Below are 144,179 nucleotides of genomic sequence, written 5' to 3' on the forward strand. Positions count from 1 at the left end.
TGAAGAGGACTTATTCTTAATGACTGACTAAAGTGACAAGTTATTTTAAATGTTATATCATTTAGCTTTATGATAAAACTTTAAACAATGGAGTGGGGTGTAGAGGCTTCACAGAGCAAGCCTCAGATTCAGCGTTTGCATTTACCTGCCAAGTTCCAAGGCAAAATGTCGCTATGGGGTTTAGGAGGAGGCCCCACCTGAGCACAGCATCCTCTCCAGATTTGGCAGAATCCTGGACAAGGCAGGCCTCTGGGAAATCTGAGGAAAATGACGGGGGGGGGGGTTGTGTCATCCATGGAAGATTCTGCAGAAGCTCTGTGCAGTACCTGGCTCATCACTACAATCAGATTCATTAACATCCAGCAATATATTTGTATGTATTAGTATCCAGCTCAGTACTGTCTACCCTGGCAGGCCGCAGCTCACCTGGGTTTCAGCCCTACCTGGAAATGCTGGAGCTTTTAGCATGCAAGGCAGATGCTATGCCGCTGATCCACAGAACTTGCTATGGTTCTGACATAACAAACATGAAGAAAGTGCAGTTATGCCCTCACTGCCTCCTTTTAGTAATCAGCTGGATATTTTCCTCTTATCGCCTGGAGCCTGAGATGGCCCTGGAATATTGTAGCATCTCAGTATATTTATGATGAAAAATCATGAACTAATTTGGTCATATAATAGTTGAGTCGGATACTCCTGGATGGATATTCAGTCGAGTAGGTGACTCCTAGCTAAGGGCCACCTTATGAATATGATTTCTGATATGGATTATTCCCATTACAAATAGCTGATAGCTCAGGTACGCAATCCTGTCAGTTAATTGCAAGCAGGCACAGAAGACCACCTGCTCTCTCTGAACCAGGCTTCCTGTAACCATAAAAGATTAAGGAGGCCTTTGTTGTAAAATCTCCTGCTACAGGGAAGTAGTAAAACCTTTTTTCTTCCAGTAGAGTTTGACCTACCGGTACATGCCGCCGCTCTAAGGCCAGGGACTCCCATTTTTTGCCCTTTAACGGGCCCTGCAAACACCGCCGCATGGGAAGGGAGCATGAACACTCCCCCAACCTGATGATAGACTAAAGCAGGCATCCCCAAACTTCAGCCCTCCAGATGTTTTGGACTACAATTCCCGTCTTCCCCGGCCACTGGTCCTGTTAGCTAGGGATCATGGGAGTTGTAGGCCAAAACATCTGGAGGGCCGCAGTTTGGGGATGCCTGGACTAAAGGATACCTTGCCAAGGCCTAAAACCGCTACTCAAGGCCCCAAGGCCATTGTTGGGTAGAAGGCATGCAAGCTTTCTATATCCGCCCTTGCAGCAAGGGTCAGTGCAATGCCTTTTTGTTCAACTCTAGATCATTCCCCCCCCCAGATGTACAATCAAAACTCTCGGGGGGTCATGCGCCATTGCGGCCTTGCTGAGCATGGCCATCAAGCCTGGCCAATGCATGCACCGGTGGCCCGTCCAATAAATGCGTACCTTGGGGTGAATGTTAAGGTTAGGACCCCTATTGTGCGACCAGGCATGCTCCGCCGCAGGGGCCTCCTTTTCTGTTGGAGCAAGTGCCAGCATGACACCTTTTTGCAATTGATCTGTTTTTGATGACCGAATTTGGACATTCACAGTATCCCCAGAGAACTCCTTAGCTGAGCTTCCCTTGCCGATACAATGCCTTTGCAGATATATTGCTGTTATTTTCTCTTGACACTAGAGGATTTGGTTTGACAGGTGAAAGGCTGGGAAATGTGTGTGAGTGAATAGTTTGGTAATGTGCAGGGGATTCTCTTCTCATGGTGTGTGTGTGTGTGTGTGGGTGGGTGGGTGGTCTTTCAGCCCCCTTCCAATTTCCTGGTTATGCCATCTCAAAGGAACGGCTGTTGTTGTTGTTGTTTAGTCGTTTAGTCGTGTCCGACTCTTCGTGACCCCATGGACCATAGCACGCCAGGCACTCCTGTCTTGCACTGCCTCCCACAGTTTGGTCAAACTCATGTTCGTAGCTTCGAGAACACTGTCCAACCATCTTGTCCTCTGTCGTCCCCTTCTCCTTGTGCCCTCCATCTTTCCCAGCATCAAGGTCTTTTCCAAGGATTCTTCTCTTCTCATGAGGTGGCCAAAGTATTGGAGCCTCAGCTTCACGATCTGTCCTTCCAGGGAGCACTCAGGGCTGATTTCCTTAAGAATGGATAGGTTTGATCTTCTTGCAGTCCATGGGACTCTCAAGAGTCTCCTCCAGCACCACAATTCAAAAGCATCAATTCTTCGGCGATCAGCCTTCTTTATGGTCCAGCTCTCACTTCCATACATCACTACTGGGAAAACCATAGCTTTAACTATACGGACCTTTGTCGGCAAGGTGATGTCTCTGCTTTTTAAGATGCTGTCTAGGTTTGTCATTGCTTTTCTCCCAAGAAGCAGACGTCTTTTAATTTCGTGACTGCTGTCACCATCTGCAGTGATCAAGGAGCCCAAGAAAGTAAAATCTCTCACTGCCTCCATTTCTTCCCCTTCTATTTGCCAGGAGGTGATGGGACCAGTGGCCATGATCTTGGTTTTTTTGATGTTGAGCTTCAGACCATATTTTGCGCTCTCCTCTTTCACCCTCATTAAAAGGTTCTTTAATTCCTCCTCGCTTTCTGCCATCAAGGTTGTGTCATCTGCATATCTGAGGTTGTTGATATTTCTTCCGGCAATCTTAATTCCGGCTTGGGATTCATCTAGTCCAGCCTTTCGCATGATGAATTCTGCATATAAGTTAAATAAGCAGGGAGACAATATACAACCTTGTCGTACTCCTTTCCCAATTTTGAACCACTCAGTTGTTCCATATCCAGTTCTAACTGTAGCTTCTTGTCCCACATAGAGATTTCTCAGGAGACAGATGAGGTGATCAGGCACTCCCATTTCTTTAAGAACTTGCCATAGTTTGCTGTGGTCGACACAGTCAAAGGCTTTTGCATAGTCAATGAAGCAGAAGTAGACGTTTTTCTGGAACTCTCTAGCTTTCTCCATAATCCAGCGCATGTTTGCTATTTGGTCTCTGGTTCCTCTGCCCTTTCGAAATCCAGCTTGCACTTCTGGGAGTTCTCGATCCACATACTGCCTAAGCCTGCCTTGTAGAATTTTAAGCATAACCTTGCTAGCGTGTGAAATGAGCGCAATTGTGCGGTAGTTGGAGCATTCTTTGGCACTGCCCTTCTTTGGAATTGGGATGTAGACTGATCTTCTCCAATCCTCTGGCCATTGCTGAGTTTTCCAAACTTGCTGGCATATTGGGTGTAGCACCTTAACAGCATCATCTTTTAAAATTTTAAATAGTTCAGCTGGAATATCATCACTTCCACTGGCCTTGTTATTAGCAGTGCTTTCTAAGGCCCATTTGACTTCACTCTCCAAGATGTCTGGCTCAAGGTCAGCAACCACACTACCTGGGGTGTACGAGACCTCCATATCTTTCTGGTATAATTCCTCTGTGTATTCTTGCCACCTCTTCTTGATGTCTTCTGCTTCTGTTAGGTCCTTACCACTTTTGTCCTTGATTATGGTAATCTTTGTACGAAATGTTCCTTTCATATCTCCAATTTTCTTGAACAGATCTCTGGTTTTCCCCATTCTATTGTTTTCCTCTATTTCTTTGCATTGCTCATTTAAGAAGACCCTCTTGTCTCTCCTTGCTGTTTTTTGGAAATCTGCATTCAGTTTCCTGTATCTTTCCCTATCTCCCTTGCATTTTGCTTGCCTCCTCTCCTCCGCTATTTGTAAGGCCTCGTTGGATAGCCATTTTGCTTTCTTGCATTTCCTTTTCCTTGGGATGGTTTTCGTTGCTGCCTCCTGTATAATGTTACGAGCCTCCATCCATAGTTCTTCAGGCACTCTGTCCACCAAATCTAAATCCTTAAACCTGTTCCTCACTTCCACTGTGTATTCATAAGGGATTTGATCCAGATTGTATCTTACTGGCCCAGTGGTTTTTCCTACTTTCTTCAGTTTAAGCTGGAATTTTGCTATAAGAAGCTGATGATCTGAGTTACAGTCAGCTCCAGGTCTTGTTTTTGCTGACTGTATAGAGCTTCTCCATCTTTGGCTGCAGAGAATATAATCAATCTGATTTCGATGCTGCCCATTTGGTGATATCCATGTGTAGAGTCGTCTCTTGTGTTGTTGGAAGAGAGTGTTTGTGATGACCAGCTTGTTCTCTTGACAGAACTCTATTAGCCTTTGCCCTGCTTCATTTTGAACTCCAAGGCCAAACTTGCCAGTTGTTCCTTTTATCTCTTGATTCCCTACTTTAGCATTCCAATCCCCTGTAATGAGAAGAACATCCTTCTTTGGTGTCATTTCTAGAAGTTGTTGTAGGTCTTCATAGAATTGGTCAATTTCACTTTCTTCAGCACCGGTAGTTGGTGCATAAACTTGGATTACTGTGATGTTAAAAGGCCTGCCTTGGATTCGTATCGAGATCATTCTGTCATTTTTGAGATTGCATCCCATTACAGCTTTTGCCACTCTTTTGTTGACTATGAGGGCCACTCCATTTCTACTACGGGATTCTTGCCCACAGTAGTAGATATGATAGTCACCCGAACTGAATTCGCCCATTCCCTTCCATTTTAGTTCACTGATGCCCAGGATGTCGATATTTATTCTTGTCATCTCATTTTTGACCACATCCAGCTTACCTCCACTCATGGTTCTTACATTCCAGGTTCCTATGCAATATTTTTCTTTACAGCATCGGACTTTCCTTTCGCTTCCAGGCATATCCGCGACTGAGCGTCCTTTCGGCTTTGGCCCAGCCACTTCATCAGCTCTGAATCTACTTGTACTTGTCCTCCGCTCTTCCTCAGTAGCATGTTGGACGCCTTCCGACCTGAGGGGCTCATCTTCCAGCGTCATAACTTTTATATGCCTGTTGTCTTTGTCCATGGAGTTTTCTTGGCAGGGATACTGGAGTGGCTTGCCAGTTCCTTCTCCAGGTGGATCACGTTTAGTCAAAACTCTCCACTATGACCTGTCCATCTTGGGTGGCCCTGCATGGCATAGCTCATAGCTTCTCTGAGTTATTCAAGCCCCTTCGCCACGACAAGGCATTGATCCATGAAGGGGAACGGCTAGGAACGGCTAGGCTACCCAAAAAGATGCAATCAGTAAGGCATTATCAGGTATCGTGGCAGACAGGAGAGAAGCAACACACTCAAATTTCTGCTGGAGATTGCCTCCTCCTGTGATGTATGTATGATGTTTTGGGGGGTGGTTGTGGACTACAGGGTGGGCAATTTTCAAAGTCTTTATAGGGGCTTGCACACCTTTGTTGTAGGTCTCTCTTGCCTCCTTGCAAGGAGAGGGAACTCTGCTGCAACAGAAAAATAAAGATCTGCCTGGCTTTCACTGAATCCTGTCTCCATCCACTCATCTCTGACCAATCATGGACCTTGGGGAGTTGGGCAGCAAAAGCCAACCCACCTATTTTTCTATAACAACAGACATGTAATGAATCATATAATCAGTTGGGAGAGACCCTAAGGGTCATGTAGCCCAGCCCCCTGCAATACAAGAATCTCAACTAATAATAATAATAATAATAATAATAATAATAATAATAATAATTTATTATTTGTACCCTGCCCATCCAGCTGGGTTTCCCCAGCCACTCTGGGTGGCTTCCAACAAAGATTAAAATGCATTAAAATGTCACACATTAAAAACTTCCCTAAACAGGGCTGCCTTCAGATGTTTTCTAAATGTCAGGTAGTTGTTTATCTCTTTGACATCTGATGGGAGGGCATTCCACAAGGCGGGCGCCACTACCGAGAAGGCCCTCTGCCTGGTTCCCTGTAACTTGGCTTCTCACAGTGAGGGAACCGCCAGCAGACCCTCGGCGCTGGACCTCAGTGTCTGGGTAGAACAATGGGGGTGGCGACACTCCTTCAGGTCTACTGGACCGAGGCCGTTTAGGGCTTTAAAGGTCAGCCCCAACACTTTGAATTGTGCTCAGAAACGAGTACTGGGAGCCAATGTAGGTCTTTCAGGACCGGTGTTATGTGGTCTCGGCGGCCATAAAGCATCCATGACAGATGACCACCCAACCTCTGCTTTAAAAACTTCCAATGAAGGAGAGTCCACCACCTCCTGAGACCCTTCCGCTGCCAAACAGCTCTAACTGTCCGTTTTCTTGATAAAAAAAGAAAAAGCGACCAATTAATAAATGAAGCAAACGAATTATGAAGTAGACCCCTTCTGAGTTTGGTGGTAAATATATTGCAAGAGGCGTGTGGGGGGGGGAGACCCATTGGTTCTTCAGATGCTGATGAACTACAACTCCCATGATCACCTGGCCCGGCTTGCTGGGCGCTGTAGTCCAATCAGCTGCCGGAAGGCTGAAGATTCCCCCGTCCCTTCCTCGATTACAGCCTCTGTTTACCATTACCCAAGCATCCCGCATTAACATCCCGCCACACAAGCTTGGCAACCCCTGTTATTCCATGTCGCCCCCACTAGAGGGTGCTGTCCTTTCGTTTCTGTTCCGTCCCTTTCCGCAGGAACCAGCTCGACAGAGCTTGCGTTTCCCACCGGCGCTTTCCTGGGAGAGGACTCACTTCCGGTTGGCGTCAGGCTGGGAGCTCGTTGCTTCTTGGGCAGGAGGCGCGTTGCAGGAGCCGGACAGCATCGTTGCCACGTGCTGAGCCCCGCGAGCTTCAGAGCCGGAGCCCGAGCGCTGGGTAAGTGGAGGGTCGAAGCACCGTGGAGTTAAGTGATCTTTGTGCAACGCTGCCTTACCTGAAAGATTATCATCATCATTATCATTATTATGAGTCATCTGGGAGAACTGAAGTTGTAAGAGGCAGGACGATTTGGACAGGCAGGGGCTATTGCTTTAAAAACTACAGGTGAAACTAGGAAAATTAGAATATCGTCGAAAAGTGCATTTATTTCAGTAATGCAACTTATTGTTTTTTATTTTAATTTTAATTTTTACAAATGCTTTCTTTTGGAAATTCCACAGTAATAAAGCAAATAGTTACAATAATACAAAAATAAACATCGCTATTACATTTCATTAATTACAATCCATTTATAATTGACCCGCCTAACGACAAATAAGTACAATGACAACAAATAAAGGCTTGACATATATTGCTTTGCATGTCATGCATCTATCTCATATATTGGTTTCACATTTTACATTGCATTACTGAAATAAGTGCACTTTTCGATTATATATACAGTTTCAGCTGTATATATACCTATTAGGACACTCCCTAAGTGATGCTAGTTGCCTACCAATATCCTAATGCTCTGGTCTTCAGCTGTTGGGTCAGCACCCACAAGGTGGCTTTCTTATAATGCATGCATTTCATGTGCAAAAGCAGCTCCCATGTGCAATCTTTTCAGTGCTGTGCCACAGAATCTATTATTAATTGAATTCATTAGTCACTTTATCTAGCCCAGGGCAGCCAAAAGAAACTTACAGCCAACCAGGATCTAGCAGAGCTATTGAGAAATGCTCTCTCCCCCACCCCCTGCGCCCCCAAGTGAACTCGATGTACAGTTTTGCAGATTACAGGGAGTACAGCTTGGAGGCAGTAACACTTCTGAATAACAATTGCTGGAACCCCGCAGGAGGAGAGGGTGCTCCTGCCCGTGGGCTTTCCATTAGGGCGTATGGTTGGTCACTGTGAGACTAGATCCCCTCCGCTATGTTTTTAGTGGTTCATGTTTTTATCTGTAAGCCACCTTGAGTCCCATCAGAGAAAAGGACAGGGTATAAATAAATAATATAGGGGGGCATTCAGCTTGATCTAGCAGGACTCTTATGTTCATATTCAAGATGCCAAGTTTCATATACAGTAGAACCTCAGTTCCAGAACACCTCTGCTGTTCTGAAATGCCCAAAACCTGGAATTAAATGCTTCCATTTTCGAATGTTTTTCAGAACCCGAACGTGCGACATGGCTTCCACTGAGTGCAAGAAGCTCTTGTAACCAATGGGAGGCCATGCCTCGGTTTTTGAACGTTTCGGAAGCCGAAACTATGGGGTTGTGGCACTCATCTTGCTTTCAGGCCTAGGGAGCCAGCATTTGTCCACAAATAGCTTTCTGGGTTATGTGGCCAGCATCTCTAAACCACTTCTGGCGCAACGGGACACCATGACAGAAGCCAGAGCACATGGAAACACCATTTACCTTCCCGCCACAGCAGTACCTATTTATCTACTTGCACTTTGACGTGCTTTCGAACTGTTAGGTTGGCAGGAGCTGGGACAGGGCAACAGGAACTCACCCCATTACGGGGATTCGAACTACCAACCTTCTGATTGGAAAGCTCAAGAGGCTCAGTGGTTTAGACCACAGCACCACCTTCTGTTTCATATATACAGCTACCTGGGCCTTTCCTCAGTGAATTCCTTGCCATATGAGCATATCATTTGACATTTGTAGAGGGTTGGGTCTGCTTTGTCTCCTTTTGCTTCCAAAAATTGGTTTGAGGGAATCCAAGCAGGACTGTTAGGGTTATGGCTTTAGCGTTCTGGAATTTGTAGCCTATGAAGACACATCTTAGCCTTTGCCCAAAGGCTTTTCAGAGAAAAATGTACGGTAATTTAAAGATCCTTTTAAAAATCCTTAGACTTCTTAGGTATAGCCTAAGAAACATTTTAGCAATGTTTCACTCCCAGTCGACGTACAGTGGTACCTCGGGTTACGGAAGTAATCCGTTTTGGGGGTCCATTCTCAACCCGAAATTAAGCAACTAGAGGCACCGCTTCTGTGCATGTGTGCACGGCGGTAGACTGCTTCTGTGCATGCGCGTGCCGTGGAGACGTTCCGGTACTTCCGGGTTTGCCGTGGCTGTAAACCAAAGATTCCATAACATGGAGGCTACGCAACACAAGGTACCACTGTACATCACTATCTTATTGCTCTGGCAGTCCTTTTTAAAGACAGATCTTACGTTGTTTTGAAATGTGTAATTGATGAGCAAAGGGGTATCAGGTTTTTGATTTTTTGTGATTATATGACCATGTAGAGTGCCTTTTGGACCATGGGGGGGGGAGGAATTAATTAAATACATAAGTGCCAAAATTTGTACTACATGGGTTATAAAGTTTGACTTTTTGTTTCAGAAATGGTTTTGGTGAGAGGTCAGTGACTGTCATGTCAGGATGGCAAAAATTAGAACCAAAGAATCAAAAGCCCTAGCAGGCAACTCCACAAGTATATCAGAAAATTTAAAAAAACAACACAGGAAGGAGAAGAAGAAAACATTGTTTTGGAAAAAGAAAATCAAAGGGGCAAGGAAGAAAGCACAAAAGGATTCCAAAGCCATGGCAGATATGCCTCCGAAAAATCCCCAGGAAGTTTCGTGCAACTGGAAGGCCTTGCAGGAGGTATGACTGGACAATGGTTCTCTGTTTTCTTTCTGTGAGCCTTTATCTTCTAGAGCAGGATGGTCCAACACGCAGCCACATGCGGCCCTAGAGGCTGTGGTCCTCCAGCTCCCCATCCTCTACCTCAGCTGGAGCAGCACAGCCAAGCTGGTGGACATGGTGGCGAATGTGTGTGCTGTTCCTCCTCCTCCGCTGCTGCTGCTGCTGCAGGAGCTCTGTGTGGTCAACCCAGGCCACCACTTGGACCTGCTTGGAGCGTGGTTGCGTCCCCAGAGAAGTGTGGGGTGGGTGGGTGTCTTTGTGTATCTTGTCTCTATATTTCAATGTGTGGACATACTTTGCTTTTTTTTTGCAATACAGAGAAGTTCGAGCTTTTGGATGCACCAGTTGGTGGGGGAGAGAAAGGAATTTTGGTGCAGAGAAGTGGGGTGTGTGTGTTTCTGTGAACAAGCGTTTTCAGACATGAACGTCAAAGTCCGAAACAACTTAGCAGACAATATGTTAAATCCGCTAATTGCATATTTAATTAAATATATTAAATAATACTGACTGTATTGCAAACACATTAATTTACATTATGGAAATTGAATTCATTGTGCAGCCCCCAGATTCTGTGTTGAAGTACGCTTGTGGCCCATTTGGTCCGAGACATTGCACCACTCTGTTCCAGAGGATATGATGAGAAGCGTGTCTTGGATGTGAAAGTCCTATGTTAAACCCTCACTTGGTCTTCTGTAGTTATTGTTATCCTCCCTGATGGAGATTACAATGTGGTTGTTGAGGTGTGAGAGTGTTTTGGGGACCAGATGGGAATCTGCATGAGCTGGAGTCTCTGGTTGCTAACACCAAATTGGAATTGCACTGATTTGCGTTTCTTGGTTTGTTTTTCAGCTTCTGAAACCAAAGGCTGCTGTTCTGGATTCCGTTCTTACTGCCCCCAGCACATATTCCAAGGGAAAAAACAAGGCCACAGAAGAAAGAGCTGCCCTCAAAATGCCAAAGGTAAATGGAAGTGAGAGGATGCTGGCATCCAAGCCTCCAGAAAAGGCCAAGAAGAATCAGGCCGAACCTTTTGCTCATCCAGTTTCTGCAAGCTCTGAAAAGCCTGTACATGGAAAGAACTCGCACCAGGCCCAGGAGGATGGAAAAGAGCCCAAGGGAGGCTATAGAAAGGACAATGTGGAGAGGATATATGGGGACATTAAACAGAAAAGAAGGAAAGCAGAAGAAGAAGTGGAACCAAAGCCAGCAGAGTAAGTCTTTTTCAGGCTTGTGTTTAATGATCTTTACAAACACACACAACTTAACTGGCTGCACATAAAGCTGCAGATGTATAGGCCCCTAGTTTCTTCATGAAGCACATACTGTATATTCCTGCGTATAAGACTACTTTTAAACCCAGGGAAATCTTCTCAAAAGTCGGGGGTCGTCTTATACACCGGGTCGTATTTCTTATACGGTGAGTATATCCCAAACTCTATATTTTAACTGGAAAAGTTGGGGGTCGTCTTATACGCCCAGTCGTCTTATACGCCGGAATATACGTAGTTAAACTGTGGAACTCCCTCCCATGGGAGGCAGTGATGGCCACCAACTTAATGACATTAAATGAGGATTAGCCTTCTCCTTCTCCATGAATTTGTCTTTCAGTGGCTGCTAGTCAGGGTGGCTATGCTCTTGTCTCCACATTTGGAGGCAGTAATGTTTCCAAATGCAAGTTGCTGGAAATCACAGAAGGGGAGAGATGCCCTTGTGCTCAGTTCCTTTTTGTAGGAGTCCCACAGGCTTCTGGTTAGCCACTGTGAGAACAGGATCCTGAGCTAGATGAGCCATTGGTCTTCTTATCTTCCTTTGTAGGAGCTTAGCAACAGGCAGAACCAAAATAATTTCACTTGTAGCCACTTGTGAAACTACCTGCTGTATATTTCAGGTTGGAGGTTGGGTGTGTGTTTAAATTTGCTGATCAGTTGGGTAGCAACTCTTTAAGACAGAGCAGTCCCACTGAGGTAAACATCTGATTTGCAGTGTTTAAAATTTTATGGGCATGTTCATCAAACATGTTTCCATAGAATCTGTGCAACACAGACTGATTCTATTACCAATGGCACTTTTTGCAGGCACTATGGGCATCCCATTCAGATATGATTCATTCCCTGCCCTTGTTTTCCATACCACAAATAATTTTATACACTTCTATCATGTTGCTTCTTACTCGCCTCATCTCTAAACTTAAAAAGCCCCAAATGTTGTAACCTACCCCTATAAGGAAGTTGCCTTATTAAATCTGAGTTACTTCAAGAAGATGCACCACATTTATAGCTTACACTTCTTCAAGGAAACTTAGGGAGGCATACAAAGTATTATGCCATCCTTATTCTCACAACAACCTTAAAAGGTGGGCAAGGCTAAGTGATAAAGAGTGGCCCAAATGAGCTCCTTGGCTACATGGAGACATGAATCATCACCCATCTCCATTTCGGCAGCCTAACTCTTTTGCCTGGTTAATACTTTGTGCATTTTTGGTCACCTATCTTTTGCTTTCCCTTCTAGTATCTGGTTTGATGATGTTGATCCTGATGATATTGAAGCAGCCTTGGGTCCAGAAGCAGCAAAAATTGCCCGAAAAAATCTGGGCATCCCAGAAGTCAGACCCCAGCAGTTAGCAGAAGAAGCACTGGTTAAAGAAAAGGCTTTTGAAGGGTAAATGTTTCTCAGTAAAGCTGATACTGGTACTTAATAGCACATGCCTTTGAACTGTTGCAGCAATATTAATTGAACATTAAACTGCCTTTGAATTGATGGATATATGAATTCATTAAATACATCTTCATTTTATTAAAAGAAAATTCAACAGAGGAGCAGTATGAGACATTAAGAGCTTATAGTTTAATGGGGAAAATTCTGATTCTCACTGTTGAAAGAAAAAAAACCAACATCTTCAATATTTTCTGCTTTGTGCATGTTAACAGTTAATATGCTGCAACTAAAATAGCCTGGGAATGAAAATGCATGCACATACAAACACCAGCATGTTCTTAACGCACAGCACCACCATTTGAAAATTTGTCCTTGTCAATTTGTTGAAGAAGCAACCTACAAATTCTTTCAGTATCTCATTGTTAAAAGCCTGGCCACAAGTAAAAGAGGACTTATTAAGAGGTTTTAACTTTAAGTTAGTATTGATTCCCATGAAAAGATTGGCAAATTAAATTAAATATGGCAAATATTTAAATTAAATATGGCAAATAACACTAGATTTCCACAAGGTTTGAAGCATAAAGACTCTTGCAACTCTCTCTTCAGCTTTATCATGCACATGGCTTAAAATGACCCCCCCCCCAAAAAAAACCCCACTATAAAACATCATTTTGGTAAAACATAAACTGTGTATTGTCTTCTATACAATGGTTGTCTGGTACAGGAATTTCCTACATTATTTGGATATTATTTTAGATGTAATGCCTTCTGTGTAGCGTGGGATATTTAATGTGTGTACGATGTTGTTATTGCAACCTTTTTTTTAAAAAAATGCACCCACTAAACTAATTGGCTCCCCCCCAATTAAAGCTTTCATTAGTCAATTTTCCAGTCAGAATGATTTAACACTGCAGCTGCTTAACTGTGCATCCTATTTTATGTAGGGAATAAGCAATCTCCAGTTAGGGCCTAGCTCTGGGCAAAGAGCTCTTTAAATCCTTTCCCCAGAAATGTTGATGTCCTACGGAGGCAGCTGGTGAGCAGCTGGTTAACATAGTAATAAGGCTCTCTCCTTTTTGGCAGCCTAACCAAAGCTGTGGCCATGGACTGTGAAATGGTGGGTGTGGGGCCCACAGGCAAAGACAGCATTGTGGCCCGTGTGTCCATTGTGAACCTCTTTGGCAAGTGTGTTTACGACAAGTATGTCAAGGCAATGGAAAAAGTGACAGACTACAGGACGGCCGTCAGTGGGATTCGCCCTGAAAACCTAAAGACAGGTTGGTGCTCTGTGGGTGTACTGATTTCATATTATGACTGTAAGGAGCTGTATTTTATTGAGTCAGGCCATATCTCTACTATACATTTAAAGCACCATTCTACGACTTTGAACAGTCATGGCTCCCCTGGGAAGAGGGATTGTTTAAACCACTTTGGGAATTGTAGTTCTGCAAGGGAATCAGAATAATAGAATTGTAGAATTGGTAAAGGTAAAGGGACACCTGAACCGTTAGGTCCATTCGTGACCGACTCTGGGGTTGCGGCGCTCATCTCGCATTATTGGCCGAAGGAGCTGGCGTACAGCTTCCAGGTCATGTGGCCAGCATGACAAAGCCGCTTCTGGTGAATCAGAAGTACCTTCCTGCTGTAGTGGTACCTATTTATCTATTTGCGCTTTGACGTGCTTTCAAACTGCTAGGTTGGCAGGAGCTGGGCCTGAGCAACAGGAGCTCACCCCATCGCAGGGATTTGAACCGCCGACCTTCTGATCAGCAAACTCTAGGCTCTGTGCGCCCCTTGTAGAGTTGGAAGGGACAACAAAATGCCTGTTATTTTTAAAAAGGCCCATATTGTCCCCCTCCCTAGCAATTGTTGCTGTTGATGATGGGTTCTGATCAGATTTCATTCTGGTGTAAACTCTGACCCATTGCTCCATATTTATTAATATTGAAGAAGATGGTGATGTAAACAATCTTCATACTGAACTCAGTCACAGTTATGGTTAGTTATGGGTTTTTCTTCTGATTGATGTGTACATCGTGCTGACTTTTTACAGCTATGTTCTCAAAAACCAATACACATATGTTAAAGGAATGAAAGGCCCTTGTGTGGTGTGTTTCTGTGGACTCCTGTTGTGCTTTTGCTGAGAACATTTTTCTCTGTGTTTCTTTGGTTGTCCAGGTGAGGATTTTAAAATCGTTCAGGAGGAAGTGGCCAGCATCCTAAAAGGAAGAGTCCTTGTTGGTCATGCTCTCCACAATGACTTAAAGGTACAGAGCCCTTAACTTTGTTTATTTTTTTTGTATTGAATTTTTTATATATCTATTTCTACGCTGCCCTTCATCAGAAGGTCACAGGGCAGTCTACAATTAAAAAATACAAAAAATATATAGCATAGTAAAAAAACAATAATAATAATCCCTCCTCCACAATATTTTATATCCCACCCTTTTCTCCAAAAAGCTCAAGGTGGTGTACATGGTTCTCCTCATTTACTCCCTGCAATAGGCACCCCCAAACTGCGGCCCTCCAGATGTTTTGGCCTACAACTCCCATGATCCCTAGCTAACAGGACCAGTGGTCGGGGATGATGGGAATTGTAGTCCAAAACATCTGGAGGGCCGAAGTTTGGGGGTGCCTGCCCTACAACAACCCTGTGAAGTAGGTTAGGCTGAGAGGGGCAGCGACTAGCCCAAGATCACAGCCATAAGCTTCTTGGCCAGATGTGGATTTGATCCCTGGTATCCCAGATCATAGTCTGACATGCTACTCACTGCACCACACTGGCTCATTGTCTTTCAACCCTTGCCTTTCATTGTTGGTATTCAGAGACTTGCAACCAGTCTGGTTTTTCATCTGCTTCTCCCACCCCAAACTCAACCAGAAAGGCCATACTTCCTCTCCTCTTGAGGTCTCCCACTCTGAGATGTCCTATGCTGGGCTGAGACTGTTCTCTTGTCAGCTGAAGTTTGAACTGCAATTTGCAAGCCCAGTTGCTTCTCACTCAGGTTACCTGTTCACGTTACAACTGTGGATGCTACTCCAATGTCTCGATTAATCAATTGCTACATGATTTTCAGCACCATGAGCAATGTTCACAGTGGAAACCTTTTGACCGTTTTCAGATCTTGTTCCTTGACCACCCCAAGAAGAAAATCCGGGATACACAAAGATACAAGCCTTTCAAACAAGAGGTCAAGGTAGGAACTGAGAGACATCCCCCTCCTCCATCTCAAACCAACAGAATCTACATTGGGGTTGGGAACCTCTGCCCTGTGGGCTGGTCTTGGCCCAATAGGGGGTGCCCTCAGTCTTGCTGAGTGCTGCTTCCTGTGTGCATTCCCTGCAAACATTGTGCTGGTGTGAAGCAGACTCCTCCTCTCATTACCGCAGGCCAACTTTGATAGCTGAGCATGATTGCCCACTAGGGTGATGACTTTTTAACAACCTCATTTCCCTGTATCATAATTTGATGAGCTTTCATTAAAGATTAGATAAAATCTTACTTTCAAAGAGATTTGAAAAAAAAAACCACGCACAAAATGATTTTAAATTTTTTATTTATCAGTTTTTTGACACTGTAAGAAGATATAAAAATGAACCCAAGCTTTGGAGTCACATATATACAACATTATATAGGGTCATCAAACACACAAGGAAGCTTTTTTTAGCTGCAGTAACAGTATAGACGCCGCTAGAGGACGATGTTTTGCTACCTCTGCTGTAGGTTCTTTTCCCAGCATGCCCGGCAGGGTCTCCTGGCTGAGTTTTGAGGTCCCAAAAAGGGGCTTTTACCTTGCGCAGGTGTGACATTTGTATACCCTATGTTGCTAAGAACACTCCCCATTGTGCAATGTGGTGTTGTGTCCAAATTTGATACAAAATATATATAGAATTGTTAATACAATTTTATGAAATGGTAAAACGGAATACAAAAAAAAATTAAAACGGTTTGTGCGTGACCTTTTTAAATATTTCAATGGAATATACCTCATTTTAGTCATTAATAGGCAAAAGTTCATCTATTTGTGCTACAGGAAATAATTTTTGAGGAAAAAAAATGAGAAAGTCATCACCCTATTGCCCACCTATTATTCACCTTGCAGCACATGTTTGACAGTGCATGGGCCCACCCACCTGTCAAAAGCTGGCTTTCAGTGTGGGGGTGAGATAAAGATCTGGCTCGGTGGGCCAGAAAATGTTTCCCTCTCCTTTAAATCAAAAAGTATGGAGGCTACTAGAACTTGGGGCCGTTGATCATTCCACTGCCATTTTCCTTCTGGACAAGTTAATCTTCTAGTCCAAGTGGCAGCTGTCATTTCCCTCCCAGCTTCTTGGTGAGAAAGCCCACTGCTTCATCTTCTCAATCCAGGAACACCAGGGGCTCGCACAATTTGGGGAACAAGTGTTTAATTAATCTGTATTTAAATGAGAATCAGTAATGTCTGATATTCCACTACTTTCGGACCAGACATCTGGAACATGGGGAGTCCCCTTTTGAATTTTTTTAATAATTGGAATATATTATTGTTGTAATTTGGAATTTGTCATTAATTGGAGGATTTTATTGAAAATGAATAAAAATTATTTGCAAAAAATTAAGAGAGAATCAGGACTTGGAAGATAAACCACTAATTGGATTTTTTTTAGGGGCACATTCAGGAAGGACTTGAAAGGTGCAAATTTGAATGGCATATTGGACTTATGGAAAAATTGATTTATTATCGTACTTTTTCATCTATAAGATGCCCCCATGGATAAGACACCCCCTATTTCAGGGGACTCAAATTTCAGAAGAAAGGGGAGAGATGGCTCCGCTTTTTTGTGGAGGATTGCCCAAAGTTTTACAGCTGGGTTGTTGTTGTTTTTCCAAAAATCGCTTACATGCAGCATCCATGCTGACAATCGCTGGCAGCTGACAATCACCCACTTGCCACAGCGACAGCCCTTCCCCAGCAAAAAATCTCTTACCTGAGAAAAGCTGTCCGCTGGTAATCACATGCATCCCAGAACAGCAGCTGTCAATTGCAGCAGCGACAGCCAATCCACAGCAGTGTTTGCAGCAGAAACCCATCACCAACCCAATTAGAGAAGCAGCAGCCAATCAACCGTCCACCCCATTCACTATCCATGTATAAGACGAAGCCTGTTTTTAAACATAATTTTAGAGTAAAAAAAAATTGTCTTATACATGGAAAAGTACGGTAATTGACAAGTGGACAGAATTAAGATAGGCAAGAGGAATAAAGCACAAATATACTTTGTGGGAGAAGGGTGGAGCTTTATTTCATTTACAAATTCTCCAGAAAATCAAAAACCATTTCCAAAGGTTTATATTAACTTGTGGATCATTTAATAAGTTTACAGATGTGTAAAACACGTTATAAGTAGTGGTGTATGTACAGGAATATAGGTTTTCAATGTATTTGGTAGGATCTCTGGGAAATGTAAACAAACAAATAAACAGGGAATCCCTTCCAAGTTGTAGCATGGGAGTCCCCTACCTAAGTGGATTCCTGCATTTCAGGGCAGCATGTAAAAAGGCATTGTCCAGTTGTGTGCTTTGTAGGTTTTATTTAACAGACGTAAGGGAGATTTGTGCGTCATCCATTAATGCAAATGGTGAAGACAAAGCAGATTGACTTTTGTGGTAATCTTGGATCCCTTGAGCTTTCTCAACAATTAAACCTGTCAGGATTTGTTAGTGTAGGCCAAGTTGTTGTTGGCCTCACAGCAACACAAAGAAATCAAGCACAGTTCCTCCTCTTCAAATCACGATTTCTTCTTTCATATAGAGTGGGAGGCCATCTCTGAAGCTGCTCTGCGAGAAACTGCTGAATGTGAAGGTGCAAGCTTTCGAACATAGTTCAGTAGGTATTCTTTCATTAGGTTCTGGTTGCAAGTGACGTATTAATTCCTGGCTCAGAATGGAACTAACGGGGAAATGTATTCTATTTTACTGGGGAGCTGGCTCTTGTTTAAGCCTGGGCTATCTCCTAATTGTTTATATTTTCTCTTCTAAGAAATTACAGCTTTTAATAAATTATTATTGGTACACTGGCCATCACTTCTTAACACTGCTAACTCTACCCTGCCCCCGGGCTCTATATCTAACCCACTTTACATAAGCTTTACCAAAAAGCTTATGTTTCTCCCCCCCCTTTTTTTTGCTAAAATGCAGAAAATTGATGTTACTTTTTTCTTCTTTAGTAGTGTCAAAGAGACTTTACAGTGCAGTTCCAGGCATGTATACTCAGCAGTAAACTCCCATGTCCTCTCAGATGTAAGGCTGATTGGGTTCAATATATCTTACACCCAGGAAATTGCATATAAGACTGCAGCTTAAGTGTCCCAACAGTTTTCTATGCCGTTTTCACAAATGATGTGTTTGAATCTTAAAATAAAGATGAGTTCACACATGTCCTTGTCATGTATTGACTGATAATTTGCATATGTAACACAGCCATCAAAAAACAAATGCCTCAGAGAGAGCTTTTATATGATCTCAAAGACTATGCTTTTTAATGGGGAGGACCATAGCTCAGTGGTAAAGCATCTCATTTGAATGTAGAAGGGCCCAAGTATAACCCCATGCAGGACTAAGAAAATGTTCGTTGTCTGAAACCCTGGAGAGCCACTGCCTGTTAGCAGAGACAATACTGAGCTAGATGGGCCAATGGTCTGACTCAGTATAAGGCGGCTTCTTATGTTCCTATTAAGTTTTTATATTTCTGTCCCACCTTCCTTTTTCAAATGAAAACCAAAGTCGTTAATGCAAGCCTTAAGAAATGCTTTTTGCCCTCCTCATGTGATGCGGCTGGTTGCTGGTAGAATGTGCAATGCACCAGCCTTTAAAATCAGGGGAAGGGTTATAATTTGGTCATGTAAGATGCCCATTGTTGTTGGTAGAAATGTGAGAGTAATTGGGGACCAACCAGGAGTTACACCATTCCTGCAGTCAGGTCACTTGGCAAGATTTCACCCTGTTGATTCCATCACTTGACACAAAGTCAACTAATTCAGTGTATCCTAAACTTGTTGCTTATTTCTCTCTCTCTCTCAGGTTCAGGATGCCCAAGCAGCCATGAGGCTGTACATGATGGCGAGGAAGCAGTGGGAAGCCTCGTTCAAAGAAAAATCAAAGACCAAGAAATAATAAATCTGAGTATCTCTGGATATGTCCTGCTCGCTGTACTAACCAGCACTGACTGAGTAAAAATATCAGTTGTCAAGCTGGCCTTTCCCCTTGGACGCTTTTGTTTGCCCTTGGTCAGCTACCATACAGAAATTACTCCAAGTTATTCAGTTATGAAACCCTTCTATTTGCTTCTGCAACTGACAGCTTCCTGGAGCCTCTGTCATAAGCTCGAGAAACACAATGAAACACAATGATTTCCTTACCTTACCTGGAACAGTTAACTGTGTCCTGGGTGCCTTAAAATTTGCTACTGTATTTGATATACCATTCAAGGATAGCACAAGCCCAAGAACCAAACTAGTGTGTCACCTGCCACTCTGAGGAAGTCTATGATTTCTCTCCATAAATGCTCTGAAAAGAGAGAAATAGCTGCCTCTACCCACAACCCCGCTTTTGAAGATAGTGTGCTTGTTTGCACATAGAGCTGACTGTACTATTATAATGAAAATATATGAATATTTATCCAGCTCGACATATCATTGAGCGCCTGTTGAGATAAATCAGGTTCCTGCTTTCAAACAGGCAGATGAAATTAGACAACTTGTTCCCCCCTAAAGTGAAACATGAGCCAGCCAAAATGTTAATATGGCTTATGTACCAGCAGATGGGAACCAGCAGGGCCCAGGGCATTGTTGCTGGACAATGAATGAATTGTTTGAAAGGTGAACAGCTGTAGCAAGCACACCTCAGGCATCAGTTTGGTGAACATACAAAGCTGTCAGAAGTTAAAGAGGAGCCTGGAGCCATTGGCCTGAGTGGCTGAGGAAATCTATGTAAACTTCAAAATCTATGTAAACTTGTATATGTGTAAGCTGGAAACACAATAAGCCATGAAAATAGAGGCACTTCATGTTTCTGGTGACAACTTTGCTTGTAAACACTGATAATCAGTTGGCTTACAATTCCTTTCAGGTCACCACCTGCTTTCTCTCACTAGCATCCAGAGAAATAGTTCTGCAGGCAGAAAGGGGAGCCTTAGGCATGATTTCTCGCTCTTCAAATAGCATTATCCACCGTGTATGGCAAACTGCTTTTGAAAGGGGTGGGTTTTAAGAGCAAGTAAAAATAAAAGTACTGTATATTCCTGCGTATAAGACTACTTTTTAACCCAGGAAAATCCTCTCAAAAGTCGGGGGTCATCTTATACGCCGGGTCGTATTTCTTATATGGTGAGTATATCCCAAACTCTTTATTTTAACTGGAAAAGTTGGGGGTTGTCTTATATGCCCAGTCGTCTTATACACTGGAATATACGGTATGTGGATCAGCAAAAATCCCCAAAATTAATTGGATTAGTTAAATATCTGCATCTGAAACTGAATACCTCTGCAGCAACACAGATCAAGGGACAAAGTAGATGCCTTGATTGGATTTCCTAATTTTTAAAATAGCATTGACTAACAAACTGAAGGACCACATGTTCTCATCTGGTATTCATATTTATTGACTGTTTTGTAAAACAAAAGTGTATAGAAGGTTTAAGATTTTCCTGAAATATGGCAGGTTTCTTGAATGCTGTTGCTGACTGACAAATAGTGCAAAGAAGCAATCTTCTAGAGTGAGACTTGTCTCATTTCAGGCAGGAGCCCTGCAGGTAGGGGTAAAAGATACATGCTTTAAAGAATACTTCTGAAGATTCAGAGCTTTCAAAATAAAGAGCTGAAGTTTGTGTTTTGATATCATTTACCTTTTTTGTGCAGTTTAGAGAGTGCATTTTCTGCTAGAGCAACTATTTCCTGGTTGGGGAAATAAGCAAGTGTCAGATGCCAGTTTTTGTTTTGTTTTTTAAACTTCTTTTCAGTAAGGTAGCTCCTTTTTTATGCCAATCCTCCCATGACTCTCTCAGATGCATGCTGTGTCCCTTTAAAGCTTGACAATGAAAACTAATGAATGCAAGGCAAGTACCGAGTCAAAGGCCACATTTGTACCCTGCATTTAAAGCACAACACTGCCACTTCAAATAGAGAATAAAGAATAGAAATAAAGAATCCTGGCAATGCAGTTAGTTTAAGGGTGCTGCAAGTTGTTAGGAGTCCCCTTTTCCTCTCAGAGTGGTTCAACAGTCAGTCCCTCTGAAAGGGCAATAGGAATATCCTAACAACTCCCAGCAACCTCTTGGGAGGGAATTCCAAGAATGTGTGAATCTCATGCTCCTGATGTTGATGAGACCAAGAGAAGGTGCTCACCTGAGGATCTTAGCACCTAGGCAGGTTCATAAGGGGAGTTAATATCTGCCAGGTACTGGACCAAAGCCAAAGAAGTAGACCACCTTGCTTGGAATGCAGAGGGCCCCAGGGAAAGACTCCCTGCCTGAAACCTGAAGAGCCACTGCCAAATCAGTGTGGACAATACAGAGTTTAGATGGATACCAATGGTATTAACTGTCACTTCCTGTTTCCTAAGTCCCCCCAGGGCAGTTTACAAAAACAATCAAAATACACCATTCAGTAGGCTTTACAGCTAAGACCAGGGTTGGCAACCTAAGGCCCTCCTGAAGGAATGTGAGCCTTAGCAGGTGCACAACAAGACCAAGCCCTGGAGCCAGTCCTATAAGATGCTGACTATAAACAGCTGAGGAACAGAAGGCAACAAATCCAATCTTTTCAGTTTATTATTTTTAGCCCAGTGGCTTAGTTGTAGGCCAGATGCTATTACTGTATTTGTATTATCCCTTCTAGGTAGCTATAGAAAAGACGGGGCTTTTTACTGAAGTGTCAAGGCTGTCCACTGTAATCTCTAGCATCCTTGCTTACCAGACTAGATGTAAACCGGTTCTTCATTTCAGTCAGCATCTCAGTAATGTGCTGGGAAACCATCTCCAAAACTATATCCTCTGCATTTCAAAGAAAGGGAATAATCAACCCTTGTTATGCAGTGAGCATTACTAATTAATTTCCCTGCCTGTTGTTTGATCTTCCTCAACAATGGTGGCATCCTATGATATCAGATGTGTAGTGAGTAAAGGGCCATAGCTAAGTGATAATCTGCTTTGCTTGCAGAACATCCCAAGTTCAATCCTTACTGGCATCTCCCAGTAGGGCTGGGAGAGACTGCTGTCTTCTGACATTCAGTGTGGACAATATGGAGCTATATAGACTCCAGTAGCTTGACTGGAAGCTGCAACAGTTGTGCTAGTGGAAGCTTGCTATGCAGCAAATTGTGTGAGCAGGTTGCTGTAGCCTTGTGCAATCTATTGCCTAACAATATTCCACTGGCACAAAACATTTTGCCTGTGGAACACGTATACCACTAACTGGGTTGTATCCAATGCTAGTCCTGCTCAGAGTAGGCCCATTGAAAGTAATAAACATGAATGACTTGGGTCCATCAATTTTAGAGGGTACACTTACTAAGTAAAACTTAGTTGAATACAACCCAGAGACTTTTAACTGGGTGCTACATTTGATACCACCCCTTAGTGTTTTAGACTTCTAGTGCACTCCATCCCTCAAGCCTTAGAGTAAAAATTCCTCATTGGGTTTGCTTGTGAGGGAGGTTGGTAATTCATTTACCATTTTCACTTGCTCAAGGCTACCTGACAAGTCCTTGTTTAAACATGGATTGGAACCCAAGGCCCAGAATCTTCTCCCCTCATCCCATTGGTTTGCAGAGCACACAGGCTGGGATTCCAAAGAAGACAGACTTGCCATATTTAAACATCTCGTTAATCAACATGCAAATGTTTTCCACAACTTCAGGATCCTCACGGTGGAGCTCATAGCAGTCTTTGAGCAGGACAATCCCGTTGCCCTTCTCATCAGTTACTATGAACCGGAAACCACACAACTCTGGAAAAAAGGAGACAGTTTGTTAATCAGAAGGTTCCTGGCCACCACCAGTCTTCCTCTGCAAACAATCTGTTGCCCACCTGCACTGTGGTGAAAGCTGAACCACTCTGACTTGGGAGTGCTCAGGCACAATTGCCATGCTCTGCATCTATTAGCACTGGCTTGTGTTCCTCTGGGTGCCTTAAGAAATAGTTACTGGTAGCATTTGATAGCTTGGCAATAATTGTGTGGGACCACTGATTTTCATTAATTGGTGGTTGTTTTAAAATTACACCCCACCATAGCAATAAATAAATATCTAGGTATATATTAAAAATACAGCATTAACACAGGCAGCAATCTGATGTGTAAAATATAATTTAACCTAGACCAACCCAAAAAGTTTGGATTCCAGCTGTAAACGAGCTTTTGCACCTCTATCTTTTACCTAGTTGTATGTTCTTTGTCAACATCTCAGGGCGAAATGCCAAACCTCTTTTAAGCCATTTCCAAATCTTTCCAAAACATCTACTGGCAACAACTACTAGTCTGTCAACCCTATCCACATCTCACTTGTGAAAAGTCCTGTATGGTTCAATTGCATTATTCTGAATCATTGCACTGGTGCTGCAACTTGCACAGCAGCTCGTAGGATTCCACAGTTAATGTGCCAAGTGGTGTTGGCCACAAGTGTTGCCCAACCCATTATATAGGCTATTACCAGATGTCCTCAAGAGGCTTGCCAATGCCAGACAGGCGTTTTTTGCCAGCACTGGCCTTTCAGGATGGTTCCGGAGAGCCTCCAGGATAAGCAAGGAATAGGGTTCGTAATTAACTTCATCAATACAACCTGGCAAGGAAAGGGGGGAGGAATCCGGTTAAGCAAATGCCATTTTGATGACTCCCCACCCCCAACGTTGCTCCAAAGATGGGTGAAGAACTGTTAGGGTATGTTGCTCCTGGTCTACATGAAATAATCAGAGAATGGGAATGTACAATATGGCTTTGCTCTTTAAATTTTAAAGCTTCTAGCAGCAGGAGATAATTCTTTCTCCATTGATCATCTGCTGACAAATATTCAAGCAATCATTGTGGAATTACTCCACATTGGAGACTCTTCTGGAGTGTGCTTTAGAATGCACAGCTCAGTTTTGCATGGTGTGTGTGTGTGTGTCTAGGGAGGCCTTTTTTGGATCTAGCTAATTAGCACTGCCTTGGAGATGGGCACTGGTGGGGAAGATCAATCATGCGGAGCAAGTTGCCCACCATTGCCAAATCTTGGTTGAGAAGTGTGCCTGTAAGCTGTACTTTGAAATAATACCCACCGTGCCCAGATGGGGGAAGTTAAGCTCCTCTGTCCCACCACTATGGATGAAGCAGGTCTTGAAAGCTCACCATGGAGAGCAAGAGCCCAGAAAGCGCAGCATGCCGCCTCAGCCACTTCCACATCCTGAAGGTGCATGTGAAGGATTATAGAAACAACCTCAATAGCATACTTCAGGGGGCTTTCAGCCACGTTGGTATCTGCATCAACAAAAGAAGGCAATACCGTATGAGACAGCAGCTAGGTGACTGGCTTTTACAGCCTGCTCCTTCCCTAAAGCCCTTGGGTGGGCAATAGTAAAATGAAGCGAATAAGTAAGCTAAAGACCTGTGTGCACTAAGGAAAGGCAGACCCAAGGGAACCCAGGCCAGGCAGCACACATGCCTTCAGCTCTCAGCTGGCGTGAATGCATACCATCAGTCTTCATTATCTATAATTTTTAGTGTTTAAACTGGCCACTTGCTACTGAGCCAGGTTCAATGTTCTTGTATTAATTTACAAAGACCTGAACAAATTAGGTCTACGGTACCTCAAGGTCGCCTGAAAACTTCCATCTTAGCTTGATCACTGAGATGATCTGCAGGGGCATCAATGATTGCCAAATGAGCCTCAACAACTAGGGGGACAACAAGAAACCAAGCCTATAGTGTCATTGGGCCAATCCTATACAGTAGAATATTCTCTGACAATAGAGATTCAGCAGGCGCCTTCTGTTTCAATTTTTAAACACCTGCTAAAAATGTTTGTATTCCACCAGGCCTAGGCAGGCAATTAAGAATATATCCTTCTACAATGGTTAACTGATGTCTGTTTTTAACTTTTTATGGTTCTTATTGTATAGTTATATATTTTTATTGCAGTAATGCGCTTTGGGGTTTTTTATGAGATGGTGTTATACAAATATTTGTATAAATAATAAATATATAAACCAAATAAATAAATAATAAGCAAAATATGTTTAAACACTTGCACCCTATCTTTCCATATTGACTTGAAAACCCAATGCAATTTAGTGAATGGATTAGAATGAGCAGATGAAAAACAGAGTAGGTTTTATATATATATATAAAAGGGGGGAGCCTTGAAAATGAAAGAGTCAGGTGTAACAAAGGCCCAAGAAAAGCCCTTTAAGCAGATCTGCTCCCTTGCTTCTGCTTTTATTCAGGGCACACAAGTTATTACCACCAACATTTTCTGCCAGAGAAATCTGAGCAAGTCAACAAATTTAGGAAGCATTTTTCCCAACTGCAGAAGCCAACACGTGTTGCACATACACATACCTACCATGTACTACCAGACTCCAAATAACCCCACAGCAAGCAAGGCAGATCTCTTTGTTCTGGGCAAAGTTACCCAGAATGGTCAGGATATCTGTGAAGACACCAACTTTCCTCAGGGCCTGAGCTGCAACTTCTGAGAAGCAAAGGGGAAAGCATTTTTATTTATTAATTTTTTAAATAAACTTTATTGAAAATAATCAAAAAACATAAAAACATAAAGTTTACAAATCATAAATTTACAAACCTTTAGATAATACATAAAATTGTAAGTATTACACAACTCCATCTATTTTATCATACCACTGCATTATCCTTTGCAATCTAATCGTTTCTCGGACTTAATCAAATTAAACCATCATACAATAAATAAACATACTATACAACATATAATAAAACAAATAAAATTGTCCTCTCCTCCCATTTTAATGGACAGTGGCTGTAACTGCATGAAGGCACCTTGATAACTGCACTAGTTCTTTTTTGCACTCAGCAAATTGATGACAGCATGAAATGTGAGTGTTTAAAAACATGACTAAAGAAAGAAGTGTGCATGCACACGAAAGCTCATACCAAGATAAAAACTTAGTTGGTCTTTAAGGTGCTACTGAAGGAATTTTTATATGACTAAAGAAAGAGATCCTAATGTTATTTGACCATAACATAATGCTTTCCGCCTTTTCCTGTTCTATGTACTTCAGCAGTTCCCAAACCTTTCTTTATCCCCATAGAACACTTGAAAATTGTGCAGGGGCTTAGTGGATTACTGTACTTAATGATTTTCTGTCTATAGTGGCCACTATAATGCTGCTGTACATGCTAGATGCTGTATGGTGTTTATTACTTCCTTTAATTTATTATCTATTGCATTTAATTGTATACCATAAAATTCAAATTGCAATACAATAAAACACAGCGCTAAGAAATAAAATCAGCAATTAAAATGCAATTAAAAATCAACACAAATACTGAATGTGATGGATGTGCCCTCTTCTGCCTTCAACCACAAATACACAAGCATATGGAGGACTATCTGAATGAACAGTAGTTCATTGGCCACAGCTTGGGAGTGCCTGACCTAGTTATATTTTTTAATTGCTAACACCCAATAACTTTATACACACACCTTTTTTCTGAGACTGGACTTTGAATAGAGGAAGGTTCAAGGCCAAGTAATATCTCTATCTATTGACTCAGTTCCATGGAAGCAAAAATGCCAGTTAATTTATATTTCTTTTAATTTAAATTTCCATACCGCCATTCATCTGAGGATCATATGGAAGTTTACAATATAAAACACAAAAAATACATAATATATTAACAAACAAAACCAATACCCTCCTCTGGTTTAGATGGCCACATTTTAAAAGGACTGGAGGGGGGGGGGGGAGGAATGTTTTCACCTGGCATCTAAAGTTATATACCGAAGGCACCAGACAAGCATCCCTGTGGAGAGCATTCCACAAATGGTGAGCTATCACAAAAAAACCTGTTCTCATGTTGCCACCCTCCATACCTCTTGTAGGGGCACACAAAGGGGCACATGAAGAAGCACCATTGATGATAATCACAGGTTCTGGGCCAGTTCATATGGGGAGAGGTGGTCCTTGAGATAATTGCAATTCTAAGTCATTTGAGGCTTTATAGGTCAAGCCAATGCTTTGAATTGGATCTGGAAACTGAATAGCAGACAGTGCAGGTAGGTCAGGATTGGCTCAAACCGTCTTGTCCTGGTGAGCAAGCAGGTTGCTGAATTCTGCACCAGCTAAACTTTCTGAACTGTCTTCAGAGGCAGCCCTACATACAACACATTGCAGTAATCTAACCTAAAGGTTACCAGGCATAGGCGACAGAAGTTAAGCTATCCCTGTCTAGACAGGGCATAGCTGGGTCACCTGCCAAAGCTAATGGAAGGAATTCTGCACCATCGAGACCACCTGAGCCTCAACCAACAGATTCAGAAATACTCCCAAGCTGCGTACCGGTTCCTTCAGAGGCAATGTAACCTGACCAAGAGCAGGCAACCTCTCATCCATCTGATCTAGCAAACCACCCACTAACTCTGCCTCAGTCTTATCTGGATTGAGCTTCAGCTTGTTGGCTCTCATCCAGTCCATTACCAGTCCAAGTTAATAGTTATTTGGCTTCCTTTCCCCAGTATGAAGAGAAATGGGGGCTTTGGCAGAGTCCTCCATAGAAGCATCACAGCTACTGACTCTCATTGGTCTGTATCTTGCCTCACATAACACAGGGGTGGGGAGCCTCAGGCCTGCGGTCCAGATGCGGCCCTCCAAGCATTTCTATTTGGCCCCCGTGGTTCTCCCCAGGCCACATCCCTCACCAGCCCTGCTTTGCACCCTCCCTGAGTGTTTTTGTCTGGTTGGAATGTGCCCTTGGAACTCTGATAATGCTTCTAGCATGCTTGGATGAAAACTTGAGAAACGTGTGTGTTTGCTGCCCCTCTTCACAGCATCTACCACCAATATATGGCCCGGAAAGCAGCCCCCTCAGGCTAAAAAAAGGTTCCTCTCTGGACATATCGTGTGTGCAGTTGAGACTTCCAACTAAGGGCCTGTCCATACTTCCACTTGTCATGTGCCTAGAAAGCACAGGTCAGAGCAGTGTTCTACTTGTCCCATGCTTTGTAGGCATGGGTCCAAGTGGTTTTCCATTTGCCCCACCACTTTCACCAGGAAAACCCACTCTTTACTGCTGAATCAGAGCAAACATCAATCCACAGAAAACCCAATTGACGTTTGCTCCAATTCAGCAGTAAAGAGTGGGTTTTACCAGTAGAAAGTGGTGGGAAAAGCAGAAGCATGTGCAAGCCCTGAGCATCTGTTGCTGTTTACACAGGGGTGTGGAGTACTTTAAAATGCCCTTTGCCTCTTTCTTGGCTCAAGTGCGAGTCTGGTTAGAGAACCCTCAAGCCATTAGCTGTTCATCCCTAAAACAAAAAAAGCTGCCTTCTCACTGCTACCACCAAGGCATACTTTGAGGAAGCAGCTCTGGTCCCCTGAGCAAAAGGGTCCCCAAACATAGCAGCGCTGGCTGTGTCTACATTTTGTAATGAGTGAAATAACACATGTTGCTACCCTGGGCTTTGTCAGCAAACACTGAATACATACACAACATATATTTAAAGCACAGGACTTCCCAAAAAGGATCCTGGGAAGTATAACTCTTTACAAAATCACAGAATTGTAGAGTTGGAAGGGACCACAAGGATCATTTAGTCCAAACCCCTGCAATGCAGGAATATTTTGCCCAACATGGATGCTAGAAATTATAGCTCTGTGAGGGGCAAGCTAAAATTCCCAGGATTCCTTGGGGGGAAGCATGACTGTTATATTCCTGCAAATGTGCTTTAAATATATAGTGTGAGTGCAACCATTATTCCATTATTTACCAGGCTCCAGGACCAAGCTCACCACTGCTTTCTGGAGTAAACAGGATACCACTTTGAACTAGGGCAGTATCTGGTCTATATTGTACCTACCATTAGTCGACATCATCATGAACAATGTGCAAATCATCCAGATCAACTCTTGGTTGTTGAAATGAGTTCTCATGGAGGCTAACAGGCAATCGAGTATGTTTTCGGAGGCTAGGAATTCAACATTCAGGTTCTGCCTCATGGCTGCCAAAAGCATAACATAAAATCAAGGAGGCATCAGATACTCATTCCAACAGCTCATCACAAAGGTGCCAATAAAAAAAAATGATGGTGACTGGTGCCTATTAGGACAGGGTGTAAGGCAGGGAGGCCAACAATATGGGGAGCCAGTGCCAATGACAAGCAGAGTCAACTCATTCCATCTGCCTCCATGTTGAATTTGGTCATTTCTTATAAACCACTTAGAGGTTTTACTATAATCAAGCAGTATATATGTTTTGTTAAATAAAGAAAAGGGCAACACTCAGACTAAGAAGGAAGTTCCTGGCAGACAGGGCCACCCCCCCGGGACATATCAGAAGAAAGAGAAAAGGCAGGTGGGGGCTAGCTGAAGGCAGATTGAAGTTGGTGGTGCAGCGCTCCATTTGTCACAATGGGCCTGCCTCCACTGCAAAGAGAACATCTCTTGCTACATAGACACAAGACTGGATTCAGGAACAGTCTCTGGCCTGGTTCACACATAATACTAAACCGTAGCCAATGTTAACCATAGTGAAAGCTGAGGTGTCTGGCAGATGAGCACTTAAACTTGGTTTATTACATTGCATTGTCTGTGCCCCTCCCGCTTTTCCATTAAAGAGACACAAATCAGAAGAGCCACTTTGCAGCTTTGGGGCAAGTCAACATCTAACAGCTAAAAAAAGAGGTCAAAGAACACGGTAAGAAGTAGATTAAAGCAAGTTCAACTTAGGTGAAAGAAGATGATAAGAATAGCAAGACACTTTGCCTATAATTTGAGACCTCCAAGTATAGGGTGGTATATAAATTCAATAAATAAATAAAATAAAATAAAATAAAATTGGTATGGAACTCAATCATTGCTCATCACCCTTACCTCTGCTAGTGAGCTCAAGCAGCAAAGAATATCCAGCTAACTGTACCTCAGGAGAATCAATGTGATTCTTCATTGCAGAGATAACAAGCTCCGTTACTCCAAAGAAGACTTTTAGATTGGCTGTGGGGAAGAAACAGCAGTTGCTATTATTATTATTATTATTATTATTATTATTATTATTATTATTATACATGTTACTGCTCTTTTCTTATAGTTTAAATTTTTAAAATTTTCTTTGCATGGATGCTGGGAAATGCAGATATGTGGATGTGGGCAGAGGATGATGGTCCACAGCACTTCTTCTTTAGGGGTTGCCACTTTGCTGTATGATATCTCTGGGGTCTGGGAGCAGGCCAAGTTGACAGGCATGCAGTGACTATCAGCGTGGCTGCAGAACTTACAAGGTACCGCATAGCAGCTGCATAAGGCTGGCAAAGCTGCTTTCTGCAGGAACTGACTATACGATTGAGTTACCCCATAGGGAACATACCGTGTTTCCCCTTTTTTAATACGTAGTCAAAAAGTAAGGCATGGCAGGGTTTTTAATCGTTTGAGAAATGTAAGACATACCCCGAAAATAAGCCATACTTCCGCGACGTGCGGAGCAAGACCACTGAGCGCCCCAGCCAGCTAGCGGGACCCAGCACGGTGGCCGCAACAGGAGGAGGAAGCCTGCCGGGTTGGGTCGGTGCCCGGAAGCGGCGGCGGCTGCTGCAGCGCCGATAAAGCGTGCAGCAGTGCCGCACAGAGCACCGAGGGCACAAGCCAGCAGGACCCAGCTCCTGCAATGCCGGCCGTGGCAGGAGGAGTAAGCCAGCCAGGTCGGGTTAGCGCTCAGAAGCGGCGGTGGCTGCAGCGCTGACAAAGCGCGAAGCAGCTCCGCACTCTCTGTGTGCGTGTCCATCCCTTTCTCTGTGCACGTGCGCGTCTCTCTCTCCCTCCCCGTTCGTCTTTCTCTCTCCCCCCCTTTCTCTGTGTGTGCGCACGTCTCTCTCTCTCTCTCCCTCCCCGTGCGTCTTTCTCTCTCTCTCTCCCCTGTATGTTTGTGATCGCGTCTCTCCCCCCCCCCCCCGACAAAGAAAAGGTGCCGTGCAGGTTCCTCTTCGGCTTGTCATTCAGCTGCCCCGGCCTCCTCGCCGAGAGCTGATGCCGCTCCTCTCCCCCTCCTTCCCTTTCCCCCCTCCCTTCCCTTCTTTCCGTCGGTCTGTCAGTTGGGGTTGTGCGCGCCAGAGGCGCAGGCCCAAGCCTCGTCCCCCTCGCGCTTCCCTCACGAGCGTCTCGGAGCGGGACGGGTCCCGGCCTCCCTCCTCATTCCCCGGCCAGCATGAGAGAGCCTGGGGAGCAGCCTCTATACCTCCGCACGCACACACACCCGGCCGCCGCCGCCTTCGAAGCCATGGGAGATGAGCAGCCTCCCAGTGCTCCCACCCAACCGCAAGTGCTTCGACTGCGACCAGCGCAGTCCCACCTACACTGACATGACGGTGGGCAGCTTCATGTATACCTCCTGCTCCGGCATCCTATGAGGTTTAAATCCACCTCATAGAGTGAGGTGTCTGTCTCCTAGGCAGGTGGCCATCCAGCCTCTGATTAGAAGCCTCCAAGGAAGGAGAGCCCTTGATTCAGGATGGGGAGGAGGGGAAACGGAGAGAATAGAAGAGGCAGGAAATGCGCGCGGAAGAGAGCGCCAAGCGTCCTGAGCCAGTGGGACCCATTTGTACCGGCACTTTTTTTAAAAAAGACACCCCCTGAAAATAAGCCACCGTGTGTTTTTTTGAGGAAAAAAAGTTGTAAGACGGTGTCTTAAAAAAGGGGGAACACGGTAGATGCACAGCCAATCCAGCACAGCCAATCTAGCCAAGTCTAACCAGGATGGTGACTTCAAATCTGTTTTCTGCATAGATTGGCTGTACAATGAAGTTCCTGATCACACAGCCAATCCAGATGCGTCTTTTCCTGCCCCCCATGTCACATACACCTCTCATGTAGCTGATTTCAATCACTCACGGTTCTTTCCCAATCCTTGAAATGTTGCTGGAAATGCAGTAAATCCCAACCCACTGGTAGGAGCTATGGCACATGCAACTAGCACAATGCCCCACTCTTATGACCAAGATAAGCCTTTCCCATCCAGTTTGGCTCTGAACAACACTACCCTCCAAACAGAAGTAACATGCCCAGGGCTTTTTTTTTCAGCTGGAACTCACCAGAACGAGAATGAGGGGTGGTGTTCATGGTGAGTTCCAGCACCTTTTCATACAAAAATAGCACTGTTTATGCCTATATTACAAGTATAGCAGGGGCGGGCAGGAGAAACCTCCACATTTGCACTCTCTTTGGGGAGAATTCCAACACTCTGCTTTCCCACTCTGACTCATGCTCCTTATCCTCATGGAACCCTGTGCATCAATTTATATGTATCCAATGAGAGACAGCAGCACAGTCAAAGCGTACCCTTTTCTTCTTTCAAGAGGACAGTTAGACGCTCAATGCTCTTTTCTTGAGCTTCCTCTATGTCCTCGTAAGACAGCATGAATTCTGCAGGAGACAAAACAGGAGAGAGAGAGAGAGAGAGAGAGAGAGAGAGAGAGAGAGAGAGAGAGAGAGAGAGAATACACAGAATTGTATTCTGTGCTAATCCTACTCCAAGGAGAATCACTGAAATTACTGGACCTAAATTAGCTGTATGACTGGTAGCACTAGCATTGGATACAGCTCATTGTTCTTCAAATACCCTATTAAATGCCTATAAATGTGCATGGGTTAATGTTTTCTGATAATAGCAGCATATAATACCCGTGGCTTGTCCAATATTAATCCTACTCAAAGTAGATCCATTAAAATTAATGCCACAATGAATTTAGGGTTATTCATTTCATGGGTCCAACTCTGAGTAGAACGCAGTTGGATGCAACTATATGTCCACAGCCTGCCCACAAACTTTACTGGGAATACGTGCCCCCAGTTTCAGTACTGTATGTCTACTCTCTGAGTATGACTAACACTGGATACAAACCCACTGCATTTAAGGGCATGAAACATCAACTGCAAATCCCTGGATTAAGCCTTAGTTTAGCCACGCCCTTACGAGACAGTTTGTGGGTACCTCAAATGCAGAACATGTTCTCTCACTAACCCATCTGCCTAAAACAAAAGGATTATGTGGGGTTTTAATGGTTTCAGATTTTCTGCATGTTTCTGTCATTGAGTGTAAAGGGGAAGAGGTTCAAGGCAACAATAAGACAGGGACTGTGTTTGGAAGTGGGGGTGCATCTGAATCACTTTGAAAATGCAGCCCACAAACAACCCCTCATATATTACATTCTTTCATATTCCCAAGAAAGCTACAAGCCTCTGTTTCAGAGCTGCTTTTCCAGCATTACCTAGAACAGTTGGGATCCCACCGTTGAGTATTAAGTCCTGTAATCCTGGAGGCAGAGTCTTCTTCACCTTTACTAAGGGTGACCCAGCAAGAATCAGGCATTCTCTGATGAATGCATTGTCAGTTAGCTCCCTAAAGTAGCAAGAGAAGTGGAGTGGGGAATCAATTAATTTAGTTTAAAATATGTACATTATGTTGAGGGTCCAATTTGGGCTAAAAGGTAAGTTAGAAATGTAAAATAAGCAAAATAAAGGGAAGGGATTATTTAATTGTTAAAGCTGGGCATTCATTTTGAGGGATCCTAATTTCTCTTTGAGATTGGGGGCATAAACCTTTAAGTTTAGCCAACTACCCTCTCTTTCAGTGAACAACGACAGTAACTTCCATAGTTACATCCACACCACACATTTAAAGTCCATTTAAAGCCCATGGCTTTCCCAAAGAATCCTGAGAACTGTAGTTTGTTAAGAGTAAAGGGCATTGTTGTGGGAGAGGTAAACCACAATTCCATACAATTCTGAAGACGTGTGCATGCACATGAAAGCTCATACCAGTGACAAACTTAGTTGGTCTCTTAAGGTGCTACTCCTGCCAACCTAGCAGTTCGAAAGCACGTCAAAGTGCAAGCAGATAAATAGGTACCGCTCCTGTGGGGAGGTAAACGACATTTCCGTGCGCTGCTCTGGTTCGCCAGAAGCGGCTTAGTCATGCTGGCCACATGACTCGGAAGCTGTACTCTGGCTCCCTCGGCCAGTAAAGCGAGATGAGCGCCGCAACCCCAGAGTTGTCCACAACTGGACCTAACGGTCAGTGGTCCCTTTACCTTTAAGGTGCTACCGGAAGGATTTTTTAAATTTGTTTTGACTACAGCAGACCAACACGGCTACCTACCTGTAACTACAATTCCAAGGATTCTTTGGGGGAAGCTGTGACTACTACAGTGAAGTGGTATAAATGTCCTTTAAATGCATTGTGTGAGTTATTGGGTGGAGCAAGGGAGAAAACAAACCTAGGACTGACCCTGATGTGGGCCTCATTGTTGGCTCAATCTGCAGCATCATTAGCAAAAGAGAAGACAAAGGTGTATCCGTCTGCTTCATAGTTATCAGGGCTTCTTCCAGGTGACTGCTATTCTCCTTAATGTTATGCAGCAATGAAACTGGATCTTTCACCTAAAAAGAAACTCATGCAAATACACAAAAGGAGCACATAATGAAATCTGCGTATGTTTTCTCTTTACAGGCTCATTGTAGCAGAACTGCTTATAGTATAGCTCAGGGGTCCCCAGACTACGGCCCGCGAACCAGATGCGGCCCAATTGGCCTCCCAATCCGGCCCGCAACGCCCCCCCGCCCGCTGCCGCCGCCTGCTCTTGAAGCGCGCTGCGCGGCGGCGCCATTCCAGATCTGAAAAAAATCGCTGAAAATCGTTTCTGCGCATGCGTATGGGCCTCTCCCGACCCAGAAGAGGTCATTTCCGATGCACTTCCGGGTCAGGGGAGGTGCACTTCCGGGTCGGGGAGGCCCATACGCATGCGCACAAACAATTTTCGGCGATTTTTTTCGGCCTGGAAGCGCGCCACCGCGCCAATAAATGGGTGTGCACATGCACACTGGCGCGCAATCCCCCACCCTCCGGCCCACTGCGCGCGCACTCCCCTGCCCTCCGGCCAGCCGTGCGATCGGCGCGGCGGGCACCGGCCCAAAGGTGGGTAAGTCTGGGGACCCCTGGTATAGCTGCTATTCTGAGCATCTTTGGGAGGAACAGTGGGACAAAAATGTAACCAATAATAAGATAAGTGTGAGTGCTGGTTGGTGCCCGTTGGGACGGGTGGGGCAGAAGGCACTTACACCATAGCTGTCAAGTTCTCCTTTTCAAAAAAAAGGGAAATCCCCTAATGCTGAATACGCTTCCTTGCGAGAAAAGGGAAAACTTGACAGCTATGACTTACACTTATATTATTAGTGGAGCCAGAGCCAATGACACGAGTTCTAGAATAGCAGAACTGAGACTTGAGGACGCTGCTGGCAGCCAGAGTTGTCCTTTGGATTGGTTGTAAGTAGGAAGGCAGGAAGAAGGGGGTTGGCTGAAGGCAGTGAGGAGTAGTGCAGTGCTCCACTTTCCTTAATAGACTAGCCTTCATCTGCAGACCCCCTAACTCTTCATACATATCTAAAGTGAGCATGGGTTGTTCATAATTCAAATGATGGAAGTGACCTTGCCAACTGGCAAAGCCTTTGAACAATTTTATTTTCTATAGGTTCTGCTTTCTTTCACTTCTGGTTTATCACTGATATGTAGTTGGTGCTGTGGGTTAAACTACAGAGCCTAGGGCTTGTTGATCAGAAGGTCGGCGGTTCGAATCCCTGCGACGGGGTGAGTTCCTGTTGCTTGGTCCCAGCTCCTGCCAACCTAGCAGTTCGAAAGCACGACTAAGTGCAAGTAGATAAATAGGTACCACTCCTGTGGGAAGGTAAACGGCATTTCCATGTGCCGCTCTGGCTTGCCAGAAGCGGCTTAGTCATGCTGGCCACCTGACCCGGAAGCTGTACGCCGGCTCCCTCGGCCAATAACGCGAGATGAGCGCCGCAACCCCAGAGTCAGTCACGACTGGACCTAATGGTCATGGGTCCCTTTACCTTTACCTTACAGAAAGAAATGGGTCCACAGGAGGGTTACACTTCCTGTAAAGACATACCCTAAGTGGTGTCCAAACTTTTTTCAAAGATGGCCAGATTTATTGAGCTTTTACCCCAAAGTTGTTGAGCTTTTTTAAGGGTTGAATTTGTTGAGCTTTCTTTAGGATTTTACCCCAGGAAATAAACTTCCACAGGGGCCTGATTAAACTGAATGGTGGGCCAGATTAGGTCCCCAAAACGGACTTTGGACATGCCTGCCCTAACAGCATCTTCATTTGCTTGCAGGACTACAGCTGCCAGAGCTACTTAGCAAGAAGCTATGACACTGGCACCAGAAAGGCATGATCCCTGGGCCGGCTCTAGGGGTAGGCTGGGTCGGCAGGAGGGCGCTGCGCAGCCTCAGTTTCTCCCACGATAATCAAAAGTAGTTAACTTTTCAGAACTGAAGTTTGTAGTAAAATGTCCAATGGTTTCCTCTTTTCCACACCTAAGAAGAGAAACCTCAATGCTGAGGTGCGCAATTCAATGTTGTGAAGACTTGAGTGATAAGAAGAATCTGCTCTGTCAGGCTAGTGACCCATCTAGCCCAGCATCCTCTTCTCTCAGTGGCGAACCAGATGCTCCCATGGGAGGCCTACAAGCCAGACATGAGTGCCACACTCTTCCTTCCTGTGGTTTCCAGCAACTGGTATTCAGAAGCAGCGGCATACCTAGCCACTCAGGTGCCCAGGGCAGCATGCGTGCCTTGCATCCAGGGGTGAGGCGAGCCACCCATGAGGGCAAGATGAACCAGGGCAGGGCGCACTGCGTGGAGCCTTGCCAGTGCCTCCCCCTCAGCTGTAGGGTGGCAGCCTGAGGGGGAGATGGTGGGCAGATGCAAGCCCCACACTGCCGTTTCAGGCAGAGCAGAGCCTGCAGGCACCTGAGTCACTGTGTCACTCCCAGGAGAGACGTGTGGCTCGGGCGGGCTGCAGGGCCTGCAGTAAGTGCCACCCCCTTGTTCAGAAGCATACAGCCTGACAGTGGAAGTACCTCCAACCTCTATATGTACACACATACATACACACATCCAAGGATTCCAGAAACTCATCCAGTCATGTGTCTGATGGAAGTTCAGACATGGCAGAGGCAGTAGAGTTTTAAGATATATGAGTGTTTTACACATATATGTAACCTTTAGTCTTCAATGGAGGGGTGCACAGCAACAGCACCCCAAGATGCAGTGCCGGCCTATCCTCATGGCAGCATCATCAACATCTTTTTTTTGCTCTGCAGCTTATCTTGGACTCCAGGGCACATATAAGCATACTTTATTCTCTGCTTCCTGGTAAAGGTAAAGGGACCCCTGACCATTAGGTCCAGTCGTGACCGACTCTGGGGTTGCGCGCTCATCTCGCATTATTGGCCGAGGGAGCCGGCGTATAGCTTCCAGGTCATGTGGCCAGCATGACAAAGCCGCTTCTGGCAAACCAGAGCAGCACAAGGAAACGCCGTTTACCTTCCCGCTGTAGCGGTTCCTATTTATCTACTTGCATTTTGACATGCTTTCGAACTGCTAGGTTGGCAGGAGCTGGGACCAAGCAACGGGAGCTCACCCCGTCACAGGGATTCGAACCGCCGACCTTCTGATCAGCAAGCCCTAGGCTCAGTGGTTTAACCCACAGCGCCACCTGGGTCCCTCTGCTGTCAGAGGTAGCATGCCTCAATACCTGTTGCTGGGAATCGCGAGTGGGAAAGATTCAGGTTCTGCTTTCAGGCTTCCCTTAATGGGCCTCTGGTTGGCCACTGTAAGAACAACATGTTGGACTTAATGGGCTTTGACCTTATCCAGCAAAGCTTTTCCTAATGTCCTTAAGGGCACCTCCAAAGTGTTTAGCTTGGGGAATGCCTTCTCATCACTTAAATGTAAACAAACCAAATCTGTATCTTGGGTGGTAAGGTTGACCCACCAGGATACTCTAGACAGAGCAAGTTCCCTCTGAGGCAACTGCAAACTGAGTGGGATGCAGGAACCATGACCCCGTTACTTAAAGGGTAGAAATGGGGCACATGCCAAAACACATCTAGCTTGAAAATGTTCCCAATTGTGTGACTGTACAGAGACCAAAGCTAATCAAAGTTGGAGGGGAGGGGGGGACTTCCAATGAACCAGCCTTTGAAAACTTGGGTGCTCTCCAGATTTTTTGGGACTACAACTTCTATCATCCCCAACTATCAGCAATGCTGCTTGCGGCTGATGGGAGTTGTAGTCCAAAACACACACACACACACAAACCAACCAACTGGGTCCCATACTTTATTCTCTGCTTCCTGGTACTATCTCCTAATTCTGCTGTTTCCAAAAGTATCCCCCTTTATTCATTTGTATTCTAATATTCAGTTCTTTTGATGCTTTGACCTCATCAACACTTGTTGATTGACTAGGATTAAGATAAAAGGACCCCTGGACGGTTACCATAAGTTCAGTCAAAGGTGACTATGGGGTTTCAGCGCTCATCATCTCACTTTCAGGCCGAGGGAGCCGGCGTTTGTCCACAGACCGCGTTCCAGGTCATGTGGCCAACATGACTAAACCGCTTCTGGCACAACGTGACACCTTGATGTAAACCAGAGCACACAAAACTCCATTTACCTTCCCGCCACAGCAGTACCTATTTATCTACTTGCACTGGTGTGCTTTCGAACTGCTAGGTTGGCAGGAGCTGGGACAGAGCAGCAGGAGCTCACTCTGTCGCAGGGATTCAAACTGCTGACCTTCTGGATCAGCAAGCCCAAGAGGCTCAGTGATTTAGACCACAGTGCCACCTGAGTCCCTATACTAGGATTAATGGCTAGTACACACTTAGGATGCTTACCTAGGTTAATTGAATTTTCACATGCTAATTGATGATGCTCATATGTAGGTCCACACACATATTCCAATACACATGGATCTTGATTACATTCTCAAGGCCTTATATTTATATGTTTACACATAAATGCTAATTAAACTCCTCAAACCAGTTACATTAACCCCTTCTAATACACACTGAGACCGTCTTATAACATATCCCAGTTATAACATACTGTAGAAGTTATAATTAAATCCTAATATTTACAAAATCTAATCATTTAGCACAATAGATCTATTATCATATACATAACAGAGGTGGGTATATCTTTCGTAGACATCTCCAATGTTGGAGGCAGCATGCTTCTGGATACCAGTTGGAGATACCTCTTATACCTCTTATATATATACTGTTGGTAGGTTTCTGAATATCAGTCACTGAAAACCGCATTCTGCGTGTATTTAATGTAACTATCTATCTCAAGAGCCAACTCTGAACACCTTCACAGTACGGTTAAAGGGGAAATTTACTTTCACACAGGAGATCATGTCGAGAAGAATACAGCCAAGAGACCAGATGTCAGATTTGTCACTGAAAGAAAATTTGAGTGCCTCTGGAGCCATCCAGGATTTGAATGGAGGATCTGTGGGAAGAAAAGCCAAGGGGTGTGGTTTATTTGTTTATTTTTATCCCTTGTAACTTTTCCTTTGTAACCAAGAGTAACATCTCTTTGGAGGTGTAACAATATTCCATCAGAAGGCAACAACTGAATACATATTTTTTGTTTTGTAAATGTTTTCTAGCTAGATGGGGAGGGGGTAGGTCTGTGCTTTATGTGTTAATGTTAATTTTGTTCAATTTTTAAACCTATCTTCAATCGCTGCTCTGTACCATTTTTGTGATATGTTTGTAAATCACCTTGAGATGTTTATAAAAGGCAATTCATACATTTAATAAACTGAAGAGCCAGCGTGGCATGGTGGTTAGAGTGCCAGACTAGAACCTGATAGATAAATCCCCACTTGGCCATAAAGCTTCCCAGCTGACCCTGGGCCAGTCACTGCCTCTCAGCCTAATCTATTTTCCAGGGTTGTTGTGGGGATTAAAGGAGGAGGGGGAGAACCATGTTGAGTTCCTTAGACAAAAAGGTGGTCTATAAATGCAATGAAATAAATAAAGATAGTGGTTTTCAAGCTTTCCATATTCAGAGAACCATTTCTACACCTTAACTGTAAAAGAACCCGCAAAACATTCTAAGGATAAGCTACCATTCAGTTTGCATGGGGCACTGCAGAGATCTGTCAGTTTGTTTCTGGGCCTTATTTAAGGTGTCTGTGGTAGTGTTTAAAGCCCTGAATAACAGGCCCCAAATATTTGGAAGACTGCCTCCTTCCCTATAGTCCCTCCTGGGAAGTGCTCCCCCCCCTAAAAATGTTTAGGGGTACTCTCATTTTCCTACTCTTATTTAAATACTGCCCCTCAATGAGGCCAAACTTAAATTCACAAAATGTTTTGGGGTATGTGTCCTCCTGTGTCCCCCCAGAAAGAAAGCACTGCTCCTGGGTACTAAGATCAGTAAAGTGGGGCCCCTCTTGGTAGTCCTCATAAATGTGGGGTGGTGTTGGTCTAGGAGAGCAGTCTCCGTTGTGTAACTCCCTCCCCACAGAGATTTATTTGCTGTGCTCAAGCTTTCAGGAAATGGTGAACACGAGCCTCTATACACTGACCTTTTGACACCTAACATGTGTATTTTCAGGACCCACCCCATTCCTGTGACTGCAGTTTGTTCTAATGGTCTTTAATGCTGAACTTTAAATCGTTAAAACCTTGCTTGTGAAGGGACAGGTAATAATAATAATGTCACTGTAACTTAGGGTTGCCATATTTTGAAGGGCAAAAAAGGGGACACATCTGCTGACTTTTAACTATGGATACCTATGGCAACTCTCATTTTACATACCCATGATAAAGAGAACGTGTCCTGGAAAAAGAGGACATATGGCAACCCAACGTGTTGCTTCACATGAGGTGACAGAACAGCTTCAAACAGGGATAGGGAGTGTGGCCCTCTATATATGTTGTTGGAACTTCCATCAAGTCTCAGAGTAGACCCTTTTAAAGTAATAAGTAGGTAATTTCAGTTAATTTCAATAACTCTCCTCTGAGACTCACCTCCTCCTCCTCCTCAGTTTTAATCTGGATACAACCCATTGTAACGTACTGGATGTGAATATGTTCTGACAATATGAGCACATGTCTATTGCACTGAGACTCACTAACCATCCACACCATACATTTAATGTACATTTAAAGCATGTGGCTTCCCCCCATTTTTTTTGGGGGGGGGGAATTCTAATTTAGGTGCTGGGAATTGCAGCTCTGCAAACTACTATTCCAAAGGTCCATTGGGGGAAGTATTGCACTTTACATGTATGGTGTGGAACACTCCACATATATGTCAAACTACCATTACTAAATTACATACTGTATACTTTAACGTTCTTCTAGATGCCAACAATGTCATGTCATAAGGAAATATTTTCTCCTTGACCATATATTTTCAAAAACCCCACAGTCTTTCTGAAGAACAGGGCTGCTGAAAAGATAACAACACATTGCTACCTTCTTCCACCCTAATCTTCCATTTCATCTCATCATTCATTAGGGTTTCCGTGCTGAAATCACCAAGCACGAAAGATGCCTTGTCGTCTAAAAGGATGTTGGATGGTTTGAGGTTTCTGAAACACATCAGAGTTGTTTTTACAGCATGTTGAAATAGAGTTGCAGCCATGTTAAGAGTTCATTTGTTAAAAGACCTTAGGTTTTGCACTACAAACTACTGCAGATAAATAACAAAACAATATTTTGAAAAACTGACACCTCACCTGTGAAAAATGGTTTGTTTGTGGATGTAAACTAAAGCATCCACCATCTGCCCTAGAAACATTTTAATCACCTATGGAAAGAAATATATGAAATAATGAGGACATAATATACAGGAGAAAAGTTTGCTGTCATGCCATGTTAAAGTCTTCAGAAATTCTCTCCTTCCTGTTGACCCTTGACAAAGAAAGGATGGGCAATGGGAATAATGCTCTTCCTTCCGTAGCAACATTTGCCCACCTGTTTTCTGATTATGCTATCATAACATAGATTTTTGTTGTGAAACATGCCAAGAGTAGGCTGAGCCTGCGAGTGACAACACCCAGAACCAGGTCCCAGAAGTAGACATTCTCTCAACAGTTCCTGTGGTTAATGCCCACAAGGAGTTTGTGTACTTAGCTACCCAGGCAGGAATAATCAGTAGCTGTAAAAAAACTATGCAGACAAACTATATATTCAGTATAACCAGTCTTAGGCATGTGCCTGGGACTGGAGCAAACAAAGGAAATGCCTGCCCTCATGGCTGGTCCAAGGAAGAGAGATAGGAACAGATGTACTACAGTATATGCTCCTTCCTCTTCAGGAGGAGAAAATGACACCACGCAGAACCTTCTCTACCAATTGCTTTTCTATGGCCTGAGTATCTGCCTATCGGCTACAAAGCTCTGTGGACCTAGCCCCTTCTAATGCTAACCAGCAAGAATATGCACTTGTTAAGTTTGGCTGCTAACCTTCCACAATTATTACTATTTGTATTATACATATTTATTAAATAAAAACATTCTTTTCTACCTTCTTTTTAATTTTCTCAGGTTTTTGCCTCTTGGCCTTGATCAGAGATGAAAGGTCCCCTTGATCTGAATAATGCATCACCACACAAAGAAAGAGGGAGGAAATCTGCATGGAACAGGATGAAGATGAAAATCACCATGCCAATTTAGTCAAGGGGTTTCAAAGTTTGTCACAGTAAGGCTTCCTACACCAGTTCCAGCCCAGTGTGGGGAAGGGGGATGCTAATAACACTGTACAGGCTTTTCCAAGTGAAACCACCACCCAATCTTTGCATATAGGGTCAGGCAATAAATCCCAGGACTTGCAATCTGCCTAAGTGCATGTGGTCCGGCCTCTTCATATGATAATTTGGCAGAGCTTCTCCCTAACATGATACTTTTTGTAAGTACAAGTAATTTGACAAAATAAATAAATGGGGATGCATTAAAATATTTGTCTGCCCCCCATCCTACCTTCCCCAACCTAAGGTGGTACGATCCAGTTACAGGGAAATCACAGATCTAACAACTATGGGGAATATGAACATGGGTCTCCATGGTATGGATCATTGTTATTTAAAGGCATCCACTGGACTACACTGATATGGATTCAGAAGCGACACATCCCTGGATCACCAGTTTAGAGCTGCTGCAATTTACTTGGGAGCAAGTCTCATTGAATTCAGGAAACTTAATCTTTTCAGTAAGCGTACATACTGTACGATGTTTTGGCCTACAACTCCCATGATCCCTAGCTAACAGGACCAGTGGTCTGGGAAGATGGGAATTGTAGTCCAAAACATCTGGAGGGCCGAAGTTTGGGGATGCCTGGTATATACCATAGTAAGGTAAAGGTAAAGGGACCCCTGACCATTAGGTCCAGTCGTGACCGACTCTGGGGTTGCGCGCTCATCTCGCATTATTGGCCGAGGGAGCCAGTGTATAGCTTCCAGGTCATGTGGCCAGCATGACAAAGCCGCTTCTGGCAAACCAGAGCAGCACATGGAAACGCCGTTTACCTTCCCGCTGTAGCGGTTCCTATTTATCTACTTGCATTTTGACGTGCTTTCGAACTGCTAGGTTGGCAGGAGCTGGGACCAAGCAACGGGAGCTCACCCCGTCACAGGGATTCGAACCGCCGACCTTCTGATCAGCAAGCCCTAGGCTCAGTGGTTTAACCACAGCGCCACCTGGGTCCCGTATATACCATAGTAGCCTTAGGAAATTGTCACCTTGTTGTCCCAGATGATGAAAAGTTCTTTGTAGCTGCAGATGTTCTGATGATTCAGCTTCAGCAGTTCCATGGCCTTTCAGAAAAATGATGAGAAAGGTTCTATAGTAAACTAAAACAATTTAAGCTAAAGTGGTGCAGTCCCTTGTTTGCCAAATTTCTCCTCCTGATTCAGTCATGCTGCTGGATGCTATACAACTGATTTCAGCAGACCATGCTCCCATGAAACTGTGCTTAGGATCACACCTTAACTTCTTTTTTAGGGGAGGGAGGGATTGGGAGTCCAACCACCTTCCAAGCCAAGATAGATCTACGGTTTGTAACAATCCTCACCTAGGTTTAGAGAGGGATCCTAGCTTTGCAAGAGATTTCCAGTTACTCTGCCATGGGACTCCACCCTTTCCACATCTGGATAATGTAATTCTAAAATTACAGGAGAGTAACTAATCATATAGGCAGAACCGGGCAGGGAGGAAAGCACCATCTAACAAGGAACTTGCTCCCCAACTTGCCCCCCATTTCTAAACTATCGTTAACATATGCTGCAATTTTTCTTTCTTGCCAGCCTAGAAATATCCTTAGTCCCTTCTGTGCCATCCCCATAATTTTTTGTATGTGTGTCGCCATTGACTAATCGGGGATGTAATTATAAGTTTAAGCCTGCAGTTGGGGTTGGTGCAGGGGCTTGCTGTTTCTAATTTTTGTCAAGTGGTTAGATGCTTTAGGCACTTAATAATAAAAACTAATAATATCAGAGGCAGCTTTGAGAAACCTGAGTCCATGAGTAAGTTAAATAAGCCAGTTCCATAGTTCTATGGTCTGAAGTTGGCTTGTTTTAAAATCAACCCCTGTTCCTGATTCACAGGTAATAGCCCAGCTTCTTTGAAAGTAGAGGCATAAGAAGAAAAGCTGTTTCCATTCCAACCTATATTTCTCACAATCAGCACTACTTCCATTTCGCTTCCACCAAATATGACATTATTCATCACACTGTCCCCTCCTTAATGCAACTTACATTCATTTCAGTAAAATAAAAAAATTCCTTCAGCAGCACCTTAAAGACCAACTAAGTTTATATTTTGGTATGAGCTTTCGTGTGCATGCACACTTCTTCAGATACACAGATTACGTGTACTTCTTCAGATACACAGATTTTCGTGCATGCACACGAAAGCTCATACCAAAATATAAACTTAGTTGGTCTTTAAGGTGCTGCTGAAGGATTTTTTTTATTTTGCTTCGACTCAGACCAACACGGCTACCTATTCATTTCAGTGTAAAGGACATATCAGAAGAATGGTAAGACAGCATTTATTAATTGTATATTGTTAGTAAACTTTAAAAAACCCCAACAACTATGATGTGTACAAGTACCAGTCATTAATTTGCTTAACTGGTTTCCATTCTTGACCACAGACAACACACAAACTGCAGCAATTTAGTCATGTCTATCAATTTCAATGGGTCTACTCTGAGTAGGACTAACCATTGGTAAATCCCTTGTGGTTTCCTGCATGAAGTCCAGAAGGGAAGCTTAGTGTGTTGTAGTAATGTGCTGCTCTAAAGACAAATAAATGTATTGTGCCATATGCTTTCATAGTTTAGGAATGGGGCATAGATCAGTGGTAGAGCATCACCCTGGAGAATCACTGCCATTCAGCATAGACAATGCTGAGCCAGATAGTTGGTTGGTCTGATACTATACCACAAATAGGCAATATCCTACTTCCAGTGCCATAGGAAGGGGGTGCGGTGGGTGCAGGCCGCCTTGGGTGTCATCATTGAGGGGGGTGACAAAAAAGCAAAAATATGTGTTTTTTGAAAAAACAACTCCCACACCCACCGCACGCCCCTTCCTACGCCACTGCAGAAACACTCTCTCCTTGAGTTATTTCCAGAAACCAGAACCATTGCTGCCTCCAACTTTGCAGGCAGAGCACAGCCTTTATGGCTAGTAGCCTTCAACAGCCCCTCTCCTCCATGAATCTGTCTAATCCAGAGGCTAGGTAATGCAGGGGGCAGTGGGCGTCACACTGCGGGGCCTGCAGTGTGTCAGAGCCACGCATCTATCCTGAGGAGGCGGCGGTGGGTGGACATACCAGTGCCTGCAAACTCCATGTTTTTTTGAGCAGCGTGGGGCTTGTGTCTGCCTACTGCCTCAGCCACCCTACAGCTGCCTCCCCCCCCCATTGGCAGCTTGCTCCACCCCTGGTTGCAGGGTGCACGCGCCACCCCGGGCACCCAAGCGGCTAGCTACTCCTCTGCCTCCTTCACTCGATGTGTGAAATAAAAAAGAAAGATTAACAGAAAGCTACCTCTTGGAGAGCATCATTTGCTTGCTTTTCATCAATACATTCAACCTGCACAAAACAACAAACAACAAATAAGTTGGTAAAAGTAGAACAACTTATTATCCACTCCAAACACTTAAGGCACATTCAATACACTTAAACATTTAACACACATTTAAAGCACATGGCTTCCCCTAAGGAATCTTGTGGGGTGTAGTTTCACTCTCACAGAGCTGTAATACCCAGCAGTCTCAACAAACTACAATATAAAACAGTTTTCTACCTTGCATTCCTATCTCCAGACGCAGGTGGTGATGTGGTCTAAACCACTGAGCCTCATGGGCTTGCTGATTGGAAGGTTGGCAGTTCAAATCCACACAAAGGGGTGAGCTCCCGTTGCTCTGTCCCGGCTTCTGCCAACCTAGCAGTTTGAAGGCATACCAGTGCAAACAGATAAATAGGTATCACTGAGGTGGGAAGGTAAACAGTGTTTCCGAGTGCTCTGGCTTCCTTCACGGTGTTCCATTGTGCCAGAAGCGGTTTAGTCCTGCTTGTCACATGACCCGGAAAGCTGTCTGTGAACAAACACCAGTTCCCTCAGCCTGAAGTAAGATGAGCACCGTACCCCATAGTCGCCTTTGACTGAACTTAAACGTCCAGGGGTCCTTTACCTTTACCTTATTTTCAGAATTACAACTCAGAAGTCCTTCTAATTCTGAATGTCTCTAGAGAATTATTGTGGCCAATGCCGGATTCACGTACAGTATAAGCTAAACAAGCTATAGCTTAGGGCCCCACTCTCTTGGGGGCCCACCAAAAATTTAAAGGACAAAAACAACTGGATGTACATTTCAGAAGAATAGCAGCAATAAAGATGAATGTGTTACCGAATATGTTATTCTTATTTCAAACTATACCTGTAGTGAAAGGCACAAGACAATTTCAAGAATGGCAGAAGATTCTGTCAAGATTTGTCTGGCAGGGGAAAAAGCCTAGAATAAAACATAAAATTTTGATAGATCGAAAAGAAAGAGGTGGATTTTCCTTACCAGACTTGAGACTGTATTATGAAGCATCTTGTCTGTGCTGGATAAAAGAATGGATAGTTTTGAAGAATATAGACCTGCTAGACTTGGAAGGTTTTAACAACAGATTTGGATGGCATGCATATTTATGGTATGATAAAAAAAAGTCCCATCAAGGGTTTACAAACCATGTGATTAGAAGATCTCTGTACGAGGTGTGGGAAAGGAATAAAATGCTGTTAGAGACTAAGACACCATGGTGGATATCACCAGCAGAGGTACTAACAGTTAAGAAAGTAAATATGGAGGGGAGGAGGGCCACATATGAGGAAATTTTGACAAAAACTGAAAAAGGCTAGGGACTGAAACCATATGAGGAAATCAAAGAGGCCTTAACAGGATGGATACAATATCATCAAATAAATGATGTTCTTAGAGAAGATAGGAAAATAGGTTTTGAGGACAAAAGGTCCAGATTTCAAATGGAAGTGCTAGAAGGCAAAACAAAGCTTTTGTCAAAAATGTATGATTTGTTGTTAGAGTGGTACACAAAAGATGAGTTAACAAAAGAGGTGATGATTAAATGGGCAAAAGACTTTGGGCATAATATTGAATATGACGCGTGGTTGAAATTATGGAATCAAACTTTAAGATTCACAGCATGTACCGCCTTGAAGGAAAATGTATATAAGATGATGTATAGATGGTATTTAACACCAGTTAAATTAGCTAAAATGTATAGAATGAGTGAAAAAGCATGCTGGAAATGTAAAGAGAAAGATGGTGAATTTTATCATATGTGGTGGACATGCGATAAGGTAAAAAGATTTTGGGAGATGTTATATAATGAATTGAAAAAGATGTTTAAATATACTTTCCCAAAAAAACCGGAAGCATTTTTGTTGGGAATAATAGGAGAAGGGATTAGAAAAGAAGATCAAGTATTGTTTATGTATGCGACAACCGCGGCTAGGACATTGTTAGCCCAAAAATGGAAATTACAGGATGTACCTACAATTGATGAGTGGCAGATGAAAATGATGGACTATGCTGAATTAGCTAGACTGACTTGCAAGATCCGAGACCAAGGAGAGATGAAGTTTCAAAAGGACTGGAGTAAATATGTGGACTATATGGAGAAAAACTGTAGATCTTTGAAAACACTTGCAGGATTGAAATAAATCCTACGAATTGACTAAAAAAAGTTAAAAAGGAACTGCAAAAACTGGAGTTAACAAGATACCCGCATGAGGGGAGGGGGGGAAGTCACTGCTCGGCAGAGCAAGATGTAAGACGATAATATAAGATGTTTTGTAGAAAAGATTGTTTTTTTATTTTATTTTTATTTTAAATTTGTTAAATTGGAAAATTGAATAAAAATTTATTCTAAAAAAAATGGATGTACATTTCAAAAATATAAGATAAAAAACAAAAATAAAACCTACATACAGCAACAGTGTTTTGTGTTGTGTAGGCTCCTATGATTTAAGTAATGGGCCCCGCCTGCTAGCCTGCTCCCTAAACTGATTTGCGCATTTCTTTATCAATTACTTTGATAAAATACATATTTTGTTATGTGCAAATGGCTTTAGATACCTATTAGGTCCATAAACCAAGATCATGGCCACTGGTCACATCACCTCCTGGCAAATAGAAGGGGAAGAAATGGAGGCAGTGAGAGATTTTACTTTCTTGGGCTCCTTAATCACTGCAGATGGTGACAGCAGTCACGAAATTAAAAGACGCCTGCTTCTTGGGAGAAAAGCAATGACAAACCTAGACAGCATCTTAAAAAGCAGAGACATCACCTTGCCGACAAGTTAAAGTTAAACCATAGTTAAAGCTATGGTTTTCCCAGTAGTGATGTATGGAAGTGAGAGCTGGACCATAAAGAAGGCTGATCGTCGAAGAATTGATGCTTTTGAATTATGGTGCTGGAGGAGACTCTTGAGAGTCCCATGGACTGCAAGAAGATCAAACCTATCCATTCTTAAGGAAATCAGCCCTGAGTGCTCCCTGGAAGGACAGATCGTGAAGCTGAGGCTCCAATACTTTGGCCACCTCATGAGAAGAGAAGAATCCTTGGGAAAGACCCTGATGTTGGGAAAGATTGAGGGCACTAGGAGAAGGGGACGACAGAGGACAAGATGGTTGGACAGTGTTCTCGAAGCTACGAACATGAGTTTGACCAAACTGCGGGAGGCAGTGCAAGACAGGAGTGCCTGGCGTGCTATGGTCCATGGGGTCACGAAGAGTCGGACACGACTAAACGACTAAACAACAACAACAGGTCCATAAATTACCATATAGCATATATTCAACACAAAAAACAGCAACAATTTGTTGTTGACAAAGGGCAGCTGGACATGTAAGGGCTCCATTTCCTTCAGTAGCTTAGTGCCTCATTGAACCTAAATCCAGCCCTGATTGTGGCTATTCAGTGAAAAAAAGACTCTTTACATGTCCCAACAGCATTGAGCCCTGGCATTTCGTTTTGACATTATTGAGTGTTGTAAATATCTCTGTGTGGTTATATGAAGTACGGTAAAAAAAATTTTTTTTACTGCAAACCATATAGACCGAGAAGCAAACAGGTCATACATTTCTGAATAAATATCAAAAATAAATATTATATAGTACACACCCACATATAAGCAGGTTCCCAGGCTAAACCCTGTTGAATGCTTGTTTGTATTAAGTCCTGGCTATTACACAACAGATAAAATGGACTGGTGAGAATATGTAAGTCCTTTTCCTCTAGTAATGTTCTGATTGTTAATATAATAATACATTTTGTAACAGAAGCCAAAGGGCTCTTGATGAATATGTGGTTTTTCATACAGCCAATATGGTGCAATGGTTAGAGTGTCAGACTAGGACTTAGGAAACCAGAGTTCCCCCACTACCATGAAGCTCACTGGATATGACTTTGAGCCAGCCCTGCCTCTCAGCCTAACCTACCTCACAGGGTTGTTGTGTTAAATAAGGAGCAAGATAGAACCATGTATGCCACCATGAAGTCCTGGGAGAAATAGGTGGGATATAAATAATAGAATCATAGAGTTGGAAGAGACCTCTCTAAGGCTCATCTAGTCCAACCCTCTGCAATGTAGGATTCACAGCTAAAGAATCCCTGACAGATGACCATCTCTTTAAAAACCTCCAATGAAGGACAGCCCATCACCTTCTAAGGTAGTCCATTCCACTGTCAAACAGCTCTTACTGTTAGAAAATTCTTCCTAATATTTCGTCGCAATCTCCTTTCTTGTTCAGGGCCTGCTCTAGGTAGACCCCCAGTGGCGCGGTGTGCCAGGGCGCCGTGCGGCGAAGCTGCGCGGAAACCATGCTGCGCCCTGCGAGGGCAGGGGCGCCGGAGCGATCTCCGCCCCTCAGCGCCAGGGCAGCCGACCTGCTCGAGACTGCCCAGTTCTTGTCTATGAAGACAAAGGTTTGGGTTCTATCCTCCAGAGCAGCAGAAAACAAGTTTGGTCCGTCCATCCTTTAGATATTTGATGATGGCTATCTGTAAGGGGGACTCCCTACAGGGAGCCATCCCCCATCATCCTAACGTCCACCTCAAGTACAGAGAGCACCAGTGGTTCTGAAGCAGCCAGAGGGGGAGGAAGAGACTCGGAGGGGGAGAGAAATCAGAGTGAGGAACAATGGGAAAGCTCGGAGGCGGAGGGATGCAGGCAGATGTTTGGGGATACTGCAGAGCCAGGCAACTGACTGCTGAGGGAGGAAACTGAAAGGGCATAGCTCCTTCCGGCGCCAGAAATGAGGAGAGCACCGCAACACGGGTCAAGGTGGTGGCATTTTGGGGTACCCAGACTACTTTGCTGGCGTAGGAACAGATGTACGCCATTGCCGGATTCTGATTCAGGATGAGAGGTCATGTTTTAAGCTGTCTCTACACTGTAAATAGATAGCACAATAAACTTCTTTGAAGACAAACTGGACTCAGGCGGAGTTACTCTAGAGTAGCCACGACGACCCTCTGACACTATCCTTTCCACTTCCAGTCTTCTTTTATCCAGGCTAAACATGCCCAACTCTCTTCACTTTCCCCCCTAAGGCCTAGTTTCCAGACATTCAATCATCTTGGTGCCCCTTCTCTCCACACCTTCCAAGTTGTCAATATCCTCCTTAAACTGTGTTGCCCAGAACTGGCCACTGTACTCCAGGTGGGGGCTGACCAAGGAAGAATAGAGTGATGCTATAACTTCCCTTGATCTGGACACTCTACTGTACTTCAGTTGATGCAACCTAGGATTACATTAGCCATTTTTGCTGCTGCGTCACACAATTGACTCATGTTAAGCTTGTGGTCAACTAAGACCCTTAGATCCACATGTACTCCTTTCAAGCCACGTGTCCCCCATCCTTGCAATCAATCAAATCAGATATAATAAAATAAAATCACTGGAGACCCATCTTGTCCATAAAGGCCCTTGCTCCCCCCCCTTACCTTTTTCATAATATACTTCTTTCTGCTGCCATCTTTTTCTTTCTCCACTTTTGATTCCACTATTAGCATTGTCCCAAGGGCCCCATGAGGCAGCGTATTCAGAATCTGCAAGGAATAGTAGATGTACTGTATGTAAGTCAAGTGGTTTAAGGACAGTGGGAACACCTTAAAGGCACCATACTGTACTTCCTCAAGACAAGACAGATACATTTCAGCTACACACAGAATGCTTGGTACACAGATCACAATATACTGTGAAGAAATACAGTATATTGATTATTTTAATCAGATCCACACTGTAGACACAAAATGTTTTTAGCAGTTGTCACAAAGGGGACAGTAAAAGTGCCTGTCTGATGTCAATATGCACTGGCAGGGAGTTCCAAATTAATCCATCACAATATACTGGGAACAAAGAAAAGGAATTTTCAAGCAGATCCACACTGTACATCTAGAGCCCGTTCAACGCGCATTTAAAGCTGACAGTGTCCTTTGAAAAATATATGGGAACTTAGTTTAAGAACTTATAGCTCTGTGAGGAGGAAACAACAGTTCCTGGGATTCTTTGGGGGAAGTTATGAACTTCAGATGTGCATTAAATGTGCTTTTAATATATGCAGTTTACTCCTTCACAGAGCTACAATTCCCAGCACCTTTAACAAACTACAGTTCCAATTATTCTTTGGAGAACATTTAAAATTCAGAATTAAAAACAGTTGAAACATTCCCTGTTTGCAGCTCTCACTGATTCTCTTTCCTCCGGGACTCACGACCCACATGGAGGCAACACCCACACCTTTAAAACCATTCTAGTGGGAATAGTAAAATAAAAAGACAACGAATGACAACGATGATAGCAGCATAGTTCCATCTATCCCCTCCTTGAAAACCTGGCTTACCTCCAGACGCCCCTCCCTAGGTCTGATATGCCTTCTCACACAAATTGCCCATATGTTAAACTCCCCCACCCCCAATTCCTACCACTCTCCTGCAATGAAATAAATGTACATAGAGGATGGGCAGCAGCCATTTTGGGCCTCCAGATGTGATTGTACTACAACTCCCAGATGTCAGCATGGTCCAGTAGTCGGGGGATAAAGGAAATTGTAGCCTTAACAGCATGCGGAGAGGTTACAGAAATGCTCTTTTCACCCTCCAGATGTTGTTGAACCACAACTCCCAGAAAGCCCCATGAGCCAGAATTGACAAACCATCAGGGGATGACGGGAATTGTAGTCTTAACAGCATCTGGGGGGGGAGATGTAGATATAGATCCCCTCCCCAATCCTGCCCCCTCCGTCACTTCAAATGCATGTGTGGGGAGGGGGAGGAGTTAAACCTCCGTTGCTTTCCCTCCTCCTCGCCTCAAATTGTCGTGTCCCCCCCCCCACCTCTCCTCAGGCCAACCCTTTGCCCCCCCCACCTCGTAGTTCTCCATGGCTGGCCGGGGAAGGGGGAGGGGCAACAGACACAAACGGCTCCCGCCTTCCTCCTCCTCTCCCCTCCCCCCACTCGTTCTTCACCTGCCAATTCTGTGGCGGGAAAAAAGTCTGCCTCGTCCTCAGACCTGTTTTACTTTCCCCCGCCCATTTTCAGCTTTCTTCAGCGCACCCCGCCAACTTTTTAGAATTTAGCTCATAACCTTACCATAGCTGCCAAGTTTTCCCTTTTCTCGCGAGGAAGCCTATTCAGCATAAGGGAATTTCCCTTAAAAAAAGGGATAACTTGGCAGCTATGAACCTTACCCCAAAACGGAACCTACTTCTTCCCACTGTCTTTCACACACACACACACACCCAACACTGTGATATTTTATTAGGGTTGCTGCACATCAATTCCTCAAGAGGGCGTGACGTGTTTTAGAGGAAAGGGCTCCAAAGCATGTGCAAAGTGGTTTCTTTGCCCCACAATGAAGTGTGTTTTTTTAAGGGTCAAAATTATCTGAGAACAGTGAAGGGAGCCTTTCCTTTGCGAATACAGCTGGTTTTAAAAATAAACCCAACAACCAGAAGTCTGCAAAGTTACATTTAGGCTTGAGCAAATATTTGCTAATCATAAGTCTAAGTGGAGGTTGCTGGGTAGCACTTTTGTGCTAACATAAAATCAGAGAATTTCTATTATTATTATTATTAAACAATTATTATGACCTTATTTACAGGCAAAAGGTCGCACAGACAGGTGGCCGCATTTCATTGTTATGAAAACTGACCGACAACAACAACAACAACAATAATATTTATTTATACCCCGCCCTCCCCAGGCAAAAACCGGGCTCAAGGCGGCTGACACCAACAGAATTACAATAAAACATAAAAACAATTAATTAAAATACAGATTAAAATACAGTATTAAAATTTAAAGTGCAGCCTCATTTCAAGTAGGCCATAAATCCAAGCCATGAGGGAGAAAAACACAGGGGTCAGGCTGAGTCTAACCCAAAGGCCAGGCGGAACAGCTCTGTCTTGCAGGCCCTGCGGAAAGATGACAAATCCTGCAGGGCCCTGGTCTCCTGGGAAAGAGCGTTCCACCAAGTTGGGGCCAGTACTGAAAAGGCCCTGGCTCTAGTAGAGGCCAATCTAGCCATCTTATGACTCGGGATCTCCAGAATATTGTTTGTGGACCTTAAGATCCTCCGCGGGGCATACCAGGAGAGGCGGTCCCGTAGGTACGAGGGTCCCAAGCCGCATAGGGCTTTAAAGGTCAAAACCAGCACCTTAAACCTGATCCTGTACTCCACCGGGAGCCAGTGCAGCTGGTAAAGCACTGGATGAATGTGATCCCGCGGCCGGGACCCTGTAAGGAGCCTCGCCGCGGCATTCTGCACCCGCTGGAGTTTCTGGGTCAGCTTTAAGGGCAGCCCCGCGTAGAGCGAGTTACAATAGTCAAGCCTGGAGGTGATCGTCGCATGGATCACTGTGGCCAGATCAGGGCGAGAGAGGTAAGGGGCCAACTGCTTGATGCGGTGGAGATGGAAAAATGCCAACTTTGCTGTGGATGCAACCTGCGCCTCCATGGAAATTATGATGATGTTATTAATTTATGTATCATTGTTGGTGTTAAGTCTCAAGGCAATTTACAATCATATAAGGAACTAAAGCAGATTTTGAAATAATACCAAAAACAACAAATGAAGATAGATTTAAAAGCAATACAGATAAATAGTCAAGGCAGAGACCTTTTTAAAAAGGTACTTTTCAACTAAGTTTACTCTGAGTAAATACAATGAAAGTTATGGACCTTAGTCATACTCATTAAGATCGTAACAGAAAAGCATGTTTAAAAATCAACATAAACCTAGCAGCTGAATGAAGCACCCTAAAAATCCAAACTGAATAAAGTCTTGACCTGGGTCAAATTTATAGATACACTAAGATCACATGCACACCATACATTTAAAGTACATGACTTTGCCCAAAGAATCATAGGAAGTGTAATTTACTCATTCACAGAGCTACAATTCTCACCACCCTTAAAAAAACACCCCTACAATTCCCATTATCCTTTGGAGGAAGTCATGCTTTAATTATGCTTTAAATATATAGTATGGATGTGATATACCCTGTTTCTCCGAAAATAAGACGTAGCCATAAAATAAGCCATAGCACGATTTTTAAGCATTCAAGGAATATAAGCCATACCCCGAAAATAAGCCATAGTGATAGGCTTATCACTATGTATGGTACAGTTTAACTACAAGGTTAAACTGTACCATACTTAATAATAATAAAAAGGCATCCCCTGAAAATAAGCCATAGTGGGTTTTTTTGAGGAAAAATAAATATAAGACGGTGTCTTATTTTTGGAGAAACACGGGTAAGACTGTGTCCTAGAGCAGTTGATTATGATGCTGACTACTGTATATGGGAAGCAAAACCTGGGACGTTATTATGTATTTTTCCATTTAATATCCCACCTTTCTCTCCCAGGTGCTCAAGGTGGCTTATTCACCAGTGACACTGAGGACCTGGTGTGTGATGGAAGCATTGCTGAATCTTTTGGAAGCAGTACTATATTGCTGTCAGATTCAGTGTTGTATGCAAAGGGAACTGGTGTGAAGGAAAGTACAGCACAATCACTTCAAAAGAGGAAACTACTCGAGTACATTGGTAAAAAGGAAATTGAAATTGAAAGCTAAGCCTAAGAGAGACAAATCTCTTTGAAGAACTTGTGTAACCAGGTAAAGTACCATCAAGTCCAAGAGGATGCCAGTATGACTGACATATGCGATGTTCCCTACAGCAGCCCTGTAATGTAGACACTGTTGTTTGCCATTCTCACATTGCAGGTGGGAGGCAAGGAGGTTAAGTAAGAATGGCTTTGTTTAATGCCACCAGGTGAGTTCATCACAGGAGAGGTGAGATTCAAACCAGAGATTTTGCGATTTTTAGTCTCTGTGCTGCACTGGACTTTAACAGATAGGCTGGGAATCCCACTACCTGGCTGCAGCACCTGACCTCATGTGGGCTACAATAGCAGTACTGCTACCATACAAATACGTATATACTGTTATGGTATGGTTACCAGATTTTTTTCAATGAATCAGGGGACACTTTTTTTTTTAAAGCTGAGTAGCAACAGGGAATCAGTAAAGTGGTACCTCTGAGGTCCGTTCTTAACCTGAAACTGTTCTTAACCTGAAGCACCACTTTAGCTAATGGGGCTTCTTGCTGCCGCCGTGCTGCTGGAGCAAAATTTCTGTTCTCATCCTGAAGCAAAGTTCTTAACCTGAGGTACTATTTCTGGGTTAGCGGAGTCTGTAACCTGAAGCCTTTGTAACCTGAAGCGTTTATAACCCGAGGTACCACTGTAGTGGGGATGGTGAAGCAAAAGACCCTGGGCCCAAGCACACATGCATATTGTATAAAGGTGCAAAACCCTTCTTTCACACCCTGTGAAACATAAATGTGCAGAGTTTTTTTTTTTTTAAAAAAAAAACTGGGCAATGGCACTCCGCCCACCTGTGACTCCCAAGCCTTCCCCATCTCCTGCCCCCTTCCCCCTTTGTTTTGACAGACCGTGGCAGGCCTGGGAGTCGCGGGCGGTGCGCTGGTGCCCAGAAGGGGCACAAGGCACACGGTTTCTCTGCCAGGCAAGGTGCAAAGCCCTTCTTTCACACACTGTGAAACATAAATGCAGTTTTTTTAAAAAAAACTGGGCAACAGTCGCCCACCCGCTACTCATGAGCCTCCCCCGATCAGTCAAAACAAAGGGGGAAGATGGCAGGAGATCTGTACTGCCGGATGTCCCCGGTTCCCCTTCGGCAGTGGCGGCAGCAGAGGCAGTCAGCAGCCCAGAGCCAGGCTGGTAGCGCAGTTGGCTCTGTCTGGCTTCAGGAGCTGCTCGCTGCCATGGCGCCCACCATTTTTCCTCTCCGGAAGTCGCCATATGATGTACGCAACACATCATATGGGGACTTCCGGAGAGGAAAAATGGTGGGTGCCACGGCAGCTCCTGAAGCCAGACAGAGCCAACTGCGCTACCAGGCTGGCTTTGGGCTGCTGAGGCTGCCGCTACCATGTTTCCCGGGGACAGATTTGCAAATCTGGGGACATTATGGGGATGGAATTTGTCCAGGGACAGATTTGCAAATCCGGAGACTGTCCCCAGGAACCGGGGACATCTGGTAACCCTATGTTATGGGTTTCCCTGTAATTTTCTATGTGCATAGGCTTCCTTGGGGCATTACCTTGGTCAGCTTTGACAAAAAAGTTGGGAAGTGATCTAGTGTTAGGCATAATTGATATAGGAGGCACTCTTGTATTTATTTGGGTCTATACATAAGTGCTTTGAATTTGGCCCAGTGGCAAATCGGCAATCAGCATAGTTTATTAACTGACATTGTTGCTTTTAGTTTTGCATTTATATACCATCTTTCCTCAAAGGAGCTCAGAGTGGTGTACACAGTTTTGCTTCTTCCCATTTTATCCCCACAAAAACCCTGTGAAGAATGTTAGGCTAAGAGTGACTGACCCTTCTCCGGGTTCCCTGCAAGGGAGGCTCAAAAGATGGTGACAAGGGAAAGGGCCTTTTCAGTGGTGGCTCCTCACCTGTGGATTGCTCTCCCAGGTGAAGTTCACCTTCCGCCTTCACTGCCATTTTTTTGGTGCTGGACTGACCTTTCCCTTCAGGCTTTTGATGGACCAAACTGATTTTATTCTGCTGTTAGCATTCTGCCAGTGCTTCCTGTTACTGTTATAGTGTGTACTGTATATACATCCATGAATTGTTTGTATAATGTTAAATGTTTCATTTGAATTTGTAATGGTATGTTTATATATTGGGGAATGGCTGTAGCTCAATGGTAGATCATCTGCCTTGCATGCAGAAGGTCCACAGTTCAATCCTGAGTATCCTCCAGATAGGTCTGGGAAAGATTCCCTGTACCAAACCCGAAGAAGCTGCTGCTAGTCAGTGTAGACAATACTGAACCAGACTCAGCAAATGACAGCTTTTTATTTAATTCAGCCTTTAATTCAGAACCGTAAGGACTAGATTAGAATCTTACTTTATATTTAGAGGAAAGGGTGTAGTTCAGTGGTACAGCATCTGCTTTGCATGCAGGAGGTCCCAGGTTCAGTCCCAGTGGCATCTACAGGTATGGCCTGGGTGGGAAGGAATCCTTGCCTGAAACCCCAGGAACTGCTGCAAGATAGTGAAGACAATACTGAGCTAGTTGGACTCAGTATAAGGTAGCTTCCTATGTTTGTTGTTTTTAAATGGAGGGTGCTTAGAGACCTTGGCCATAACAAGTGAACAAATAAATTAATAATAATTAAGAACACATGGAGATCCCAATACCTGCCAGATGCCTTAGAAACGGACTGCAAAACTGCAACCCTAATACACCAAATGCAGGTTTTGCTCAGAGGCTAAGGGTTCACTGGGGTTTTATTCCCAGCCCTCTTGCATTGCACACGGGATTGCGCCCTTGGCCTCGGGAAGGGTGGCGGGGCCTTCTGTGGGGCGACTCCACGTGCACCGGCTCCGATTCCACGAGCGAGGCCTCCCGGGTCAGCTTGTGGTGCTTCTCCGCCCCAAGCCTAAGGGAGATTCCTCCCTGTTCTGCCTGGCAGAGGCTCCGCCGCCCCGTCCCCCGCGCGGTTCCTTTAAGAGTTGGCCTACGTGGCAGTGCTTCTCGAAGCGAGTGCAACACAGCCCAGCCACTTCCTGTGCAGCCTCGTTGCAATAGGAGCAGCAGCAGCAAGCTGCCAGCAGCCACCACAGGAGGGGTTGTCGGGGGTGTGTGTGAGTGAGCGGCTAGTCCGGTCTCCCAGGCGCTGAGCAGCACCCAACACATCCTGGAGCGAAACCCACTCCTCCCTTCGCCACTCCCGCAGAACTCACTTAGCCATGGGGCAGAACGATCTGATGAGCACCGCAGAGGATTTTGCAGACCAGGTGGGTGTGGATTCATTCCTCTTTCCTCCCCCCACTTTCTCTTGAAGGAGAGGAGGCCTTCCTGCACACATGGGGTTTTGCAGATATTTCTGGAGAGTCCAGTCCCTTTCCTTCACGCGTCTTCTTTGTATTATATAGGAGAGAGGAAGATTTGCGGAGTGGGGGGTGTTGATATTTTGTGGCTTTTTGTGTGTGCTGGGGGGAGGGGGGTTGGTCGTTGAGGATGCGATCTCGTTCCCAACATCATAGGATCCACCTCAGAGGGAATCGGGAGATCAGCCTTCCCAGATCCCGAGTGCTTTGCACCCGCACAAATTTGAGGGGCGCGGCCCCATCTTTCACTGATCTAATCTAAAATGACGGGAGAAGATTGCTTAAAGGAGTGCTCGCAGAATGAGAAACCAAAGCAATGTCAAGAGGGCCAGGGTTTTAACACTCGCCTCCTCAACCTCCTAAATTTTTGCGTCTTGCGATAATTGGGGCTCAGGTCATCTGTGAATAGCCAGCCCTATCGATCCTGCTAATCAAGCAGATGACTAGTGTGAAATCCACCACTCCCCTCAAAGAGATCGTAACTCAGGATTATTATGGGACAGAAGACCAGTTTCAGACATCATAGATTTTCCTCCCCACTGGCAATAATTTGCCTCTGAGATTAGAGGGATTCGCTTTAACGTTATGGGGTTGCATTGCACGTTAGCGAAATGAAGGTGTGTCTTGTGCGTTCCTTTGCTATACCTATCCTATCCTTGAGGGAGGTAAGAGATTTGGCGATTTCCAGAAAATGGTGAAGTAGGGTGCTTATTTAACGTGGTCTATAAATTTGAGGGTGGGGTGGGGAGAAAGGGAAAGAAAATGTGAAAATAATGAGAAGTTTCTCTACCCAAGAGCTTCTGCAATCTGGGAGTGCTATGGTGTCTAGTCACCACCAGTATAATCTCTCCCTGTTCCTCTGTAGAATGTGTACTGTATGTATGAGTCATTTAATGTACCCTACCTTTGGAGTGGGGCACAAAGAACTACCCCCCCCCCCGGTACTTTAATGAAATCATTTAAAACACTTTCCACATTTGGGGATATGGAGATTTCCAAAGTAATGTAAAGTCAGAAAAGTGGTTTTTCTCAGAGACCATGATCCTATCAAAATGCTGGACAAAGCATGAGGAAATTGATCGGTGTATTGGTAATATGCTGATCATTTGTCTGTGTTTTATATCTACCTTTACCTATTATATTTGAGTAGTATTCAAGTTTACAAAAACCCCAAGTCTTTTTTTCTTTTTTACTGATTTTTTTTACTGGAGGCATCAGTATCTCTGTTTGGCACTCCAGATTAAATAGAGTGCTATCACAAACCAATCTTTTCCTGGGGGTTGTTTATCAGCCAGAAGAGCCAAATCTTCACCTTTCTCTGGATCAAAAGCGGAGAGGCTAAAAACTTTCCTCCCTATCCCCTGTGTTCCTGAATGAATGGAATTCAAGCTTCCTTTCGTTTCCTCAGCTCATGTGACATCTGGTTCCTTACTGCCCTTGTGTATATTTCCTTTTAGCTTATGAGAAGGTAGAAAACTGCCGCTCGGGTTTCCCTTTTTAAGAAGAAAATGGCCAGGAGGTGTTGAAAGTTGTTTTAATTCTTTTGGTGTTAGGGGAAGAACAATTACCGGTAAAGGCAGCTGGTGACAGATTCTGTTGTTCAGGTGTGTGGAAGGTAAAATACACTTCTGTGCTTCCTACCTTTTGGACAAGACAATCCGGTATTATCTCATAAGCCAGTGTCAACTGTCCCTGTCTTGGTACAGGTTTATCTAACCACAGTCTGGCACTGTGATGGAAAACATGTGTGAGACAGGCAACAGCTTAAGCTGTTTCATGTGTCTGGTGCCTCTTAAGTGAACCAGCAAATGATGGTTGGGGTGGGGGTGTTGCCTTTACAAAAAAGGTACATACATCATGTGGTACTCCAGGGTATTTCCTCCCTCTTAAATATAAAGCAGTATAGAAATGAAATGAATAATTATAATAATTCCTTTCATTTCTATACTGCTTTATATTTAAGAAAATAAACAAATCTCAAAGCAGTTTACACCCTACGTTATTATCTGCTTTCCTTGGTTTGGAAAAAAGAATATTATCCCTTGGTAAAAATATCCCTTGGTAGCAAATACATTTAACTGCATGACCTTAATTTACCCTGGGTTAAAAAAAAAAAAGCCACCTGAGACGGCAAGCATGGTAGCAGTGACTTCTGTCACTTCTGCTGTAAGAGTTTTTATAGTTTGATAATCGAGGGCCCTGGAGCTTAGCAGCTTAACTGAACTTCTACATTACCCCAACAGACAAATTATGGGATGCTGTTGTGGTGCAGTAGTTAGACTGCCATACCCAGGAGACAAGGGTTCCGATCCTCACTCAGCTATAAAGTGCACTGGGTGACCTTGGGCTTGTCACTTACTCTCAATCTAACCTACCTCCCAGGGTTGTTGTGAGGATAAAATGGAGAGGGGGAGAACAGTGTACACAACTGTGAACTCCTTGGAGAAAAACTGGGACAAATAACTAGACATAGCATAGTGGCTGAGATTGTGCCATAGGAACACAGGAAGCTGCTTTATCCTGAGTCAGACCTTCTTCATCTAGCTCAGAATAGTCTATACTGACTGGCAGCAGCTCTCCAGGGTTTCAGGCAGGGAATACCCCAACCCTACCTGGAGATACCTGGGATTGTGTCTGTGACCTTCTGGGTACAAAGATGTCAGAATAATAGAATCATGGGGTTGTGAGGGACCCCGAGGGTCACCTAGTCCAACCCTGTGCACTGCAACCTCTGTGGTTGGAGGCGTTAATGCTTCTAAATACAAGTTGCTGTAAACCTCTGGAAGGAAGAGTGCTCTTGTGCTCGGAGCCTCCTTTCCAATTTCTATCAGGCCGTAGTTAGCTGCTGCGAGAACACGATGCTGGACTAGATAGGCCATTGACCTGATTCAGCAAGCTTTGCTTATGATCTTGTGTCTTTAGGCAAGCATATAAAAATGCTGAGTTAGCGGTAATAATGATCCCATTTTCCTCAGCCCCCCCCCCCCAATCCCCACACAGCTTCATTCCCCTTTAGCTAGCCCAGACAATTGCAGTGTCCTTCAGTTGCTGCTAGACTACAACTCACATCATCTCTGACTTCCGACTGAACTGGCTGGGGTTGATGGGATTTGGAATCCAGCAACATCTAGAGGGCACCACAATGGCTACATCCCTGTTTAAGCCTTCTACAGCCCAGTTTTGTTCTATCCCTAAGCTTTGATTCATGATAAATTCCCTTCACATGAGTTGCATCCTCCTAGCTTTGCTCAACAATTCTGCACCCGTCCTCACCCCTGACAACTCCCCACCTGCTCACATTTATTCTTTGTCTCAACTCCTTGCCTCTCCACCTTGATTATGCTCCAGGTGCCAATAATCTTTTTGTATACTGTTACTCTGCAAATTGCTGTGCACGTTAGTATTTTAAAAAAACAGTAAACATTCTTGCCTAGAAACCATTCTTCTATCTAGCTCAGAATTTCCTTCACTGGCTGGCAGCAGCTCTCCAGGGTTTCAGGCAGGAGACATTCCTACCCCTGCCTGGGGATGCAGGGAAGTGAACCATTGTGCTTACATTGTGCTTGCAAAGCAGATGCACTACCTCTTAGCCATGCCCTTTGCCAATAAAAACCTCAACTTAATATCGTCCTAGGAGCAGAGGTTGCTAGGTGAAACAATATTTTTTAAAGCATCATCTAGGACCATAGGAAGCTGCCTTTATGCCATCTAGTTTAGTATTATCTACACAAGTGTTTCCCAACCTTGTGCCTCCAGATGTTTTGGGACTACAACTCCCATCATCCCTAGCTAGCAAGACCAGTGGTCAGGAATGATGGGAATTGTAGTCCGAAAACAGCTGGAGGCACAAGGTTGGGAAACACTGATCTACACTAACTAGCAAAGGATTCTCAGGGTTTCAGACAGGGCTCTCCCAGCCTTACCTGGGGATGCCTGGGATTGAACCTTGGACCTTCTGCATGGAAAGCAGATGCTCTACCCTGAGTTGTGTCTCTTCCATGCTGCTGGCAGGCCCATCAGCTGGATAGAAGAAGTAAAATGCAGGGCGACAACAGATGTTTTGGATCTGCCCACTTTTACAAGACTACATTCTCAGATGCTTCTGTCCTTTTAAAAAAGGAAACTGTGCATTTATATGTATATTTGCATGTTTATTTCTATGAGTTTGTTTACACTAGTTGCGAAATGAGGTTTCTTAAACACAACATTCTGAAAGCCCAGTTGTCCAGGAGAAGATATTTCTTGCCCTTCCCAAAATGCCTTCCACTAAAAATAACTTTTTTTTTTGCACTGATTTTTAAAAAAATACTCACATCTTCGTAGCCACATACTCTGTTGATCCATTTTTCAAATGGTGTGTCGGCAGAGGTGTGAAATAAGGATGTGTCTGTCTTAGTTCAAATATGAATGAGGCTTCTTACTTGGTCTTCAACAGTCTGCTCTTCCCATCTCATGGGGACAAATTGAGGTATGGCAGGGCTGCTTTTGGGTGAGAAGACAAGAGCAGGTGTGTGGAAACCTTAGCTATCCAGATGTTGCTGGACTACCACTCCCATGAGCCCTAACAAGCATGGCCAGGAATGATGGGAGTTGTAGTTCAGCCATATCGGGAGGACCAAAAGTTCCTCACACCTGAGACAGACTGACGTAGGCAACAGAGTTTGCATTTCTGCCAGTGGAATTCTCATTGCCACATGGGTCCATAACCACAAGGGGTTCACCTCCCCCAATGGGTCCCTTTAGGAATCTTCCAGACTCCTTTCCTAAATTGTTGGCTTTCATTTCAAAAGAAAGATGCTTTTAGTTTTCTTCAATTTGAGGATTTTTTTTAAAGCACGAAGGCAGTATTTTTTGAATTGTTTAGTAAAATGTAAATCTGTTCCTGCCTTCAGTTGATCAAGCCAAAGAGTGCAAAACTGGCAAAATTATCTGGTGTGTGTGAGGGCGTGCATCAGGCATCCCCAAACTGCGGCCCTCCAGATGTTTTGGCCTACAACTCCCATGATCCCTAGCTAACAGGACCAGTGGTCGGGGAAGATGGGAATTGTAGTCCAAAACATCTGGAGGGCCGAAGTTTGGGGATGCCTGGCGTGCATGGATCCTCTTGAAATTGCAAGGTGGGTATTCCCCCTTTAAATATATGTAAACCATAACCTCTAGGAGCACTGATGCACTTCTGCCATGGTTGCAAAAGGCAGCCTCAGGTGTTTTGCAAGTACTTGGCAATTTAATTGCAAAGCAGCTGTTGAGGTTTTTGCAGCTAAATTGATTTCTCTGCCAACTTCTCAAGATAATTTCCTCTTCATGTCACTTGCCCCAACAGACAGGCCAATTACCACCTGTGCAACTACAAAGCAGAACCATTCAACTTTGGGGGAGTGCAGCAATGTACCGCAAGTTATATGTCTGTATGTGGAGAGAGATACTTGCACAGTTGGCATTTGTGTAACAAGCAACTCCTGAAAACATCTAATCTGGGATTTAATTGAAGCTTCTTTAGATAAGGAAGGGGAGGAATGGAAAATTCAACTCTGCAAGCTATCATTTTTTTTATTGGCTGGCATTTCTGCTCTAATTAGTGTGATGCCAGCACAGCTGAAACACCCAGAAGGGGAAACATGTTGTTAACGATTGCACCGGTAGGATTGTGATATGGGATTGTCTAATTTTTGCTGGCCATGGTTGCTAGCCATTTGTGGTTGCCAGCAAAACTTGAGAGACCACATTATCCCACATATACACAGCAGGTCCCTGCAGTCTACAGGAGAGCTTAGTCAAGTTCCAAAGACCTCAGAAGCCTACTTCATAGTAATTCACAGCAGATCTTTCAGTATGGATGTGTGGAACAGCATTCCCATCAAGGCAACAACAGGTGCCCGCTCTCTGCACTTTTCTGGAAACAGTGGAAACTTCTTGTTGTTCTGATAGGCTTCCCAGCTTAATGCATAGGTTCTGCAATGGGTGTCTACTTCATATTCTTTTAAAATTTATCTGTTGCTATTTTATGAGGTGCTTAAAACTGTTTTTAGCTGTGTTTACTGCACCGTGTACATTGCCTTGAGGCAATGTAGATAGCTAGATGATTGCTAGACAGATAGCTGTAGCTCAGTAATACAGCACCTGCTTTTCATGCAGAAGGTTCGAAGTTCAACCCCTGGCATTTCCATATAGAGCTAGGAGAGACCCCTGCCTGAAACCCTGGAGAGCTGCTGCCAGTCAGTGTAGACAGTACTGCACTAGAGAGATGAACAGTCTCACTCCTTATAAGATGGTGACCTTTGCTACTAGCAATTGCCCTTTCTCTTCCCAAGCAAGCCTCCTCTCCAGAGCTCAGCCCTGAAGAGAACTAGACCCAGTAGAAGATCTGAATTGAATGCAGCCAGGTGCTCTCTAATTATTGTTTATTTTACCCTCTTTTCCATTACAAGGCTTGGCAGGCTATTCATATAACTAAGCTGTCTGCATAAAAGTCCTTCCCACTAATGGTTTGTGTCACAGTGGCCGGAGTGGACTACTTCAGAGTAACGACGCTACGCAGCTCTGCATTTTATTCTTTTATTGGTGCTGCGTATTTACAGTGCTCAAGTCATTGCTATTTACACGGAGCGATGTTGTCAGTCGGTTTCAGAACCTCCTAATGGCTTTTGGCGCGTCTTTCTCCAACACAAAAGCTTTGGCAGACCCATCCTCTTGCCCCTCCTCTTCCTGCGTAATTCTGGAGTTGGGGGGATGGGTCTTCCCCCCTTACTTGCCCCTTCCTGTCCCACCTGGGACCCTGGCTCCTCTACCTTGCCTGAGCCTCGGACACGACTTCCTGCTTCCCCACTGGAATCGGAACTCTCCCTGCTTTCCCCTTTGCTCGGGGACGGGCTTGAACTCAGGAGGGGAGGGACTTCGCGATATCCCCTGTCCCTCACATCCACCCCCCTCCCAAGCTCTCCTTCACCCCTCCCCAGGCCCCCCCCATGTGTCGGTGACGACTGGAAGCCTAAAAACTCGGTGCTCTCCGAGCCCGTTGGTGTGAACACCTCCCCCCAGTCCTGCGAGCCCCCCCCTTCCGCCTGGGAGGACGGGAATCCCAAAAAGTCCGTGGCGTCAGAGTTGGTGGGGGTAAAAATGTTTTGCCAATCTGCTCCTTCCTCTGACTGGGTGGATCTTGGCGACACCCATACCTCATCCTCTGGTTCCTCAAACTCCGCTTCCCAGCGCCATGGTGAGCTGTTCTCCCGTGCCTCCTCCTCCTCCCCCTCCCTTTCCATGTGCCAGGGCTTGGGTCTGTGGGGAAAGAGGGCGTGAAATTCTTCCACCAAGAATTCCTCCTGTATCTGAGTGGCGGGAACCCATTCATTCTGGGACGGTGGAGCATCCTCCCATGCCATGAGGTACTCCAGGCCCCCCACCCCCCACCTTGAATCCAGGATGGCCGTGGCCTCATTGAGTTGCTCCCTGCTTTCCCTCTCCCCCCCTCCCTCGGGGGTTTGTTCGCTGTCTCTGAGCCTGCTGCTTTCCCTGTACGGCGACAGCAGCGATCTATGAAACACTGGATGCACCCTCATGTCCTCTGGCAGTGCCAGCCTGTATGCCACCGGGTTGACCTGTTGCGTGACCGTGAAGGGGCCCAGCCATTTGGGTGCCAGCTTTTTGCACCTCCCTCTGGTGGGAAGGCCCTCCGAGGACAACCACACCTTGTCCCCCACCCTGATGACCTCCCCTTGTCGCCTGTGGCGATCTGCCCCCTTTTTGTACGCTTCCTTGGCCCTCTCCAAGTGTTCTCTGAGCTGCTGGTGCACCGTCTCCAGTTCCTCTGCCCAATCCTCAGCCTGTGGGCCCTCCTCCTCCTCCTCCCTCTCCCTCTCTGGGAAAGATCTGAGGTCGCGCCCGTAATTGGCCTTAAAGGGCGACACCCCTGTGGAGACGTGCACTGCATTGTTGTAGGCAAATTCTGCTAGTGGCAAGCGATCCACCCAGTCCGTTTGCCGCTGGCTGACGTAGCATCTCAGGTACTGCTGCAGAATGGCGTTGACCCTCTCCGCTTGTCCGTTGGTCTGCGGGTGTCTAGCCGTCGACAAGCTGACCTCCACCTGCAGGAGGTTCATGAGCCGCCGCCAGAACCTGGAAACAAATTGGCGGCCACGATCCGAAATAACCCTTAAAGGTAATCCATGCAGTCTGAAAATGTGATCAACAAACAGTTTGGCTGTCTCTTCTGCCGAGACTGCCCTGGCACACGGTATAAAGTGACACATTTTGGACATGAGGTCCACCACCACCAACACTGCAGTCTTACCCCTGGACGAAGGCAGATCTGTGATGAAGTCCATGGACACCACTTCCCACGGCCTGTGTGGTGTGGCCAAGGGCTCCAGCAACCCTGGTGGCGCTGCTCTGACCACCTTCGCCCGCTGGCAGGTGGTACAGCCCCTTACATAGTCTCGAACATCTTCCCTCACCCCTGGCCACCAGAAGTGTCTCATGACTAGGTGAGTGGTCTTGTCCCTTCCAAAATGCCCCGCTGTAGGGTTGTCGTGCATCTGCTTGAGGACCGTACGTCGAAGCTGGGTGGTGGGTAGGTACAGCGCACCCTTGTAGAAAAGCAGCCCTCTGCGTTCTGCAAAGTCTTTTGCCTGCTCCCTCCCCCCTCTCAGTTCTCTGAAGATGCGGTTGGCAAATTCATCCGCTGCCGTCAGTGCTGTGAGTTCTGCCTCGCTCACCACTGCTGCTCCGCAGGACCATGCCGACGGGGGGAAAATGTGCCTTGGGGCTGGTGGCGCCTCCTCCTCCATGTACTCTGGCTTGCGGGAGAGGGCATCCGCCCTGACATTCTGCTCTCCTGGGATGTAGTGTATGGAGAAGTTGAAGTTCGAGAAGAACTCCGCCCACCGTATCTGCCGCTGGTTGAGCACCCTGGCAGTTCTCCAGAACTCCAGGTTCTTGTGGTCTGTGCACACCTGGATGGGGTGCTTGGCGCCCACCAGGAAGTGTCTCCAGTGCTGGAACGCCGCGTGGATCGCAAGAAGTTCCCGATCAAAAACTGTGTAGTTTCGCTCGGGCTGGGTCAACTTCCTGGAGAAGAAGGCACAGGGTCTCCACTCTCTGTTGGCGTCCAGTTGCAACAAAATGGCGCCCACAGCCTTATCAGAAGCATCTGTTTCAATGCGTAGGGGCGCGTCCTGAACCACGTGGAACAGGTTCTGGTCTGAGGCGAACACCCTCTTGAGGCTTTCGAACGCTGCTTGCGCCTCTGGTGTCCACCTGAACTTCTGCTTGCCTCTCAGGCAGTCAGTGATGGGAGCCGTAACTCGAGAGAAGTTCTTGATGAACTTCCTGTAGAAGTTGGCAAAGCCTAGTAGGCGTTGGGCATCTTTGCGCGTCCTGGGGCTGTGCCAGTCCAGGATGGTCTGCACCTTGTCCTTGTCCATTGCCAGCCCCTTGTCTGACAGCTTGTAGCCCAGGAAGTCCACCTCCTTGGTGTGAAACTTGCACTTCTCCAGCTTCACATACAGGTGGTTCTCCTTCAGGCGCTGTAACACCTCCCTGACGTCCTTCACGTGCTGCACTGGGTCGTTGGAGTAAATAAGGATGTCATCCAGAAAGACCAAGCATTTCCTGAAGAGTAGGGACCCCAGGACGTGGTGCATGAAGGCCTGGAAGCATGCTGAGCCCCCTTGCAACCCGAAGGGCATCACCAGATATTCAAAAGAGCCCAGAGGCGTGAACATCGTGGTTTTCCACTCATCGCCTTCCCGGATCCTGATCAAGTTGTACGCCCCCCTCAGGTCTAGCTTGGTGAAAATCTTGCCTCTGCGTGCCGCTGTCAGGAGATCATCCACTCTGGGCATGGGGAAAGCCACTGGCTCTGTCACCGAATTCAGCCGTCTAAAATCCACCACAAGACGGCGCTGTTGCGTGTCTTTCTTGTCCACCCAGAAGACCGGGCTGCCCCCTGCTGCCTTGCTTTCTCTGATGAACCCCCGCTGGAGGTTCTTGTCGATAAAAGCGCGCAGATCCTCCAGTTCCTGGTCTGACATGGCGTACAGCTTGGCTGGGGGTATAGTTGCCCCAGGCACCAGGTTGATCTGGCAGTCAAAAGGCCTGTGTGGGGGCAGGTGGTCGGACTCCGCTTCACTGAAGACCTCCTGCAGGTCCCAGTATGGTTTGGGTATCGCCTCACCCCCTTTGACGTGCATGGTGGCCACCGTGGCTATCGGAGGCCCCTCCCCTGGTTGGTGCTGCATGCAATGTTCCAGGCAAAAGTCCGATCCAAAAGTGATGCATCTCTGATGCCAACTTATGGAGGGGTCGTGGCGCGCCAGCCAGCTCATGCCCAAAACGATTGGGGGGTCTGAGATGGTGGTGACGTTGAATGCCAGTGTCTCTGAGTGCCTTCCAACCGTCATTCTCATGGGGGGGGTTTGATGAGTGATGGCCCCTCCCAGCAGCTCTCTGCCGTCAATGGTTGCCACGTGCAGAGGAAAATCCAGCTGCAGAAGCTGGATCTGGTGCTCTTCTGCAAAGTTTCTCGAGAAGAAGTTGGCTGAGGCACCACTGTCAATTAGGGCGAGGACCGTCAATGGATAGCCATTTGGGAGCGTGAGCGTCACTTCTAGAACCACTCCTGCTCTGGGAGGGGTGGGCTGGCTCTGCTCCTCTCTGTGCGGGTGGGTGGGCTGGGGCTGTTGTCTGCTGACTGTGCCTGGCTGCCGCCCCTTGTCTCCTGCAGCCAGGCTTTCCCGTTTCCCTGCTGTGGTGCTGCGTCAGTGGGGGAGGGCACAACCGTTCCCGCCTTTCCTTGCCACTCCCTGCGATGTGGGCAGTCTCTGACGAGATGCTGGGGGGAGTTGCAGAGAAAGCAATTCCCACCCCTTCCCTCCTTGCGTCTTGGCGCCGCTGGGGTTTGAAAAGCCCGCGCGCGCGCGCTATCAATCTGCATGGGTTCCTGGTCCTGACTGGCCCCAGGCGTGGCTTGAAAGGGTTGTTGAGGGAGTGGCTTCTCCTGCGACCGTGGGAACCAAGCCCGCTTTGCGCGCGTTGCTTGCTTGTCGCTCCATCTGGATTCCTGCCTCACCCCCACCGCCAGAGCCGCTTTGCTCAGTTGATCCATATTACTGGGCTTTGGACCTCTCGAGAGCTCATCCTTCACCTCCTCATGCAACCCCAAGTAAAACGCCGCTTGCATTGGGGCAGACTCCAGATCCCACCCCAATCTGTGCACCAGCATGGTGAATTTCGCCCAATACGCGCGAACTGTCATATTTCCTTGGCGTAAATTATGAAGTTCCTCCTTAGTCTGGTCCATATGACTATCGGACGAATACATCGTTTTCAAACCTTCTAGAAATAGTTTGACATTCTTCATGCAAGGATTCCTTGTTGCAATTAACGGTCTTAGCCACTCCCTGGCCGCCCCTGTAAGGTGCTCCACAATAAACGCTACTCTGTGCTCATCATCAGGGAACTCATCGTGGTGCAGCTCAAGAGCATACACAATCTCAGTCTCAAAGCCCTGAAACTCCTTCGGGTCTCCATTGAACTTGCTTACTAGGGTCCCGGCTCTCCTTCCTGGCAGCACTTGGACTTGGGGTGCCCCTCCCGCCTTGTTTTTCTCTGCATCCAGCTTGTTTTGGAGGTCTACCGCCACCGCCCTTAAATGCTGCTCTTTTTCCTGGAGCTCTCTCACCTGTTCCGCAAGTTGTAGCCGGTCGTCCTGGACCTTCTTAGTCTCCTCTTTAGCTGCCTTCAATTCTCCCTGCGCCTGCAGCGACAGCTGTTGCAGTTCTAGCTGGGCTTGCTCAGCGATCTGCCGCCACTTCTCCGCCTCTGACACGCTCATCCCTGCAACTCCAAAGTAGCCCAAAAATGATTAGGAGGTTGCTGTCACAGTGGCCGGAGTGGACTACTTCAGAGTAACGACGCTACGCAGCTCTGCATTTTATTCTTTTATTGGTGCTGCGTATTTACAGTGCTCAAGTCATTGCTATTTACACGGAGCGATGTTGTCAGTCGGTTTCAGAACCTCCTAATGGCTTTTGGCGCGTCTTTCTCCAACACAAAAGCTTTGGCAGACCCATCCTCTTGCCCCTCCTCTTCCTGCGTAATTCTGGAGTTGGGGGGATGGGTCTTCCCCCCTTACTTGCCCCTTCCTGTCCCACCTGGGACCCTGGCTCCTCTACCTTGCCTGAGCCTCGGACACGACTTCCTGCTTCCCCACTGGAATCGGAACTCTCCCTGCTTTCCCCTTTGCTCGGGGACGGGCTTGAACTCAGGAGGGGAGGGACTTCGCGATATCCCCTGTCCCTCACAGTTTGGCTTGAGAGAGAATAAGCTGCTGGTCTCCTGTGCAACATCTTTATATTCTTACTCTAGGTACTCTGTTCAGAAGCTCGGTAGTTCCATTAGCATAGAAACTACAGGAGAAAAACATACTGCTTTTTATTATGTACAGTGCAGGATAATCTGCCTCCTCTCAGGGTTTTCCAAAACAAAATCATCCGCTTCACACGCCTGTAGGAAGCTCTATAACTCTTCTATTTGGGTTATTTCCTTAGATCAGATAATCTTTATACCATTTTCTGACATTTAACCAGTTGCAACTATGTGAGCGTGAGGCAGGGGGAGGATCTACAGGTTTTAAGCAACTGGGAAACAAGAAAGTCAAAAGCAACTACAGTGGTACCTCGGTTTAAGTACACAATTGGTTCCGGAAGTCTGTACTTAACCTGAGGCATACTTAACCTGAAGCGAGCTTTCCCATTGAAAGTAATGGAAAATGGATTAATCCGTTCTAGACGGTACGTGGTGTACTGAAACTGAAATTACTCAAACCGAAGCGTACTTAAACCGAGGTATGACTGTACTATGTAAATCAAGGAAAGTGCGGTCCTCCGTATGCTGTTGGACTACAGCTCTCATCAGCCCTAGCCAGGATAATGGGGGCTGTAGTCCAACAATGTCCAGAGGGTCAGAGATTTCTCAATCCCTGATGTAAATGATCGACATTAACAAGTGTGACCTGAATCAGTACAGTGGTACCTTGGTTTTCGACCGCCTCGGGGAGCGACCTCTTCGGTTTCCGACCATTGCGGACCCGGAAGTGTTTACATCCAGGTTCCGAGGTGCTCAGATGCGCAGAAGTGCTCTATCGGTGCTTCACGCACGCGCAGAAGCGTGCCGCAGGGAGCGACGAACTCGGGGAGCGACCGGCTCCCCGGAACCAATTGTGGTCGCAAACGGAGGTACCACTGTAATTGCATGTCTCACTGTGTCTTCCTCCAGAGGGCTAGGACCATGTTGTGGTTGTAAATATTGAATTTAAGATGTTTAGGGTTCCAGGATAGTTTGCCAAACTTCTGTCCCAGTTTCAAATTTTGTTTATTTGCATCTAGTCACTGGGCCACCACAAGTGCAAGGGTTCAAAAAAAAAACAACCAAGGGAAAATATGTATCCACATAGTAACATGAGTTAACAAATAATTTCTTCATGAAAGGTGCCAGATTTCGTGTAAAATTCTTATCAGGGAGGGATTGTGAAACTATGAACAAGGCTATTCAACTTGAGTAAATATGTGCCATGCTTTTCTCCTTGTTTCTTCTTCCAGATTTCCTCGGTTAGTTTCACCCAAAAGTACAATTCTCTGTGTTAGTCACGTATGGTCTGTGAGCATGCCTGAATTTTTACTTACTGCTTTTGCATCTTGCTCTCTCTGTGTGTATAAGCGATCTCAACACTTGCATTTTAACCTGGAGAGCTGCATAAATTCCTGCCTTGTTGCATGGTGGACATCAGGAGTTGGGGACATCTGGTGATCACAGAATCATAGCATCGTAGAGATGGAAGGGACTCCCAAGGGTCATCTAATCCAACCCCCTGTAATGCAGGAAACTCAACTAAAGCATCCATGGCAGATGGCCATCCAAACTCTGCTTAAAAGCATCCAATGAAGGAGAGTTGACAACTGCTTGAAGGATTCTGTTCCACTATTGAACTGTTCTTACTGTCAAATCTCCTTTCTTGTAACATGTTCAAATCTCCTTTCTTGAAACATGAAGCCATTGGTTCGAGTCCTACCCTTCAGAGCAGAAGAAAACAAGCTTGCTTCACCTTCCATGTCTCGGTCTCCTTTTCCCCAGGCTAAACATATCTAGTTCCTTCAACCATTCCTCATAAGGCTTGGTTTCTAGATCCTTAATCATTTTGGTTGCTCTCCTCTGCACACATTCCTGCTTGTCAATATCCTTCCTAAATTGTGGCTCCCAGAATTGGACACAGTATTCCAGGTACAATAGTGTGGTACTATTACTTCTCTTGATCTGGACACAATACTTCTGTTGATACAGCCTAGAATAGTATTAGCCTTTTTTGCTGCTGCATCACACTGTTGACTCATGTTAAGCTTGTGGTCTACTAAGACCCATAGATCTTTTTCACACGTACTGTTGGTAAGCCAGGGGTCTTATATTTGTGCTGCTGGTTATTCATGCCCAAGTGTAGAATCTTGCAATTCTCCCTATTCAAATTCATTTTATTAGCTTGGGCCCAGTTTTCCAATCTGTTAAGGTAATTTTGAATCCCAATTCTGTCCTCTTTGGCATTAGCTACCCCTCCCAATTTGGTATCACCTGCGAACTTTATGAGCATCCCATCAATTTTTCATCCAAGCAACGTTGAACAGGACCCTGCGGCACCCCACTTGTAACTTTTTTCCTGGATGACAAGGAACCATTAATGCACAGCTTTCCAAATTGTGTGATGTGACACATTAGTGTGTTGGCTGCAGTGTTTAGGTGTGTCAAATGAACTCTTCCCATGCTGTTCCTGGGGCTGGAAATGAGTTAGTTCCCCTGATCCACCAAGTTTTTTTTTTTACCCCATCAGAAAAAGAAATGAGATTAGTCTGCATGACTTGTTTTTGAGAAACCTGTGCTGGGTCTTAGTGCAGTGGTGCCTCGCAAGACGAATTTAATTCGTTCCGCGAGTCAATTCGTTTTGCGAAAAATTCGTCTTGAGAATCGCGGTTTCCCATAGGAATGCATTGAAATTTCTTTTTTTTTGCCCATAGGAACACATTAATTAAATTTCAATGCATTCCTATGGGAAACTGCGATTCGCAAAACAAATCCGTCTTGCGAGTCACCATCAGATCGCAAGACGCATTCGTCTTGTGAAAAATTCGTCTTGCGGGGCATTCGTCTTGTGAAGTACCATTGTATTCATAACATCCTTTTCTAAGTGCTCGCAGATCAACTGCTGAGTGATTTGTTCTAGGACCTTTCCTGGTATCAATGTCAAGTTCACCAGTTACCTGGATCTTATTTTCTCCCCTTTTTGGAAGACAGGGACAATATTTGTCCGCCTCCAGTCTGCTGGGACCTCACATGCTTTCCAAGAGATTATAGGCAGAGGTTCTGAGATTACACCGCAAGCTCCTTTAGTACCCTTGGGTGCAGCTCATCAGGCCCTGGAGGTTTTAAATCAACTAAAGTAGCTAGGTATTCCCTTATCATCTCTTCCTATCTTGCTCTCCAGCTCCCTCCTTACATCATTTAATCTGTTATCATTGCTTTCCTTTTGTGCAAAGACAGAGGCAAAGAAGATTTTGAGCAGTTCCACCTTCTCTCTGTCACCCAATAGCATTTTTCTGTCTTCTCTACACAGAGGACCTACCACTTGCTTGTTGTTCCTCTTGCTTCAAACACAGCCGAAGAAACATGTCCATCTTAAATCTCAGTTCATCTGTAAGCTCCTTATGCAGCCGCGCTGGTTTGTTTAAATACCTCCCACTTTCTTGTTGGAACTGTCTGCATTTGTGGTCCTTCAGTATTTTGCCCTTAAGAAACTCCCATCCACCTTGGGCTTTTCTTCAGAGGTTTCTGACCATGGGATCTCACCCAGTAGTACTTTAAGCTTTTTGAAATTGGCATTCTTAAAGTCCAGGGTGCCTGTCCGAACTACGCTCACATTTCCCTTGCCTCTGTATCATGAACCCTAAGAGGGAGAGGACATGATCACTTCCTCCCAAGTTTTCAAGTAAAGTACTTCCACTTTTCAGACAGTTCCTCTTGTAGGTGAGGACCAGGCCTGCAAACAATCAAATCTCCAAACAGCACAAGACAAACTACCAGATTTAATCCGAAAGAAACAAGCTCACTCTCTTCAGTCTCCTCCACCAATCCTTGCAAACACCCCTGTTTACGAGTCCTGTTCATGAGCTCCCAGAAGTTACTTGCCTGGCATTATTCACACTGTAGTTTTCATCTTCCCCAACTTGCTGGTTGGTTGTCCCGTAACCATGCTCAACAAACAGCATGAAGACTTATTTTCATCTGCTTACTTCCTGTGAAGGGTGCATTTACCCAGTCATCAGAAATGAGTGTGGCAAGCCTTTCCTGGTATTTATCACTTCAAAATGTGTGAGTGTGTGTGTGTGTGTGTGTGCATGTACTTGTATCGGTGCCTGAATCCAAAAAGCTAGCCTGTTGGGGAAAATGCTAGGCTGAAGCTTTTTTTCTGACTTGCTTTTTTCCTATGTGCCAGGAAGGGTGGGGTGTTTTTTTTTTGGGGGGGGGGAAGCTGGAAAACCTCTTTTTTGTAACCATTTTTTAAATTGCTTTGTCCAATATAAAGAGAAACAAGTTAATGCACAAAACCATAACAAGAAAAAACAAATCCAAAAAAGGTAACGAAAGAACGTACAGTATTAGACTTTTGTCAGTTAGATAAGATGCAAGCTCTCAACCTCTAAAACAGGCATCCCCAAACTTCGGCCCTCCAGATGTTTTGGACTACAATTCCCATCATCCCTGACCACTGGTCCTCTTAGGTAGGGATCATGGGAGTTGTAGGCCAAAACATCTGGAGGGCCGCAGTTTGGGGATGCCTGCTCTAAAATAACACAGAGGAAGATATATAATGTTACTAGAGTGCTGCCCCTTTTTGTGTTGCTGGTCAAAACTACCTACCTGCCAGCATTTCCACCTGCTCCCTTAACACCTCACCCAACCCTTCCATCCTTTCAGAACCACTCAGGTATTTTGTGTTCCTCCCTCCCTGCTTTATTCAAGCCTCTGCTGTTGTTTAAAACCACCTGCTGTATTGCAAGAAACAAAAGGGAGGTGGTGAATGGGGCTTTCCAGACGCTGCCTAAAAGCAGTTGCATTCTGTGACTTCCAGTTTCCCCCCTGAGGAAGCACTGATGTACCAGTCAGCAGTTTTATACCAAAGCAATCCAGGTTCAGATGTGGGTGATTTTGAGTTAGCCAGCCTAACCTACCTAGCAGGGTTGTTGTGAGGATTAGAAAAAAAAGTTGGGCAAAGACCTCAAGCTCCTTGGAGGAACATAGGATAAAAATGGACTAATAAATAAAGAATGACTTTATAGGGTTTCTGGCACCCTGGTTACATGAATAAAAGGACAGCTAAAGAACACTATGGGACGTGGGTGGCGCTGTGGGTTAAACCACAGAGCCTAGGGCTTGCTGATCAGTAGATCCAGGATGAGCAAAAGGAAGTACTTTGCACTGTGTGTAAATTAAAATGATGGAGTACTGTACACTGGAGAGGGCCACTAGCTTAAAATAGCTTTAAAAATGAAATCATGCAGAATTATGTCTGTTAAAAGGCTCTGGCTAAATAGACTTATTGCTGAGCCTTTTGTCTCATAAATCATCAGTACTGGAGTAAATGAGGCATCCTTGGAGCATCTAGGGCTGACAGTTGAGAACCAGTGCGGTATAATGGTTAAGAGTGCTGGATGAGGACCTGGGAGATGGGTTCTGATCCCCACTTGGCCATGAAGCTCACTGTGTGAGCTGTGGGCCATTCACTGCCTCTCAGCCTCAGCTATCTCGCAGAGTTGTTATGAGATTGCGTATGCCATCTTGAGCTCCTTGGAAGGAGGGTTGGATATACCGGTAAATTTTATATATGCACTTTATGAGAAACAAGGTGGTGGATTAGCAAATCCTTTAATGTGATCTATTGCTATAGCTCTGGGATTAGACTGCCTACTGCGGCCTTCCCTAACCTGGTTGGTTTTTGTGTGTGTGTGTGTGTGTGTTTTGGACTACAACTCCCATCAGCCGCAAGCAGCATTGCTGATAGTTGGGGATGATAGAAGTTGTAGTCCCAAAAAATCTGGAGAGCACCCAAGTTTTCAAAGGCTGGTTCATTGGAAGTCCCCCCTCCCCTCCAACTTTGATTAGCTTTGGTCTCTGTACAGTCACACAATTGGGAACATTTTCAAGCTAGATGTGTTTTGGCATGTGCCCCATTTCTACCCTTTAAGTAACGGGGTCATGGCTCCTGCATCCCACTCAGTTTGCAGTTGCCTCAGAGGGAACTTGCTCTGTCTAGAGTATCCTGGTGGGTCAACCTTACCACCCAAGATACAGATTTGGTTTGTTTACATTTAAGTGATGAGAAGGCATTCCCCAAGCTAAACACTTTGGAGTTGCCCTTAAGGACATTAGGAAAAGCTTTGCTGGATAAGGTCAAAGCCCATTAAGTCCAACATGTTGTTCTTACAGTGGCCAACCAGAGGCCCATTAAGGGAAGCCTGAAAGCAGAACCTGAATCTTTCCCACTCGCGATTCCCAGCAACAGGTATTGAGGCATGCTACCTCTGACAGCAGAGGGAGAACACAACTGCACTTTGAGAGGCAAGCTATCCCTATCCTGCTAGGAAGCCAGGTGGCCCCTGCTTCCTGCCCATTCTTCTCACCTGTGTTTCTTTCCCCTGGCAGTTCTTGCGAGTGACAAAACAGTACCTCCCGCACGTGGCCCGCCTCTGCTTGATCAGCACGTTCCTTGAAGATGGCATCCGCATGTGGTTCCAGTGGAGCGAGCAGAGGGACTACATTGATGCCACATGGAACTGTGGGTACTTCCTGGCCTCCATCTTTGTCTTCATTAATCTTTTTGGACAGCTAAGTAAGTGGCACAATATTGAGATCCTGTACGCTTGTTGTTAAATGGAGATTCTGTTTTCTGGACCAAGGGACCCATAAATCCTCTGCTTGGACTACAGCTGCCCAGTCTATAATAGTGGTGTGTCCTCTACAAGATCACAACCCTTAAGAGCATTCTCAGATCCCTTCCCCACCCCACCCCTTTATGCCAGATGACAGGTTTTGAAGCCGCCCTTACTCCTCTTAAAACCAGGGGTGGGGAAGCGGATACATCCAGCAGGCAAAATCCTTATCACCCCTCCCCAAATTTGACAATTATGCCTAGTGGTGAGGTGCTTTGAAGCCCCATGAATCATCTGATCCGCGGGGCTTCAAAGCACCACTTGGGGCTCTTGGTAAGGGACTGGCAGCAAAGAGCTCTGCATTGTGCATTGAAGCCCCACAGATCAGCTGATCAGCAAGACTTAAGGAGACCCTTCTGGCCAATCCAATCCTGCAGCAGTACATCATGGCTTGATGCCCAATAGCTTATGTAAGTGAGCTTTGGAGTATTTCATCAGTTGTAAATTGCAGTGACAATTGCTTAATATACTCTTGGCTTAATATACTGTAGAAGAGCAGTGGGGAATCACCGTGGACCTGATTTCAGCCAGCCCATGCCCAACAGCCCTGCTGCACCTGACTGTATATGACGGCTGATCATCAGTGCATGCCAAGCCCTGGACCTTTGCCTATGCGCTTTGTTTTTGTCTCTCTTTTGGCTCCCATGTCTGTCAGCACTCCGCCCCCTGAGTTTGCTTTTAGTGGGGAAGGAAAACGGGTCAGCTGATGTTACGGCCATGTCACATGGTTGACAGGCAGGTGATCTGGTGGCTGCCGGACTAGTGCTTAAAAACAAGGATGCCTTTAAAGAGATTGATGTTGCTATGGTTCAAGAGACAAGCCAGCAGAAAGCTTTGCAGGCGAGTCAAGGATTTAAAAGATATGAGGGTCAACAGAACCTTAGCAAGGGGAACATGATTCACTAATGCTGTTGACTTGGCTATTTCTTCTCTTCCGCCTCCTTTCCTAGGTGGCTGCATCCTAGTGCTGAGTAGGAACTTTGTTCAGTATGCCTGCTTTGGATTATTTGGCATTATAGCACTACAGGTAAGGAAATCAATCCCAACTCTTAATTGCACAACACTGAAAAACCGTGCCTATTCACACTTGCTCCTCCTGGCTCTGAAGCTGGGGGTTCCATTGCCCCTCCTGTAGCAAACTAGGGTGTCTGAGTGCTGACGGGCTCGAAGTCAAAACAAGAGGCGTGGTCACATTAGCTCTGAGTTATGTAGAAGTGGAAAAACAACAACACCTCTTGTTTTCTAAAGAAAAACACAATGGGGGGGGGAACAGAAATTCAAAAACAGCCCCGTTTCCAGCAGTGTAATGTTCAGTACTTCAGGCGGAATCTGCACACTCACCTTGAGCCCTGAGTTATGATGGCTATGCTCTGCCTCACAGCCCAAAGCAACACTGCAGTTCCTGTGGAGAGAATGCTCTTGTGCTTGGGTCCTGCTCGTGTGGCATCTGGGGGGCCACTGTGAGAACAAGATGCTGAACTAAAGGAGCTGTTGACATGATCCAACAGACTCATCTTATGTTCTTATCTTATGAGATAGCTGCTGCATAGTTCTTGGGAGCAGGGAAGTAAAATAAATTAAAAATGGGTACCCCCTTCTTCTAAGTCGTGCACACGTTTGCAAAATATATTAGCAGTAAGGCTGTAAAAGCATTTGTTTTTCTTTAGCAAAAAAGCGCTACTCCATTTTCACTCTCATACCCCTTGCTTGTCCAAAGAACCCATCTTATTTACACAGTGACATTAATGTGCATAGATCTTTGCAGAGAAAGCATAAGTGAATGTCCCAAGGAGTTTCTGTGCTAAATAGGGGGCAGAAAAAGAGTGTGGGAGAGGGAAGGTAGAAGAAATGATGAAAGTGAGCATCAGCAGATAGATGCCAAGCTTCTTTTTGGAGTATTTAGCTGCTGCAACCTCAAGATCAAAAGGAAAAGGTGGTTTTAAGCAAAGGGTTCAATCGTGTCTGGTTGTTTCCTCCTAGACAATTGCGTACAGCATTTTATGGGATCTGAAGTTTTTGATGAGGTATGTCTCATTCTCTTTTATCTCGTTTTACTAGTTCTTGCTTATTTATTCTTAGTTTCATTTATCGTTCACTTCTAACCAGCCAGCATTGAAGAAAATGATTATAGTGTCCCTTGTGCATTTTGCTTGTCAAGGTTGCTTTTGAATGTTTCTTAACGTTTTATCATTATCGCTATCATCCGTTACCTACCTTTCACTCTTAAGGCCTCAGTTTGGCAACAACAATCAAATCGCAAGGTTAAAAACTGTTTGCAACTTACAATCAAAGAAATAAGGTGGATCCCAAAAGATATATACATCTCAGGTGTCAAAATGTAAGCCACTTTCACTCTTGGGACTTGTCACTCAAAAACTCCAGAGGCAACCAGCATATAACCTTTAAGCATCTTAAGACTTGTAACAGCATATTTGAACACCACTGTGTCACTTTAATTTTTGTTGGTGCGCAAGCCCTTTGTGAATCTTGTCACGCCTGGCGTAGGTATTCAGGTGTGTGTGTTTTGGACTACCGGTAACTATATTTCGCCATCTACAGGAACCTTGCTCTGGGGGGCGGTCTGCTGCTGCTGCTGGCTGAATCACGGTCAGAGGGGAAGAGCATGTTCGCTGGAGTCCCCACCATGCGGGAAAGTTCCCCTAAGCAGTACATGCAGCTGGGTGGACGAGTGCTGCTAGTCCTCATGTTTATGACGCTGCTGCATTTTGACGCTAGCTTCTTTTCGGTAAGTGGCCCAAACATTACAAATATTTTGTTTTCATTTAGGAGGAGAGGTATTTTTTGTATGGGACTTGCCTCTTCCTCCTCCTCCAGCTCCTCCTATTCCCAGCACTGGTAGGTAGCCTATTGATCCTGGTAGGGTGGAAAGCAGGGAGGCCAATGTCGATGGGCAAGTGATGGGCAGGCAGAGTCAACAGATTATAGCTTTCTCCTCACCCTCCTTCCTAATGAGATGCTATTGTTCTTTATTGTATGCATTGGCCATATTTTTTGCACTCAGCTGCCTCAAAGCAAGTCATACAGTAAAAAATAAAATAGCAAAGACATCAATATCATATTTTGAAACAGTTACAGGTAGGTAGCCATGTTGGTCTGACATAGTCAAAACAAAAATAAAAAAATTCCTTCCAGTAGCACCTTAGAGACCAACTAAGTTTGTCATAGGTATGAGCTTTCGTGTGCATGCACACTTCTTCAGATACACTGAAACAGAAGTCACCAGAACCTTATGAATAGTCAGAGGGTGGGGGTGGGGGGTATTACTCAGAAGGGTGGTGGGAGTGGGTGATAGGCTGATAGGAGTGGTAAACCTGTTGATGACAGTTAACAACTGTTAACGACTGCAATTGGTCTTGCAGGAAAAAGCAAGGAGTGAGATGCTAAAGAAAGCTTTATCATGTATAATGAGATAAGAATCCAGTGTCCTTATTCAGACCTGGTCTCTCCATGGTTTTAAGCTTGGTAATGAGTTGCAATTCAATAACTTCTCTTTCCAGTCTGTTTCTGAAATTTTTCTGTAATAAAACAGCTACTTTGAGATCTTGTATAGAATGTCCTGGGAGATTGAAGTGTTCTCCTACTGGTTTCTCTGTCTTGTCATTCCTGATGTCAGATTTATGTCCATTTATCCTTTGGCGTAGGGTTTGGCCTGTTTGTCCAATATAGAGAGCTGAAGGGCACTGTTGGCATTTGATGGCACATGAAAGCTCATACCTATGACAAACTTAGTTGGTCTCTAAGGTGCTACTGGAAGGATTTTTTTTAATTTTTTTTTTTACTACGTCAGACCAACACGGCTACCTACCTGTAACTAAAATAATGTATTTACAAAGAATGTGTCCTTACACTGCGTGTAAAGGATAAGCACAAGAAAGGCCAGATATAGATTTAACTACTCTCCCAGTTAAAAACCATAAGCCTGGATAAACATGACAGTGATAGGGCCAGGTCTGCTTCTTGGGTGTGTGTGAGCATTCCACTACTGAAAATGCCTGTTGTCAAAGACCAGGGGGGCTAAGGAGGAGGAGGGGGCTGACAGCCAGGGCTGCCTCCCCCTAGAATGGTGGCAAATCCTAAGGCCAGCAGGTGGGGCCTGGCTGAGGGGAGGCTGAATTAGGTGGGGTAAGATGCCCTCTTCTCCCTTACACCAGCCTCTGATGACTCCTACTTTTCTCTGTCTCACCTCCCTCCCCTAGATCCTCCAGAACATCGTGGGCACAGCCTTGATCATCCTTGTGGCTGTTGGCTTCAAGACAAAACTGGCCGCCTTGACCTTGGTCATCTGGCTCTTTGCCATCAACATCTACTTCAATGCCTTCTGGACCATCCCAGTCTACAAACCCATGCACGACTTCCTCAAGTACGACTTCTTCCAGACCATGTCCGTCATTGGAGGCCTCCTGCTGGTGGTGGCCCTTGGGCCTGGTGGCGTCTCTATGGATGAGAAGAAAAAAGAATGGTAGAAATAGGAGGGGCAGGGAAAACGCATCATCTCGGAGTCTGGGGACTGACTTTTTCAACATGGGTTCCGTGGGGGAATAAAACCAAACTGCCAGCATCTTATGTATGTGCCCAACAATCCCTTCTTAAAAGGCACACCTCTATTATTATTATTATTTTTCGAATTCATGACCGCACTGATAATCTGATAACTAGAGCATTCTTCATCAAGGAATGTTTTTGTTTGTTTGTTTTTTGCCTCGAAACACTGTTCTGCTTTCTTTTGTAATCTCCAAAAATTGAAACCTATAGAAGCTGGCTTTCCAAGCACCATGTGGGCACTGTATTTGCCGCCTTTTAGTTTCCTTAATGGTTTTTTAAGACACATTTTTTTAAAAAAACAAAACAAAAACTACTGTGATCCGATATCCCTGTTTGTATACTTTTGGTGTCAAGGTGTTCCCCACTTCTTCTTTTTTGCATTCTTGTTGTAATTAAAGAAGTCGCCTCCCAGATTGAGCCCTGACCATCTGAACGATAGATCTAGCACACCTTTTGTACTATGGGAAAGGGATTTTTCTGCTTTGAAACAAGCCAGCCCACCACAGTATTAAAACAGCTAGAGAGAGGACCATCCCTTGAAACAGAGGCAGGAGGAAATATGTGCAGCAGCTGGGTCCCTCCTAGCAAAAAGCTTATCCACTGCTATGTTGTAGCAAAAAGAAGTGGGGGGGGGCAGGTGTTTGGGTTTCATGAAAAATTCTTTCAGGCGGGTCAATCAGAACAAAGTCCCATGGCAATTCAGATTTCTCAAATCCATCTTCACCTTGTTACTTTGCTGGAAATTTGCATACATTATAAATTTTGGAGCAGTGCCAAAATTCACTGACCACTGTCCATGCTTGGCAGGGGGAGATGTGAGTTAGGTGTCTATTAAGATATGGAGAACAGTAGGTTCCCTATGACTATATTACGTCACAAACAGGGCAGATAGCTGTTGGTATCTAGTATCCAGAGGTAAAATGCTTCTGTCTGTGAAGGTTCTCTCACAGCAAATGGCAACAAATTGGAATCTAGATGTTCTTGCCTTATTTTGTGGAACTGATTTCCACCAAATTATTTATAGGTTTGGTGAAAAGCTTCCATTTTATGTAGCCCTCATCTACCCACAGCCTCCTTTGTGGGTGAGACGAACCGTCTATGTTTAGGGTTTTTCTGTGAAGGGCTATGGCAGTGCGAATGAAGATCCAGCTAGCTTCTCTGTGCTAAAACCTCAAAATCCTTTGAAGAAAGGTCCTTGTCAAATTTTTCATCTTTCCCAGTAGATTTCTTCCATACACCCACCAATAAATATATTTTGCAATACCCCAGAATTTGCACCTGGAATAATAATAATAATAATAATAATAATAATAATAATAATAATAATAATAAAGAGGTCAAGCTTTTTTTAAAAGGCAGAAGCTTAGCATTTGCCCATCTGTCCAAGGGGGAGTTAATGGACATGTGTTCCAGAGGAAACTCTCTAATGCACCACCATTATTTTGGCTGGTTGTGGAAGATACAAAATGAAAAGTAAGGGAACCTCCTGGTTTAAATCTGCAGAGTCTTCCTGCTTTCACCTTCACTTCTTCAGAAGAGGAACAGCAAAGCTCTCCCACATATGACAAGCCTCCTTGTTCAGGCCAATGGCCCATCTAGTCCAGCATCCTGTTCTCGGTGACCAACTGGAATCCATTTGGGGGTGGGAAATCTTGGTTGTACAAGTATCCATGGCTGAAACCAGGAGGAAATCTGTAGAGATCTAACTGATGAGGAACTTGTGGGCCTGGCTCTGGTCATTAAGACTACAAATTGGCCATGCAGGGTTGGTGTTGGAGTGCGGCAGCAACTGGAGGACCGCAGACTATCGCCATCCATGATAAAGACTAGAGCAGCCTATTCTTTATTAACAGACACTGCCCAGATCCCCCACAACCCTGGAGCCTGCCCCAGATACCTTGAGATTAACAAGAAAAGGGCAATTTCTGAGTGAAGGGAGTACTGTAAGCCAGCAACAATCTTCAAAGCAAGATTGAAAGGGATCTTGCAACAAGGACCATTCTGTATTCAGTGATGTCTAGTTCAGATGATGCATTCCTAGTCCAACAAACTGTCTGCTGGATCAGGGATGGATTGGGAGAGCGCCTTCCTCCTCTCACACACCTCGAAGGCTGAAATTCTAACTCCCACTAACCTGGTAATAAGCCCGGTGAATTCATTAGGACTTCCCGCTAAGTTAGCATTGTGCTGTAAGCCCTGATTCATATGTTAGAGCAGGCACCCCCAAACTTGGGCCCTCCAGATGTTTTGGACTACAATTCCCATCATCCCTGACCACTGGTCCTGTTAGCTAGGGATCATGGGAGTTGTGGGCCAAAACATCTGGAGGGCTGCAGTTTGGGGATGCCTGTCTTAGAGCCTGGAAGGTGCAGATTAGGTTAGAATCCCCAAAGATCAAATTCCGTTGTTTTTAAATGCAATAACGTGCAAATATCAAACTCTAATAATCAGGCCTGTAGCTGCTTCTTTGGCAATCACTCGCAGCCAAGTAAGATTGTATTCTATAAAAGAGTCTGTAAGTGACTGTGGAGGCGAATTCTGGATCCACCTGTCCGTCCACAGTGGGGACATAGGTTTCCGGGTGGGAGGTGATCATGTGTTTGCCAAGTGTGCCTTCCTCTTCGCACGTTTCTCCCTTGTGTCCTGAGTTCGAGTGTCTTCAAAGCCCATGACACCTTTGGTAAAGGCTGTTCTCCAACTGGAGCACTCACGGGCCAGTGTTTCCTCCCCCACAGGTGACCAGGTAGGGAACTGTTAGCAATTTTGGCACTTTAAAAAACAAACAGCAAATGCAGGCAAACATGTCAGGAAAAACATTGTGAACTAGAAACTTCGAAGGTTCGTACAAGCTTACATAAATCAAAGTACGATAGCATTGTTTCTTCCAACCCCCCCCCAAGATCAGAATTAGGCCTAAAGCAAAATACTGTACACATCCTTCCAGACAAAAACCCAGACTTCTTTTTCCAGCCTCCTTGCCACACTCAATCTGTGCTTATGGTATAAGAAACATCTACTTCCCACTGATGTCTCCCAAAGCTTTGAATGTTTCTGGAAGAGAAAAAACAATTCCATGTGTAGAAATTTGTCTTTAAACAAAACAAGAGCTGCTAGACCTCATGATGGTGAAACATCTTTAAAATGGACATGACTCCAGTTCAAGGGTGCTGGGAATTATAACTCTGTGAGAGGGAAACAACAGTTCCCAAGATCTGGGGAGTCTTAAATGTATGGTGACTTAAATGCATGGTGTGTTTGCAGCCTGGTTTTTAACCCATTTCTGTTTGGCGGTGGTAGGTTTTGATTCATTTTAATGCTCCCTTTTGCTTGATCGTGAAGCAATTTCCCTCCAAAGCAGCAAAAAAGCCTTTCATATAAATCAATAAGATGTCCAATGTTATAAGGAAAAAAACCTGCTCCTTTTCTCTTATTGGGGTTCCCAAGAGCCCGTATAGAGTCCTTAAGTGGGTTCTCCATTGGTAGAAAATAACAGAGGCCAACCAGAGTACATTAAGAAGCAAAGCGGCTAGTAAGCCTGATCTTTATTAAAGGAAATAAACTGTTGCAACAGGATCCCCGCTCACCACATGCAGGAGGAGGACTCTGAACAATGGTGCACAAGCCCTTATATGTAGACTCTTGAAATTGCCCACCCTGTCGCCCAAGACCACCCCCCTAAAACATACATACATCACAGAAGGAGGCGGTTTACAGCAGAAATCCTTCCAGTAGCACGGCTACCTACTTGTAGCAGAAATCCTGTCTGTCAGGATACTTGATAATGGCCACTGATTGCATTACTAGTGCAGTCTGGCCATTCTTTTGTGATGGCTAATACCTTAGTTCCTGAATCCAGGTCACAGGCTCACCCTATTCATACACAAATATGCCCTTTAAGACAGGCTTTGTAAGCAAAAAGAGAAAGGAAAGGCTTTCCCCATTTGCCTCCCTTACTGCAGAGGAATATTTGTGGGAGAATCAAAATGGCTTCAGGATTGTTCTCCCGTTCTGTTTCAGACACATGGTTCATATATTTATATATGTGTGCATTTAAGAATATTCTATATTTGAGGCCTTAAAATTCTTATAACAAGGTTGTGACTCCATTTGGGGGACTCCAGAGCTGGGGTTGCTAGTAAAATGTGACACGCACCCTCCACACACAACACTGCTGGTTCTAGTGAGAAGGGTTTGTAAAGTGACCGAAGTTGCATTTGCACTCACCCTAAAGCAGTGTTTCTCAACCAGTGTGCCTCCAGATGTTTTGGGACTACAACTCCCATCATTCCTGACCACTGGTCTTGCTAGCTAGGGATGATGGGAGTTGTAGTCCCAAAACATCTGGAGGCACACTGGTTGAGAAACACTGCCCTAAAGTGCTGGGAGCTGTAGTTTGTTATGGGTGCTGGGGATTGATTATATGTTTGTGAGGGGTAAATCACAGTTCCCAGGCTTCCTGGGTGAAGCTTTGTGCTTTAAATTATGGTCCTTAATATCATCATATCCATCTGTGATTTATTAATTGCTTTCTAAACAACTGTCTAAAGGTGATTTACACATGAGATGATTAAAAACAGCAGATACGTTTAAAACAGGTCTAAAAACCTAACAATGTAGACACTGGTGGTAAAGACCAATTTACCCAGCTGGGAAAACCTGCGGGAACCAAAAGGCTGCTTTGGAAAAGTACAGTGAGTACTTGCTATTTCTCAGAACAGGGAAAGCCATGCTGAAGGCCCTGTTCCAAGTTACTGGGGAGCAGGTTTCTCATATATTTGGAGTTTGCAGGAGAAACTTTCCAGGAGATGGCAGTGATCTACCGGGTATATAAAGGGTAAGGTGGTTTCTTAAGCAACTTGATGCTGTGCTATATAGGGACTTATAGGTTAGTACTGATATAAGAAAAAAACCTGCTCCTTTTCCTTTAAGAGGTACCCAAGAGCCCATATAGAGTCCTTTTGTAGGTTCTCTATCGGTAGGAGAAAATAACAGAGACCAGCCAGGGAATATTGAGAAGCAAAGCAGCTAGTAAGCCTGATCTTTATTAACTGTTGCAACAGGGTGCTCACTCCCCACACACAGGAGGGAGGAGGAGGAGGACCCCGAGCCATGCGTGCAAGCCCTTATATAGACATTTTAAATTGCCCGCCCTGGAGTCCAACACCACCCCCAGAAACATCATTGTTGCTGTTTAGTCGTTTAGCCGTGTCTGACTCTTTGTGACCCCATGGGCCAGAGCACGCCAGGCACTCCTGTCTTCCACTGCCTCCCGCAGTTTGGTCAGACTCATGTTGGTGGCTTCGAGAACACTGTCCTGCCATCTCATCCTCTGTTGTCCCTTTCTCCTTGTGCCATCAATCTTTCCCAACATCAGGGTCTTTTCCAGGGAGTCTTCTCTTCTCATGAGGTGGCCAAAGTATTGGAGCCTCAGCTTCAGGATCTGTCCTTCCAGTGAGCACTCGGCTGATTTCCTTAAGAATGGATAGCTTTGATCTTCTTGCAGTCCATGGGACTCTCAAGAGCAGGCATCCCCAAACTTCGGCCCTCCAGATGTTTTGGACTACAATTCCCATCTTCCCCAACTACTGGTCCTGTTAGCTAGGGATCATGGGAGTTGTAGGCCAAAACATCTGGAGGGCCACAGTTTGGGGATGCCTGCTCAAGAGTCTCCTCCAGCACCATAATTCAAAAGCATAAATTCTTCGGCGATCAGCCTTCTTTATCATACATCATACATACATCACAGAAAAGGTGGTCTACAACAGAAATCTGAGTGCATTGTTTTATCTCCTGTCTGGCAAGTTGTTGTTGTTGTTTAGTCACTTAGTTGTGTCTGACTCTTCGTGACCCCAGCTTCACGATCTGTCCTTCCAGTGAGCACTCAGGGCTGATTTCTTTCAGAATGGATAGGTTTGATCTTCTTGCAGTCCATGGGATTCTCAAGACAAGAGTCTCCTCCAGCACCATAATTCAAAAGCATAATTCTTTTGTTATTATAACTACTTAATTCCTGAATCTAGGTCACAGGCTCACACCCTGTTCTCATCTTGAATGTGCCCTTAAGACAGGATTTGTGAGGAAAGAGACAATGGGGAGGTTTTCCACTTTGACCTTGCAGAGAAATATTTGAGGTCAATTTGTTCAGGACCTTTTCTGTGGGGTTTCAGACATGTGATTTATATACCGGTATATAGTTATGAACATTTTTTAAAAATATATGACTTTAAATTCTTATAACAGTGCCAGCATCTTGAACTTGGCTCAGTAGCAGATTGGCAGCCAGTGCAAGTCTTGTTAGCCGGGGGTTTATGGGACGCGGGTGGCGCTGTGGGTTAAACCACAGAGCCTAGGGCTTGCCGATCAGAAGGTCGGTGGTTCGAATCCCCGTGACGGGGTGAGCTCCCGTTGCTCAGTCCCTGCTCCTGCCAACCTAGCAGTTCGAAAGCACGTCAAAGTGCAAGTAGATAAATAGGTACCACTACAGCGGGAAGGTAAACGGCGTTTCCGTGTGCTGCTCTGGTTCACTAGAAGTGGCTTTGTCATGCTGGCCACATGACCTGGAAGCTGTACACCGGCTCCCTCTGCCTATAGAGTGAGATGAGCACCACAACCCCAGAGTCGGTCACGACTGGACCTAATGGTCAGGTGTCCCTTTACCTTTACCTATATGCTAGCTGTAGTTTGCCCCCACAAGCAAGTCAGCCACTGCATTCTGCGCGAGCTGTAGCCTTCGGACCAATCCTGAAGGCAACCCCACAAAGAGTGCATTGCAGTAATGCAGCTACAAGTTTCCAATGTATGGACAACTGGGCTCAGGCTATCCCTATCCAGGAATATTTGCTTTAAATGCATGGTGTATATGCAGCCTTACTTCAGCGCCAGCAATGGGATATCATCAGAGCACCTGAAAGCACCAGGCTTGCTTAGGGTGCTCAGACCAGACTGCATGCCACTCACAGCTTTGTCCTACATAATAACATAATAAGAGCTCTGCTGGATGAGGCCAATGGCCCATCTAGGCCAGCATCCTGTTCTCACAGTGGCCAGCCAGATGCCTGTGGGAAAGATCTGAGCACAAGAGCCCTCCTGTCCTTTGCAATAACTGGTACAGTATTCAGTTATAATAACTGGTATCTGACAAAGTGTGCATGCACACGAAAGCTCATACCAAAATAAAAACTTAGTTGGTCTTTAAGGTGCTACTGAAGGAATTTGTTTAATTTGGTATTCAGCTTGCCATGCATAATTTTGTAAACTTCTATCATTGTTACCTCTTAACTCAACTTTTTGTATACTGAAATGCTATTTTTATTTTATTAATAATGAAGACACCACATGTCCTCCAAAATGCAAACGAGGAGACATGGTTCATGCCCTCTTTTGCCAGTGAACACACTTCCTCCACACACACCTCCAACTGGACTGAATTCTTGACCTTTTGGAAATCTAGGCCAGTGCAAGGCACTACAGGGAAAATTGCTCCCAGTTCTTCCAAAGGCTGCTGTCAGCCATGGAAGTCCCTTCAAAAATGGTTGTGTGCTGCAATGAATCTCTCCACTAGATGGCAGAAGTGGTGCATTGCTGAATGAAGTTGACTTACCTACATAACAGGATTTTATTATTATTATTATTAAACAAAATAAATTGTATTATTATTTTTCTTAAGAGAAAAGCTAGGTTATTAAAGAAGGAGCTCAGGGGAGTTTGTACAAACTAGGAGGACAGTAGTTGGGCATTTGCCTAGTTAAACCTCCTTTTGTACTACGTAGATGGGTTTATTACATGGGGGTGAGTGGCCTGAACCTAACGCCAGCCTAGAAGATTTTTGTAGGATATTTGTAGATTAGGATGGGTCTTATCTCTAAGAGCTAAGGCAGAACCAGAGGCTAGACACATGTGACGATGCAGACCTGCAAGTAACAATATGGTCTAATGCTACCAATGGCTATTATCTATGATGGCTATATTCTATATTTGCTACCAAAGCCATCATGCCTTTGAATTTTAGTTTCTGGGAATCTCAAGTGGGGAGAGTTGTGCTGTTGTGCTTGTGTCTTGCTTCTGGGCTTCCCACTGGGGCTTCTGGTTGGCCACTGTGAGAACAGGATGCTGGACTAGATGGGCCTTTGGCCTGATACAACAGGAGCATCTTATGCTCTCATGGGTCATCTTCAAATTTGTATGAAATGGGAGACAAGGGCCAAGGGGGAGAGAAAATCTGTGAGTGGGGAGGACAATTTTTTTTAAAGGAGGTAGGGATCTATCCTCACCACTTCTCCACTGCTGGGTTTTTTTAGCTTCGCCCTTGAACCAATCAGCCCACTTTTCCAGGGACGTAGCCCTCCCAGACTTTGGCTCTCAGCAGAGACAGCATCCCCTGCTGCAGCAAACAAGGATCCCTCAGAGCTCTCCAAGGTCCTGCATGTTCTCTGCTTAACTTGAGCATTCAGCTAGAGACTGCCTTTTGTTCATGTTTTGTTCAACTGAGAAGGAATTAGGTAGGCTTTCCTTTAAAAGTGCTCCGAATCAGATTTCTCCTCTGCAATAAACAAATAGAGTTTCTTAAGGCAGTTTCCTCCAGGAATCTGTACTTCTTGTCCACCTGTTTGTGCTCATACCTGGACTATTCCCACAAGCGTCCCTGTGCAGAGCGAGTTCGGTGAGATGGGCAATGGCTCTGACATGGCTTCCCTAAGGAGAGCAGGAAGAGCCTAGCAGTGTCTCTGTCTTTTTCTGGACTCATTGTAAGACTCACCTCTTCACCCAAGGCAGCAGGGTGGAAGGGAGCCTGCTTTGTGCACCCAGCGATGAAACAGAAGCCGACAGCAAAGTCAACTAGGCCTAGAGAGAATCAGCTCCTTTCTTCTGGCAAGTGTTTTGGTGTTTATAAAAAATAATAACACACTTTTGGGAAAGGCCGTTGTTGTTTAATGGATTTATATCCTGCCTTTCTTCTAAGCTGGGATTTAAAAACATCATTATACAATACAAAGCCATAAAAACAAACCCGTTGAAAAACTATAGTTAAAGTACATCACAACCCAGTCGTTAAAATCCACTTTGCCCTGACAGCAGCCCAGTGATCAGCATCATTTGCACCTTAGTTTTCAGAGGCTCATCTGAACAGGAAGGTCTTAGCCTGCTGGTGGAAGGAAAGCAAAGAGGGAGCCAGTCTGACCTCTCTTGGGAAGGAATCCCTCAATAGGGGAGCAGGTGCAGAAAAGGTCCTGTTTCCTCTTGTCACCGCTGATGCTGATGGGAGCAAGAGAAGGTGCTCATCTTAGGCATTCAAGCATAGGGAGATACAAACTTTCAGGTAGCCAGGATCCAAGTTTGGGAGACCCTTTGTTTGCTACAACACACTCCATGGCGTTCCTTTCCTCTGTGAGTCCAGGGGGTTCTCTGCTGCTTTGCATGCCCAACCATGCCAAGTCTTGATGCCTCTGACCCCACTCATGTGGCTCTTAAACAAAAAATATTAAGGTACACTCTAATAGGTAGTTCTCTCATGCTTCTGTTAGGAACTCAAGAAGCTGCCTTATCCTGAGCCAGACCATTGATCCATCTAGCTCAGTGCTGTCTTCAGGTGGCAGGTAGCAGCTCTCCAGGGTTTTTCCCAGCCCTGCACCTGGAGATGCAATGGGGGACTGAACCTGGGAGTTTCTCAATGCAAAGTAGATGATCCTCTTTACCGAGCTACAGCCGTTCCCTACTTTTAGGAATTTATTGCAGTTTTACTGATACATTGCATTTTATTTATTATTTATTCAGCAAGGTGTGCATGCTACTTAATCAGAAAGAAGAAGCAGCTCTGAGTGGTTTGCATAAAATATTCATTAAAAGTAGCAATAAAAGCAGACTTTAAAAACAGCAGGCACAATAAAATTCTAAAATTACACAAAATATTGATAACCTGGAGCTGCCACCCCCTGCTTGCTCTGCTCATTGACCCCACTTCCCTCTTTGCCCTTCCCCACACCGGAAACCCCTCCCTCGCCTGAAGACTCACCTGAAAACCCTCCCTCTTTACCCTAAGCCCCACCTCCTTTTAAAGGAGGAGGAGGGACCACGCAGGGCAGCTTGCTAAACCCCACTGTAGGTAGGCATGTTTAACGGAGGGTGGGGGTGGGGGGGAGAGATGCTTTAACAATGCTTCCTCGCTCTGTTATACAGCTTGCCTGGGCATGTCTGCTGTTCCTGTTGGTGGCTGCATGAACTGCAGAGTGTGGCGGCACCATGCATTTCCACATATATAGGAATAAATCACTATTACATATCTACGTAGGTTGTTGGATTGTTTCAGAGTTCACTTCACTAACTTGGGTTTCACCCTGAAAAGCAGTGTACATTTTTTTTAAAATGACAAAAGAAACAAGTAGTATTTTAAATAAGTAAATACATGGGCGTATACATGGGATTTTGTTGTGTGGGGCAGAGCCTCAGATTTGTATTCTTTTAATTGATTTAGGGAGAATGCAGCTTCCTCCTGCCCCTCTGGCTACGCCCCTGAGTATATTCTATTAGTAAATAAACCCCTTAACAGCTTGGGACTAGTTCACCCACAATATTGCCTTCTTCTTCTTTGGCGATCACTCATAGCTGAGTAAGATTGTCTTCCATAAACACGATTTTAACAATGGGTCCGGGACCGTAAGTGACTGTGGAGGCCAATTCTGCATCCACACGTCCTTCCACAGTGGGGACATTGGTTTCCAGGCGGGAGTTGATCACGGTGTGGATTTGCCAAGCGTGCCTTCCTCTTAGTACGAGATTCCCGATGGCTTCGCTCACAAGGGTCATAGGAACATGAAAGACTCAGGATAAGGCATCACCACAACAAGGTGATGATCCAGCAAGTGGGAATATTGCCTTACCTGATATGTGCCCACTGTTACAGTTGCAACAAAATACCCATTCTGCATTTGTAAGAACTCAATCTTTTAGTATGGCATTACCTACACTTTGGAACTCCCTGCCTAATGACATCAGGCAGGTGCTGCAACTATACTCTTTTCGGCGCTTGCTAAAACACTTGGTCTAAACCACTGAGCCTCTTGGGCTTCAAATCTCTGCGATGGAGTGAGCTCCTTGTGCTCTGTCCCAGGTCCTGCCAACCTAGCATTCAAAAGCATACCAGCATGAGTAGATAAATCGGTACCACTGCGGTGGGAAGGTAAATGCCATTTCCATCATGGTGTTCTGTTGCACCAGAAGTGATTTAGTCATGCTGGCTACATGACTTGGAAAGCTGTCTGTAGACAAACGCTGGCTCCCTCAGCCTGAAAGCAAGATGAGTGCCACAACCCCATAGTCGCCTTTGACTGGACTTAACCGTCCAGGGATCCTTTTACTTTAAAATACTGTTGCTTAGACAAGCCTGTCCAGATGCTTTGAAAGTGGATGCAAGTTTTCATCTGTTTTTAGTCTATTGTTATTTCAATTTTTTGAACGTTCTAAATTATTGTTGTCAGTTTTTCTTAGTGATAATTTTATTGCTTTATCTTTTTTTGCAAACCACTTTTTTATTTTAATCAAGCGGTGTATAAATTTTATGAAACAAATGTTGCAGCAATTCGGTTTCTTACTCCAAAACGAAGGCCTGTCTTTAATTTATACAGCGTTTCCCCCCTCCTTTTAAGAAAGTATTCATAACACCTTGAATACCTCATTTAGCAATCCTTTCAGTAACCATGGAAGGTCAGCCAACGTGATCATCTCTATGTTTTACTGATGGGATCGCTGTGTGCGCTTGTGGAGGGAGGTTGCAGACAGCGGCATCCTGAAGAGACCACCTCCTGATTACGCAGCAGAGGTGGCAGACCTCGAACTGGACTAGCCACCTTTGTAGTCTATGCACCCCACTCTCTCCACTTTTTTTTTTTAAGGGTAAAAATCTCCCCACGCTCCACTGGTATGCACCTGCTGTCTCCTTCGACGGCGCTTTCCGGCTCTGCTAATTTGTCTGTACAAACACTCTGCAAAAGGTTCTGGAAACTTAGCCCTCATTTATAATTTAAGCCCCTTTCGCTCTTTCTCTTGTTAAATATATTTTCCTCACTCCGTCTCTCCTCCTCCCCTCTGCCCACCCCGTTCTCTCTTAAAGCACCGGGGGGAAAGCGCAAGAGAATAACCGTGAATTATGAAGGTCTTAGGAAGTCTAAAAGTGACTCCCTCTGCTCAGGACTTTCAAAGCCTCATTAACATATATTGACCTGGGTTTTGACAGCTGGAGCTGAATCCGTGAGCCAGGAGTGGATTCCCAGGACTAGAGAAACTTTGCTTTGGCTGCTTGTTGGAAGCGGCGGGCAAGCGAGGGGTGGGGGGTGGGGCGGGGCGCGGAGATGGCTGGTAGCTAAGCCTCTAGCCTTCCCTCCTCCCTTTCTCCTTTCTTGTTTAAATAGATCTGTGTGTTTTCCCTTAAGCATGCATGAATGAAAGAAAGTAAGTATTGGGATTATGGCTGGATCTGGGTTCCGCATTTATAAAGGACTCCAGATTTGGGGGATGGTGGTGGTGGAATAACAACCTACCAGACCATTGCTTTTTAAAATTTTATTTGAAAGATGATAATATAAGTCGGTGCTGATTTGAGATGGGGGGTTGGCAACAGCTCCTGACCAGTCACCCTGGAGCTGCAGCAGCTGCTGTTTGCAATACCCCTTGCTGGTTGTCTATGTTCTGATAACTGCCTATGCAAAAAAGCACCTTCAGGGTGGCCAGCCGAGTGCCCACCCCCACCCCACCCCCACTCACCTTACATAACATTCCTCTTGTTTTGCAGTTTTATTTTCTTGGCTATTTGTTTGTTTGTTTACTAGGGGATCTACCACTGAGCTGTGGACCATTCCAGAAACATAAGAAGCTGCCTTACACAAAGTTAGACCATTGGGCCCATCTAGCTCAATACTGTCTACACTTATTGGCAGCAGCGGCTGTCCAGGGTTTCAGAGTCTCTCCCAGCCCTTACTGGAGATGCCATTAGGAATTGAACCACTGAGCTCTACCACTGAACTTTAGCCCTAGGAAGGATCAACTGGTAAAAAAAAAAAAGACCTATACTGTATACCCCTTCTTGTTCAGAAAGAGTCATTGGTGTGCCTCAGTGGGTGGAGTTACCATAGTTCAAAAGGCAACCAAAATCACCACGTAGTTGGAGCAACACAACTATGAGGAAAGTGGTTAGGGAGATGATTCTCTCCATAACACTAGAACTCATGGAGATCCAATGAAGCTTAATGTTGGAAGATTCAGGACAAAGTCCTTATTCATTCAGCATGTATATGGCCAGCCCAAAACATTTTGCCGTTTGAGGTAAAATAGAAAATTGCACCCCAGGTGCTCCCTCCACCCCCACCTGAGGTGATTAGAGACAGCTGGGGTGTGTGTGTGGGGAAGCCCCAGCACTCTGAACGTGGTAGTGGTGGGGAGAAAAAAGTAGGCTGAGTGGCAGTGGTGGAAGATGAGGCAGCAAGTGACAAGTGCAGGAGTTGGTGAGTGGGCTGCTCCATGGCCAGAATTGCTGCCCTTCCCAGCTATCCCTAACCTGCTGTCTGAGGTGGCTGCCACACTGAGCTTTATAGGTGGGCCGGCCCTGAGTGCATAGCTAGACTATGGAATCTGCACCCACATGATTTAGTGATGGCTGCAGGAATATATGCTTTAAACTAGTTTTAGACACATTTGTGGAGGATAAGGCTAATCAACAGCTACTAGGCATGATGGCTATGTTCTGCCTCCCCTGGATGTTCTGTTCCCAGGTTTATCTGAAGACAGGGCAAGTTGGTATGCAGCCTGGCCTCCGCCAGCCAATTCATGCACGGCAAAACTGGCTCTTCTGCAGTGAAATTGGAAGGGCGGTAAAGCTTGGGGTGCTGGCTGAGCTGTTTATTCAGCCATGCTTTGGAGCAGCACATGACTGGGAAGCCAAAGAGCAGGAAGAGTGTGCTGGAGCGAATTCCTCTGACACTTTCAGCCCACCCACCAGCCACTATCAGGAACCACACCGGACAGGGGCGAAATTGGCATTTGATATGGAAACGTGGGAGCTGGAGGCTATTGAGGGGGAAACAGTGGGAAGTGAAGGTGACAAGCAAGGCCCAGGGGCTTCAGATAGGTTGCTTTCAGCAACCCCTGAGGCAGAAAAAATGCAGATCAATAGGGAGAGAGAATATGCTTGTTCTGGCTTGCACCTTATCTAGAGAAGGCCGGCCTTGCCTTAGTGACGTGTCCATTGGCTCCATCCTGACTAGATTACCGCAATGCTTTTTTTTTTTTGGTGGGGCTGCTCTTAAATAATGTTTAGAGATTTCAATTGGTGTAGAAGGGAGCAACTAGACACTGAGAAAGGTTGTTTCTATTGTTGTGTTTCATGCCGTGTATATTGACACATGCACTGGTTCTGTCTAGGCTATATTACTGAAATGCGTATTTTGTGGGATTTCCATGAAAGACAGAGAACTTCAGTGAGTGCAGAATGTAGAACTGTAACTAGAAAACCAGAAAGGAGATGGTTATTTTCATTGGTTCTATCCAGGCTAGATTACGGCAATGGGTTCTTTGGGGAGCTGCCCCCAAAGAGAGTATGGGAAGATACCAATGTATAAAAATCATAGAATCGTAGAGTTGTTTTTTTTAAAAAAAAGTTTTTATTGTTTTTTCTGTACATACATCAACAAGAATGGGAAAGGAATGTACGATACAAAGAGAACGAATAAAAGATATACAAATTTCAAAGTGTACCATATCGTTCTTGAATAAACTCAAAGTTATTACAGTTTGTCAACCTAGTTTTGTGACTTATTTGTTTCAGTTCCCCTTCCCATTCAATAATCCGTTCTTGTTCTAATTCTCTTGAACTCGACTTCCACCTCTCTCTCTCTTGGTTTTATTCTTCCATCTATTCCGGTTTGGCGCTCTGTGAAGTTTTACCCGTCACAGATTGTCTTTCAAATCAAACATAAATTTATGACTTAGGTTAAGTTAAATCCTGTTGCATTTTGTAATGTTAACCTACTGGTGTTTCATATCTTACAATACTCCTTCAAGTAATCTGTAAATTTCTCCCATTCCTTTTGAAACTTTTGCTCCTTTTGCTCCCTTATTCTTCCCGTTAGCCTAGCCAACTCCAGATATTCTAGCATTTTCTCTCTCCAGTCCTCTATAGTTGGTATTTCGTTCGTTTTCCACCTTTGGGCCAAAATAACTCTCGCAGCAGTGGTGGCATATATGAAAAGTTTATGATCCTCTTTTTTATGTTCCTACTCAATATTCCTAATAACATTTCCTCAGGTTTTTTTGGGAAGGTATATAGAATCGTAGAGTTGGAAGGGGCCCAAGGAGTCACCTAGTCCAGTCCCCTGCAATGCAGGAATCTCAACTAAAACATTAATGACAGATGGCCATCCAACCTCCAGTGAAGGAGAGTCCCAGGGAGACCATTCCACTGTTGAATGGCTTTTACCACCAGAAAGTTCTTCCTGATTTTCAAGACAAGCCTAGCAAATCACAAGCCTAGCAAATCTGGAACTAGAGTTGATAATCTGATAATGATGGTAGTCTTTACTTGGACTGTGTTGTTTTAATTCAAGTGCAACTGGACTCATTCTATGCGCCTGTTTTGTGGTTTTGTTGTTCATCTTTTAATTTTCACCTGTTGTTAAAATTACTATTCTCTGTTTTATATAAATTATCACATTTTTTTTTAAAAAAAACTTTACAAGAGAAAGAGAGTATGGTGCAGAAGGCGGCATTTAGATATTGAGAGAAGAGAGGAGAGAGGTTTTTTTTCCCAACTGCTCTGTTTTGTTCTTATCTAGAGAACCATAGGATTGCAGAGTTGGAAGGGACCCTGCTTTGCAGCTAGGATGTGTCCTTGAATTCTTGCTCTCCTGGATAGAAGATGGTGAGAGGGTGTGTGTGTGTGTGTGTGTGTGTGTGTGTGTGTGTGAGAGAGAGAGAGAGAGAGAGAGAGAGAGAGAGAGAGAGAGAGAGAGAGAGAGATTACAGTACTCAAAAACTACACTACTGTAACATTCATATTTGTTGCTCTGGCCACTTTTGCCTCTGGGCCCACCCACTACTGGCATGTGGCTCCCAAAAGTTTGCCCAGAAGGGAATGAAAACAGTTTCCCCTCCCTAAGCAGACTGAACTGAAGGGAGAGAGAGGCGATGCAGATTATAAACGTAATAAAATTAATTAATTTCTTAATGCAGAACTTATATCTTTGATTCAGGAGTTCCCGTTCCTCATGTACATGGCCTGTGTTTGTCTTTTAAAATTAGACAATTTTCCAGAGATAATGCAATCATACTCAGGAGAAAAAGTCAAATTAAACCAAACAGACATTACTTTTCTAGGAAACAAGCGCCTGGGAGCGATGCATGAATCAGCTTGGTGGAGCAATTAGAGGAGGTGTGCGGAGTCTTTGGGCTTGCAGAAGCTGCTCAACTACAATTGCCATCGTCCCTGACCACTGGCCATTCTTGCTGTGCTGATGGGAGCTGGAGTCTAACAACAGATGGAGGGTTGCAGGTTGCCCACACTGAGCCAGAGGCTTAAAAAAACAAACAAAAATTATCGATTTTTCATACACATACAGAAACAGCAATAAAAAACAAACCCAAACTAATATGGAGTACATTTGGAGTATTCATTTGCATAGAATAAGTGCAATATTACACAACAGTAAAAGTCATTTATGAAATTGTATCTCTCCATAAGGATATATGCATCACTGGACGTTTGACCAGAGAAGTAAGAAACATAAAACACGTTGCCCCAAACTTGCATTTTTTTGCTTGGCCTCAGACCACTCTACCGTGTTGAGCCAACATACTATTTCCCAAATCATTGCAAGCAAGTTTGGGGCAGATAGACCTGAGCCCAACTTCCATCTGGCTGCTATTTCCATCCTAGTCACTGCTAGCAAGAATGCTGTCAGGCATTTATACATTTATTTATTTTTTAAAAAAATCTTATTTAAGCAAATCTTAGACATGCTGTTGTGAATTTTAATTGGTTTTAGCATTTTAACTTTTTGTTCGTTTTAAAGTTATTGTATCTTTTTCTTGATTCTGTTGTTTTATCTTTTTGTAAACCTATTTGAGGTTTTCTTTCTTTAATTTTTTTTACAATGCAGCAGTGTATAGATTTTATTAAATAAAAATTAAAAAAGCACATGGCTTGCTATCACTCCCTAGTGAAAGTAGAGTTAGCACAGGATCATATATGATCTGTTGACGTACAGTATTAGATTCTTCTTTAAATACCATTACCCTGAAAGTCTGAATTGGTGTGCCTCCCCAGTCCATCATGTAGGGATCTGAGTTAAGAGTTTTACGTCAGGACTGGGAAGAAAAGAGCTTCAAATCTCCCTCTGGCCATCAAGCTCTTGGAACAGTCTCTTTGCCTAACCCGCATCTCCCTCTTTCACACCTGCAGGAGAATGCTAACTCCATCCGGGTTGCTACCAGGAAATGGATTATTAATGGCTAAGACCAGTGGTACCCAAGGTGAGCAGTAGGAACCCCTGGGGGCAGGGACGTAGCCAGGATCAAAATTAGGGGGGGCAAGGGGCAAGGGGCGGGACCAAGGCAGGGGGAGGGGCCACAGTGGGGCAAGGAAAGCCATGGTCGTTCAGGGGCGAGGGGGTGCCAGGATCAGCCTGAAATCGGGCTGCTCCGACCCCCTCCTCTCCCTCCGCAACCGGCAGGGGCGAGGGGGCACCAGGATCAGCCCAAAATCGGGCTGCTCTGACCCCCTCCGCGATTGGCAGGGGCGGGTGGAGGGAAAGCTGGCTTTCCCTCCACCCGCCCCACAGCCAGCAAGGGAGAAGGGAGACGTCCCTTCTAGCCGGCTGGCTGTGGGGCGGGTGGAGGGAAAGCCCCAGAGCCGCGCAAAGCGTTTGGCTGGCTTTCCCTCCACCTGCCCCTCAGCCAGCTGGCTGGAAGGGCCGTCTCCCTTCTCCCTGGCTGGCTGTGGGGCGGGCGGAGGGAAAGCCAGCCAAACGCTTTGCACGGCTCTGGGGCTTTCCCTCCACCCCCCCCCAGCCAGCCAGGGAGAAGGGAGACGGCACCGGGCGGCGGCGGGCAGCGGGGCAGGCTGGCCACCAGCGGCCCTGCTTCTAAGGGGGGGGCAACTGCCCCCTCCTGCCCCCCTGCCTATGCCCATGTTTCCCAGCCACTCTGGGCGGCTTCCAACAGAAGTATTAAAATACAATAATTTATTAAACATTAAAAGCTTCCCTAAACAGGGCTGCCTTCAGATGTCCTCTAAAAGTCTGGTAGTTGTTTTTCTCTTTGACATCTGGTGGGAGGGTGTTCTACAGGGCGAGTGCCACTACCAAGAAGGCCCTTTGCCTGGTTCCCTGTAGCTTTGCTTCTCGCAGCGAGGGAACTGCCAGAAGGCCCTCGGCACTGGACCTCAGTGTCCGGGCAGAACGATGGAGGTGGAGACGCTCCTTCAGGTATACAGGACCGAGAACGTTTAGGGCTTTAAAGGTCAGCACCAACACTTTGAATTGTGCTCGGAAACGTACTGGGAGCCAATGTAGGTCTTTCAAGTGGTCTCGGCGGCCGCTCCCAGTCACCAGTCTAGCTGCCGCATTCTGGATTAGTTGTAGTTTCCGGGTCACCTTCAAGGGTAGCCCCACACAGAGCGCATTGCAGTAGTCCAAGCTAGAGAGAACTAGAGCATGCACCATTCTGGTGAGACAGTCCGTGGGCAGGTAGGGTCTCAGCCTGCGTACCAGATGGAGCTGATAAACAGCTCCCTGGATACAGAATTAACCTGTGCCTCCATGGACAGCTGTGAGTCCAAAATGACTCCCAGGCTGCGCACCTGGTCTTTCAGGGGCACAGTTACCCCATTCAGGACCAGGGAGTCCTCCACACCTGCCCACCTTCTGTCCCCCACAAACAGTACTCAACCCGTTAGCCGCCATCCAACCTCCAACCGCCTCCAGACACTCACACAGGACCTTCACTGCCTTCACTGGTTCTGATTTGAAAGAGAGGTAGAGCTGGGTATCATCCGCATACTGATGAACACCCAGCCCAAACCCCCTGATGATCTCTCCCAGCGGCTGCATTGTTGTTGTTGTTTAGTCGTTTAGTCATGTCCAACTCTTCGTGACCCCATGGACCATAGCACGCCAGGCACTCCTGTCTTCCACTGCCTCCCGCAGTTTGGTCATACTCATGTTCGTAGCTTCGAGAACACTGTCCAACCATCTCGTCCTCTGTCGTCACCTTCTCCTAGTGCCCTCCATCTTTCCCAACATCAAGGTATTTTCCAAGGATTCTTCTCTCCTCATGAGGTGGCCAAAGTATTGGAGCCTCAGCTTCAGGATCTGTCCTTCCAGTGAGCATTCAGGGCTGATCTCCTTAAGAATGGATAGGTTTGATCTTCTTGCAGTCCATGGGACTCTCAAGAGTCTCCTCCAGCACCATAATTCAAAAGCATCAATTCTTCGGCGATCAGCCTTCTTTATGGTCCAGCTCTCACTTCCATACATCACTACTGGGAAAACCATAGCTTTAACTATACGGACCTTTGTAGGCAAGGTGATGTCTCTGCTTTTTAAGATGCTGTCTAGGTTTGTCATTGCTTTTCTCCCAAGAAGCAGGCGTCTTTTAATTTCGTGACTGCTGTCACCATCTGCAGTGATCAAGGAGCCCAAGAAAGTAAAATCTCTCACTGCCTCCATTTCTTCCCCTTCTATTTGCCAGGAGGTGATGGGACCAGTGGCCATGATCTTGGTTTTTTTGATGTTGAGCTTCAGACCATATTTTGCGCTCTCCTCTTTCATCCTCATTAAAAGGTTCTTTAATTCCTCCTCACTTTCTGCCATCAAGGTTGTGTCATCTGCATATCTGAGGTTGTTGATATTTCTTCCGGCAATCTTAATTCCGGCTTGGGATTCATCTAGTCCAGCCTTTCGCATGTAGATGTTAAAGCGGCTGCATGTAGATGTTAAAAAGCATGGGGGAGAGGACAGAACCCTGAGGCACCCCAGAAGTGAGAGCCCAGGGGTCTGAACACTCATCCCCCCCCACTTTCTGAACACGGCCCAGGAGGAAGGAGCGGAACCACTGTATAACAGTGCCCCCCAGCTCCCAACCCCCCTAGACGGTCCAGAAGGATGTTATGGTCGATTGTGTCAAAAGCCGCTGAGAGATCTAGTAGAACTAGGAAACAGCTCTCACCTTTGTCCCTAGCTCGCTAGAGATCATCAACCAGTGCGACCAAGGCAGTTTCAATCCCATGATGAGGCCTGAATCCCGACTGAAAGGGATCCAAATGGTCCGCTTCTTCCAGGCATCCTGGAAGTGTTCTTCCTGGCATGCAGTAATTGTTACTGTTTTATATTTTATTGTGTTATTATCTTCCTGAGTCATGCAAACCACTATTCTGACTGCTTTTTATAGGGTAGTTGGCACTGGGGATGAAATTATGGAACCAAGGGGGTGTCCCCCCAAATAAAAGTTTGGGAACCACCGTTTTACATTAAATAATGACAGCAAGGCCACTGAATTTTGGGAGACCCAAAAACAGCACAGCTCAGGTTTTTAGGACTGGCTGTTGCTCAGCAGCAGAGTATCTGCTTTGCATGCAGAAGGTTCCAGGATCAAACCTCAATTGCATCTCCAGGTAGGGCTGGAACAGACTTCCTGCCTGAAACCCTGGAGAGGCACTGCCTGTCAGTGTTGACAATATAGCTGCAGGATGGGTCATTGGTCTGACTCAGTATTGAGCTGCTTCCTGCATTCCTGGTGTGAATTTGCTGGTTTTGCTGCTAATGGAATTGCTCTGCTGGTTTCTCAGCAACATTCCTGGCTCTGCAGCTCCTCCTGTGACCTGTCGCTGTAGCTGCCTTTTGGCTAGAGGCATCTTTCAGGTTCCTTGGAGCACCTGTCGGAGATTTGACAAACCACGGCGACACAGAGGCGATTCTGCCACTCGGTTGGGCTGCCAGTCAATCAATCAACTCAAGCAACGGAGGCCTGACATAGCTCATTTGGGGAATGCGCGAATGACCTTCTGCCAAGGTGCCAACTGCACCAGGCCTGACAAAACCATCATTACACATCACTCAGGACAGTTGCATGGGCTTCTGCCAGAGTGTCAGTCATGGAGTGGCATGATTGGCCGTGATGCACGCACATGTATGACCTAGGCAGATCTTTCCCAGCAGGCTGTGCAGTGAGGCTCCAGAGTCCACCACTGGTAGAATTTTTCAGTCAAATCTCATTACAGTCCAGCTGTCTGCGGTTTTGTCATTCAGGAAGGAGAATGAAGGGATTAGTTAAAGAATGCTGGCCTCTTTTCCTTCTGACTTCCTAAATAGTCGTACGAATATGCCATGATCTGCTCCAGAATGTGATAGTGACCACAAAATACAGCTTCCTGAAGATCTAAGTTTGTAACAAAAACAACGAAAGTGAGTTTCTAGTCCTTAAGACTGGGACACCCTGTTTGAAAAGGTGCAGACCCTGGGGTCTGATTCCTAGCAATAAGTTCTCGTTCCTCCTTGTGATTAGCAAAATAGAATAAATTATTCAATCTAAAAATGTGCAGATTGTGGGAAATTATGCAAAATCACTCTATTTGCATAATGTATGCAGTTGGCATTGCTCAGGGTTTTTAAAATTACTTCAAGAAGGAATTTGTTTCAATTGGTGTTGAAGGGTTTTGGGGTGGCAATGTATACTCAGAAGTAGGGATGGAGGAGAACTCTACTTTAGACAGATTTATAGGTGATGTTTGGCAATTCTGACTCGATCAGAATTTGTCAATATCAGACCACCTGCTTACTGTATATCTGAAGTTTAGTTTTAAGCAGTCTCACTAATTATTCAAAAATTACATGAAAAAATACATATATTACATATACATCTCTTTCATATAAGAGAGTTGGGTTAGGGTTAGGGCTGTACTCTATGTTGTACTACATTTCTGCAGCATAATACATAAGTGTTTTTATACATTGCTCTATCCATCTGTTGATTTGCTGGTTACTTTAGTAAACCTGAAGTGTAATAATAATGATTATGAATGCATTGCAATGATCAATGCAGATCTCCACGTGTTGCCTTTCAGCTAGACCTATTATTTTCTATGCACATTCATGAGCAAATGACCTGGAGTGCTCCAATATCTTCTTAGCTTTTGTTTCCCTTGAAGTTCCATTGTACCTAACAGAAGTTGTACCTCATTCCACGGAAACTGAAGGCCCGTGTGTCGTCACTGCTCCTAAATGTTTAGCTTTGGAGCAGTCAAAACAAGTTTTCCTCTGTGTCCTTCCCTCAGGCCTTCTTTAAAGGGATGGAATTGACATCTAAGGGATCCCCGAGTGGTTGACACATTTCTTTTCACTCTGATTGGCTCCAGTCAGTACAAAGGGTGAGAAGACATCTTCTCAGTGGACAAAAAGCTCCCCTTTCATGCTGAGTGGGTGGCCCAGGGATGCTGGAGATAGAGACCCCGCTGCAGAAATAGTATAGAATCATAGAATCGTAGAGTTTGAAAGGACCCAGAGGATCAACCAATCCCCTGCAATGTAGGAATATGCAGCTGTCTCATATGGGGATCAAACCTGCCTCCTTGGTGTTATTGGCATCATGCTCTAAAGCAGGCTTCCTCAACCTCGGCCCTCCAGATGTTTTTGACCTAAAACTCCCATGATCCCTAGCTAGCAGGACCAGTTGTCAGGGATGATGGGAATTGTAGTCTCAAAACATCTGGAGGGCCAAGGTTGAGGAAGCCTGGTCTAATGGGTCTTTGAGTCCATAAAACACTATACCACTACATCTCTACCACTAATGTGTCCTTCTATGCCAGGGACAGCCCAATGTGATATCTTCCAGCTCTTATCAACCCCAGCCATAGCCAGTGGTCAGGGGTATGGGAAGTTGGAATCCATCTGGCCAGGGGCACCGCATTGGCTAACCCTGCTCTATGCCACCAGACCATCGCCTGCCTTGCCTATTTTAGGGTTGCCATGTGTCCTCTTTTTCCAGGACACACCCTCCTTTTCATGGGTCTGTAAGATGTGACTTGTCTTAGAGATCCATAGTTAAAAGTAGAAGTTGACAGATGTGTCCTCTTTTTTGCTCTTCAGAATATGGCAACCCTAGATTTGCCCCAGGTCCTGGCCAGTTCATGGCCCCAATATTAAGCGCTAAATCCTGTTCATTCTTGAATGTATCAGACAGACACCATCTCCCTAATAAAGATTGATGAAGGTGATAGTAATAAAAGTAATAGTAAAAATTGTAGTCGTGGTCGTAGTAATAGTAAGTCAGATGATTGCCCCTTCGGTGCCTATTGAAGACATTCCTTTTTAAACCAAGACTTTTCAGTGGAGATGTATTTATTTTTCATCCTGGTCTGTATCTGTATTAGATTGAGGATTGTTTCATATATGAAACTGCTGCTGCCCTTCTTGTTGATGTTCTTATTGTTAAATTGCTTCGAGATATCTTTATTGGAAGCAATTCATAAATGGAAGTAAAAATAAAATAAAGCAGGATTGCAAAACCTACCATTTTACACACACACACACACACACACACACACACACACACACACACACAAACACACCAACCACACTCACTCACAGACCTGTGATAACTATTGCTATACTTGGGATGCTTATCCTCAATTATAAATATGCATATATGTTTTCTAAATTGCCTTTGGGAAACAAACATCGAGGATATTCATTGCATCTGTACTTACATTTTATTTTATTTTTAAAGTGAATTTGCAGTTGTATCAAAGAGGTTTGATGGCTGGCCTGGGGCCTTGTGGAGCTCAGCTTTGAAAAGATATAGTAAAAAAGTGCTCAGCGTTTCCAGCAGAGTTTGCCACTCAGCTGGACATGGTGTCGGAAGAGAAGAGGAATGGAGATTTTATTCATTTTATAAAAACAAAACAAAAAGTACAAACACAAACAACAAACAACACATAATTCTTAAAATTTCATAATTTTTCTTAACATCGTTTGGTAACTTCCCCTAGCCCCTCCTATCTGAATTTCAATTCTAATCCTCTTTAGCAATTTCCCTATTTAGAAATTTATAAATTCTCAATTTATCCCATTTTAGCATTTAATCAACATTTATATCACATCTATATCCTAAAATACTAAACATACCGGAACTCCAAATTCTACCCCAAAGCCTATTTCCACTTCCCTAAGGTTTCTAAAATTAAATATTATAATATTTCTTCAAATATATTTTAAATTTCTTCCAATCTTCTTCCACCATCTCTTCTTCCTGGTCGTGAAGTTTCCCAATCAGTTCAGTGAGTTCCATATAGTCCATCATCTTCATTTGTCATTCATCTATAGTTGGTATCTCTTGAGTCTTCCAGTTTTTGGCGAGTAATATTCTTGTAGCAGATGTGGCATACAGAAAGAATGTAACATCTTTTGGGGGGATTTCCTCCCCTACTGGCTTTTTAATGAAAGTGTTTTTCAACATCTTTTTCAAATCATTATAAATCTTTTCCCAGAAGTCTTTTACTTTGGGTCATGTCCACCACATGTGGTAAAAGGTTCCTTCTTTTTCATTACATTTCCAACACTTATTATCAGATGTACGATACATTTTAGCTAGTTTTACAAGGGTTAAATACCATCTATACATCATATTCATCATATTTTCTTTCAAAGCAGTACATGCAGTAAATTTATAACCTTTTTTCCACAGCCTCTCCCAATCAATCAACATAATATTGTGACCCAATCATAACCGATTTCACTTGCTCATCTTTCGTATGCCACTCCAGCAACAATTTGTACATCTTTGAAAGATTTTTTGTTTTAGTCTCCAACAATTCCATTTACAATCTGGATTTATCTGTTTGAAAACCCAAATTTTTATTATCCATTCTAAACATTTCATTATTCTGATGATACTGTAGCCAATCACTTAAGTTATCTTTAAGCTGGTTATATGACTTTAATTTAAATTTATTATCCACTTCCAACAACAAATCTTGATATTTCAACCACTTAGTTTCCATATTTAATCTTTTATGGGCCTTAGCCTCCAATGGTGAAATCTACCTAGGTGTTTTCCTTTCTAACAAATCTTTATATCTGCACCATATATTAAACAATGATTTCCTAATTATATGATTTTTAAATCCTCTATGAGCCTTTATCTTATCATACCATAAATATGCATACCATCCAAATACATTATCATAACCTTCCAAGTCTAACAAGTCTGCATTTTCCAACATAAACCATTCTTTCAACCAAGAAAAAGCTGCAGCTTCAAAGTAAATCTTTAAACCTGGCAGGGAAAAACCACCTCTTTCTTTCTCTTCCATTAATAATTTAAATTTAATTATCGGTTCCCCCCCCTGCCAGATGAATTTAGATAATACTTTTTGCCATTATTTAAAGCATCTCATATTATCAATAATAGGAATCACTTGGAATAGAGTCTTCTCTTCTCATGAATTGGCCAAAGTATTGGAGCCTCAGCGTCAGGATCTGTCCTTCCAGTGATCACTCAGGGCTGATTTCCTTAAGAATGGATAGGTCTGATCTTCTTGCAGTCCATGGGACTCTCAAGAGTCTCCTCCAGCACCATAATTCAAAAGCATCAATTCTTCAGCGACCAGCCTTCTTTATGGTCCAGCTTCCCACTACCAACTGCTGGTTAGCTGCAGTTGGTGCCTTTGAAGCCAGCAGTGAGTGATGTCACATAGGCTGGGCGGGGTGAGTCATGGTTGCCTTGACAACAGCCTCCCCACTAAAGCTGGACACTCTGGCTCCCCCTTTAGAATGGGGAAGCAATATCCTCCAAGTGTCCCTATTTTCCAGGGACAGTCCTGGATTTACAGAAGCCATCCTGGTTTGATCCCAAAATGTAGCATTTTTTCCTTGTTGTTGTTTAGTCATGGCTGACTCTTCATGACCCCATGGACCAGAGCATGCCAGGCACTCCTGTCTTCCACTGCCTCCCACAGTTTGGTCAGACTCATGTTCATAGCTTCGAGAACACCGTCCAACCATCTCATCCTCTGTCGTCCCCTTCTCCTTGTGCCCTCCATCTTTCCCAACATCAGGGTCTTTTCCAGGAAGTCTTCTCTTCTCATGAGGTGGCCAAAGTATTGGAGCCTCAGCTTCACGATCTGTCCTTCCAGTGAGCACTCAGGGCTGGTTTCCTTAAGAATGGATAGGTTTGATCTTCTTGCAGTCCATGGGACGCTCAAGAGTCTCCTCCAGCCAGCACCATAATTCAAAAGCATCAATTCTTCGGTGATCAGCCTTCTTTATGGTCCAACTCCCACACATCACTACTGGGGAAACCATAGCTTTAACTATATGGACCTTTGTTGGCAAGGTGATGTCTCTGCTTTTTAAGATGCTGTCTAGGTTTGTCATTGCTTTTCTCTCAAGAAGCAGGTGTCCTTTTATTTCGTGACTGCTGTTACCATCTGCAGTGATCATGGAGCCCAAGAATGTAAAATCTCTCACTGCCTCCATTTCTTCCCCTTCTATTTGCCAGGAGGTGATGGGACCAGTGGCCATGCCCCTATTTTCACCGGAGAAATGTTGGAGGGCATGTGATCTCCATGAGCGTGCTCCCTCATCTTTATTATACCTCTTTATCAAGTGGATCACTTCCCCGCAATCTTTTTGAGGTAGCTTTTCCCTCGTGTCCTTTGCTGTTTGATGCTGGCACTAAATTTCTTTTTATTTATTTATTTACCATTTGCTGCGGTGTGGCATCCAGGCTCCAAGCTGATTTGAAACTCCCACAGCATAACAGGTAGTGAGTGAGTGGGGAGACAAGAGAGCTGGCCCCAAGGCTGGGGATGTGAAGACAATAGCCTGGTTGGCTTGTGGGAATGAAACAGAGCTCTCCCTCACTCATGATTTATTTAAGAACATTTTTTTTTAACCCTGCTATTTTTTTCTTGTGGATCCTTAAAACCGCTTGGAACGGCTAATGCAAGCGAAAATGTATGTTCTGTAAGTGAACATTCAGGATCTCCTGCTGGTGCTAAGAGTGTTTCTTCTACTTCATTCTTCCCTGAGTAATGCCTGCTTCTGGATGTTTTGAGATGCTCCCATCAGCAGTTCAGGAGTAGACGTACCTGCTAGTTATGATGGACATCCTATAGCTAGGTATGGTTCTCCTTTATCACATACACAGCCCAACAAGACAACAACAAGAATCCACCGACAGCATACAAATCATTCTGGCTTGCCTGACCCAACAAGCCCCCCCCCAACGCAAAAAAAAAACCCTACTGCAGACAACCAACCACACCCTAACCTCCAATACCTCTCACTACCAAGGAATTTCAATAACGTCCAGACATGTCCAACAGGTAGATCGTGATCTACTGATAGATCACTGCAGGGCAGTCTCCAGCAGGTCGCGCGCCCTGGCGCTGAGGGGCGGAGATCACTCCGGCGCCCCCGCTCTCGCAGGGCCCTGGCGCACCGCGCCACCGGGGGTCTACCTAAAGCCGGCCCTGGATCACTGGACATCAGAGAAAGATCACTGGTAGATCACTGGCTCAACATTTTTTGCCCTGCACCCCCCCAAAATGGGGCTTTCCTTCTCCCTAGAAAAAGCTCAACAACTTTGACCTGAACCCCCCCCCCCCAAAAAGGGGGGTGATCACTGCCAGTTTATAACTGAGTATATCACAGTCTCTTGGGAGTTGGCACCCCTGAACGAACAAACGAACAAACAAATAAACAAACAACCTACCCAGTTGACACTGACATAAAACCCCACACGTACACTATACAAAAGAATATAAGCCTCACCACCCCACCCCACCCCACCTCTCCACCCCATTCTTCCCCAACCTTATACTGTACGAATGTCTCACAACCCTAATAATAATAATAATAATAATAATAATAATAATAATAAGGCTTTGGGAAGGAGATGGGAAGGTGCCCTCTTGGCACAGAGTTCTGTGGGGGGGGGACCAGTTGTGCTGCCCTAAATCCACCTCTGCCAGAAGCAACTGTTGCTGGAATTATTAATAGCATTCTTAAGCTAGTACAAAGGGATGTCATGGGTGGCACTGTGGTCTAAACCACAGAGCCTAGGGCTTGCCGATTGGAAGGTCAGCAGTTCAAATCCCTGCGACAGGGTGAGCTCCCATTGTTCGGTCCCAGCTCTTGCCCACCTAGGAGTTCAAAAGCACATCAAGTGCAAGTAGATAAATAGGTAAAGTGCAAGTAGATAAATAGGTAACACTACAGCAGGAAGATAAACAGCATTTCTGTGTGCTGCTTTGGTTTCACCAGAAGCGGCTTAGTCATGCTGGCTACATGACACGGAAGCTGTCTGCAGACAAATGCTGGCTCCCTTGGCCTAGAGAGTGAGATGAGAGCACAACCCCAGAGTCGTCCATGACTGGACCTAATGGTCAGGGGTACCTTTAACCTTTTAAGCTAGCACAAATACTTGGAAACAGGTTACCAAGTCTGTTCAACAGTTCTATTGCATTTGCTTTAATTGTGCATTTACAAAATTTGTTTGTGTACTGAGAATAAATGTTGCATTTCTTTTCCAAAATCATCAACATTAAGGTCAGCAGGATATCGTTCTGATAAAGACAAAGCTTTCCCCCCTCCACATCACTTTCAGACATAGTGAGATATTTCCACAAGAAATCATTTTTTTTTCCTGCCAACTGTTTAACAGCATCACATTCTGCTAGAATATTGTTTTCCAAACGGTAAAACATACACTTTCTGAAGTAGGCCTCTTCTGGAGTAAAATCTGTGCCATTCATTTCTTCCAAGTTGGCATCAGGTGTGCTGTCATCATATGGCCTAGCCCTCTTAACCCAACTCCATTACCTCTACTGGAAGAGTTTTATTTCTAAATTTAGGTTTGACACAACCAATCTGGCTTCATTCCACATGCATTTCTAGTTGCTTCCAAATTTTGTCAGCTCTGTGAGGAGAGTTTCTACATTTGCTACTTCAACATCCAGTGTGGCATCTCTAGTTTGAATGACCTTGTTGCAAATATCTGTGCCAGCTAATATTTGATACCACGCAGCTGACATCAACATACAGACAAAACATGTCACATATAATAAAATTCCATGGACTTCATGGCTTGTTTTGGCTGTCAAATTTGGTTCTAGGAAGTCTTCCAGCAAGTGAGCTGCAAAAGGTTTTACACATCCAGTACAATCTGGCCATCTTGTTTCGGACTTTTGGAGTTTTATTATACCATGAAGAGAACAACCAATACCGTTTTGTAGTAATTCCCACTGCTTAGGAGTGGAAGTGGTGTTGCACGGTTTGAATTGTTTTGAAAAAGGTGATTGTCTCAGGTGTGCATTCAGCACTATCATTTCAACATGTATTGAGTGTGTGACTCCCACAAGGTGAAAAAATGGCTGTTGAGAGCTTTTTTCTTTCCCATTTTTGCATGTGTGCTGTTGTGTTTTCTGGCCCTATTTGCCCCATTATCATAATCTTGAGCAATATGGTCACTGAGAGGAATGTCATGTTCTTTCAATGTATCAGTTATCAACTTTTTGGGATATTTAAAATGCAGTCAAACCAACGATTCATGTTTGCTAGATAGGTGCATGTTGGAAACTGAAGCTCTCATAGTTATTTATCCTGTAAGTTTCTTAGAGAAAACCCCGTGAGAGAACTTCCCACTGTGCCCAAGACACATATATTGTCCCACCTGCCTGGGCACATCTTCTTTCTTCTCTTACTCTTCATCTTCATTATCAAGCCAGAAATGTGAGAATGTCCGCTCAGACACCATCTTAAGACATCTTAAGGCATACTAAAGCATGTCTTTGTAACTGAATTACAATTTTAAGCCTGCCTGAACAAAGTCGCTGTATTTGTCATTCTGCAACAGAAACTCTGAGTGAGTAAATGTTATTTTTACTTTTTACAAGACTGTTTCTGTGATTGTTGTTTTACAGGGGGAAATACATGGAGAATCCAATCTGCCTTAAAGCATCTTGGATTAACTTGAGTTGTGCTCAGTAGTAAATAGACTTTGCAATTCCTTGTTCCTCATATCTGAGCAATGCTGTTTCTCAGGTTAACCAGGAATTCCAAATTGACAACACCTTTTGTCAGAAAACCTCCAAACTGAAATGCACAGATGAATGATTACCCAGTCTTCTATTCACAGAATTAACAAAGCAGAGCACTATGAAATATCTGTTGTTTGTTTGTTTGTTTTTTGCTTTTATTATACTTTTACAAATATAATTTGAATCAATGCAAATATTAACCACCTCCTGATTCTTAGGAGAGTTGTTTGGAAAAGATGATTTTACCAGACGTAGTCAGCTCTTCATCTGTTCATGATGATAATGGTGACTGTGAGCTGCTTTGCCCTCTTCAGCTTGAAGGCAGGCTGCTGTCAGGACCAACACCCACTGCCCTCAACCTGCAGATGGCAGTCCCTTCAGGAGGCGGAGCCTGTCTCCCACGGGGGGGGGGGGGAGGCAAAGCAAGCTCGCCTTCTCGCCTTGCCTTCTCATACTATCTTTCACTGGGATTTCAGTGCTGCCTCTCTGGATTGCCTGGGAGAAGTAGACAGGGGCATGCTGGCAGGACAGGAAGTGGGTGTGGGAAGAAATGCCATAGTGTTTCATATAGGCTTACACAAAATGTAAAAGCTAGTCTTCACATAATATCTGCAAACGTCCCAGGAAATTTATGGCTTCCCTCTTTTGGCTCACAGCCCCCATTTAGATCCCTGGCAGGGGTATGATGCTCACCCATCTCCTGTGCCCTGGCCTCTGGTTGGCCACTGTGAGAACAGCATGCTAACCATGACATACATTTGTCTTGATCCAGCAGGGCTTGTCTTACCTTCTCACACAGGTCATGGTGGGCACCCATATTGTTCTTAGTGACCCTTGTTATGACCTATATAGCTTAGGCCCAGGCTATCTGAAGGACCACATTCTCCTATACTAACCTGCCCAGGCTCTGAGATCTAATCTGATCTCATTTTTTGACAGAATTACAAGCCTGGTAGATGAAGGGAATGCTGTGGATGTAGCCTATCTTGATTTCAGCAAGGCCTTTGACAAGGTGCCCCATGATATTCTTGTAAAGAAGCTGGTAAAATGCGGGCTAGACAATGCTACCATTCAGTGGATTTGTAACTGGCTTACTGACATAACCCAAAGGGTGCTCATCAATGGCTTCTCTTCATCCTGGAGAGAAGTGACTAGTGGGGTGCCACAGGGCTCTGTCTTGGGCCCAGTCTTATTCAACATCTTTGGATGATGGGCTTGAGGGCATCCTGATCAAGTTTGCAGATGACACCAAATTGGGAGGGGTGGCTAATATCCCAGAGGATAGGATCACTCTTCAAAATGACCTTAACAGATTAGACAACTGGGCCAAAGCAAACAAGATGAATTTTAACAGGGAGAAATGTAAAGTACTACACTTGGGCAAAAAAAAATAAATGAAAGGCACAAATACAGGATGGGTGACACCTGGCTTGAGAGCAGTACATGTGAAAAGGATCTAGGAGTCTTGGTAGACCACAAACTTGACATGAGTCAACAGTGTGATGCAGCAGCTAAAAAAACCAATGCAATTCTGGGCTGCATCAATAGGATCTAGATCAAGGGAAGTAATAGTACCACTGTATTCCGCTCTGGTCAAACCTCATCTGGAATACTGTGTCCAGTTCTGGGCACCACAGTTCCAAGAAGGATACTGACAAGCTGGAACGTGTCCAGAGGAGGGCAACCAAAATGGTCAAAGGCCTGGAAATGATGCCTTATGAGGAACGGCTTAGGGAGCTGGGTAGGTTTAGCCTGGAGAAGAGAAGGTTAAGGGGTGATATGATAGCCATGTTCAAATATATAAAAGGATGTCATATAGAAGAAGGTGAAAGGTTGTTTTCTGCTGTTCCAGAGAAGCGGACATGGAGCAATGGATTCAAACTTCAAGAAAGAAGATTCCACCTAAACATTAGGAAGAACTTCCTGACAGTAAGAGCTGTTCGGCAGTGGAATTTGCTGCCAAGGAGTGTGGTGGAGTCTCCTTCTTTGGAGGATGGCTTGACAGCCATCTGCCAGGAATGCTTTGATGATGTTTCCTGCTTGGCAGGGGGTTGGACTGGATGGCCCTTATGGTCTCTTCCAACTCTATGATTCTATGATTCAAGGGAGGCGCTTCTCTCAGTCCTGCCACCCCCACAGGCAGGCTTGATGGGGATGCAGGAGAGGGCCTTCTCGGTGGCTGCCCCCAGACTGGCTGCCCCCTTCCTAGTGAGGCCAGACTGGCTCCCTCCTTTGTTGTCCTTCTACCAGCAGGTGAAGACTGTCTTGTTCCAACAGGCCTATGGGAACTGGTTGACTTTTGAAGGAAAGGGCTTTTAGTAGTTATGTGTTGTCTTTATTTGTATTTCAATAGGTTTGTTTTTGATATTGCTTTAATTATATTATAGCTTAATTACTTCTTCATGGTTATCTTTTATTTGTTTTTAGTTCTTTGTATTTTATCTGTGTTTTGTATTTTTATCTGCAAGCCACATTAGTCCCATTATCTTTAATAATAATAATAGTTAACAGGGCTTCAGCAGCTGAGACAAAGGAACAGATTCAGGTTCTGCATAGGGTCTCCCATTTTGCGCCCCCTCTCATGACCTCACTGTGCCGTCTCCCTTTAGGGGTGGGGGGGCATGCAAACATGGTGCTTGGCAAGCGGTCTAAGAACCTTCCAGGCTGTGAGGAGAAAACGTTCTTCTGATTTGCTTAATGAACGTTAATTAAGGAGACAGAAGATAGCAGATTCCTTCAGGGTAGAGATGAAAGGACCGTTAATTAAATCTGGAGAGAGAGGAAGAGTCGGGACGACTGATCCTCCTTCTGATCAGACTTGACAATGCAAGTGACGGAGGCACGAGGAGGCGAGGGGTGTGGAAGAGCACAAAATCCCTCCTTTCTCTCATCTCAGCTCGTCTCCCCCCCACCCCAGTTCAAAGCCAGCGAAGAGCGTAAGCCTGGCTTTTGAAGGAGCAAGCTTGGGGGGGGGGGCGCGGAATCCTTCAGCATGAAGAAATGACTCCTTTTGGGAGGTGGCAAAGATTCCCCCCTCAAGCTACCTAGCCAATCGCTCGGGATTCCTCAGTTTTAACACCTCATCCAGCCCTTATTGGGACCCACAGATATTTGGTTCCCAATATTTCGCTCATAGAAACATAGGGGCGCACACCCCTATTCATCTTTTAGTGCCTGCCTTTGCTGTCTGCTATAAATATTTTTTTGTTCAGGCAAACCTATCCAAACCCACAGAATGCTGGCATGTGTTTTAATGTGGTTTTCACTTATTTAATTTTTTAAAAAAATAGCTTCCCCCCAACTGATAATTTTATTGTTTTACTGTATTCTTCTTTTTTTGTCAACTGCTTTGAGGTTTCTTTTTTTATTACAATCAGGTGGTATATCAATTTTATGAAATAAAAATAAAATAAAACTAGACTGAGTCAGACTGATGGTCCATGTAGCTCAGTACTGTTGACACTGACTGGCAGCAGCTCTCCAGGGTTTTCAGGCAGAGCTCTGTCTCTGCCTGAGCTGGAGATGCCACTGGGGACTATGCACTGCAGATGCTCTACCAGTGAGTTGCAGCCCCTTCATGGGAAGTTAGGAAGCTGCCTTGTATTGAGTCAGAACACTACTACATCTAGCTCAGCGTTGTGCACACCTACTGGCAGCAGCTTTTCAAGGTTTGCCACAGGGGTTTTTAAACAGAGCATCTGTCATCTGTTTAAGGGGCCTGTTTAAGGCCATCTGTCAGGGATTCTTTAGTTGTGATTCCTGCACTGCTGAGGGGGTTGGGCTGGATGACCCTTGGGGATCCCTTCAAACTCTACAGTTCTATAAGCCAGTGACTAGCTTGTTAAAATGGGGCGTGTGTTCCTTGAGACCCAGAGAGACTGACAGCCACTGACAGGATCCTCACTCACAGGCTCTCCCTCCCTCTGTCCCACCAGGTATTCATCTGCTCTAAGTTGCTTTTCTTCTGTAATTTAATTTTAAAACCACAGCTGCAGGGCACAATCCTTGTTCTTCCATCAACAGCATATTGGGCAGGATAAGCCTCGTCTCCCCACCCACCCTGCTCCATATACTATCAATCTTCCTTCTCCCCTCCCCTCAATATTAGTACAGCACCTGAGGGCACAAGCTGATCCCTGGGGGATGTTCAGCTTTCTTCCCTACTTTAATTCTCCCTTCCCAAAGAGCACATCCTTTGCAATTCCGAGTGCATCCTTTGAACATCCTCCTGGTGGCATCCGAGATGGGATTAGGGAAGGGAACAAACAGCGGCAGGCTCTCTGTGCATTTAAATAAGCATCCAACAACAAAAAGAAGACTACTTTTTCTGTTCAAACATAACAATCCTTAACACACACACACACACACACACACACACACACACACACACCTGGAGAATTCCCATCCTGCCATGCTGTACGACTGGAGAAAGTTCAGAAAAGGGTGACCAAAGTGATCTAGGAGCTGGAGCAACTGTTTTTATCATCATTGTGCCATGGGCCAAACAATGATTTTCAATCTAAACAACTTTTATTGTTTCTATTGACTGTGGCCTGGCAGTCTATAGTTGAAATGTGGAAGATTTTGGAATGCTTGACTTCCTCTGGAAGGTGACCAAGATGCTCAAGGGTCTGGAAACCAAGCCTTATGAGGAACAATTGAGAGAGTTGGGCATGTTTAGCCTTGACAAGAGGAAACTGAAAGGTCTTATGATAGTCTTCTTCAAATACCTAAAGGGATGGTTGTCACATGGAAGATAGAACAAGTTTGCTTTCTGTTGTTCCAGAGGGCAGAACCCTAAACAGTGGATTCAAGTGACAAGGAAGGAGATTCTGGCTAAACATCAGGAAGAACTTTACGAGAGTAACAATTGTTTGACAGTGGAATGGACTTCCTCAGAAGGTGGTAGACTCTCCTTCCTTGGGCAATTTTAACCAGAGGTTGGATTCCTGTACTGCAGGGGTTGGACTATATGACCCTTTAGGATCCCTTCCAACTCTACAATTGTGTGATTCTATGAATTCCTTTCCCACCCAATAAGGAAAAATTACTGAACCGTCTACATGCATTGCACATTCTTTGCCGGTGAGATGCAGCCCTTCATGAGAAGATAGATTCAAAAAACTGGGAAATGTTTCCTAAATTGTACTGCCTTTTCCCCCTTCCTGCTGTATGGAAAAGCACATGAACCTGAGCTTTGAAATATTTGTAAGTAAACCATTTTAAACTTACAAACATATGATCTCTTACCAAACTTACCAAACATATGCTAAGGGGAAGTGAGGAACTTTGGAAGAAACTTAAGAAGGGGATATTTAAAGGTCTAACAGCCTAGATTGCCATGCTTTACTTTGCTGCATGTTTTGTGATTTTAAATTTCTCACCAAAGAGTACTTGCCCCACACCTGGATCTAGGCATCCAGGGAATTCTCATTTTATTATTTAAGTAAATCACTAAAAGAATCCCAACACTGCCAGCATCTAACAACTGGTTGCCCATTTGCTACCTGACCAAATTCAAGGTGTTACTATTAACTTATATAGTCCTTAACAACTTGAGACCAGCTTACCGTACTTACGAAATCTCCTTACCCAACATGGGCCCACTCAACTGCTTCAGTTGGTAGAATTGGCACCACCGAATTGGCCACATACACCCACTCCACATTTGTAAGAACATGATCATTTAGTGTAGTGCTGCCTGCACTTTGGAACTCCCTGCCTATTGAGATCAAGCAGGTGCTGTCACTGCCCTCTTTTTGGTGCCTGCTAAAAGCATTCTTGCTTAGACAAGCCTACCCAGATGCTCAGGAAATTGAGGTAATTTTAATCTGTTTTAGTATTTTAACTTTTCTATGTTTTAAAGTATGGCTGTAATTTTTTCTTGCTTTATCTTTTTGTAAATTGCTTTAAGGTTTTGGATATTTTTTTTACACAATCAAGTGGTATATAAATTTTATTAAATCAATAAATATGCTTCACTGAGCATTAAGACTCAGAATCCATGATGCAGTGCAATAGCCGGCAATTTTATGGCTGTAAACAAGTGTCGAGCGCAAATGACCTCTTAGCATTCCACATTTGTCAGCAGACAAAATTGGCCATGCATTAGGGCTGGTATCTTTTCCCTGAGCTTCTCCAGGGGAAGGAGAAATTCTTCAGCATTTTCTGAAGTATGGGCTTACCATGAAGCAGCTGCTTCTTTTTCCCCCTCTAAGGGTTTTTGTTTTTGTTTTTTTCTTGGTGGTGGAAAATATTGCCATCTTTTTCTAGGAAGGCAAAAGAAGAAGAAGATAATCAAATTTTCACACACACACCAGACAAAAATGTCTGATAAATTTCAACCCAGATCTACTGTAAGAATGTGTTTTGCCACATTGCTTGTGGATTTAGTTAATTCTGCAGCCTTACAACAGCCAAATAAACAACTTTAGGATTGCCCTGCATCACTACAAAACCCACAGTGCAGCACAACTCTGAATGAACTGTGCACACATGGAAATGTCTATAGGGTTGTCTCTGGAACTGGTCAAGCTTAGAGGAAATCATGGGTCTAATCTAAGCTTGACAAAGTCTGAAGTCTTAAGAATTGAATGACTATAAATATTTGTAGTCAAAGTACAAACTCACTTGTTTTATCTCCTGCTCTGTGGAAGGGGGGAAACAAAAAAACAAAACAAAATATGGCCTCAAGGGGCCTATGCTATACAGTCCCTACTCTCCTAAATCATATTCTGTGCCTTTAAGTGCTGCACAAGATGCAGAAACTCAACAGGGACATTTTCCCCACAGCATAGAGAGGCAATGAGGGGAGAAAATAGCTTTAAAGTTGATTCAAAGCCTACAGATTTTAAAGGCTCAAGTCAATTCCCAATTGTGGGGTGGGGGTGGGAGGAGAACGGAAACCAGCTACTTTCTTTCTCTAGAACCTGCCTTTAGTCCTTAAGGAAACTCATTTCCCCTTGGAGAGTTGCTAGGGAGGCAACGGCTAGGGTTGCCAACTTCTTGTAGCAGCTCTGCTCCTGTACCTTTAACTGGAGCCTGAAAATGCTGAAAACGCGGGTGGCGCTGTGGGTTAAACCACAGAGCCTAGGGCTTGCCAATCAGAAGGGCGGCAGTTCGAATCCCTGCAATGGGGTGAGCTCCCAGCTCCTGCCAACCTAGCAGTTTGAAAGCACGCCAAAGTGCAAGTAGATAAATAGGTACCACTACAGCGGGAAGGTAAACGGCGTTTCTGTGCGCTGCTCTGCTTCACTAGAAGCGGTGATAAAATAAGCCAATAAAGCGAGATGAGCGCCGCAACTCCAGAGTCGGTCACGACTGGACCTAATGGTCAGGGGTCCCTTTACCTTTTTAGCCAGGTTTTGTTTGTCAAAGCACTTAGATAAAGTAATGGGGGTGGGACTAATTGAGGTGGATTTCTGTGCATCACAGGTTGCTACTTTAAGGCACAGCAAGAGGGCCAGAGGTTAAATCTAGCAGATTTCCAGGGCTGGTGGGGAACATTTTTCTAGCCTGAGGGTTTTATTCCCTTTTGGACAATCTTCTAAGCACCCTGTGCCAGTGGTGGGAGCGGCCAGAGGTAAAATTGGGTGCAGCAACGCACACACATTTTACCTTTGTACAATAGGCACCCTGATATCCCTTTACCGAGGAAACCGAACAAAAACAGTGTATAATTTGAGGAGAAAGGAACAGGGGGATTTTGTGTTTCTTACAAGTGGGTCTTGTGGAAAGCAAAGGTTACCCAAACAAATGCCATGGCAAATGCAAGGATCTATTTAACCTGCAGCCCTCCAGATGTTGCCGGACTGTGGCTCCCATTAGCCTCAGCTGGCATGGCCAGTGATCAGGGATAATGGGAGTCCAATATAATGGGAGTTCTTCAACACACCCTGTGGAGATTAGTCCATTAGGGCAAATGCAGCACTGCCCTCAGGAAATCCCTACCTGCATGCCTTCTTTTTAAAAAAACCAAGCAGTGGATAGCTCTGTCTGTCACTGGATCTGGCACTTCCCAGTTATGGCCCTCCCGTCTGCCACCCTACCAGTCCCATAGGGCGTGAGGTACCCCTGCCAACATGCCTTTCTCCTGCCACAAATACAACCACAGCCTACTGATGTTGTAGAAAATGTGTGGCTGTACAGAGTCCTCTGAATGCTCCCCTTTTCACAATGCCAAGTCCGATTAATTAATCTTGTGTGCCCATTAGCTCTGTCGTTGGCATTTGATCGTTCAATTGTTTTGTCGGCGAGTCAAATTAAAACTTACTTAGCTCCCTTCGTTTGCCTAATTAATCCTACAGCATCCCGTTTAGAAAACTGATCCGATTTAACAAAATTCAATTAATCTGACATCCAGGGCCTAGTTTTTGAGGCTGCTGCTGTCCTGGGGGTGTGAGGCAGGTTGAGGCTTCAGATAAACAACCCTGTAAAAATAGCAAATTCAGATATAAAGGGCCGCATCCTCTTGACAAATTAAAACCATCTTATGCTTCTTTAGTTTCTGCTGTTAAAACTCAGCTGAAATGGACAAGTCTTACAGCAGGGACGGGGGAGCCTGTGGCTGGCAACCCAGAAGAAGTTGGACCGCCATCAGTTCTAAGAAACATGATCAGGTATAAAATGCTTACAACCCTGGTCAGCAGCTGTGCTCGCCAGATTTCAGGGTTTGATTTGTTTTGATTGATTGCATTTTTATCCCACCTTTTTCTCCATGGCACTCAAGGTGGTGTTCACGATTCTCTTCACCATTTAACCCCTCACAACAACCCTGCGAGGTAGCTTAGCATGAGAGACAGTGACTGGTCTAAGGCCACATCCACTGAGCTTCATGTAACGTGGGATTCTGTTTCCTGCTGCACACTTAATCCTACTCTTAGCCTATCCCAATGTAATCTAGTTCACATAATCTCTCCCAGTGGTGGGAATGGTGGGGTAGAAGGCAGGAAGCCCAACAATAGGGGGTGTCAGAGACACCAACAGGCAGAGCCAATTACCGTAGTTTTATCCCCATCCTTCTCCCTGTTGAGTTCTGTAAGAGCAACACTCAGACTGAGGAGGGTCCCCATCTGGAGTGGCTGGTGGCTGGCTGAGTGCAGATGGACTGTTGCCCTGACTCAGTATGTCAGAGTATTTTGTTCCTGTTTAATTCAGTCCCTTATCCATAACCACGAGGTCTAGCATCCTCATGGCTGTAGCTCCATGGCAGAGTGCCTGCTTGGCATCCAGAAGACCTTAGGTTCTATCTCCAGGTAGAGCTGGGAATGTCCCCTGCATTGAAACTCTGGATAGCCTCTGCCAGTCAGTGTAGACAACAATGACCTAGATCAGGGGTGTCAAACTCAAATTCATCGGGGGCCGCACCAGCAGTTTGGTCACCCTCAAAGGGCCGGTTGTATCTGTAGGACTATGTGTCCACTCTTTATTATCATAAATTATTGTCACTGCATTCAATTATTACTGTTTTTTGTAATAATGTAAGTAATAACTAGCTCTGAAAGCAGAAACACAGTCAGAATAATGGCAAGTAGATATTTAAATGTACAATTATTGTACAATTTATTGAAAAATGATTTTTGGTAACTCTACTGGGTGGTGGAGGCTCGCTAGGGTTTCATGCAGGACCTTTGCAGAGCTACTAGTACCTGGAGATGCTGGGGTCCTTCTGCATGTAGGACAGATGTTCACCAAAGGGACTGGCTGAGGTTGACTCACTGGAGCTGCTCTCCTGGTTCCAGGGTTTAAAGGCCAGAAGTATAAAGCAGCATCCTATGTTTCTGAGGAGAGGGAGAGGGTGAGGAAGGAAGGAAGGAAGGAAGGAAAGAGGGAGTGGGAGGGAGAGAGGAAGGAAAGAAAGAGGGGAGAGAAAGAAGAGTAGGAAATAAGGAAGGGAATAAAGAAGGAAAGAAAAAGAAAGAGGGAGAGAAGACGGAAAGGGAGAAAGAAGGAAGGAAGTAGAGGGAAAGAAAGAATAAGAATGAGGGAGAGGAAGAAAGATGGGAAGGACGGAAGGAAGAAAGGAAGTAAGGAAGAAAGAAAGAAAGAAAGAAAGAAAAGAGGGAGCAGGAGGGAGAGAGGAAGGAAAGAGGTGAGAGAAAGAAGAGTAGGAAAGAAGGAATAAAGAAGGAAAGAAAAAGAAAGAGGGAGAGAAGACAGAGATAAAGAAGGAAGGAAGGAGAGGGAAAGAAAGAATAAGAATGAGAGAGAGGAAGAAAGAAAGGGAAGGGGGGGTCGCCGCCTTGATTCAGTGCCAGAAAAGAGCGCGAAGGGACCCAGGGGCAAAAAGCAATTCCCGTGCAGCGTGAGGCAGCGGGTGTCCGTTTTAGGAGAAGTGCGTAAAGCCTCAGAGTTGCACGTTCGTGAGGCTGAGCCGCTGCTGAGCTCACGTTCATGAGGCTGAGCCACGGCAGGAGGAGGAGGAGGTGAGGCAAGAGGAGGAGGAGGAGGCGGCTACCCGGGTCGGTGCCCGGCAGCGCCGTGCGGAGAGTCCCAAGCCTCTGGGACGCAGCAGTGCTCTGTAGCACTTTGAATCCTCCTCCTTCACGCGGCGCTGCTGGGTGCTTTGTCTGTGCTTCAGCAGCAGCAGGAGCAGGAGCAGCAGCAGCAGCAGCAGCAGCCGTTTCCAGGCGCCGAGCCATGGCAGGAGGAGGATTCAAAGTGCTACAGAGCACTGCTGCGTCGCAGAGGCTCGGGACTCTCTGTGCGGCGTTGCCGGGCGCTGACCCAGCAAGCTGCCTCCTCCTTCTCCTGCTGTGGCTCGGGGCGCTCCACGCAGTGCTGCTCCGGCCGCCTTTCTATCCCCCCCCCGGCCCCAGCTGTTTGTCAGCGCTTTGTCGGCGCGGCGCTTCAGCAGCAAGTTCCCGCTGCTGGGTCCTACTGGCTGGGGCGCTCGGCGGGCCACATGACAAGGTCTGGCGGGCCGGATTTGGCCCCCGGGCCTTGTGTTTGACACCCGTGACCTAGATGGACCAATGGTCTGACTCAGTATAAGGCATCTTCCTGTTTCCCTATTTGAGCAAGGTTCCCATGAAAGCAAAACGCTAAGGTCAAATGCAGTTGTTAGGAAAAAGGCACTTCTCATTTGAATGGCACCAGGAACCTTTGATCTGATTCCAGACTCGACAGCTGCCCTTTCTGGCTTCAAATGTGATTAAGCCTAGAAATCCCAGTGCTGGATTAATCAGACTTGGTTGCTGCTGTTGTTTTTATCTCCATCTTGATTGGTTGGGCTGTTCTCCCGTGTTAAAAACACCCTCAGCTGCAAAGCAGAGTTGCCAAGTTGAAAAACCACCAATGATATTCAGAGCCGACATACAAAGATCTTCTAGGAGATGTGAATGCCGAAGGTAGGAAATCGGGGAGGGCCAGAATATAATTTAAAGACCATCTTATCTCATTGCACTTTTCCAAAATGATCCTCAAACTGAAACATAACCCGTTTTGCAATGCAGTTTTGGCAAGGTGCAAAAATGGATACCCCGGGATATAGAATTCATAAAAATACATTGTGAAGATAACACACCAGAATACATTGCTTTAAGGAAATTTGCTTTGCATTTCTGGACTGGGGAAGCCTGGCCACAGTACTTAAGACTGGATTACTGCAACACACTCTATGTGGGGCTTCCCTCACACTTGATCTGGAAGCTGCAGTTAGTGCAGAATGTTGCAGCACAATTGCTGACAGGAGTCAGCATATGACACCTGTGCTCAGAGATCTGCACTGGCTGCCGATTTGCTATCCGGGCTGCTTGCCTCCTAGGACAGCAAGTTCCAAAGTTTAACTCTGTGCTGCGTGGAAAAGTACTTGGAATCATAGAATTGTAGAGTTGAAAGGTACCCCTGAGGGTCATCTAGTTCAACCCCCTGCAATGCAGGAATGTCAACAAAAGCATCCATGACAGATGGCTATCCTATCTCTGCTTAAAAACCTCCAAGGAAGGAGAGTCCACCACCTTCTGAGAGAGTCCTTTCCACTGTTGAACAGCTCTTACCAGCATAAAGTTCTTCCTCATGTTTAGTTGAAATCTCCTTTCTTGCAACTTGATGCCGTTGGTTTGGGTCCTCCCCTCCATGGCAGGAGAAAAAAAAAGTTTGCTTCACTGAATGTCACAACCTCTTTGAGTGCTTTTCCCTGGCTGGAATGTGTCCTTGAACTTGGATGATGCTTCTTCATTGTCTGGATGCTGAATAGACAGGTGTGTTTTAGAAACCTCTGACTTTGACTGGAATGTCTCCTACTGAACAAATTGAAGAGTCCCCAGGAGGTTACTCCTAAGTACGGTCCCTGGGTTGGGAAAGGCTGCACCTCTGGACTAGACAAAACTTGTGAACTGCATTTTTATCCCACCTTTTTCTCCAAGGAGTTCAAGGTGGACTACATGGTTCTTCCTCCTCCACATTTAATCCCTAAAACCACCCTGCGAGGTGGGCTAACCTGAGAGGCAGTAACTATGACCCAAGGTCACCCAGTGAGGTTCATAGCCAAGTGGGGATTCAAACCCTGGTCTCTCCCAGGTTCTGGACATAGTCCAACACAATAACCACTGCACCACACACGCTTGCCAAATAGTAAGTTAGATGGAGAAATTTCCTGACCTGGGTCACATCTACACTATACATTTAATGCACACTGAAAGCTTGTGTCCCCTCCCCTCCCCAAGAATCATGGGGAGTATAGTTGATGCCTCTCACCCAGCTACAATTCCCAGCACCCTTAATTGACTACATTTCCCAAGATTATTTGGGGGAAGCCAGATGCTTTCAATGTGTGTTAAATGGAAATCTGGCTGCTTCTAAAGAATCTTGGGAAGTGTAGTTAGTTAAGGGTGCTGGGCGTTGTAGCTCCTTGAGGGGTAAATTGCAGTTCCTAGGATTCTTTGTAGGGGGCAGTCATGTACTTTCCAGGTGGTTTAACTGGGCATTGCAGCTGAGTCCCTAGAGGCAGATCCCTACATCTTTGGTTGACAACAGATCTGCAAGAATGTTGGCTTTATTCTGCCGTTGTTTTAATATGCTTTATATTTTTATGATAGGGTTTATTGGGTATATTCTTGCATTCCATGGTTTTATTTTATTTTAACTCCATTTTATGAACTCGCCCAGAGGAGACTGGCTATTGGGCAGCACAGACATGCCACTAAATTAATTAAAGTCTCACCACCACTGAACTGTATCCCATCCTCATAAGCTATGCAGATGGAACTTTACACTCAGCCAAAACCACTGGTGCATGCAATTCAATATATCCCACTCTGACTGAGAGTCTCAAGCAGGAATTTTCCCTCACCTGCCATCAACTGAGATCCTAGAAGCCTTTTTCAGCCTGAGGACCACCTTCCCTCCTGGGTGACCTTCTGGGGGGCCACATGCCAATGGTGGGCAGGGCCAGAGGCTAAACTGGGCAAAGCAACATGTCAATTTTAACTTTATACAGAAAGCTAGCTTCTATATCATGCCTCTTCTTTCCATTCAGGAAAGCAAGAGGTGTGATCAGAGTTGATGGGCACATCGCACCTAGGCAAAAAAATGCCTGAGGAAGGTATGAAGCAGAGCCAGTAAGGAGTATGGCCTCTTAGAAGAGAAATGCTGGTAACACTTTACTGAGGAAACTGAACAAAAGCAGCGTATGACTTGTGGGGAGATAAAACAGAGGGGTTCTGTCTCAGTTCAGCCCTTGTACATAGCAGGGAGACATTCATCCAAGCATACAGAGGGCAGGAGAACTCCCTCAGAACGACACAGCCAATCAGGACATGTGCTACCTCAGCAAACAGCAGGCCACTCTGCCTGGCTGCTCAGAAAAATCTCCACTTGTCTTCCTTTGGGCTTCTTGCTTGTAACCCTAGTAGAATTAACCCTTCACTTCCACATGGCATGATCTCTGCTGTTGCATTTCTATCATGATCTGGGGAAAGGGTGTGTGGCTGGAGTGGGTGGCGGAATATAACCCAGGAAGATTCCCAAGGGCCAAACAGAGACACCTGAAAGGCTGCATTTGGCCTCTGGAACTGAGGTTGCCCACCTCTGCTAGACCCTCCAGGGGTGTCCCTGATTTAGAGAAGCTGTCCTAATTTGATCCTGGAATGCCCCACTTTCCTTAGGATGTCCCTATTTTCATTGGAGAAATGTTGGAGGGTATAGAGTTATCTGACCCCTGATCCGTCTGAAGGCAATCCTGTATAGGGAAGGTTTGTTTTGTTTTGTTTTTTTAAAAATGTTTTATTACTGTATGTTTTTTATATATGTTGGAAGCGGCCCAGAGTGGCTGGGGCCACTCAGTAAGATGTGAGGGGTATAAATAGTAAAACTATTGTTATGGAATGGGACGTCCCTATTTTCATCAGAGAAATGTTAGAGGGTATGTATACCTGCATAGTGACCCTGCATAGTGACAGAGAAAAGTTAGAGGATATGTACACCTGCATAGTGACCCTTGTGACTTAAAAGTTTTTGTTTGGCATTTTCCAGGGCCTTTTACAAAGGTGTTTGTGTGTACGGTAGTAGTAGTAGTGATGGTGGTGGTGGTTGTGGAAATAATGTTTTAATCCATTGTGCTATCTGGTTAAAAAGTCCAGAGGTCTAACCCCCCCCCCCCAAAAAGCTGTCCTGTATTTGCCCCTCACCCACCTTGTTTACTTCCCAGATCTGCACGGACCCCAGAACTCCAAGGAGACTGCCAAGAGTCTGAAGGAACCACAAATTATTCTGGCTCTGCGGAGAGCCAGGCCTTGCCTTGTTCAAAGCATCAGGAACCTCAGGGGGACAGCTGAGGCCCAAGGCTATTGTCTGCCGCAAAACCAGCCCAGCTTTTGCACGGCTCAGAGCATTGCAGCAAAGGCTAGAAAAGTTTTTTTCTAGCTACCCCTCTACCCTCTTTCCTTTCAAGCGCAAGGCTCTAAAGAGGGTGACAAAGAAGGGCACATTCGCAAAGAGCAAAAGGTTTTTAGGGACTGTACCTGGGGAGGGTGGGGAGGCTTTCCTGTGGTGTACAAAGTGCTTACAACCCTGGTCAGCAATTATGCTTGCCGTATCTCAGGGATGTGGTTTTGGGTTTTTTTAGTGTTTCCTGCTGAGCGCCTAGTCCTACCCTTAGCCTGTCCTGATCTAATTTGGTATCTCCCAATGGTGGTGGAAAATAGCCATGGGAACTGCTGGGGCTGAAGACAGGATGCCCAGTAGTAGGTGGCACCAGAGAGCTTTGGGCCAGGCTCTGCCTCTCAGGCTGACCTACCTCACAGGGTTGTTGTGAAGATTAAATGAGGAGGAAAAGGTGGCATACAGGTATAAAAGCAATAAATATAGAATAAATCTTTGATTTATGCATGCACGTATAAAAAGGAGCAGCAGACAGAATGAACAAGATTTCAGTACTTTGCATTGGGAGGAAGCCTCATTTAACTCAGTGGCTGTGGTGGCTGGTGCCAAATGGGAATGGTAGGATCAAAGGCAGGGAGTCCAACATCAGGTGGTGCCAGAGCCAGTGAAAGGCAGAGCCAATTCATTCTAGCTTTGTCCCCATTTGTCTAGTCCTCTTCTAATCCTCTTCCTGAATCTTCCATGTTTTTGAGCAAATTCTCAGGTGCCCATCCCAAACTCAGTGCCACTTCTTTGGAGAAGTCATAGCCATGGTTTCTGGTGTACAATTTCCTGGTATACAAGAGGTTCAAATCCCCACTCAGCTATGAAGCTCACTGGGTGACCTTGGGCCAGTCACAGACTCTCAACCTGACTTGCTTCAAAGGGTTGTTGTGAGGATAAAATGGGCAGGAGGAGATCTGTGTTTGTCACCTTGAACTCCTTGGAAGAAAAGTGAGATATAAATGCAATCAAGCAATCATTTTGGAGTAGGTGGTGTGAACCAGTTTTAAGTTGGGAGCCACATGAAAACTGCAGATAAATAAACAACAAATAATCATGCAAGGGACTAGTCTCTTGGCTCCACGTTAATCAATCCCTGAGTTGCACCAATTTCACCGTTTCCTTCCCCCCCCCTCACTGCATCATGTGGGATTGTGGCAGGTTTGTTTATGACAGAGCTAATTAAATACCTCTGCCGTTCAATGGTACCTGAGATCTCCTCTGCCTAAGCTAGGATTATCTGTAACATGCCGAGACCGAGATAGAATATGAAGGGATGTTATCGCAAGGAATTCTAATAGAGATTTAGTTATTCCCTGGCCTCGCATTTGCTTATTCCCTGACATTTGTAAAGTTCAGGTTTACAAAATAAACCCATATGAAAAAGAAAAAGAGAGAGCATCTCAAGGCGTTATTTACACACTGCTTGCCATTTTCTGCTCGGCTGGGCCGTCTTCCCAGCTCTTAAAGGGAAAGCGAGTGAGATCAAGGTTTTAAAGTGGTTTTTTAAGGCTTGGCAGGTGGGTTTTAGCCAAAGGGGAAAGTAGTGGGAAAGGGAAAAGGGGGGGGGCTGTTTTAGCGATTACACAATTTTTGTGGGGGATTGTAAGCTTCCTTAGTTGGTGGAATCTGGTCCATTAGAATGAATGGGGCACTGCTTCAATCTGTGCCCAGTCCAGGGGGTGGCCCTGCCTGCCAGGTCTCTCCATAGTCTCATTGTTGCTCCTTGTAGAACTCACCAGGGAAGAGAAGGAGGATGGGGACAAAACTAGAAATAGTCAGCTCTGCCTGAGGTTGGCTCTGGTACCACCTACAGTTGGGCTCCAGGCTTTCAACCCTACCAGTCCCAATGGGCACTAGGCATGATGGCTTGCTCTGTTCACCTGTATCATTTTATGTAAACCCAGCTTGATACGTGTATGTGTGTGTTAAAAAGAAATACTTGGCATGTTGTTTTCTGGAAAGTGGTTTGCAAACCAATGGACAACAAAACAATCCACTAGACAGGCAAGCTAAGCAATCCTGCTTCTCTCCAAAAGGATTGTAGGGAAGCTTTTCCTCTTACTGCAAGCAGAGAATGGCTTACTCTGTGGCCAGGCAGGCAGGCAGGAGGCTGGTGGGTGAGCTGATAAGCAGACCTAGGGAAGGTGGAAGAGAGAGGTGGCTGAGCAGGCATGCAGGTAAAGACCATCTGATGAAAACCTGGGCTGCATGCACACTATATATTTAAATCACAGGACTCCCCCCCGCCCAAGTATCCTGCAACAAAGCACTTCTTGCCTACCTTTATAAGGCAAGGTGGCTCCAGTTCTTTGCTGAGACAACACCTCCACATGTTGCCTAATGAGGGAGCCAGACATGGGAGCTGTCCATAGTGCTGATTCAGTACAGGATCCAGGTTGGAGGGCCCATTTTGGGAATGACAAGGGAGCAGGTCTGATTCCTGAATCTCTACTTTTACTGCTCTTGAAGGTCCTAGACTATGAATGTACCAGGTCCTAGTGCCCCTCACCACCATGAGTTGTTGTTGCTGCTGCTGCTGCTGCTGCTGTTTATTTTATTTGCACTCTGTGCTTCAGCCAAAAAGGCTCCTGGAGTAGCTTATGCACAACCATCTAAATCAAGAGAGTTCCCTGTCTGCTGGCTTACAATCTAAAAGACATTACACACAAGTGAAAAAGGGACATGGAGGGAGGAGAGCGAAAGGAAGCTCTAGGTGTAGTGGTTAGGTGTGGGACTCAGACTTGGATGACCAGGGTTCAAACCCACACCCTGGCCCAAGGTAACCTAGGGGGTCTTCTTTGATATAATAATAATAATAATAATAATAATAATAATAATAATAATAATAATAATATAATAATAATAATAATTCTACTGACCAGCTGGTATTGGAGCAGTTGTCCAAGATGACATACCTGGATGGTCATTTTCAGAGGGTGTTTCTTTGGGAGTATTGTTCAGCGCCATGGAGCCTTTAATGTGGGGTTCTTCAGGATTCAATTTTATCCCATATGCTGTTTAACATCCACATTCAACCACTGAGTTGGTTGAATGTAGTTATACGGAGTTATATGGAGTTATATGGAGTCAGCAATATGCTGATGACACACAGCCCTACTTTTCCTTTACACCTGGTGTGGCAGTGGATGTGCTGGTCTGTTGTCTGCCCTCCGTAAAGTCTAGATGAGAGTCAATAAACTGAAGCTTAGTCCAGATAAGACTGAGGCACTGTTAGTGGGCAGTTTCCCAAACCGAATGGATGGGAGGTTGCCTGTTTTTGATGGGGTTACACTCCCTCTGAAAGAGCAGGTAAACAGCCTGGGGGTCCTTCTGGATTCATTGTTGTCACTTGAGGCTCAGGTGGCCTCAGTGGCATGGAGTGCCTTCCATCAGCTTCGGCTGGTGGCCAAGCTGTGCCCCTATCTGGGCAGGGATAGCCTAATTTCTGTTTCTTATGCTCTGGTAACCTCTAGGTTAGATTACTGCGATGCATTGTGGTGGAGTCTCCTTCTTTGGAAGTCTTTAAGCAGAGGCTTGACAGCCATATGTCAAGAATGCTTTGATGGTGTTTCCTGCTCGGCAGGGGGTTGGACTGGATGGCCCTTGTGGTCTCTTCCAACTGTACGATTCTATTCTATTCATTATGCATTGTGCTGCCACTGAAGATGGTTCAACCAGATGGTTGTTAACCAGAGCAAGGTGATTTGAACATATAATTCCATTCCGGGTCCGACTGAAAATTAATCTCTGGGCCCAATTCAAAGTTTTGACCTATAAAGCCTTAAATGGCTCAGGACCGCAATACCTCAAGTCCATGTTTTCCCATATGAACATACCTGGATTTCAATCATCTTCTGAGGGCCTTCTTTGTGTGCCTTCTCTGCAAGAAGTCCAGAGGGTGGCAACACGGGAATGGGTCTTTTCTGCAGTGGCTCCCTGTTTGTGGAATGCTCTTCCCAAGGAGGCCTGCCCAGTACCTTCATAACATATCTTTAGGTGCCATGCAAAAACATTCCTCTTCTTCCAGGCCTTTGGCGAATTAAACAATCTATGACCTTTTCAACTGTGTATGGTATGTGTGTGTGTGCCTGTTCATTACTATGTTATGCATCTTTGTGTTTTTAGATTGTAAAATGCCCTGTGATCCTCAAAGAAAATTAGCAAACAAACAAACTAAAATTAAACAGTTCTGTAGGAGGAGGTGCCTGATGGAGCTGGGCGTTTGGCATAGCTGGTGGAACGAGGCTAGCTCCCCTTTTCTCCCATAGGGGCAGCCTGAAGGGATGGCTGCCTCCTGGTGGCAGTAGGGAGTGCCCTCTCAAAGCCTGTCCTAGGCCCATCTCCATTTAGTGCTGGGATCGACCCATGCTGGAAAACCCGGGGAGCAGCTGCCTGTCAGTGTGGTGTAGGGCTGGGTAGATTATTGATGCTGTTGTGCCACAACTCCTGTAATTGTTGAGTATTGGCAATGGTGCCTGGGGCTGATGGAAGCTGGAGTCCAACAACTTCAGGAAGAATCACCATTTCCTCTATCCTCAACCTCAGACAATCCTGAGCTAGCTGGACCAGCAGTCTGTCTCAGGATAAAACAGCTTCCTGGGCTAATCCCTTCCTTTTGTCACCCCTGAACTGAATATCTTCCAAAGGCAGATCTGAACTGCTGGTACCAGCAGGTTCAGGCAGAGCTTTAGAGCCTGCACAATCCCCCAGACCATTCTGGGATGAAGCGGATGAGGCTGACTCTACCTCAAGCAAACTTTTCTAAATACTGAGCCAGCTGGCTGCTCAACCTGACACTTCCTAAGTGATACAGCCAACAATGTCACCCTGCTATGGAGAAACTTCCCTTAAATTGTCCAGCTGGGGTCCCTCCATAAGACCCCTTAATGGGCTTGCTAATGTAATCCAAGGCAACCTCAGCTGCTAACAAGACTCATCCTGACTTCCTCCCATCTGATAGCTTAAGGGTGGAATTGGGACTGGCTGACCCCTAGGATGCAGCATGGAATTTTTTTATAATTGTGGAGTTTTAAAATTGTAGAATTTCATCATCATGGAAGGGACCTTAAGGGCCATCTAGTCCAACCCCCTGCAATGCCATGAGGGTAGGAAGGGAATTGTTGTGATGCTTGGCATATGGCCCAAGGACCTGCTTCCTGCCTTGATGAAGTTTCCTTTCTTTGATTTGCTATCAGTTTCTGCCTGTGTCTCAGTGTAAGGTGTGTATGTGGGTGGAGGCCACCCTGCTACAAATCACCCAAGAGTAGGACATGCTTTAGAATGTTGTTGTTGTTTAGTCGTTTAGTCGTGTCCGACTCTTCGTGACCCCATGAAGGAGATGGTTTAGAACAGGCACCCGCAAACTTCAGCCCTCCAGATGTTTTGGACTATAATTCCCATCTTCCCCAACCACTGGTCCTGTTAGCTAGGGATCATGGGAGTTGTAGGCCAAAACATCTGGAGGGCCACAGTTTGGGGATGCCTGGTTTAGAATAACATCTGCATATGTTAAGTTAGAGGAAAAGTCTTGAACATTACCTGAGATACCATCAGCAGTTGGGCAGGACACAGGCTGAGGTTACATTTGGACCATATATTTAAAGCACACGGCACCCCATCCTGAGAATCCTGGGAATTGTAGTTTGTTAAGGGTGTCAAGGACAGTGTTCTCGAAGCTACCAACATGAGTCTGACCAAACTGCAGGAGGCAGTGGATGACAGGAGTGCCTGGCGTGCTCTGGTCCATGGGGTCACGAAGAGTTGGACACGACTAAACGACTAAACAACAACAGGGGTGTCGAGAGTTGCTTGGAGACCCCGTTCCCCTCCCAGATGGATTCCTGCCACCCTCAACTTCTAAAATTAGGGACAATACACCTAGGAGTTATATTCTATGGCTCTCACTGAGAGTTCCTGTTCATTTCAATGGGAGCCTAACCTGTCCACCTGCCACTCTGCTGCCCTTGATGCCCCCAACCACCACCAGTGGAGGCAGCCATCTGAGCTTGTCCCCCAGCATCCTGTAGTAGAGCCACTTCTGATAGGAGCCCCACCCATGGCTGTTGACAGATCAATGAACACAGGCATCTACTTGAGCAGGCCTTCAGTGTAAACAGATGGCTCCCATCAGCCCAGGAAAGAGTCAAACCGATAAACTAAAGGTGAAAGGCTCTGTATCCCATTACAAGTCATTAGTTAAATTATCTCTCCTGTCACCATTCAATTACCCTCTGCTCCTCCCCATTAAGTATTTCAACATACACCTGTTGGATTGGCAGCTCAGTTTGAGCAAAGTGGAAGGAAAATCCAGTTGATTGGGGCTGCAAGGGTTAGGACAAAAAAAGAAGAAGGAAAAGAATGACTGCACTTTATATTCCCTCTGTCTCACTCACACACATCTGCCTGCAAGTTCCATCCTATTATTGGACTGCCAAGCTTCTCCCTAACTCCTTCCCAATATTGCTACAACCAACTTCAATTATTTCCATCACATTATTGCACCAACCAGCTCCCTCTAAATTTGATCACTTCATTGCTACCGTATTCTTATGGCGATCCTGTACCTATTCCCCACCCCACCCCCTTTCACAAAGTAATTTCCCTGGGAATTATACCGGTAGCAAGCAATGACATACTAGCCCATAACACCTGGGGGCCAGTTTACTTGCAAGATTGCCTTACCCCACACATGCCTATGCAACTGCTTCAATCTTCAGAACTGACCCTGTTGCAGGTGCCACATAATCCTTGTTTCCATGTTTGTAGGTAATCAATCTTTTAGCGTGGCAGCACCTGCACTTTGGAACTCCCTGCCTATTGACACCAGGCAGGCACAAGAAAGCATTAAAAACATCAGCAAAAACAGATTTAAAATAGTTAAAAAATTAAATCACACATCGACTTTCTACGTATTCTACAAAAATGTTCCTAGCAAGTGCTGAAAAGAGTACAGTGGAGGTGTCTACCTGATGTCAATAGGCAGGGAGTTCCAAAGGGTAGGTACTACCACACTAAAAAAAATTCTTAGCAATGCAGAATGGGTATTATGTGGCACATGTGGTGGTAAGTGCCAATTCCGCTGATGGAAGCGGGCACACATGGGGGTACGATGATCTCACAGGTAAGCTGGGCCCAAGCTGTTAAGGATTTTATATACTAATAGTAACACCTTGAACTTGGCCCAGTAGTAGATCGGCAACCAGTGCAGATCTCTGAGCATGGGGTGTGTGTGTGCATGCTGACAGGGCCACGCTCCTGTCAACAATTGCGGTGCAGCATTCTGCACTGACCGCAGCTTCCGGATCAAATGCAAGGTAATCTCCACACAGAGTGCATTGTGACATGCACAGTAGGACAATTCCACCCAAACGTTAAAAGAAACACCAACCTATTGAAATGTGCAAATAAGCCCACTGAAGCAGAAACCTGGCTGGCCACTGTGAGAACAGGATGTTGGGCTAGATGGGCCACTGGCCATGAGGCTCTTCTTATACTCTTTATGTTCATTAACAAGCAAAACAGCAGTTAAAACAGGAGGTTCAAGTCAGGAGATCCAGTGGAAAGCTTGTCTAAGCAGGTGTGTCCTCAACAGCTGGTGGAAGAAATGGGGCCACTCACATTGGTGCCGCCAGCGTAAAAACATATCTCTGTGTTCCCAAAATCTGATCATCATCAGGACGTGGCACAAACTAGCTGGGAGTTGTCTGGTGGCATAGTCAGTGACTATGCTGATTAGGGTTTGCAACTCTGCCATGCACTTTTTTTCTAAATCTTGCATGGAATAAAAGCTTGGTTTGGACCTGTGTTACCTGGCGGTGTGATAGCTTCTAGGGCCACATACTGCAAAGTTTCAGCATGGCTCCAGGCTGAAGCTGTGGACCTGACTTAATATTCCTCTGGAAAACACTGACCCTGATCCAATTAACCGCAGGGATTTCACCACAGTCAGCAGTTGGAGCAGTGCGATGGCGCGGAGTGGGAGGGGAGGGGGAAAGGATAAAATGAGGAAAAGTCTGAGCTGGAGAACAAGGATGCACTGAGGCAAGCCATGAAATGCCTCAGCTCCCCACAGAGGAACTTCTTCCTGGTTGGGTCAGAGCACAAGCGGCAAAAGGGGAAGGAATAATAATAAAAAAATATTCAGAAAAGATTTTCCCCACTGGTGTGTTCTTTAGATCAGGGGTGAACAGTTTTGACTCTCCTGTATTCTCTGACTGTCTCTTAAGTGTAGCGGCAGATAACCAGCCATTGCATCATTGAAAATCTGAAAATCAGGCTGCAGGAAGGTGGGGGGCGGCTGTGGAGAGAAGGAAGGTAAGGAGAAACCACAAAAAATCCCAGAACACAAGAGTTAAGGAAGAAGCAGCAGCTAGTTTTAACTTGTAGTTTTTCAAAGCAGGGAGAATTATTGATCAATACTGTACACCTTTATCAATAATGACTTAAACCCACCCTGCCTATCTGAATAACTGTATACCCCCCACCCCCCAACCTGCCCTGGCTCTGAGATCTTCAAGCGAGGCATTTCTCTCAGTCCTGTCACCCTCACAGGCAGGCTTGGTTGGGGACGCAGGAGAGGGCCTTATTTGTGGTAGCTCCCAGACTATGGGACTCCCTTCCTTCTGACAGTGGTGTGCAGTGGGTTGCCAGCACCTAGGGCCATGCAAAGGGGTGGATGGAAGAGAAACAGATGGAGCATGCATGCACGTTCATCTGCCTATTGGTGCCCACAACACCCAGGAGATTGCAGCTGCAGAGATAGGAAAAGAAGAGTTGTTTTGTTGTCTGGAGAGGTCACTTCCTGGTTCACATGGAGGAGCCATTTTCAACGGAGCCCAATAATGGAAGTACGCAGCTGTATTGAGGCAGCACCAGGTGTTGAAATTTTGTCCACCTAACAATTTTGCACCCGGAGCAATTACCCCTGTTGCGTGCCCCCCCCATACTACTCCACTGCCTAGAGAGGCCCGACTGGCTTCCCCCTTGTTGTCTTTCTGCTGGCAGGTAAAGACTGTTTTATTCCAGCAAGTCTTTTGGGAACTTCTTTTTTAAGGACATGGGTTTTAATGGTGCTTTGCTGCCTGTATTTTATATCACCCGTATTTTAATAGATCAATTTTGATATAATAATAAACCATGTGGCTTTCAGACACAGGTCTGCTGCCAGATGAAGTATCTGTTGCTTGAGGCCAATGACAAGGGGTTTATCTAATGCTAGTCCTACTCAGTGTAGAACCCATTAAAAATAATGTATGTGACTATTTTAGATACATTCATTTCCATGGGTGTACTCTGAGTAGAGCTTGAGATGTCCCGCTTCTGCCAGTCTGCATACAAAAGTAGACTAAATTTCTGGTTGAATTTTACTTCAGCACTGGTGATGGGTCAGCGATCTCATGAGGGCAGTACACTAGCTTAGGGGGCTCAGGGCAGGCTGCATGAGTCATGCAGTTATATCTGGGGGGAAGGTCTGTGGCTCAGTGGTAGAGCATCTGCTTTCCATTCATGGTATGTAATTCCATGCACAATAATATAATTAGACAAACTGGTAAAGTTAGACAATAACGATAATGCTATTGCACTAAAGTCTTGCTTGCTGGCTTTCCAGAGGCATATGGTGACCACTGTGAGAATAGGATGCTGGCTTAGATGGGCTGCTGGCCTGATCCAGTAGGGCTCTTAGGAACATAAGAGCCTCCTGGATCAGGCCAATGGCCCACCAAGTCATTTTCTTGTTCTCTCAGTGGCTAATTAGATGCCCACAAGCAGGATTCAAGCACACTCTCCCGTTCTGTGCTTTCCAGCACATTCAGAAGCATTGCTGCCACCAACTGTGGAGGCTGATCACAGCCATCATGGCTGGTAGCCACTGATAGCCACCATCCTCCATGAATATGTCTAGTTCTCTTTTAAAACCATCTAGGTTGGTGGCCACCACTGCCTCCTTTGGGAGTGAGTTCCACAGCTAACTATGCATCATGTGAAGAAGTCCTTTCTTTTAACTGTCCTGAATGTAGCCATTGATAGTCTTATCCTCCATCCTTCTTATGAGGTGCAGAGCAGGCTGGCTTAGGGGAGACCCTGGGGGAACGCATCTGCCGCTGAGGCAATTGCAACTTCCCTGCATGGGCGTACCCAGGATCAAAACTAGGGGGGGGCAAGGGGAGGGGCCAAGGCACGGAAGGGGAGGGGCCACAAAGTGGGCGGGAACGGCGAACTCGCGCTCCGCCGGGCTGTGCCCCTCCCTAGCAGCAGGGCTGGTAGGCGGAGGCGGAGCCCAGCCCAGCGGAGCGCGAGTTCAGCGTTCCCGCCCGCCGCGCCGCGCTCTCTGGTTCCCCGCTGCGCTTGGCCTTGCCTGAGGGCGCGCCGGGGAGCTGGAGGGAGGGTGCGGCGCGGTGCGGCGGGAATGGCGAACTCGCGCTCCGCCGGGCTGTGCTCCGCCTCTGCCCACCAGCCCTGCTTCTAGAGTAGGGCAGCTGCCCTAACTTGCCGCATGGTGGGTACGCCCTTGCTTCCCTGTCTAAACGGCTAGCTGGCCCAGAGTGGGGAAGTGTGAAGACACATCGAGCTTTCCCCTCCCACGTGTGCTCATTGAAAGTCAGAGTCAGGGCCCGCTTTCCAGAATCAAATCCTCCAAGTGAAAGTCTGATTCTTCGATTAAAGCGTCAAGGTGATAACCCAGCCTGACAGCTCCAAGACAGGCGTCTCTCCCTCCCCCGGTGGAGCTGGGTTTGCTTTCTGCCACCACAGAAGTCGCAAATGAAGCGCTGTGTGGGCTGGAGGCAGGGGAGGGGAGCAACGGGGAAGGATGTCTGGAGCGGGAGAGAGAAAGTTATGGTGCCAACCTTTCTTTTACCCTTCACATTTTCACTTTCTCCTGTGCTTGCCAAAAAATAAATAAATATGGAAATAAAAGAGCTTGGATTTCCCTCCCTCCCTCTTCATCTGAGGAGTGAAGAGCTGCCTTCTCTCAAGGGGAGCTTTCTAGGAGCTGCTCAGACAACTCTCCTATGATGAAAGGCTGCCGTGTTTGGGGCTTCCTAGATGGACAAATCTGTGGAGAAAGCTGTCAATGGCTATGAGCCACTGTAACTATGGTCTGCCTCCATAGTTGGAGGCAGTAATGCTTCTGAACACAGAAGTCAGTAATGATTCATTGGGCGAAATATTTTGGACATAATATTATGTTAGAAGATTGGGAGAAATTATGGAAAGAAGTAATAAAATTTACAGCATGTACTGCATTAAAAGAAAATGTTTTTTAAATGATGTATAGATGGTACATTACATGGGTTAAATTAGCCAAAATGTATAAAGTGGACAACAAATGCTGGAAATGTAAGGATAAAGAAGGTACCTTTATGTGGTGGGAGTGTAAGAAAGTGAAAGGCTTTTGGGACATGATATATAATGAACTTAAGAAAAGATAAGTTATCTTTATTGTCATTAGGTATCTTTATTGTCATTGTCCCCTTGTGGGAACAATGAATCCAAAATTACTACAACAAAACCTAATTAAAACCAGTAAATACAATACAAAATAACAAGTAAAATAAGATGACTTCAAAGTCCAGACTTTCCATTTAAGGCCAAAATTGTTCTAGAGAAGAAACTGTTCCTGAGACGGCTTGTTCTTGCCTGCATAGTTCTATATCTCCATCCCGATGGCAGGAGCTCAAAGAAATGGTGACCAGGATGCGTTGGATCTCTTGATATGTCTAGTGCTTTTCTATGGCACCTGGTAGTGTAGATTTGTTCTAAGGTGGAGAGTGAGCAGCCAATAATGCTCTCTGCTGTTTTAATAATTATGCACAGCCCTGCTCTATCTTGAGAAGTACAGCTTCCATACCGCACACATAAACAAATGTTGAAATATACTTTTGTTAAAAAAAACCAGAAACTTTCTTACTAGGAGTTACAGGTACTGGAATTAAAAAGCAAGATATAAACCTTTTCCAATATGCAGTAACTGCAGTAAGAATACTAATCACACAAAAATGGAAACAAGAAGAATTACCGACCAAAGAAGAATGGACAGCGAAATTGATGGAGTATGCGGAACCAGACAAGATGATGGGAAGAATCCGAGAACAGTGGGACCAGAATTTCATCAAAGATTGGACTAAATTTACAGACTATTTGAAAGGCAGTTGCATTCAATTGACTACATTGGTAGGATTGCAAGAAGCTTTGTAAGTTATAAAAGAGAAAAGTCATTGTAATTTGGATTTTAGTGATAAGTTTCTGTAATAATTTAAATCAATGATTGATAAGTGAGGTATAGATGTTAGAAACAAATGTTAGAAAATCATTAGAAGGGTTTGACGGAAGTCAAGGCATTAAAAAGCCAAAGAGAAAAACATGGAAAATAATGATTATTGTATTGTTAAAAACCTAATAAAATATTATATGGCAAAAAGTAATGCTTCTGAACACAGGCACACCTCAGAGATATTGCAGGTTCAGTTCCAGACCACTGCAATAAAGTTTCACAATAAAGTCACACAATTTTTTGTTTGTTTCCCAATGCATATAAAAGTTACGTTTACAACATACTGCAGTCTACTAAGTAAGGCACCACCCTGGCTGCAGGGGCGGGAAAGGGAAAACCTAGCTCCAGCCCTGGCCAGCTCAGGGGTGGGAGGGGGGTGTTCTTTCCCCTGGAAGTGGTTGGGCTGCTTGGAGATGCACCCATGTCCCTGTAAGAAAGGGTCAAAGCACAACAAGACTAGGCATGCCTGTGCCAGAATGCAGGGCCTGCCTGCTCATGAGACAAGATGAGGTGACTGCCTCAGGCAGCAGGATTCACAGAGGCAGCAGATCCAGTCTTCAAGGAATGCTTTGTCTGCTGCTGCTGCTGCTGCTGCTGCTGCTGGTGGTGGTGGTGGTGCAGTGATAGCAACAGGTATGGCACACTCCTTGGAGGCCAGATTTGCCACCTCCTTGGCAACCCCCGCAATTCTGCTTCTGCAGTGGCCACTTGGTGAATACTTGGTCTCTTCCCACTCCTAGGGAGGAAATGGCAGAGGCTGCCCTCGGGGGGGGGGGGGCTCTGCACCTACCAGGAATGATTCATTGTGGGCCCCTTCCCCCCATAATGACCTTTGATTCCCACTTTAACCCCTGGGTAAGGTTGATTTGATGTCCGCCCTTGTTCCTGATATAGACCTTTATTCCTCCCTTGTACTTCTTCACTCAACCCTTCCTCCTTGGTGCCAAAGTGTCTTGGGCCGGCCCTGCCAGCAAAGGTGATTGCTCTTGTGCTCAGGTCCTACTTGCAGTTTGCAACTCCCCTATGGGGAAAAAGTGCAGCAACTGTGGCTTCTTAGTTAATAATAATAATAATAATAATTAATAATTAATAATTAATAATAAATTTTTTATTTATACCCCGCCCTCCCCAGTCAAAAACCGGGCTCAGGGCGGCTCACACCAACAAAACCACAATAAAACATAAAAATATAGGGTGGCAATGACCAGGGCCAGAATAATCCTGGTCAGGCCACGCAGGAGAGCAAGAAGAACTCCATTTTGTATATTCAATTCTAAATCTCTCTGCCTCTGATAGAAAGCAAACGGGCACAGCATGTTTGCACATCTAATGCAAAGATCTAACCACACACAGCACTTCTAAGAAATTCTAGCATAAACCACAAGAGCAAGAGGATGCAGCCCACCGCAAATTCTAAGTAGAGCACAACCACAATTGTGCCTGTAAAATTCCACATAGACACGTGTATGAAGGTACCAGGTACATAACGCCACCTAGTAGAGTTGGGCGGGTGACTTTGCATCTTGGGGTGCTCTCTCTTGATTGGTTGATGAAGTACTGCAGAAAGGCTGATCTTCACTTCACTCTGTCAAAAAGGTATAAAAGCACTCTGTGTATGCCCATGGGTCGGGCAGAATGAGAAACTCATTCTCACTGCCACCATTTATTGCAATAAATGTTTTAATAAATCTGTTTTATAATATGTACAACTGCCTGAGATTTCGTCTGGTCAATTTGGGAAGCCAATCATCCATATTACATTTCTGGTGTCCTAACATTTCTGGTGCCGTCCGTGACTCGGATGAGGGCATTTCCCTGAACCAGAGGCAGTCCCCTTTTGCCCCACTGGACAGGGCGCAGATTCCTAACGGCACCTCTGGTCTGGTGCACACCGGCAGACTTTTTCCGGAGGATCAGAGGTGGCCCTTGAGTTTCCGTGCCCTGGACGAAGAGGCAAAAGGACCGAGGTTGGAAGGGAAGAACAGGAAAAGCCGGCTGGGGTAAGTAGAAAGGGAAAAGGTACCTTGAAGGGAATTGGCCCCCTTTAATGAGGGGAAGGGAGATCCTGATCACATCTCCAGCGTGTTGGTAGTACTCAGTTAATCAGAGGTCAACTGGGAAAACCAGGCGCTTTGGGTAAGAGGCAAAGGGAGGAGGAAAATGTGTATGTTAGTAGCCAGTAGGGAGGAGGTCCCCTGACAAATAGATACTTAGGAAACAAGGAAAAACTGGGAGGTAGAGTGTGGTAAAGTGTCCAATGCATGGTATGTGTGGCAAAGTTTGCAGTGCATGCTCTGGTTGAATGAGGGGATACTTTACAGGGCCATAAATGGGAGGAGTATGGTCAAGAGGAGGGAAAAATGTGATTTCCCTAGAATTCATGATAGATAAATTCAGAATGCTATAAAAGAAATTTAATTTACAAGTCCTGCCAACAACAAGTTCAGAGAAAAAAAGGTGGTGCAAACCAGTATTCCCCCAAAGAGAAGAAAGGCATTGTGAGAAAGAAGATGAAGAGAAAGGCAGTGGTTAAACAGCAACAAATAATGGCTCAAGGACCAGTGAGGAACCAGAAGGGGTTCAAAGGTCACTGGTGAAGGTCAGTTGCTAGGACGGAGATGTCTCGGTCAATGTAAAAGAGGAAGGAAGAGTGTTCGGAGAAAGATGGGACAAGGGGGTCCCAGCAGAAGAGAGTTCGTCGGTTTGGCAGGCATGGCAAGGAGCCATGGTCAAGGTGACTTAAGAGTTACCTGCATCTGGACTTTGTTATAAACATAGGCACCCAGTACTCTGTTTTTAAATATCCTTGAAACAGCACCAAAAAGCCAAAAGAAGCATCAGACTGATTTTATGCCTAAAAGGGCTGTACAAACAGACAGCGGAGGATTGGTTCAGAAAAATCATCTCTGCAACCTTTAGAATGCTATTCACCATACTAGAAATGAGGCTACCCCCCCCCCCACACAGGAAACTGACAAAATGCCAGTAACGGTGCTCAGAAAATGTTTTCATATGCTTCAGCTGGCTTCAAAAGAAAAGAAAAGAAAAAAATCATGTACTTAAGTAGTTCACAACGCAAGAGACAATAGATTTTATTTGAACAATTAACATCTTTTCCCCAAGTCCTGTTGGAACTGTGCAGACTTTAGTTTTTGGGGAAACTTACAAGAATGGGGGGAAAAGAGACATTTGAGTCCTTCTAAAAGCAAACTACGTTTAAAGGGTTTTACCCTCCTACCTGCAACCCCATTTCATATGTTTTTGTGACAGCAACGTTGGAAAATTTGTAGAACTGCATATTTTAATGAAATGAATGTTTATCAACTAAAGAATTCAGGATAAGGTAGAAGGAAGTTATACTGAATGGAGATTTGTGTGTAAAGACATTGTCTGTTTGAATCTAACACTACCATTGGAAGACAGGCTGCGAAAAATCTCAAGCAGTCTCTCAAACCTCCGGCAGAGATGTGTGGCGTAACCCCCCTTATTTGGTTACACAAGCGATTCTGCATGATTTGTATTTGCACAACTTGCTTTCTCCTGTAACCTGCACTTAGAGACTGTGGCTGTGCCTGGCTGGTGTTGCCATTTCGGACATTCTATTGTGTGACATTGTGTGACCAAGACCGTTGCTGTGAAAGTAGGGAGAAAAAGATGTTATGCTTTGGAGGTCCACGTTTCAGCTTACAAAAACACTACTGCTCTAAATGCTTTGACTTTAAAAATTTTTATGTCTCACGGAAACAGCCCGTTGCTACAAAGCAGCTGTAAGTTTTTTCTTCTTCTAGAAACCACAAGACTTTGCATAATTTGAAAAACAGGCTTCAGTATCCTAGCAGAACTCAGCCGTCGGCAGCTGGATGGGAGGCAAATACGGATTTAAAGGACCCCTCCTTAACCCTGCACATGCATGAAGTTCTGTGGAAGGAAAGAGAAACCACGGGGAGATCCTGAAAGATGGACCAGACGTGGAATCCTGTTGCAAGCCTTGTGAAATTCGGCAAAGACTGCTGTAAGGCACTGCTGCTATATCCCAGAGATGACTACTCAACTAACTGCTGCTACATCCCAGAGATGACTTCTGTGTGCCAGACACACCTCAATGTCCAATACGTGGGACGCACTACCTCGGAGAGTTTGGTGGTGGACTTACCAGCAAGAAGTTCTAAAACAGCAGCGGCAGCTACAAGGACAAGGACAATCTCTCTCTCCTCCC

General features: G+C 45.1%; 3 protein-coding genes across 3 annotated transcripts; 2 read left to right on the forward strand and 1 right to left on the reverse strand.

The window, feature by feature from the left end:
* Positions 1-6,602: 6,602 nt before the first annotated feature.
* On the forward strand, positions 6,603-20,950 carry REXO4 (REX4 homolog, 3'-5' exonuclease). Its single transcript, XM_035102218.2, has 9 exons — positions 6,603-6,715; positions 9,118-9,381; positions 10,273-10,634; positions 11,932-12,081; positions 13,162-13,355; positions 14,257-14,345; positions 15,201-15,275; positions 17,871-17,945; positions 19,139-20,950. Exons 2-9 carry the CDS (start codon positions 9,157-9,159, stop codon positions 19,229-19,231), a joined length of 1,263 nt encoding a protein of 420 aa, XP_034958109.2. The 5' UTR covers positions 6,603-6,715; positions 9,118-9,156; the 3' UTR covers positions 19,232-20,950.
* A 1,380-nt stretch (positions 20,951-22,330) lies between these two features.
* On the reverse strand, positions 22,331-51,771 carry STKLD1 (serine/threonine kinase like domain containing 1). Its single transcript, XM_060270564.1, has 16 exons — positions 51,673-51,771; positions 46,204-46,248; positions 43,890-43,964; positions 42,680-42,784; positions 41,890-41,960; positions 41,627-41,742; positions 39,535-39,647; positions 34,474-34,706; positions 33,536-33,666; positions 32,607-32,690; positions 30,153-30,272; positions 29,141-29,281; positions 25,649-25,777; positions 24,436-24,564; positions 23,762-23,890; positions 22,331-23,061 (listed from the first exon to the last, which is right to left on the reverse strand). The coding sequence occupies exons 1-16, from the start codon at positions 51,739-51,741 to the stop codon at positions 22,865-22,867; spliced, it is 1,887 nt and encodes a 628-aa protein (XP_060126547.1). The 5' UTR covers positions 51,742-51,771; the 3' UTR covers positions 22,331-22,864.
* Positions 51,772-58,824: 7,053 nt separating this feature from the next.
* On the forward strand, positions 58,825-85,864 carry SURF4 (surfeit 4). Its single transcript, XM_060270127.1, has 6 exons — positions 58,825-59,070; positions 77,902-78,088; positions 79,139-79,215; positions 80,169-80,212; positions 80,748-80,934; positions 82,406-85,864. Exons 1-6 carry the CDS (start codon positions 59,023-59,025, stop codon positions 82,670-82,672), a joined length of 810 nt encoding a protein of 269 aa, XP_060126110.1. The 5' UTR covers positions 58,825-59,022; the 3' UTR covers positions 82,673-85,864.
* Positions 85,865-144,179: the final 58,315 nt, after the last annotated feature.

This window comes from Zootoca vivipara, chromosome Z (genome assembly GCF_963506605.1).
Source record: "Zootoca vivipara chromosome Z, rZooViv1.1, whole genome shotgun sequence".
Taxonomy (NCBI): domain Eukaryota; kingdom Metazoa; phylum Chordata; class Lepidosauria; order Squamata; family Lacertidae; genus Zootoca; species Zootoca vivipara.

What these genes read in the sequence shown, in the direction of transcription:
- REXO4 (XM_035102218.2), top strand. Translation starts at nt 9,157, where the DNA reads ATGGCAAAAATTAGAACCAAAGAATCAAAAGCCCTAGCAGGCAACTCC. An exon ending in ACTGGAAGGCCTTGCAGGAG is followed by an intron (nt 9,382 to 10,272) that starts GTATGACTGGAC and finishes TTTGTTTTTCAG; the next exon opens with CTTCTGAAACCAAAGGCTGC. An exon ending in CCCTGAAAACCTAAAGACAG is followed by an intron (nt 13,356 to 14,256) that starts GTTGGTGCTCTG and finishes TTGGTTGTCCAG; the next exon opens with GTGAGGATTTTAAAATCGTT.
- SURF4 (XM_060270127.1), top strand. Translation starts at nt 59,023, where the DNA reads ATGGGGCAGAACGATCTGATGAGCACCGCAGAGGATTTTGCAGACCAG. An exon ending in CAGAGGATTTTGCAGACCAG is followed by an intron (nt 59,071 to 77,901) that starts GTGGGTGTGGAT and finishes TTCCCCTGGCAG; the next exon opens with TTCTTGCGAGTGACAAAACA. An exon ending in TTGGCATTATAGCACTACAG is followed by an intron (nt 79,216 to 80,168) that starts GTAAGGAAATCA and finishes GTTTCCTCCTAG; the next exon opens with ACAATTGCGTACAGCATTTT.
- STKLD1 (XM_060270564.1), bottom strand. Translation starts at nt 51,741, where the DNA reads ATGCTAATAGTGGAATCAAAAGTGGAGAAAGAAAAAGATGGCAGCAGA. An exon ending in CAAATGATGCTCTCCAAGAG is followed by an intron (nt 43,965 to 46,203) that starts GTAGCTTTCTGT and finishes TTTTTCTGAAAG; the next exon opens with GCCATGGAACTGCTGAAGCT. An exon ending in CTGGGCTCTTGCTCTCCATG is followed by an intron (nt 23,891 to 24,435) that starts GTGAGCTTTCAA and finishes TTTCCTTGCCAG; the next exon opens with GTTGTATTGATGAAGTTAAT.